Source organism: Convolutriloba macropyga, chromosome 12 (genome assembly GCF_964194025.1).
Source record: "Convolutriloba macropyga chromosome 12, txConMacr16.3, whole genome shotgun sequence".
Taxonomy (NCBI): Eukaryota; Metazoa; Xenacoelomorpha; order Acoela; family Convolutidae; genus Convolutriloba; species Convolutriloba macropyga.
In genome coordinates, this window is record NC_134479.1 from 19004167 (window position 1) to 19145343 (window position 141177).

The 141177-nt window shown below is 36.0% G+C and overlaps 4 protein-coding genes across 7 annotated transcripts; all 4 read left to right on the plus strand.

Moving 5' to 3' along the window:
* Positions 1-43581: 43581 nt before the first annotated feature.
* LOC142350680 (uncharacterized) lies at positions 43582-50440 on the plus strand. Its single transcript, XM_075402606.1, has one exon. The coding sequence runs from the start codon at positions 43710-43712 to the stop codon at positions 49725-49727; it is 6018 nt and encodes a 2005-aa protein (XP_075258721.1). The 5' UTR covers positions 43582-43709; the 3' UTR covers positions 49728-50440.
* A 10252-nt stretch (positions 50441-60692) lies between these two features.
* Positions 60693-78196, plus strand: LOC142350710 (uncharacterized). The gene is made up of 4 exons (XM_075402650.1): positions 60693-61133; positions 66961-67075; positions 73588-73874; positions 77704-78196. Exons 1-4 carry the CDS (start codon positions 60995-60997, stop codon positions 78048-78050), a joined length of 888 nt encoding a protein of 295 aa, XP_075258765.1. The 5' UTR covers positions 60693-60994; the 3' UTR covers positions 78051-78196.
* A 27603-nt stretch (positions 78197-105799) lies between these two features.
* Positions 105800-112835, plus strand: LOC142350295 (uncharacterized). 4 transcript variants are annotated; one of them, XR_012760872.1, is made up of 4 exons: positions 105800-106564; positions 108415-108511; positions 111899-111973; positions 112458-112835. XR_012760872.1 is itself a non-coding variant. In XM_075402098.1 (3 exons), coding segments are annotated over exons 1-3 (693 nt in total). In that variant the 5' UTR covers positions 105800-105969; the 3' UTR covers positions 111900-112835. The 4 variants fall into 4 exon arrangements, 3 of the variants coding, with proteins under 3 accessions (XP_075258213.1, XP_075258214.1, XP_075258212.1); XM_075402098.1 differs by having other exon boundaries at positions 111899-112835; XM_075402099.1 differs by lacking the exon at positions 108415-108511.
* An 18182-nt stretch (positions 112836-131017) lies between these two features.
* On the plus strand, positions 131018-133554 carry LOC142350642 (uncharacterized). The gene is made up of 3 exons (XM_075402550.1): positions 131018-131277; positions 133005-133093; positions 133159-133554. The coding sequence occupies exons 1-3, from the start codon at positions 131111-131113 to the stop codon at positions 133398-133400; spliced, it is 498 nt and encodes a 165-aa protein (XP_075258665.1). The 5' UTR covers positions 131018-131110; the 3' UTR covers positions 133401-133554.
* Positions 133555-141177: the final 7623 nt, after the last annotated feature.

A 141177-nucleotide genomic window follows, 5' to 3' on the forward strand; every position in this document is an offset into this window, starting at 1 on the left:
GTATAATAATATAATGAATACATATATATATATATATATATATATATATATATATATATATCCAGCTATATATATATATTATATATATATATATTTATTTATATAAATATATATATATATATATATATATATATAGATATATATATTTATATATAATGTATATATATATATATATATATATATCCATATATATATATATATATACAAATATATGTGTATATATATACTGACGATTTTCTTAGTTGGCTATCCTTATTTAAAAATAGAATTATTATAGCCTAATGTATATATAGCTATATATATATATATATATATATATATATATATATATATATATATATATATATATAATATATATATATATATATATGTATATATATATGTGTGTGTGTGTTTAATATATATATTATATATATATATATAATATATATATATATATATATATATATATATATATATATATATATATATATATATATATATATATATATAATAATTATATATATATATATATATTAATATAATATCTATTTAATAAATTTTAAAAGGATAAAAGAAAACTCGTCAGTGTATTTTTTTTCATCACAGCGGCTAAAACATGAAAACGACAAAGAGGAGTAAAAATTGCCCTTAACTTTATTTGAGAGCAACCTGCAAATTCTAAAGGCCTTTAAATCTCAACGACTGTTGAGACAACTCAAGAACTTAATTTTTTAATTAAAAAGCTGCAATCAAGACAAGCTATTTAAATAAGCAACATAAGTCGGCTCAAAACAATCATTATTTCAACATAACTCGCAACCATAAAAAAGCCACTATCGGGCTTAAGCAATACTCAATGTTTCAGTTACAATATGTGCAACGTAAAAACTTAACAATAACCACTATGTGGCAGAGTACATTAACATCAAAGCTGCTTTGAACGAAAAGCTTTTCAAATGAAGTTTTTTCAAGTTTCAAGCTCGTGTGAGTTTTAAGTTTGGTGATTTTAAAACCCAAAATTTTTGCAGGCTTTGTAAAGCCCCCTCAACAAATCTAATTGCCCAGATTCAACAGGATGGTATCCACCCCTGGTTTGGAACTTTTTCTGGTAAATGGTCATCTCGGAGAACAGATTGCGTCCTAGGTGTCTTTTGAGAATGACATTTGTTTCTTCAATCAATTCTGCTCTCACATCTAAACGAGGCAGCATCTTGACAACGCGTACTCTGGTTCCGCTTTCAGCCAACACTTCTTTCACGGCAATTAACTTGCAGGCGACGTCAATGGGGGGGATGCTGGCCTATTTTTAAAAGCTCCTAAGTCGTTGTTTCCTACCATGAAGACCACGTAACGAAACTTCTTTGCCTTTCCAATGTCAGCACGGGTCAAATCTGCCGCCCTCCTTCCGCTTACTCCGTCCAGAAACACCGGAAGCTTCGAGAGATTTGAACATTTGTAGTGATTTGAACTCTTTAGATGTTTCAAGTTTGAGTCACCAACAATTAATATTCCAGGGTTCTTCTGTTGTTGCATCTGAACACATTATGTGCAGTACAAAAATAAAACTTAACAGGCCGACTTAACACTTTAACTAAGACCTGGGAAATGGCGGCACCACTGAACCACCTCACTTGTTTTAAATCTTTTTTGAAGACCAAGACCAATTTCGAACCAGACAAAAATCAATCCAGACCAAAAATGAACCTGACCAAAATCGATCCAGACCAAATCAGACCTTAGTAAAAAGCAGAAATAAACAAAAACTAATTATGTTCGAAACCTTTCCGCATTACACTAGCTAGATAAACGCCTTCGCTGTACTCAAATAGAACGCATTTCCATTTTAACTCCTCAACTCCAATTATTCTTAGGTCTCCAGGCAAGCCTATTCTATAGTGATATACAAGGCAATCGTCGATGTCATTTAGTACAGATTTCATCTTTTTACTCCTAAGGAAACGAACTGCGGCAACATGCCCTAATAATTCAGTTTTTGCAAAAAACTCTATTTTTACAAACTTTCGGGAAGACAGCTGCGCAAAACTATTTGAAATATTTTTTTTGTGATATGTATAGGCCTCGGACGTAAAAATTGTTCCATTGTCAAACCTACTTTGAAAATTCGAAAGTTTGTTTACCTTAGCGAACTCGAGCGCTTCTTGGCTCAGTTTAGTGTATAAGTCAGCGTTGATGCCGCTCTTAGAATGAGAAATTGTCTCATTGAATTGAGAAACAAGAAAATTGTCGACAATTTTTTCGGGGGTTTTGATAGATCCAGATACCGTTCGAATAAGTAAATGATTAGCGGATTCATATGAAAAAGCAGAATAAAGCCAAAGGGGACCAAAATCTTTGACCTGAGTGGGAAGATGACGCAGTGCATGGAAATTGAAGGACTGCGATTCCGCAGAGAAAGCATTTATAAAAAGATTTAAAAACATATTTAATTGATTTTCAGCATAGCTGATCATTTTTTCCTCCAGTATTTTTTCACTGAACAAACGAATTGCTACTGATAACCGTAAAAAGCTTTCAACTAAAGATTCATTTGAACAAAATTTTTCAAATAGTAAGAGTGGCCCTAGGTGGAAGAAAAACAACTTGAAATCGGCTGCTTTCCACATCTTCAGATCTGATATTGTTTTTGGTTTATGAAGACTATCGTAAGGAACTAAGCATTTTAACATTGACTGGTCGAAAAGATTTTTATTTTTAAGCTTTGATATTAAGACACTCGTTAGAACTTTTGCAGAACCTAAGAAAACCTGATGCATTGGATCGACCGGAACGGACCAGGGAATGGGGAAAAACCTATTCAACGGAGATATGCCTTTGACACCAAAGCGTTTTAATCGAGCATTTTCTAAATATTCGCAATTTCTCTCAGATAATTTTTCGTGAACCGGATAGATCATTCGCTTGGACTGATAAATTCCAGGAGAATAACAATAAGGGCATCCGTAATAACCATTAAACTGCTGCACCAAACAAACCGCAGCAGTCGCTGGCATATCACAGATTAAAAACAGAAACTTAAAAACACACAAGCCGATGGCTTCAACAAACACTGTAGAACTTAAAAACAGTTCCATTTCGATCGCAATTTTTTGAAGAAAATATGACCAATTTGGTTTGCTATGGCCCTTCCAAATGCCTAAAAGAGCATGGTTCTCAAATTTACTTCGAACTTTCTCAGGTAGGTTAAAAACTTCAATCCATACAGGCCAAACAGAAAAATTTCTAGACTTGAAAAGTGCCACACCGTCGATATTCATATTGAGATAGATTTCATTTGTTTTAATATCAATTTTTCCAGAAGACCAATTGCATTCTTTAAGCCAAGATTTTTTAATGAACGAGCAGTTGTTTTTGAGAATTTTTTAAAGTTGGGGAATCAGTTGGATTGCTATGAAAGAGGACTCGCCATCTTTGAAAGTCGTTGTACTCGGTAAGAGTTCTCTTTGAACTGGTTCAAACAGGTTATTTGGGGAGGGGAGGAAACCAGAAAACAGCTTTGAAACTTGTCTCCGTACAACGCCTGTAAAATTGTTTTGCCTTGCTACAAAAGCTCGAAAAAAATCATTTGTTGAAAAATCAGAGCCATCAAAAAGTTCAACTTCGATGTTTTCAAAATAATCTTCAGGAGTATCGCTTATTTCATCATCATCATGAACCTGCGGTTCAAAGCTTTGGAGTGCAATTTGCTCCTCATCTCTCAAAGGCGTTGAGCAAACATGAGCTAGGGGTGCTAAAGGAACAAATGAATCGTTGTTACTTCTAGGTGACTCGAAGCTTACCCTACTTAGATTAAGAGAATTTGAAAAATCGCGGCTAGATATTGAATCGCGTCTACAATCAAGCGAACCATAAATTTCCTGGTACGAAACCTGCCTGAATTCCTCATCTGAACTCCCGGAGCTAGATTCCATTTCTGTTACAAAGATGACGTTTCCCTTAAAGCGATGTCTCAAATCAACTTGAACACTTTTTTTAATTAATTTTTTCTTTTTCACAGTAGGAACATCTTTATTTTCCTTATTTCTCGACCCTTTTTTTTCGTGATCTCTTTTTCGTTTAGGTAATTTGTCTACTAGGGGGTCACCATGTTTCGAAGGGTGCTTACAAAGACAAAATTCGTTGAAATTGCCAAAAAAAATTTACATCATACTTGACAGTTATTTCATCTCCTACATTAATATCACAAACTGCCAAACACCGAGCTACTGAGCCACTTATATCATACTTAGCGTTCGGTTTACAGGACGAATTTATGAAGGATATTGGCCCAAGCATCAGGTAGGTGGCCTTCAAATTCGTACTTCTAGTTATCAAGGAGAAATCATTAACCCCGGCAATATGCTCTGAGTCTGGTAGTCCCTGAAATCCCTTCAACAAGATTTCCACGTTTGACTTCCTTCTTAGCAAAAAGCCCTAATTGGGAGAAAGCCTGAGAGGGGATGTAGTTTACTAGATCATACGATACTATCCGTAGACTTTTCTGATACTGATCATCCAGAAAACTCTCCACGAGCTTTGCTACATTACACAACTGGGTTTTTTCCTCATCACAGTGAATTTTGTGCGCCTCAACACCCTCAGAGTCCACGTACTTCCCCAGCAGCCTGCTGTCAATTCTTGCTAACGTTTTCCATGGCAACTTGAGTTTCTAGTTTAACATTCATCTCTGGAAAAAATGACTGCATTGTCACGGTCAAACATTAACAAGTGATTTCCACTGAAATTTCAGACAATTTACGGAAAACGGAAGGAATGGATTTGTTTTACGTATGAAAACAACATTTCAACAATGAAACCTAGAGTTTATTTGCTAGGGTTATTACGAGCAAATCTTTCCTTCGGTCCGACTTGATTGGCGCCTATCTTTGCTCTGTTGTAGGCGTACAAGGACCCTCCACAGAAAATTCGTACTGCTTCTAAAAAATCACTAAATGATTCAACAGAAAAAAGAGCGGTACAAAAGCTTGCAAATCAACCTTTGAAAGCAACTTCAGCCTCCCTTGGAGCACGTTTCCTTACACTTCTATGCTTCTTACGAGGCGAAAAACAAAACTCGTTTCTTTCCTCTTTTGTGGGAAGAATTCTTTTAACAAGAAAAGCTCCGAACGCACGATATTTGCCGTAATCTCCATCGAAATCTAACAGATTGATTCCTTTGTAGAAATAAAGTTTGCGTCCTGAAGATTTCAACGCATGACACTTCTTCCTATTCTAAAAAACAAAACAGAAAAAATCAATTTTTACCCTTCCATTCTTTTCAGCCTCAAAAAATCACCTCATGTTTCAAGTCGATAGCCAAGGAAGCTAGTAAGTTAAAGAGCTCGAATTCTATTACGCAGGTTTCTTCCAGACGTTCTTCTAACTTGAACAAAGTCTCAAGGATTTTCTCCAGGTGTCGAGTAGAAAGGATACACCCCGGTCTTAGACTTTTGATCTCATCCAAGCATTCAGAGTCCATTACAATCTTAAAAAAGTTTTGGGGTATTATGTGTTCAAGAAACAAAAATGACAAGAGCTATACACAATGATTTATTCTGCTAGATATCCTCCAACACTTTGGAAGAAACTTGGATAAAATTCTCTAATTTGATCACTTTGATCTCGAAGTCCTCTACGACGGCAGAGGAAGCTTAAAACTTATATGAGCCGAACCAACGAATAACAAGTCGTGTTTTCTAATCCAGTAAAAGCTTCATACTAAGTTGGTCATTTGCAACATACAGTAGTTTAGCGAAATAAAAACCCTCGTGAGGAAAATGCACAGTCAACGATTTATTGATACAAGACATCATTTCAGATGAATCAACGAAAAGAAAATCCAAACTAAAATTGCCAACAATGTAATTGAGAGCACAAGAATATCTAATACAATGCTATCGTTGATCAATTTTGCTCGTCATCCTTGAACCCTTTATTCTTGTATCCGTTGCCAATAACGTTTACAAGGCGAACAACACGGCGGTACACTTTTTTTGAGTATTGATCTCCTAGTACAGCTTTTAACGAGTCTTTAAACTTAATTTCGCGTTCAGCGTCAGCCCTTACTCGACCAGTTAACTCTGATTTCAATTCCTTACGAGGATCGACAACAATTTTTGCGAGCTCATCTTTGCTCCATAGTTCTCGCGCAATCCTTTTCCCTTTTTCTTCCGCAGTTTCTCCTCCTAAATTTGTTAAGCATTTCTCATTATAGAACACTTGCTTGACCGGTTCGCTAGTGGAGTCATTTTCTTTTTCGTTAGAAGCATCTTTCATGCTTTCGATTTCTTTGGCCGACTTCCTCGCAAGAATCAATACATCTCTTTGAACTTCATTAGATTTAACTAAGCGTTGTTCGATGCGCGAAATAACATGCAGAATTTTCTCAATGACAAGATCTTTCCTAGCCTCATCTTCACCACTCAAGTGACCACAAGACGAGCACTTGCCACTCTCCTTACTACTCCCAGCAACATTTTGCCCTTTTTCCTTTTCCATCACCGCTTCTACATTCCCTTGCGGCTTTGCAACCTTAGCTTTCACAGAGATTTCGGGCGAAGCGTTATCTGATTCATCATCTTCTGAATCATCAGAAAAATCTTGTTCGGCAGGAGCTGGCCTTTTTCGGTTTTGGCTCCCTGCTAAATGTTGCTCTTTTATGCTGCTCATCACTTTAGTGATGTCCAGTTCATCGACGTTTCCAACGGCAGTACTTAAATACTGACCCAGACTCAACATCTCGTCTAATGATCCATAGGCCTGGAATTTCCCACGGCCAATACTTGGGAAATCAACAACCTCCTTGCGCCTAAGACTTATTTTTTGAGAGTTGAGAAACCAGTGGGCCACTCCTTTTCGCTGGATTCGAACACCATATAAGAATTGTCACTCTCGAAACAGAATAAGAAATGCACATCGTTCAACGAAATATCTTTTGAACGTACAGTTTTCTCCAAGTTAGGTTGTGAGGATCGAATTGGAACTGGCATTATGGCAACCTAAGCAAAAAATGAGTTGAGTAAATGGTTTTAAATTTTGCGCTGAAAAAAAACTCGTGTTTCAACCTAATCAGCTTTTCAGCTTAGTCAAGGACTTATTCAAATCAAATGAGCACAAGCACTTATTATGAATTTGCACAAGCATATTTTTTGAGCACGAAATTTGACAACGTATTGTGTACTTTTTTCGTAGGCCTCCTAGATCAAAAATTACCTCTCTGTTAGAACCTACCACGATTATGACACTCCTACATAGACCCTCAATTCATTTGAACAATTCCTTCACAACATTGAAAGTCACTTTTCATTAAATTGCACAAGCAAACTTTTTGAGCCCAAAATTTGACAACGTATTGAGTACTTTTTTTCGTAGGCCACCTAGATGAAAAAATACCTCTCTGTTAGAACCTACTAGGATTTTGACACTCCTACATGGAACCTCAATTCATTTGAACACGTCCTTCACAACATTGAAAGTCACTTTTCATGAAATTGCACAAGCAAACTTTTTGAGACCGAAATTTGACAACGTATTGTGTACTTTTTTTGTAGGCCACCTAGATCAAAAATTACCTCTCTGTTAGAACCTACCACGATTATGACACTCCTACATAGACCCTCAATTCATTTGAACAAGTCCTTCACAACATTGAAAGTCACTTTTCATGAAATTGCACAAGCAAACTTTTTGAGCCCGAAATTTGACAACGTATTGAGTACTTTTTTCGTAGGCCACCTAGATCAAAAATTATCTCTCTGTTAGAACCTACTAGGATTATGACACTCCTACATGGAACCTCAATTCATTTGAACAAGTCCTTCACAACATTGAAAGTCACTTTTCATGAAATTGCACAAGCAAACTTTTTGAGCCCGAAATTTGACAACGTATTGAGTACTTTTTTCGTAGGCCACCTAGATCAAAAATTATCTCTGTTAGAATTTACTAGGATTATGACACTCCTACATAGACCCTCAATTCATTTGAAGAAGTCCTTCACAACATTGAAAGTCACTTTTCATGAAATTGCATAAGCATATTTTTTGAGCCCGAAATTTGACAACGTATTGAGTACTTTTTTCGTAGGCCATCAAGATGAAAAATAACCTCTCTGTTAGAACCTACTAGGATTATGACACTCATACATTGACCCTCAATTCATTTGAACAAGTCCTTCACAGCATTGAAAGTCACTTTTCATGAAATTGCACAAGCAAACTTTTTGAGCCCAAAATTTTACAACGTATTGAGTACTTTTTTCGTAGGCCACCTAGATCAAAAATTACCTCTCTGTTAGAACCTACTAGGATTATCACACTCCTACATGGAACCTCAATTCATTTGAACAAGTCCTTCACAACATTGAAAGTCACTTTTCATGAAATTGCACAAGCAAACTTTTTGAGACCGAAATTTGACAACGTATTGTGTACTTTTTTCGTAGGCCACCTAGACCAACAATTACCTCTCTGTTAGAACCTACCACGATTATGACACTCCTACATAGACCCTCAATTCATTTGAACAAGTCCTTCACAACATTGAAAGTCACTTTTCATGAAATTGCACAAGCAAACTTTTTGAGCCCGAAATTTGACAACGTATTGAGTACTTTTTTCGTAGGCCACCTAGATCAAAAATTATCTCTCTGTTAGAACCTAATAGGATTATGACACTCCTACATGGAACCTCAAATTTATTTGAACAAGTCCTTCACAACATTGAAAGTCACTTTTCATGAAATTGCACAAGCAAACTTTTTGAGCCCGAAATTTGACAACGTATTGAGTACTTTTTTCGTAGGCCACGTAGATCAAAAATTATCTCTCTGTTAGAATCTACTAGGATTATGACACTCCTACATAGACCCTCAATTCATTTGAAGAAGTCCTTCACAACATTGAAAGTCACTTTTCATGAAATTGTATAAGCATATTTTTTGAGCCCGAAATTTGACAACGTATTGAGTACTTTTTTCGTAGGCCATCAAGATGAAAAATAACCTCTCTGTTAGAACCTAATAGGATTATGACACTCCTACATAGACCCTCAATTCATTTGAACAAGTCCTTCACAACATTGAAAGTCACTTTTCATGGAATTGCATAAGCATATTTTTTGAGCCCGAAATTTGACAACGTATTGAGTACTTTTTTCGTAGGCCATCAAGATGAAAAATAACCTCTCTGTTAGAACCTAATAGGATTATGACACTCCTACATAGACCCTCAATTCATTTGAACAAGTCCTTCACAACATTGAAAGTCACTTTTCATGGAATTGCATAAGCATATTTTTTGAGCCCGAAATTTGACAACGTATTGAGTACTTTTTTCGTAGGCCATCAAGATCAAAAGTAACCTCTCTGTTAGAACCTACCACGATTATGACACTCCTACATAGACCCTCAATTCATTTGAACAAGTCCTTCACAACATAGAAAGTCACTTTTCATGAAATTGCATATGCATATATTTTGAGCCCGAAATTTGACAACGTATTGAGTACTTTTTTCGTAGGCCACCTAGATCAAAAATTACCTCTCTGTTAGAACCTACCACGATTATGACACTCCTACATAGACCCTCAATTCATTTGAACAAGTCCTTCACAACATTGAAAGTCACTTTTCATGAAATTGCACAAGCAAACTTTTTGAGCCCGAAATTTGACAACGTATTGAGTACTTTTTTCGTAGGCCACCTAGATCAAAAATTACCTCTCTGTTAGAACCTACTAGGATTATCACACTCCTACATGGAACCTCAATTCATTTGAACAAGTCCTTCACAACATTGAAAGTCACTTTTCATGAAATTGCACAAGCAAACTTTTTGAGCCCGAAATTTGACAACGTATTGAGTACTTTTTTCGTAGGCCACCTAGATCAAAAATTACCTCTCTGTTAGAACCTACTAGGATTATCACACTCCTACATGGAACCTCAATTCATTTGAACAAGTCCTTCACAACATTGAAAGTCACTTTTCATGAAATTGCATATGCATATATTTTGAGCCCGAAATTTGACAACGTATTGAGTACTTTTTTCGTAGGCCACCTAGATCAAAAATTACCTCTCTGTTAGAACCTACCACGATTATGACACTCCTACATAGACCCTCAATTCATTTGAACAAGTCCTTCACAACATTGAAAGTCACTTTTCATGAAATTGCACAAGCAAACTTTTTGAGCCCGAAATTTAACAACGTATTGAGTACTTTTTTCGTAGGCCACCTAGATCAAAAATTACCTCTCTGTTAGAACCTACTAGGATTTTGACACTCCTACATGGAACCTCAATTCATTTGAACAAGTCCTTCACAACATTGAAAGTCACTTTTCATGAAATTGCATATGCATATATTTTGAGCCCGAAATTTGACAACGTATTGAGTACTTTTTTCGTAGGCCACCTAGATCAAAAATTACCTCTCTGTTAGAACCTACCACGATTATGACACTCCTACATAGACCCTCAATTAATTTGAACAAGTCCTTCACAACATTGAAAGTCACTTTTCATGAAATTGCACAAGCAAACTTTTTGAGCCCGAAATTTGACAACGTATTGAGTACTTTTTTCGTAGGCCACCTAGATCAAAAATTACCTTTCTGTTAGAACCTACTAGGATTATGACACTCCTACATGGAACCTCAATTCATTTGAACAAGTCCTTCACAACATTGAAAGTCACTTCTCATGAAATTGCACAAGCAAACTTTTTGAGCCCGAAATTTGACAACGTATTGAGCACTTTTTTCGTAGGCCACCTAGATCAAAAATTATCTCTCTGTTAGAATCTACTAGGATTATGACACTCCTACATAGACCCTCAATTCATTTGAAGTCCTTCACAACATTGAAAGTCACTTTTCATGAAATTGCATAAGCATATTTTTTGAGCCCGAAATTTGACAAAGTATTGAGTACTTTTTTCGTAGGCCATCAAGATCAAAAACCTCTCTGTTAGAACCTACTAGGATTATGACACTCCTACATAGACCCTCAATTCATTTGAACAAGTCCTTCACAACATTGAAAGTCACTTTTCATGAAATTGCACAAGCATATTTTTTGAGCCCGAAATTTGACAACGTATTGAGTACTTTTTTCGTAGGCCACATAGATGAAAAATTACCTCTCTGTTAGAACCTACTAGGATTATGACACTCCTACATAGACCCTCAATTCATTTGAACAAGTCCTTCACAACATTGAAAATCACTTTTCATGAAATTGCACAAGCATATTTTTTGAGCCCGAAATTTGACAACGTATTGAGTACTTTTTTCGTAGGCCACCTAGATCAAAAATTACCTCTCTGTTAGAAACTATTAGGATTATGACACTCCTACATAGACCCTCAATTCATTTGAACAAGTCCTTCACAACATTGAAAGTCACTTTTCATGAAATTGCACAAGCATATTTTTTGAGCCCGAAATTTGACAACGTATTGGGTACTTTTTTCGTAGGCCACCTAGATCAAAAATTACCTCTCTGTTAGAACCTACTAGGATTATGACACTCCTACATAGACCCTCAATTCATTTGAACAAGTCCTTCACAACATTGAAATTCACTTTTCATGAAATTGCACAAGCATATTTTTTGAGCCCGAAATTTGACAACGTATTGAGTACTTTTTTCGTAGGCCACCTAGATCAAAAATTACCTCTCTGTTAGAACCTACTAGGAATATGACACTCCTACATAGACCCTCAATTCATTTGAACAAGTCCTTCACAACATTGAAAGTCACTTTTCATGAAATTGCACAAGCATATTTTTTGAGCCCGAAATTTGACAACGTATCGAGTACTTTTTTCGTAGGCCACCTAGATCAAAAATTACCTCTCTGTTAGAAGCTACTAGGATTATGACACTCCTACATAGACCCTCAATTCATTTGAACAAGTCCTTCACAACATTGAAAGTCACTTTTCATGAAATTGCACAAGCATATTTTTTGAGCCCGAAATTTGACAACGTATTGAGTACTTTTTTCGTAGGCCACCTAGGTCAAAAATTACCTCTCTGTTAGAACCTACTAGGAATATGACACTCCTACATAGACCCTCAATTCATTTGAACAAGTCCTTCACAACATTGAAAGTCACTTTTCATGAAATTGCACAAGCATATTTTTTGAGCCCGAAATTTGACAACGTATCGAGTACTTTTTTCGTAGGCCACCTAGATCAAAAATTACCTCTCTGTTAGAAGCTACTAGGATTATGACACTCCTACATAGACCCTCAATTCATTTGAACAACTCCTTCACAACATTGAAAGTCACTTTTCATGAAATTGCAAAAGCATATTTTTTGAGCCCGAAATTTGACAACGTATTGAGTACTTTTTTCGTAGGCCACCTAGATCAAAAATTACCTCTCTGTTAGAACCTACTAGGATTATGACACTCCTACATAGACCCTCAATTCATTTGAACAAGTCCTTCACAACATTGAAAGTCACTTTTCTTGAAATTGCACAAGCATATATTTTGAGCCCGAAATTTGACAACGTATCGAGTACTTTTTTCTTAGGCCACCTAGATCAAAAATTACCTCTCTGTTAGAACTTACTAGGATTATGACACTCCTACATAGACCCTCAATTCATTTGAACAAGTCCTTCACAACATTGAAAGTCACTTCATGAAATTGCACAAGCATATTTTTTGAGCCCGAAATTTGACAACGTATTGAGTACTTTTTTCGTAGGCCACCTAGATCAAAAATTACCTCTCTGTTAGAACCTACTAGGATTATGACACTCCTACATAGACCCTCAATTCATTTGAACAAGTCCTTCACAACATTGAAAGTCCCTTTTCATGAAATTGCACAAGCATTTTTTGAGCCCGAAATTTGACAACGTATTGAGTACTTTTTTGGTAGGCCACCTAGATCAAAAATTACCTCTCTGTTAGAACCTACTAGGATTATGACACTCCTACATAGACCCTCAATTCATTTGAACAAGTCTTTCACAACATTGAAAGTCACTTTTCATGAAATTGCACAAGCAAATTTTTTGAGCCCTAAATTTGACAACGTATCGAGTACTTTTTTCGTAGGCCACCTAGATCAAAAATTACCTCTCTGTTAGAACCTACCACGATTATGACACTCCTACATAGACCCTCAATTCATTTGAACAAGTCCTTCACAACATTGAAAGTCACTTCTCATGAAATTGCACAAGCGTTTTTTGAGCCCTAAATTTGACAACGTATTGAGTACTTTTTTCGTAGGCCACCTAGATCAAAAATTACCTCTCTGTTAGAACCTACTAGGATTATGACACTCCTACATAGACCCTCAATTCATTTGAACAAGTCCTTCACAACATTGAAAGTCGCTTTTCATGAAATTGCACAAGCATATTTTTTGAGCCCGAAATTTGACAACGTATTGAGTACTTTTTTCGTAGGCCACCTAGATCAAAAATTACCTCTCTGTTAGAACCTACTAGGATTATGACACTCCTACATAGACCCTCAATTCATTCGAACAAGTCCTTGACTAGGTTCAAAAGCGATTTATGTTGAAACACCATATAGCTAGTTTTTGAGCGCGAAATTTGACAACGTATAAAGTACTTTTTTCGTATACCACCTAGGTCAAAAATTCTTTGCCCCTCACACTGTACTCGGACAGTGACACTCCTCCTTAGACTCTCAGTTCATTTGAATAAGTCCTTGACTAGGTTCAAAAGCGATTTATGTTGAAACACCATATAGCTAGTTTTTGAGCGCGAAATTTGACAACGTATGGAGTACTTTTTTCGTATACCACCTAGGTCAAAAATTCTTTTCCCCTCAGACTGTACTCGGACAGTGACACTCCTCCTTAGACCCTCAATTCATTTGAATAAGTCCTTGACTAGGTTCAAAAGCGATTTATGTTGAAACACCATATAGCTAGTTTTTGAGCGCGAAATTTGACAACGTATAGAGTACTTTTTTCGTAGGCCACCTAGATCAAAAATTACCTCTCTGTTAGAACCTACTAGGATTATGACACTCCTACATAGACCCTCAATTCATTTGAACAAGTCCTTCACAACATTGAAAGTCCCTTTTCATGAAATTGCACAAGCATTTTTTGAGCCCGAAATTTGACAACGTATTGAGTACTTTTTTGGTAGGCCACCTAGATCAAAAATTACCTCTCTGTTAGAACCTACTAGGATTATGACACTCCTACATAGACCCTCAATTCATTTGAACAAGTCTTTCACAACATTGAAAGTCACTTTTCATGAAATTGCACAAGCAAATTTTTTGAGCCCTAAATTTGACAACGTATCGAGTACTTTTTTCGTAGGCCACCTAGATCAAAAATTACCTCTCTGTTAGAACCTACCACGATTATGACACTCCTACATAGACCCTCAATTCATTTGAACAAGTCCTTCACAACATTGAAAGTCACTTCTCATGAAATTGCACAAGCGTTTTTTGAGCCCTAAATTTGACAACGTATTGAGTACTTTTTTCGTAGGCCACCTAGATCAAAAATTACCTCTCTGTTAGAACCTACTAGGATTATGACACTCCTACATAGACCCTCAATTCATTTGAACAAGTCCTTCACAACATTGAAAGTCGCTTTTCATGAAATTGCACAAGCATATTTTTTGAGCCCGAAATTTGACAACGTATTGAGTACTTTTTTCGTAGGCCACCTAGATCAAAAATTACCTCTCTGTTAGAACCTACTAGGATTATGACACTCCTACATAGACCCTCAATTCATTCGAACAAGTCCTTGACTAGGTTCAAAAGCGATTTATGTTGAAACACCATATAGCTAGTTTTTGAGCGCGAAATTTGACAACGTATAAAGTACTTTTTTCGTATACCACCTAGGTCAAAAATTCTTTGCCCCTCACACTGTACTCGGACAGTGACACTCCTCCTTAGACTCTCAGTTCATTTGAATAAGTCCTTGACTAGGTTCAAAAGCGATTTATGTTGAAACACCATATAGCTAGTTTTTGAGCGCGAAATTTGACAACGTATGGAGTACTTTTTTCGTATACCACCTAGGTCAAAAATTCTTTTCCCCTCAGACTGTACTCGGACAGTGACACTCCTCCTTAGACCCTCAATTCATTTGAATAAGTCCTTGACTAGGTTCAAAAGCGATTTATGTTGAAACACCATATAGCTAGTTTTTGAGCGCGAAATTTGACAACGTATAGAGTACTTTTTTCGTATACCACCTAGGTCAAAAATTCTTTGCCTCTCACACTGTACTCGGACAGTGACACTCCTCCTTAGACCCTCAATTCATTTGAATAAGTCCTTGACTAGGTTCAAAAGCGATTTATGTTGAAACACCATATAGCTAGTTTTTGAGCGCGAAATTTGACAACGTATAGAGTACTTTTTTCGTATACCACCTAGGTCAAAAATTCTTTGCCCCTCACACTGTACTCGGACAGTGACACTCCTCCTTAGACCCTCAATTCATTTGAATAAGTCCTTGACTAGGTTCAAAAGCGATTTATGTTGAAACACCATATAGCTAGTTTTTGAGCGCGAAATTTGACAACGTATGGAGTACTTTTTTCGTATACCACCTAGGTCAAAAATTCTTTGCCCCTCAGACTGTACTCGGACAGTGACACTCCTCCTTAGACCCTCAATTCATTTGAATAAGTCCTTGACTAGGTTCAAAAGCGATTTATGTTGAAACACCATATAGCTAGTTTTTGAGCGCGAAATTTGACAACGTATGGAGTACTTTTTTCGTATACCACCTAGGTCAAAAACTCTTTTCCCCTCAGACTGTACTCGGACAGTGACACTCCTCCTTAGACCCTCAATTCATTTGAATAAGTCCTTGACTAGGTTCAAAAGCGATTTATGTTGAAACACCATATAGCTAGTTTTTGAGCGCGAAATTTGACAACGTATAGAGTACTTTTTTCGTATACCACCTAGGTCAAAAATTCTTTGCCCCTCAGACTGTACTTGGACAGTGACACTCCTCCTTAGACCCTCATTTCATTTGAATAAGTCCTTGACTAGGTTCAAAAGCGATTTATGTTGAAACACCATATAGCTAGTTTTTGAGCGCGAAATTTGACAACGTATAGAGTACTTTTTTCGTATACCACCTAGGTCAAAAATTCTTTGCCCCTCAGACTGTAATCGGACAGTGACACTCATCCTTAGACCCTCAATTCATTTGAGTAAGTCCTTGACTAGGTTCAAAAGCGATTTATGTTGAAACACCATATAGCTAGTTTTTGAGCGCGAAATTTGACAACGTATAGAGTACTTTTTTCGTATATCACCTAGGTCAAAAATTCTTTGCCCCTCAGACTGTACTCGGACAGTGACACTCCTCCTTAGATCCTCAATTCATTTGAATAAGTCCTTGACTAGGTTCAAAAGCGATTTGTGTTGAAACACCATATAGCTAGTTTTTGAGCGCGAAATTTGACGTGTAGAGTACTTTTTTCGTATACCACCTAGGTCAAAAATTCTTTGCCCCTCAGACTGTAATCGGACAGTGACACTCCTCCTTAGACCCTCAATTCATTTGAATAAGTCCTTGACTAGGTTCAAAATCGATTTGTGTTGAAACACCATATAGCTAGTTTTTGAGCGCGAAATTTGACAACGTATAGAGTACTTTTTTCGTATACCACCTAGGTCAAAAATTCTTTGCCCCTCAGACTGTACTCGGACAGTGACACTCCTCCTTAGACCCTCAATGCATTTGAATAAGTCCTTGACTAGGTTCAAAAGCGATTTATGTTGAAACACCATATAGCTAGTTTTTGAGCGCGAAATTTGACAACGTATAGAGTACTTTTTTCGTATACCACCTAGGTCAAAAATTCTTTGCCCCTCATACTGTACTCGGACAGTGACACTCCTCCTTAGACCCTCAATTCATTTGAATAAGTCCTTGACTAGGTTCAAAAGCGATTTATGTTGAAACACCATATAGCTAGTTTTTGAGCGCGAAATTTGACAACGTATAGAGTACTTTTTTCGTATACCACCTAGGTCAAAAACTCTTTGCCCCTCAGACTGTACTCGGAGAGTGACACTCCTCCTTAGACCCTCAATTCATTTGAATAAGTCCTTGACTAGGTTCAAAAGCGATTTATGTTGAAGCACCATATAGCTTGTTTTTGAGCGCGAAATTTGACAACGTATAGAGTACTTTTTTCGTATATCACCTAGGTCAAAAATTCTTTGCCCCTCAGACTGTACTCGGACAGTGACACTCCTCCTTAGATCCTCAATTCATTTGAATAAGTCCTTGACTAGGTTCAAAAGCGATTTGTGTTGAAACACCATATAGCTAGTTTTTGAGCGCGAAATTTGACAACGTGTAGAGTACTTTTTTCGTATACCACCTAGGTCAAAAATTCTTTGCCCCTCAGACTGTAATCGGACAGTGACACTCCTCCTTAGACCCTCAATTCATTTGAATAAGTCCTTGACTAGGTTCAAAATCGATTTGTGTTGAAACACCATATAGCTAGTTTTTGAGCGCGAAATTTGACAACGTATAGAGTACTTTTTTCGTATACCACCTAGGTCAAAAATTCTTTGCCCCTCAGACTGTACTCGGACAGTGACACTCCTCCTTAGACCCTCAATTCATTTGAATAAGTCCTTGACTAGGTTCAAAAGCGATTTATGTTGAAACACCATATAGCTAGTTTTTGAGCGCGAAATTTGACAACGTATAGAGTACTTTTTTCGTATACCACCTAGGTCAAAAATTCTTTGCCCCTCATACTGTACTCGGACAGTGACACTCCTCCTTAGACCCTCAATTCATTTGAATAAGTCCTTGACTAGGTTCAAAAGCGATTTATGTTGAAACACCATATAGCTAGTTTTTGAGCGCGAAATTTGACAACGTATAGAGTACTTTTTTCGTATACCACCTAGGTCAAAAACTCTTTGCCCCTCAGACTGTACTCGGACAGTGACACTCCTCCTTAGACCCTCAATTCATTTGAATAAGTCCTTGACTAGGTTCAAAAGCGATTTATGTTGAAGCACCATATAGCTTGTTTTTGAGAGCGAAATTTGACAACGTATAGAGTACTTTTTTCGTATACCACCTAGGTCAAAAATTCTTTGCCCCTCAGACTGTACTCGGACAGTGACACTCTTCCTTAGACCCTCAATTCATTTGAATAAGTCCTTGACTAGGTTCAAAAGCGATTTATGTTGAAACACCATATAGCTAGTTTTTGAGCGCGAAATTTGACAACGTATAGAGTACTTTTTTCGTATACCACCTAGGTCAAAAATTCTTTGCCCCTCAGACTGTACTCGGACAGTGACACTCCTCCTTAGACCCTCAATTCATTTGAATAAGTCCTTGACTAGGTTCAAAAGCGATTTATGTTGAAACACCATATAGCTAGTTTTTGAGCGCGAAATTTGACAACGTATAGAGTACTTTTTTCGTATACCACCTAGGTCAAAAACTCTTTGCCCCTCAGACTGTACTCGGACAGTGACACTCCTCCTTAGACCCTCAATTCATTTGAATAAGTCCTTGACTAGGTTCAAAAGCGATTTATGTTGAAGCACCATATAGCTTGTTTTTGAGAGCGAAATTTGACAACGTATAGAGTACTTTTTTCGTATACCACCTAGGTCAAAAATTCTTTGCCCCTCAGACTGTACTCGGACAGTGACACTCTTCCTTAGACCCTCAATTCATTTGAATAAGTCCTTGACTAGGTTCAAAAGCGATTTATGTTGAAACACCATATAGCTAGTTTTTGAGCGCGAAATTTGACAACGTATAGAGTACTTTTTTCGTATACCACCTAGGTCAAAAATTCTTTGCCCCTCAGACTGTACTCGGACAGTGACACTCTTCCTTAGACCCTCAATTCATTTGAATAAGTCCTTGACTAGGTTCAAAAGCGATTTATGTGTAAACACCATATAGCTAGTTTTTGAGCGCGAAATTTGACAACGTATAGAGTACTTTTTTCGTATACCACCTAGGTCAAAAATTCTTTGCCCCTCAGACTGTACTCGGACAGTGACACTCCTCCTTAGACCCTCAATTCATTTGAATAAGTCCTTGACTAGGTTCAAAAGCGATTTATGTTGAAACACCATATAGCTAGTTTTTGAGCGCGAAATTTGACAACGTATAGAGTACTTTTTTCGTATACCACCTAGGTCAAAAAATTCTTTGCCCCTCAGACTGTACTTGGACAGTGACACTCCTCCTTAGACCCTCAATTCATTTGAATAAGTCCTTGACTAGGTTCAAAAGCGATTTATGTTGAAACACCATATAGCTAGTTTTTGAGCGCGAAATTTGACAACGTATAGAGTACTTTTTTCGTATACCACCTAGGTCAAAAATTCTTTGCCCCTCAGACTGTAATCGGACAGTGACACTCCTCCTTAGACCCTCAATTCATTTGAGTAAGTCCTTGACTAGGTTCAAAAGCGATTTATGTTGAAACACCATATAGCTAGTTTTTGAGCGCGAAATTTGACAACGTATAGAGTACTTTTTTCGTATATCACCTAGGTCAAAAATTCTTTGCCCCTCAGACTGTACTCGGACAGTGACACTCCTCCTTAGACCCTCAATTCATTTGAATAAGTCCTTGACTAGGTTCAAAAGCGATTTATGTTGAAACACCATATAGCTAGTTTTTGAGCTCGAAATTTGACAACGTATAGAGTACTTTTTTCGTATACCACCTAGGTCAAAAATTCTTTGCCCCTCAGACTGTACTCGGACAGTGACACTCCTCCTTAGACCCTCAGTTCATTTGAATAAGTCCTTGACTAGGTTCAAAAGCGATTTATGTTGAAACACCATATAGCTAGTTTTTGAGCGCGAAATTTGACAACGTATAGAGTACTTTTTTCGTATACCACCTAGGTCAAAAATTCTTTGCCCCTCAGACTGTACTTGGACAGTGACACTCCTCCTTAGACCCTCAATTCATTTGAATAAGTCCTTGACTAGGTTCAAAAGCGATTTATGTTGAAACACCATATAGCTAGTTTTTGAGCGCGAAATTTGACAACGTATAGAGTACTTTTTTCGTATACCACCTAGGTCAAAAATTCTTTGCCCCTCAGACTGTACTCGGACAGTGACACTCTTCCTTAGACCCTCAATTCATTTGAATAAGTCCTTGACTAGGTTCAAAAGCGATTTATGTGTAAACACCATATAGCTAGTTTTTGAGCGCGAAATTTGACAACGTATAGAGTACTTTTTTCGTATACCACCTAGGTCAAAAATTCTTTGCCCCTCAGACTGTACTCGGACAGTGACACTCCTCCTTAGACCCTCAATTCATTTGAATAAGTCCTTGACTAGGTTCAAAAGCGATTTATGTTGAAACACCATATAGCTAGTTTTTGAGCGCGAAATTTGACAACGTATAGAGTACTTTTTTCGTATACCACCTAGGTCAAAAAATTCTTTGCCCCTCAGACTGTACTTGGACAGTGACACTCCTCCTTAGACCCTCAATTCATTTGAATAAGTCCTTGACTAGGTTCAAAAGCGATTTATGTTGAAACACCATATAGCTAGTTTTTGAGCGCGAAATTTGACAACGTATAGAGTACTTTTTTCGTATACCACCTAGGTCAAAAATTCTTTGCCCCTCAGACTGTAATCGGACAGTGACACTCCTCCTTAGACCCTCAATTCATTTGAGTAAGTCCTTGACTAGGTTCAAAAGCGATTTATGTTGAAACACCATATAGCTAGTTTTTGAGCGCGAAATTTGACAACGTATAGAGTACTTTTTTCGTATATCACCTAGGTCAAAAATTCTTTGCCCCTCAGACTGTACTCGGACAGTGACACTCCTCCTTAGACCCTCAATTCATTTGAATAAGTCCTTGACTAGGTTCAAAAGCGATTTATGTTGAAACACCATATAGCTAGTTTTTGAGCTCGAAATTTGACAACGTATAGAGTACTTTTTTCGTATACCACCTAGGTCAAAAATTCTTTGCCCCTCAGACTGTACTCGGACAGTGACACTCCTCCTTAGACCCTCAGTTCATTTGAATAAGTCCTTGACTAGGTTCAAAAGCGATTTATGTTGAAACACCATATAGCTAGTTTTTGAGCGCGAAATTTGACAACGTATAGAGTACTTTTTTCGTATACCACCTAGGTCAAAAATTCTTTGCCCCTCAGACTGTACTTGGACAGTGACACTCCTCCTTAGACCCTCAATTCATTTGAATAAGTCCTTGACTAGGTTCAAAAGCGATTTATGTTGAAACACCATATAGCTAGTTTTTGAGCGCGAAATTTGACAACGTATAGAGTACTTTTTTCGTATACCACCTAGGTCAAAAATTCTTTGCCCCTCAGACTGTAATCGGACAGTGACACTCCGTCTTAGACCCTCAATTCATTTGAGTAAGTCCTTGACTAGGTTCAAAAGCGATTTATGTTGAAACACCATATAGCTAGTTTTTGAGCGCGAAATTTAACAACGTATAGAGTACTTTTTTCGTATAGCACCTAGGTCAAAAATTCTTTGCCCCTCAGACTGTACTCGGACAGTGACACTCCTCCTTAGACCCTCAATTCATTTGAATAAGTCCTTGACTAGGTTCAAAAGCGATTTGTGTTGAAACACCATATAGCTAGTTTTTGAGCGCGAAATTTGACAACGTATAGAGTACTTTTTTCGTATACCACCTAGGTCAAAAATTCTTTGCCCCTCAGACTGTACTCGGACAGTGACACTCCTCCTTAGACCCTCAATTCATTTGAATAAGTCCTTGACTAGGTTCAAAAGCGATTTATGTTGAAACACCATATAGCTAGTTTTTGAGCGCGAAATTTGACAACGTATAGAGTACTTTTTTCGTATACCACCTAGGTCAAAAGTTCTTTGCCCCTCAGACTGTAATCGGACAGTGACACTCCTCCTTAGACCCTCAATTCATTTGAGTAAGTCCTTGACTAGGTTCAAAAGCGATTTATGTTGAAACACCATATAGCTAGTTTTTGAGCGCGAAATTTGACAACGTATAGAGTACTTTTTTCGTATACCACCTAGGTCAAAAACTCTTTGCCCCTCAGACTGTACTCGGACAGTGACACTCCTCCTTAGACCCTCAATTCATTTGAATAAGTCCTTGACTAGGTTCAAAAGCGATTTATGTTGAAACACCATATAGCTAGTTTTTGAGCGCGAAATTTGACAACGTATAGAGTACTTTTTTCGTATACACCTAGGTCAAAAATTCTTTGCCCCTCAGACTGTACTCGGACAGTGACACTCCTCCTTAGACCCTCAATTCATTTGAATAAGTCCTTGACTAGGTTCAAAAGCGATTTATGTTGAAACACCATATAGCTAGTTTTTGAGCGCGAAATTTGACAACGTATAGAGTACTTTTTTCGTATACCACCTAGGTCAAAAATTCGTTGCCCCTCAGACTGTACTCGGACAGTGACACTCCTCCTTAGACCCTCAATTCATTTGAATAAGTCCTTGACTAGGTTCAAAAGCGATTTATGTTGAAACACCATATAGCTAGTTTTTGAGCGCGAAATTTGACAACGTATAGAGTACTTTTTTCGTATACCACCTAGGTCAAAAACTCTTTGCCCCTCAGACTGTACTCGGACAGTGACACTCCTCCTTAGACCCTCAATTCATTTGAATAAGTCCTTGACTAGGTTCAAAAGCGATTTATGTTGAAACACCATATAGCTAGTTTTTGAGCGCGAAATTTGACAACGTATAGAGTACTTTTTTCGTATACACCTAGGTCAAAAATTCTTTGCCCCTCAGACTGTACTCGGACAGTGACACTCCTCCTTAGACCCTCAATTCATTTGAATAAGTCCTTGACTAGTTTCAAAAGCGATTTATGTTGAAACACCATATAGCTAGTTTTTGAGCGCGAAATTTGACAACGTATAGAGTACTTTTTTCGTATACCACCTAGGTCAAAAATTCTTTGCCCCTCAGACTGTACTCGGACAGTGACACTCCTCCTTAGACCCTCTATTCATTTGAATAAGTCCTTGACTAGGTTCAAAAGCGATTTATGTTGAAACATCATATAGCTAGTTTTTGAGCGCGAAATTTGACAACGTATAGAGTACTTTTTTCGTATACCACCTAGGTCAAAAATTCTTTGCCCCTCAGACTGTACTCGGACAGTGACACTCCTCCTTAGACCCTCAATTCATTTGAATGAGTCCTTGACTAGGTTCAAAAGCGATTTATGTTGAAACACCATATAGCTAGTTTTTGAGCGCGAATTTTGACAACGTATAGAGTACTTTTTTCGTATACCACCTAGGTCAAAAATTCTTTGCCCCTCAGACTGTACTCGGACAGTGACACTCCTCCTTTGACCCTCAGTTCATTTGAGTAAGTCCTTGACTAGGTTCAAAAGCGATTTATGTTGAAACACCATATAGCTAGTTTTTGAGCGCGAAATTTGACAACGTATAGAGTACTTTTTTCGTATATCACCTAGGTCAAAAATTCTTTGCCCCTCAGACTGTACTCGGACAGTGACACTCCTCCTTAGACCCTCAATTCATTTGAATTAGTCCTTGACTAGGTTCAAAAGCGATTTGTGTTGAAACACCATATAGCTAGTTTTTGAGCGCGAAATTTGACAACGTATAGAGTACTTTTTTTCGTATACCACCTAGGTCAAAAATTCTTTGCCCCTCAGACTGTAATCGGACGGTGACACTCCTCCTTAGACCCTCAATTCATTTGAGTAAGTCCTTGACTAGGTTCAAAAGCGATTTATGTTGAAACACCATATAGCTAGTTTTTGAGCGCGAAATTTGACAACGTATAGAGTACTTTTTTCGTATACCACCTAGGTCAAAAATTCTTTGCCCCTCAGACTGTACTCGGACAGTGACACTCCTCCTTAGACCCTCAATTCATTTGAATAAGTCCTTGACTAGGTTCAAAAGCGATTTATGTTGAAACACCATATAGCTAGTTTTTGAGCGCGAAATTTGACAACGTATAGAGTATTTTTTTCGTATACCACCTAGGTCAAAAATTCTTTGCCCCTCAGACTGTACTTGGACAGTGACACTCCTCCTTAGACCCTCAATTCATTTGAATAAGTCCTTGACTAGGTTCAAAAGCGATTTATGTTGAAACACCATATAGCTAGTTTTTGAGCGCGAAATTTGACAACGTATAGAGTACTTTTTTTGTATACCATCTAGGTCAAAAATTCTTTGCCCCTCAGACTGTACTCGGACAGTGACACTCCTCCTTAGACCCTCAATTCATTTGAATAAGTCCTTGACTAGGTTCAAAAGCGATTTATGTTGAAACACCATATAGCTAGTTTTTGAGCGCGAAATTTGACAACGTATAGAGTACTTTTTTCGTATACCACCTAGGTCAAAAATTCTTTGCCCCTCAGACTGTACTTGGACAGTGACACTCCTCCTTAGACCCTCAATTCATTTGAATAAGCCCTTGACTAGGTTCAAAAGCGATTTATGTTGAAACACCATATAGCTAGTTTTTGAGCGCGAAATTTGACAACGTATAGAGTACTTTTTTTGTATACCATCTAGGTCAAAAATTCTTTGCCCCTCAGACTGTACTCGGACAGTGACACTCCTCCTTAGACCCTCAATTCATTTGAATAAGTCCTTGACTAGGTTCAAAAGCGATTTATGTTGAAACACCATATAGCTAGTTTTTGAGCGCGAAATTTGACAACGTATAGAGTACTTTTTTCGTATACCACCTAGGTCAAAAATTCTTTGCCCCTCAGACTGTACTTGGACAGTGACACTCCTCCTTAGACCCTCAATTCATTTGAATAAGTCCTTGACTAGGTTCAAAAGCGATTTATGTTGAAACACCATATAGCTAGTTTTTGAGCGCGAAATTTGACAACGTATAGAGTACTTTTTTCGTATACCACCTAGGTCAAAAATTCTTTGCCCCTCAGACTGTAATCGGACAGTGACACTCCTCCTTAGACCCTCAATTCATTTGAATAAGTCCTTGACTAGGTTCAAAAGCGATTTATGTTGAAACACCATATAGCTAGTTTTTGAGCGCGAAATTTGACAACGTATAGAGTACTTTTTTCGTATACCACCTAGGTCAAAAATTCTTTGCCCCTCAGACTGTAATCGGACAGTGACACTCCTCCTTAGACCCTCAATTCATTTGAATAAGTCCTTGACTAGGTTCAAAAGCGATTTATGTTGAAACACCATTTAGCTAGTTTTTGAGCGCGAAATTTGACAACGTATAGAGTACTTTTTTCGTATACCACCTAGGTCAAAAATTCTTTGCCCCTCAGACTGTACTCGGACAGTGACACTCCTCCTTAGACCCTCAATTCATTTGAATAAGTCCTTGACTAGGTTCAAAAGCGATTTATGTTGAAACACCATATAGCTAGTTTTTGAGCGCGAAATTTGACAACGTATAGAGTACTTTTTTCGTATACCACCTAGGTCAAAAATTCTTTGCCCCTCAGACTGTACTTGGACAGTGACACTCCTCCTTAGACCCTCAATTCATTTGAATAAGTCCTTGACTAGGTTCAAAAGCGATTTATGTTGAAACACCATATAGCTAGTTTTTGAGCGCGAAATTTGACAACGTATAGAGTACTTTTTTCGTATACCACCTAGGTCAAAAATTCTTTGCCCCTCAGACTGTAATCGGACAGTGACACTCCTCCTTAGACCCTCAATTCATTTGAGTAAGTCCTTGACTAGGTTCAAAAGCGATTTTTGTTGAAACACCATATAGCTAGTTTTTGAGCGCGAAATTTGACAACGTATAGAGTACTTTTTTCGTATATCACCTAGGTCAAAAATTCTTTGCCCCTCAGACTGTACTCGGACAGTGACACTCCTCCTTAGACCCTCAATTCATTTGAATAAGTCCTTGACTAGGTTCAACGATTTATGTTGAAACACCATATAGCTAGTTTTTGAGCGCGAAATTTGACAACGTATAGAGTACTTTTTTCGTATACCACCTAGGTCAAAAATTCTTTGCCCCGCAGACTGTACTCGGACAGTGACACTCCTCCTTAGACCCTCAATTCATTTGAATAAGTCCTTGACTAGGTTCAAAAGCGATTTATGTTGAAACACCATATAGCTAGTTTTTGAGCGCGAAATTTGACAACGTATAGAGTACTTTTTTCGTATACCACCTAGGTCAAAAATTCTATGCCCCTCAGACTGTACTTGGACAGTGACACTCCTCCTTAGACCCTCAATTCATTTGAATAAGTCCTTGACTAGGTTCAAAAGCGATTTATGTTGAAACACCATATAGCTAGTTTTTGAGCGCGAAATTTGACAACGTATAGAGTACTTTTTTCGTATACCACCTAGGTCAAAAATTCTTTGCCCCTCAGACTGTAATCGGACAGTGACACTCCTCCTTAGACCCTCAATTCATTTGAGTAAGTCCTTGACTAGGTTCAAAAGCGATATATGTTGAAACACCATATAGCTAGTTTTTGAGCGCGAAATTTGACAACGTATAGAGTACTTTTTTCGTATATCACCTAGGTCAAAAATTCTTTGCCCCTCAGACTGTACTCGGACAGTGACACTCCTCCTTAGACCCTCAATTCATTTGAATAAGTCCTTGACTAGGTTCAAAAGCGATTTGTGTTGAAACACCATATAGCTAGTTTTTGAGCGCGAAATTTGACAACGTATAGAGTACTTTTTTCGTATACCACCTAGGTCAAAAATTCTTTGCCCCTCAGACTGTAATCGGACAGTGACACTCCTCCTTAGACCCTCAATTCATTTGAATAAGTCCTTGACTAGGTTCAAAAGCGATTTATGTTGAAACACCATATAGCTAGTTTTTGAGCGCGAAATTTGACAACGTATAGAGTACTTTTTTCGTATACCACCTAGGTCAAAAATTCTTTGCCCCTCAGACTGTACTCGGACAGTGACACTCCTCCTTAGACCCTCAATTCATTTGAATAAGTCCTTGACTAGGTTCAAAAGCGATTTATGTTGAAACACCATATAGCTAGTTTTTGAGCGCGAAATTTGACAACGTATAGAGTACTTTTTTCGTATACCACCTAGGTCAAAAATTCTTTGCCCCTCAGACTGTACTTGGACAGTGACACTCCTCCTTAGACCCTCAATTCATTTGAATAAGTCCTTGACTAGGTTCAAAAGCTATTTATGTTGAAACACCATATAGCTAGTTTTTGAGCGCGAAATTTGACAACGTATAGAGTACTTTTTTCGTATACCACCTAGGTCAAAAATTCTTTGCCCCTCAGACTGTAATCGGACAGTGACACTCCTCCTTAGACCCTCAATTCATTTGAATAAGTCCTTGACTAGGTTCAAAAGCGATTTATGTTGAAACACCATTTAGCTAGTTTTTGAGCGCGAAATTTGACAACGTATAGAGTACTTTTTTCGTATACCACCTAGGTCAAAAATTCTTTGCCCCTCAGACTGTACTCGGACAGTGACACTCCTCCTTAGACCCTCAATTCATTTGAATAAGTCCTTGACTAGGTTCAAAAGCGATTTATGTTGAAACACCATATAGCTAGTTTTTGAGCGCGAAATTTGACAACGTATAGAGTACTTTTTTCGTATACCACCTAGGTCAAAAATTCTTTGCCCCTCAGACTGTACTTGGACAGTGACACTCCTCCTTAGACCCTCAATTCATTTGAATAAGTCCTTGACTAGGTTCAAAAGCGATTTATGTTGAAACACCATATAGCTAGTTTTTGAGCGCGAAATTTGACAACGTATAGAGTACTTTTTTCGTATACCACCTAGGTCAAAAATTCTTTGCCCCTCAGACTGTAATCGGACAGTGACACTCCTCCTTAGACCCTCAATTCATTTGAGTAAGTCCTTGACTAGGTTCAAAAGCGATTTTTGTTGAAACACCATATAGCTAGTTTTTGAGCGCGAAATTTGACAACGTATAGAGTACTTTTTTCGTATATCACCTAGGTCAAAAATTCTTTGCCCCTCAGACTGTACTCGGACAGTGACACTCCTCCTTAGACCCTCAATTCATTTGAATAAGTCCTTGACTAGGTTCAACGATTTATGTTGAAACACCATATAGCTAGTTTTTGAGCGCGAAATTTGACAACGTATAGAGTACTTTTTTCGTATACCACCTAGGTCAAAAATTCTTTGCCCCGCAGACTGTACTCGGACAGTGACACTCCTCCTTAGACCCTCAATTCATTTGAATAAGTCCTTGACTAGGTTCAAAAGCGATTTATGTTGAAACACCATATAGCTAGTTTTTGAGCGCGAAATTTGACAACGTATAGAGTACTTTTTTCGTATACCACCTAGGTCAAAAATTCTTTGCCCCTCAGACTGTAATCGGACAGTGACACTCCTCCTTAGACCCTCAATTCATTTGAGTAAGTCCTTGACTAGGTTCAAAAGCGATTTTTGTTGAAACACCATATAGCTAGTTTTTGAGCGCGAAATTTGACAACGTATAGAGTACTTTTTTCGTATATCACCTAGGTCAAAAATTCTTTGCCCCTCAGACTGTACTCGGACAGTGACACTCCTCCTTAGACCCTCAATTCATTTGAATAAGTCCTTGACTAGGTTCAAAAGCGATTTTTGTTGAAACACCATATAGCTAGTTTTTGAGCGCGAAATTTGACAACGTATAGAGTACTTTTTTCGTATATCACCTAGGTCAAAAATTCTTTGCCCCTCAGACTGTACTCGGACAGTGACACTCCTCCTTAGACCCTCAATTCATTTGAATAAGTCCTTGACTAGGTTCAACGATTTATGTTGAAACACCATATAGCTAGTTTTTGAGCGCGAAATTTGACAACGTATAGAGTACTTTTTTCGTATACCACCTAGGTCAAAAATTCTTTGCCCCTCACACTGTACTCGGACAGTGACACTCCTCCGTAGACCCTCAATTCATTTGAATAAGTCCTTGACTAGGTTCAAAAGCGATTTATGTTGAAACACCATATAGCTAGTTTTTGAGCGCGAAATTTGACAACGTATAGAGTACTTTTTTCGTATACCACCTAGGTCAAAAATTCTTTGCCCCTCAGACTGTAATCGGACAGTGACACTCCTCCTTAGACCCTCAATTCATTTGAGTAAGTCCTTGACTAGGTTCAAAAGCGATTTTTGTTGAAACACCATATAGCTAGTTTTTGAGCGCGAAATTTGACAACGTATAGAGTACTTTTTTCGTATATCACCTAGGTCAAAAATTCTTTGCCCCTCAGACTGTACTCGGACAGTGACACTCCTCCTTAGACCCTCAATTCATTTGAATAAGTCCTTGACTAGGTTCAACGATTTATGTTGAAACACCATATAGCTAGTTTTTGAGCGCGAAATTTGACAACGTATAGAGTACTTTTTTCGTATACCACCTAGGTCAAAAATTCTTTGCCCCTCAGACTGTAATCGGACAGTGACACTCCTCCTTAGACCCTCAATTCATTTGAGTAAGTCCTTGACTAGGTTCAAAAGCGATTTTTGTTGAAACACCATATAGCTAGTTTTTGAGCGCGAAATTTGACAACGTATAGAGTACTTTTTTCGTATATCACCTAGGTCAAAAATTCTTTGCCCCTCAGACTGTACTCGGACAGTGACACTCCTCCTTAGACCCTCAATTCATTTGAATAAGTCCTTGACTAGGTTCAACGATTTATGTTGAAACACCATATAGCTAGTTTTTGAGCGCGAAATTTGACAACGTATAGAGTACTTTTTTCGTATACCACCTAGGTCAAAAATTCTTTGCCCCTCACACTGTACTCGGACAGTGACACTCCTCCGTAGACCCTCAATTCATTTGAATAAGTCCTTGACTAGGTTCAAAAGCGATTTATGTTGAAATACCATATAGCTAGTTTTTGCGCGCGAAATTTGACAACGTATAGAGTACTTTTTTCGTATACCACCTAGGTCAAAAATTCTTTACCCCTCAGACTGTACTCGGACAGTGACACTCCTCCTTAGACCCTCAATTCATTTGAGTAAGTCCTTGACTAGGTTCAAAAGCGATTTATGTTGAAACACCATATAGCTAGTTTTTGAGCGCGAAATTTGACAACGTATAGAGTACTTTTTTCGTATACCACCTAGGTCAAAAATTCTTTGCCCCTCAGACTGTAATCGGACAGTGACACTCCTCCTTAGACCCTCAATTCATTTGAGTAAGTCCTTGACTAGGTTCAAAAGCGATTTTTGTTGAAACACCATATAGCTAGTTTTTGAGCGCGAAATTTGACAACGTATAGAGTACTTTTTTCGTATATCACCTAGGTCAAAAATTCTTTGCCCCTCAGACTGTACTCGGACAGTGACACTCCTCCTTAGACCCTCAATTCATTTGAATAAGTCCTTGACTAGGTTCAACGATTTATGTTGAAACACCATATAGCTAGTTTTTGAGCGCGAAATTTGACAACGTATAGAGTACTTTTTTCGTATACCACCTAGGTCAAAAATTCTTTGCCCCGCAGACTGTACTCGGACAGTGACACTCCTCCTTAGACCCTCAATTCATTTGAATAAGTCCTTGACTAGGTTCAAAAGCGATTTATGTTGAAACACCATATAGCTAGTTTTTGAGCGCGAAATTTGACAACGTATAGAGTACTTTTTTCGTATACCACCTAGGTCAAAAATTCTATGCCCCTCAGACTGTTCTTGGACAGTGACACTCCTCCTTAGACCCTCAATTCATTTGAATAAGTCCTTGACTAGGTTCAAAAGCGATTTATGTTGAAACACCATATAGCTAGTTTTTGAGCGCGAAATTTGACAACGTATAGAGTACTTTTTTCGTATACCACCTAGGTCAAAAATTCTTTGCCCCTCAGACTGTAATCGGACAGTGACACTCCTCCTTAGACCCTCAATTCATTTGAGTAAGTCCTTGACTAGGTTCAAAAGCGATATATGTTGAAACACCATATAGCTAGTTTTTGAGCGCGAAATTTGACAACGTATAGAGTACTTTTTTCGTATATCACCTAGGTCAAAAATTCTTTGCCCCTCAGACTGTACTCGGACAGTGACACTCCTCCTTAGACCCTCAATTCATTTGAATAAGTCCTTGACTAGGTTCAAAAGCGATTTGTGTTGAAACACCATATAGCTAGTTTTTGAGCGCGAAATTTGACAACGTATAGAGTACTTTTTTCGTATACCACCTAGGTCAAAAATTCTTTGCCCCTCAGACTGTAATCGGACAGTGACACTCCTCCTTAGACCCTCAATTCATTTGAATAAGTCCTTGACTAGGTTCAAAAGCGATTTGTGTTGAAACACCATATAGCTAGTTTTTGAGCGCGAAATTTGACAACGTATAGAGTACTTTTTTCGTATACCACCTAGGTCAAAAATTCTTTGCCCCTCGGACTGTACTCGGACAGTGACACTCCTCCTTAGACCCTCAATTCATTTGAATAAGTCTTTGACTAGGTTCAAAAGCGATTTATGTTGAAACACCATATAGCTAGTTTTTGAGCGCGAAATTTGACAACGTATAGAGTACTTTTTTCGTATACCACCTAGGTCAAAAATTCTTTGCCCCTCAGACTGTACTCGGACAGTGACACTCCTCCTTAGACCCTCAATTCATTTGAATAAGTCCTTGACTAGGTTCAAAAGCGATTTATGTTGAAACACCATATAGCTAGTTTTTGAGCGCGAAATTTGACAACGTATAGAGTACTTTTTTCGTATACCACCTAGGTCAAAAACTTTTTGCCCCTTAGACTGTACTCGGACAGTGACACTCCTCTTTAGACCCTCAATTCATTTGAATAAGTCCTTGACTAGGTTCAAAAGCGATTTATGTTGAAACACCATATAGCTAGTTTTTGAGCGCGAAATTTGACAACGTATAGAGTACTTTTTTCGTATACCACCTAGGTCAAAAATTCTTTGCCCCTCAGACTGTACTCGGACAGTGACACTCCTCCTTAGACCCTCAATTCATTTGAATAAGTCCTTGACTAGGTTCAAAAGCGATTTATGTTGAAACACCATATAGCTAGTTTTTGAGCGCGAAATTTGACAACGTATAGAGTACTTTTTTCGTATACCACCTAGGTCAAAAATTCTTTGCCCCTCAGACTGTAATCGGACGGTGACACTCCTCCTTAGACCCTCAATTCATTTGAATAAGTCCTTGACTAGGTTCAAAAGCGACTTATGTTGAAACACCATATAGCTAGTTTTTGAGCGCGAAATTTGACAACGTATAGAGTACTTTTTTCGTATACCACCTAGGTCAAAAATTCTTTGCCTCTCAGACTGTACTCGGACAGTGACACTCCTCCTTAGACCCTCAATTCATTTGAATAAGTCCTTGACTAGGTTCAAAAGCGATTTATGTTGAAACACCATATAGCTAGTTTTTGAGCGCGAAATTTGACAACGTATAGAGTACTTTTTTCGTATACCAGCTAGGTCAAAAATTCTTTGCCCCTCATACTGTACTCGGACAGTGACACTCCTCCTTAGACCCTCAATTCATTTGAATAAGTCCTTGACTAGGTTCAAAAGCGATTTATGTTGAAACACCATATAGCTAGTTTTTGAGCGCGAAATTTGACAACGTATAGAGTACTTTTTTCGTATACCACCTAGGTCAAAAATTCTTTGCCCCTCATACTGTACTCGGACAGTGACACTCCTCCTTAGACCCTCAATTCATTTGAATAAGTCCTTGACTAGGTTCAAAAGCGATTTATGTTGAAACACCATATAGCTAGTTTTTGAGCGCGAAATTTGACAACGTATAGAGTACTTTTTTCGTATACCACCTAGGTCAAAAATTCTTTGCCCCTCAGACTGTACTCGGACAGTGACACTCCTCCTTCGACCCTCAATTCATTTAAATAGGTCCTTGACTAGGTTCAAAAGCGATTTATGTTGAAACACCATATGGCTAGTTTTTGAGCGCGAAATTTGACAACGTATAGAGTACTTTTTTCGTATACCACCTAGGTCAAAAATTCTTTGCCCCTCAGACTGTACTCGGACAGTGACACTCCTCCTTAGACCCTTAATTCATTTGAATAAGTCCTTGACTAGGTTCAAAAGCGACTTATGTTGAAACACCATATAGCTAGTTTTTGAGCGCGAAATTTGACAACGTATAGAGTACTTTTTTCGTATACCACCTAGGTCAAAAATTCTTTGCCTCTCAGACTGTACTCGGACAGTGACACTCCTCCTTAGACCCTCAATTCATTTGAATAAGTCCTTGACTAGGTTCAAAAGCGATTTATGTTGAAACACCATATAGCTAGTTTTTGAGCGCGAAATTTGACAACGTATAGAGTACTTTTTTCGTATACCACCTAGGTCAAAAATTCTTTGCCCCTCACACTGTACTCGGACAGTGACACTCCTCCGTAGACCCTCAATTCATTTGAATAAGTCCTTGACTAGGTTCAAAAGCGATTTATGTTGAAACACCATATAGCTAGTTTTTGCGCGCGAAATTTGACAACGTATAGAGTACTTTTTTCGTATACCACCTAGGTCAAAAATTCTTTACCCCTCAGACTGTACTCGGACAGTGACACTCCTCCTTAGACCCTCAATTCATTTGAGTAAGTCCTTGACTAGGTTCAAAAGCGATTTATGTTGAAACACCATATAGCTAGTTTTTGAGCGCGAAATTTGACAACGTAGAGTACTTTTTTCGTATATCACCTAGGTCAAAAATTCTTTGCCCCTCAGACTGTACTCGGACAGTGACACTCCTCCTTAGACCATCAATTCATTTGAATAAGTCCTCGACTAGGTTCAAAAGCGATTTATGTTGAAACACCATATAGCTAGTTTTTGAGCGCGAAATTTGACAACGTATAGAGTACTTTTTTCGTATACCACCTAGGTCAAAAATTCTTTGCCCCTCAGACTGTACTCGGACAGTGACACTCCTCCTTCGACCCTCAATTCATTTGAATAAGTCCTTGACTAGGTTCAAAAGCGATTTATGTTGAAACACCATATAGCTAGTTTTCGAGCGCGAAATTTGACAACGTATAGAGTACTTTTTTCGTATACCACCTAGGTCAAAAATTCTTTGCCCCTCAGACTGTACTCGGACAGTGACACTCCTCCTTAGACCCTTAATTCATTTGAATAAGTCCTTGACTAGGTTCAAAAGCGACTTATGTTGAAACACCATATAGCTAGTTTTTGAGCGCGAAATTTGACAACGTATAGAGTACTTTTTTCGTATACCACCTAGGTCAAAAATTCTTTGCCTCTCAGACTGTACTCGGACAGTGACACTCCTCCTTAGACCCTCAATTCATTTGAATAAGTCCTTGACTAGGTTCAAAAGCGATTTATATTGAAACACCATATAGCTAGTTTTTGAGCGCGAAATTTGACAACGTATAGAGTACTTTTTTCGTATACCACCTAGGTCAAAAATTCTTTGCCCCTGACACTGTACTCGGACAGTGACACTCCTCCGTAGACCCTCAATTCATTTGAATAAGTCCTTGACTAGGTTCAAAAGCGATTTATGTTGAAACACCATATAGCTAGTTTTTGCGCGCGAAATTTGACAACGTATAGAGTACTTTTTTCGTATACCACCTAGGTCAAAAATTCTTTACCCCTCAGACTGTACTCGGACAGTGACACTCCTCCTTAGACCCTCAATTCATTTGAGTAAGTCCTTGACTAGGTTCAAAAGCGATTTATGTTGAAACACCATATAGCTAGTTTTTGAGCGCGAAATTTGACAACGTAGAGTACTTTTTTCGTATATCACCTAGGTCAAAAATTCTTTGCCCCTCAGACTGTACTCGGACAGTGACACTCCTCCTTAGACCATCAATTCATTTGAATAAGTCCTCGACTAGGTTCAAAAGCGATTTATGTTGAAACACCATATAGCTAGTTTTTGAGCGCGAAATTTGACAACGTATGGAGTACTTTTTTCGTATACCACCTAGGTCAAAAATTCTTTGCCCCTCAGACTGTACTCGGGCAGTGACACTCCTCCTTAGACCCTCAATTCATTTGAATAAGTCTTTGACTAGGTTCAAAAGCGATTTATGTTGAAACACCATATAGCTAGTTTTTGAGCGCGAAATTTGACAACGTATAGAGTACTTTTTTCGTATACCACCTGGGTCAAAAATTCTTTGCCCCTCAGACTGTACTCGGACAGTGACATTCCTCCTTAGACCCTCATTTCATTTGAATAAGTCCTTGACTAGTTTCAAAAGCGATTTATGTTGAAACACCAAATAGCTAGTTTTTGAGCGCGAAATTTGACAACGTATAGAGTACTTTTTCGTATACCACCTAGGTCAAAAATTCTTTGCCCCTCAAACTGTACTCGGACAGTGACACTCCTCCTTAGACGCTCAATTCATTTGAATAAGTCCTTGACTAGGTTCGAAAGCGATTTATGTTGAAACACCATATAGCTAGTTTTTGAGCGCGAAATTTGACAACGTATAGAGTACTTTTTTCGTATACCACCTGATCAAAAATTCTTTGACCCTCAGACTGTACTCGGACAGTGACACTGCTCCTTAGACCCTCAATTCATTTGAATAAGTCCTTGACTAGGTTCAAAAGCGATTTATGTTGAAACACCATATAGCAAGTTTTTGAGCGCGAAATTTGACAACGTATAGAGTACTTTTTTCGTATACCACCTGGGTCAAAAATTCTTTGCCCCTCAGACTGTACTCGGACAGTGACACTCCTCCTCAGACCCTCAATTCATTTGAATAAGTCCTTGACTAGGTTCAGAAGCGATTTATGTTGAAACACCATATAGCTAGTTTTTGAGCGCGAAATTTGACAACGTATAGAGTACTTTTTTCGTATACCACCTAGGTCAAAAATCCTTTGCCCCTCACACTGTACTTGGACAGTGACACTCCTCCTTAGACCCTCAATTCATTTGAAGAAGTCCTTGACTACATTGAAAATCACTTTTTATGAAACTGCTACCACTACACCAGACCGAGCACGACAGCACGAGTATTGGTTCGTTCCTTCACATTTTTTTTATAGTACAAAGCCAAAATAAGCGCGAAGAACATTCTGTGCTCAGCACACTGCAGTGTGAGCTCAACTACTGAAGAACTTTTTTTGCTATCATCTGAGTGCAACACTTTGCACTCCAACTCAACATAAAAATAGGATTCGAAGCTAAACCATAAAAATAGAGGATTCAAAGATTCGAGGTTTTAACTCACGTTTCACAATCCTTGCGTGTTGTAATCTGTCACGTCAGCAATGAATTAATTTACTTTACAATCAATCTGAAATGAAAATCTGATGAAAGTTGCGAATAGAAACGTGAAACGGACCGGTCACTAAGAAGTCAAAACGACCGTATGTTTCGGGGCCAATTTCTCAAAAACGGCTGAAAGAAAAAATACGTCCATCACAGGAGTTAAAGTACGGCTTAAGCCGAGTTGAATTTAACACACAGATTCCAAATCGGTTAACTCTACGCCGAGTAATTAGCAAAACTAAGTACGGTACCAAAGTCCCAAATTGACCCAAAACGACTGACGTTTCGCTAAAATACACACTAATTTCTCAATAACGGCTGAACCAAATTACACGAAATTTACAGGAATTAAAGTACGGCTCATGGTGAATTCAAATCAACAAACAGATCCAAAATCGGTTCACTCTACGAGGAGATATTTCAAAATTAAGGTACCGTACCGATGACCAATATGGGACCCGGTCCGACTGCTGTTTCGCTAAAAAAATCATGAACATTTGGGAACGATATACATAAAATATATATGGACACACTCCCTACTAACACAGCAATCTGACACACTAAAATTTACCGTTCAATTCGAACAAATCAAGGTTTAATATAGTACTCAAGGTAGTGTTTCTCTCATCAGGAGGTCAACTTGGGGCCAAGTTTACTGGCCAATTTCTCGAAAACGTCTGAACAAAAAAAACCCCTTAATACAGTTTGTAGCACGGCTTGAGATACGCTTCATATTAAAAAATGAGCCCAATCGGTACATTCTTCAAGGAGTTATAGCAAATATAAGGCACCGTACCAAATGGACCTAGAGGAGAGATACACCCCCTTCAGAGCTAAAATTGAACACCTAAACTCCAGAAAACGCTATATAAAGTATACATACTCGGAAACTACATTAGACAGGCAATCTAAGACAGTAATTTTCATACCCGAACTGATAAAATTCAAAGCTTCAAGAAGTCACCGGATGCTGTCAACCGCTTCTAGAGGTAAAATCAAGGGCAACTTTACTGGCCAATTTCTCTGAAACGGCGGAACAAAAATAAACGCCCTCAATACAGTTTGTAGCACTGCTTGAGATACGCATCATATTAAAAAATGAGCCCAATCGGTACATTCTTTAAGGAGTTATAGCAATTATAAGGTACCGTACCAAATGACCAAAAAGCGAGGTGACCTGACTTCAGAGCTAAAATTTGACATGAAAATGTGTCAAACAAATTACAAATAATAGCTAGAAAGCTTTGTCATAATATAAGGAAGCTAACGAACCAATAAACAAGCTTTAAATCGATTTGTGACAGAGCTTAAAGGTGGTGTCAAGGTGGTGTCGGATGGTGTCAACCGCTTCTGGGGCTAAAATCGAGGTCAAGTTTACTGGCCAATTTCTCTAAAACGGCCGAACAAAAAATAAACCTTCTTAGTACAGTTTGTAGCACTGCTTGAGATACGCATCATATTTAAAAATGAGCCCGATCGGTACATTCTTCGAGGAGTTATAGCAATAATACGGTACCGTACCAAATGCCCAAAAAAGCGAAGTGACACCTGTTCAGAGCCAAAATTGACAATCTCAACTACATAATATAATATATAAAATATATATGGGGATACTCCCCACTAACTGAGGATTCTAAAACACTAACATTTATTTCGCAAATCAGCTGTTTTGTTGTGCCGAAAATTGGGTCATCCAGAATAGCCCGAAAATTCGAACTATTTCAAATTTGAACATTAATAACTTTTTCATTAGGCCGATTTGGAAAACCAACTAAACACTGCAAGCAAGAGGGGTTCAGTGGCAACAAAATGCGACCACTCCCGTTTAATTTGATCCAGTACTTTAGCAGATATTAACAAAATACTGTTCTGTACCCCATTTTTTGGGCTAAAATCGAAGCCCAAGATCTCCGGAACCGACGTAAAACAACGTGAAACAGCTTTCCCGGCGTATTTGTGGGTGTAATTCTGGTCCACTTCCAAGTTCTAGGTCACGGCAAACCTTCATCGTGAGGTGGGAAAAAATTTCCCACCTCACCATGAAGGTTATGATGTTTTGTGTGTTTTGACATAAAACAACATCCACAGAAATTTGATGAAATCGTGAAAAAAGAAAAATTGTTGAATTAACCCGATTATTTGATACAATTAGCTTCAACAACTTAAATAGTGTCTAGAAAACACAAAACGCAAGCCGAAAAATTTGTTTAATTGCGCAAAACACCACTCAGACATGAAAATTGAGAAGAGATTGGCCAAAATCGAGGTTCGGCGCATACAGGGCTAAAGTTGACCTTCTCAACTCGATAAAACCATATGAAAAATATATATGGAAACACTCCCCACTATCTGAGGAAACTAACAATCCCATATATGTATGGTTACTCGGGTTTTGTGGGGTACAGAAACTTGGGTGGACACCAAGATGACCCAAAAATGCTACTTTTCGCAAATTTGTCCTTGAATAACTTCTAGACCAGGGCGAGTCAGTGTAATTACTACTCATCAAAAGCAAAAGGGGTCTGGTACAGACAAAATGAGCCGTTTTAGGTACAACATCGTCAATGCACGACGATACAATTGTTCAATTAAGCAAAACACCACTCAGCCCAAAATTTGAGTACGGATTCGTTTTTCCGCATTCATCATTGAATAACAGTTCTAAAGAATATTTTTCAGGACTGTCACTAGCCATTTCAGAGAAGAACGTCTTAATAGCAACAGATCAAGCCAATAATCACTCGTTTTGGCCACAAATTCAATGAGAAATTCGAAAAAGTACAAAACATTAAGTTCCTTTCTCAATGTGATAAAAACAAGTTCTTTCCTCCAGTTTTCTGATTAAGCCGACGTAAAGAATCTATCAACCCTGTATACAAGGAGAGTTCAGGTACAACAAAATGCGCAAATGGTCGTCCCATTTAGTACAGTACTTTTGGAGAAATCGTCAAACACATGAAGCGTACCTCCGTCTTCTAGACCCCGAATTCTCGCAAAATTATGCAAAACGACTAAAAACGGTACCAATCGGACACTTCAGAACCTAATTAAAGTCCACTGAGTAGTTACTGAACACCCAAGACACCCACTGCGAAGTGGGAAAAAATTCTAGAGGCCAGGTTATTTTGTGTGTTTTGATAAAAAAAAGACAGAAGACCTCTAACTAGAACTTTTTGATTTCGCAAAGAATGAAAAATTGATGATTTCCGAAAAGCTAAATTTTGGAAAACATCAGGAACTGAAACAAAGCCAAAACAACACAATTTGCAAGCAACAATAACCAATTTAGATGAAGAACTATATCAGAACTGAACAACAATTAAAAAATATTTGTTTTTTAATTTTTAAGGTTTACAGCTTAATAGCTTTCTGTGCAGGCCAATTTAGACACAAATTCAAGACCGCAGACATTTGATAAACTTACAGTAAAAAAATACGACTCGGTTTGGCCAATTTGGCAAAGTAGTTCAGGAAAAATTGTTAGAAACAATAAGCGTGCCCTCAAATAGGTAATTTTTTTTTCATTTCTCCAAAGTTAAACATTAATATCTTTTTGATTAGGGCAACTTGAGAAACCAATGAACACTGAAAGCAATGGAAATTTAGGGTCAGCAAAACGCAACAATGCCCGTACTATTTGGTACAGTAGTTTCGAAGAAATCATAAAACACATGAAGCGAACCCCGATTTCTGGGCTATTAGGAGACCCCCAAATTCTCGCAAAATTATGCAAAACGACTAAAAACTGTGCCACTCGGACACTTCTGAAAGCAATTCCAGTCCACTTTGTAGTTACTGAACACCCAGGATCTCCTCTAAGGTGTGGGAAAAAATTCCCACCTCGCCCTAAAGGCCAGGTTGTTTTGTGTGTTTTGCTAAAAAAGACCTCTAACAAGAATTTCATGATTTCGCAAAGAATGAAAAATTGATGATTTCCCAAAAACTAACTTTCGAAAAACGTAAGAAACCAAAACAAAGCCAAAATAACACAATTTGTTAGCAACAATAACCAATTAAGAAGAAAAACTACATCAGAACTGAAAAACAATTAAAATATATATATTTTTTTATTTTTTAAGATTTACAGCTTACTAACGTCCTGAGCAGGCCAATTTAGATACCAAATGAAGACAGCAAACACCGGAAAAACCTAAATTCAACAAAACGACACTATGCTTGGCCAAATTGGCAGAGTAGATCAAGAAAAATCGTCAGAAACAATAAGCGAGCCCCAAAAAAATTAAGGTTTACTTCAACTTTATCAAGTTTAAACATTAGTAACTTGTTTTTTAGGCCGAGTTGGGAAACCAGCTAAACACTGCAAACAAAGTAATTCAGGCTTCATCAAAAAAGACAATGGCCGTTCAATTTGGTACAGTAGTTTTGGAGAAATCGTCAAACACATGAAGCGTACCCGCGAATTTTGGGCTAATGGGAGACACCAACTTCTCAAACAATTGAGCAGAACGGCTAAAAACGGTGCAACGTGGACAATTCTGAACGTAATTCAAGTCCACTTAGTAGTTATGAAGACCCAAGACCACTGCTGTGAACTGGGAGAAAATTCCCACCTCGCCCTTGAGGCCGGTGTCTTTTGTGTGATTTGACAAAAAAAGATTTGGAAGTTATTAAAAGCACCATAGAACTTAAATGCCATATTTTTGAAACAGTTTTTTTCTTTCTATGAGATGACTTTAAGATTGGTTGAACGAACTAATATATCATTTTTACAATTAGTTTGTTGCGGTACATTGCAAAATATCAGAAATAAAAAACTCCGACTGTTGCTTTCTCTTTGTCCCAAAAAGAAGCATTACTTAGCATAAGATCAAAAACGAAGTTAATGTTTGATTTACCAGAAAGCCAAGGTTGATTTTCGGACATGAAGATTGAACAATAAATCGAATGAAAGAAGAACAAAAGATGAATTTTCAAAAACATCCATTTTTTTTAATGAAAACACTTCACGGACATTAACACTAATAGCTATCAACTGAAGGCATCATGGGTTAATTTAAATCTCCTTAGGAAGATAATTAGACTTCAAATTGATTGGAATTTTTTTACTACAACAAAAACATGCTAAATTACGGACAGGATCAGTAACAAAAAGTCCCAACTGTTTGTTTCTCTAAAAATAATTTGTTGTAATGAAAGATAAGAGAAATATTGAAATATTTCTGTTTTTTATTAGGTAAATTGAACTTTAAAAAGACGGACTTGATTGCCTCGAGTAATTTCTATTTATTTGTCGGAAAGTTGTATGTGAATTCAAAATCTTGCAAGAATCTTGCAAGATTCTTGCAAGATTTCACATTCAAAAGGCGTTGACGAAAAAAGTCATTTATTTTCAGTTTTGCTGATCAAGAATTCTGATATAAGTCATGATATTTGGTTTTCAGTTAGTTTTAGCTACCAAAAACACATAAATATTTTTTCCGGAATTCAAAATCTTGCAAGATTCTTGCAAGATTCTTGCAAGATTTTGAATTCTGGCTATTTTTTTTTCATTGAATTAGGCTTCGTAACTTGTGCAGTAAACAAAAACTTGCTTCAAAGATGTTTCCTAAAACACTTGTACCCAGATTTATTTTTTGGCCTTGATTGATATCTTGCAAGATTCTTGCAAGAATCTTGCAAGTTTTGAATCATCTTGCAAGATTCTTGCAAGATTTGAATCCGCTCATCACTAGGGAAGGTGGTGGGGACTTTATTTTGTTTGATTCATTAAATATGATTTTTAATCATCTATTGTGTCTATGATTCTAGAAAAGATTACATTGGGACTAATTGGCGAAGGAAATTTGGAGTGTTTAAAGTTTTACTTAAGCTAGCAAAAAATTTGTTCAATGTTTTTAGATGCGTCGGGTTTGAGGTGACCTTGACCTTAAACTAACAGTTTACAATAGCTTTCAATGATTAATGTAATAAAGTCCCTGGGATCTGTAGCCATGTGTTTGACAAAGCGGCTAGTAGTTTAATTTCGACGTTTTTCAACTTCTTCCAATTTTTAATTCTGGGTTTTCTTAATTCTTTTTTGCCATTGTTCAAACACCTATAGTAGTAGAAGCAGTAGATTAGTATTCTAAGTCCGATTCGTTCTTCAGTTTTTCCAGCTATTTAGTTTCCAAATGAGTTTCTGGTGGACGTTAGGTTCTTCTGCTGCCTATAGTTCTGCATTTAAATCTGTTTTATTGCTCTCTATCGAAGTTTGGAGCAATTTTTGTTAACGGGTATCTTAATTCATGCAATATTTTTAATTGACCGATTTCTTTCAGAACATTCTTTCGATTTCACTTCTTACTATTTTTTCACGATGGAATTATTTTTTGAACGATTTTTCACGCTTGACGTTTTGATTTTTTGAGTAATTTTAGGGGGTCTATTCAGGTGCAACTACTGTGAAAATGGACCAGTACTGGAGTCGAACCAGCATCTCTTACTTGCAAGCCTAGTGTGCTACCCAATTACACCAACTGGTCTTAAGCTCTCGAACTTGGGCGTCTCTTATAACCCGTTCTTACGTTCTTTCTTGTTCCTCAAGGCTTCATTTCTCTAGCCAAGTATACGTTGAACAAGTAGAGCTTCTTGTCAAGCTATGTCAAGCTTATCTTATGCACAATTTACATTAGGTTGTTCTCTTTCAACCTTCTAACAAGTAATTTGAATTGCGCGCATTCAGAAATTATATCTGATGCTAAAATAAATTTTATTGTGGGTGATGGCACTACATAACTCGTATAGCGTAGAGATTAATGTGCACGACTGTCATCCGAGAGGCCGATGGTTCGAACCCCTCCGCAGAAGTTTTTCCACCATAAAAGTTAATCTAACCTATTCCAATTTCTAATTTATTTGCCTCGCCAGTCGCTCGACAGCAATGAGTCCGACGTTAGTCGGTATATGTTGTTTTGTGTACCTCTTTTAAAAACAATTCATAAAGTGTTGAAAAAGTGTTTTCAAACACTTTTTCCGTACTTTGATTGGAGTTTAACCACTAAGATGTACAAAATTATAGTCTTTTAAATTCAACTCTCCTCGGATGTATTGACGAGTAACTTACTTCATTGAACATAATTGAAGTGTTCAACGTTGTATTTACCTTCTTTTACAGCAATCGGGTACGGTTAATCATGCATCTCAAGTTCATAGAAAATGGGTATTTTAAAATATACGGGTTTTTATTGCTTCTTCTGTGAGGCTTATTAATATCCGTGTGTCAAATTCCGAGATAAAAGCCTTGTGGCCTGCATTGTAAGTTAATAATCCTAACATTTGTGTATTCCTTTTTTTCAGATTTATCTGGAATGCCTTTAATACCGTTTCTTAATAGATACTCCTTGTAATGAATATCCCACCTGGTTACAGAATTTAACTTAGCCAATTCAGTGTAAAACGGAATCATATGGACTTCAACTTCAAAGGGTTCCGAGACAAACTGGCAGCTCATGTTGATTCATCAAAGGAGGCTTTGAGAAAGTCCACTGCTTCTCCAAAACAGAGTCTAACCAATGTATTCACACCCGGAGATCTGCCACTCCAGAGAACCAGAAAGCCCTCAGATGCAAGTTCGGTAGCTAGCGATGTTGTTGGAACGTCGTCTAGTATGGATCCGAATACATCCGGAGGTCCTGAAAAATTTTCCAGAGAACAATCAAACTCGGTGCAAAATCTCAGCGCTATGAGTTCCAGTTTGCTCAGTATCAATTCCATTGCTGAGAACGAACATGGTTCATCAACCCCAATTTTCTCGACTCCGAGGAACTTCAACAATTCATACTACTCGGACGAAAGTGCCTCGGAGGCTGGTAGTATTGTCAGCCACCCGAGTTTAACACCCGCTATCATATCAGAATCTTCGGATCAGGTTTCGGTTTTATCGCCTTCAAGTCGTACCAGTTCTGCAAACCAGAACAGTGGCGAAATTATTCCGATGCCAAATGACGAAGAAATTGAAATCCAGAAAACACAGATTTTAGCCAATTACACGACAGATCAAATTGTATCAGCTTTCATCAAAAACAAAGTAAGGCTCCAAAATTACAAAACAACGTTGCGCAAAAGCAAAATGCAGGGCGAAGAATTGAATAAAGATAATCATAAGTTAACCCAGTTATTAGAAACGACACAAGATAAATATATGCGGAAAATTAGTGAAATGAAAGAAGCTTCCCAGTTGGACAGAGAAGCAAAAGCTCACTTGGAGAAAGTTTTACAGGATGATCTGGACGAGAAAACGATGATAATTGAATCCTTAAATCAAAAAATTAGCCTCCTTAAATCAGGCCGGAAAACCACGAGTGAAGAGAACATAGACACTCTAATGTCGCAGCATGATGATTTACAAAAAAGTGTGGAAATTTTAAAAGTTTACGAAAAGTTTTGTAAAAATTTGCAACACTCGTTTGATGAATTTTCAGTACAGGAATTCGAAAGTAGCCCAAATATTTTGAGTGAAAGCCTGGCGAAAAATTATGTTCAACTCGTGAAAACTATGACGGATCAGTGTGAAAATGGGAATCATTTTGACGATAATCAAATTCAGAATTCTTTGGAAAAAGAAGCAAAATTAAACGAAGTTTACGCAAAATGTTACCAGTTAAGTGCAATACTTGATAAGGAAAAGGAATCTTTGCAAGGGAATGATGAAAGATTTGCAGATTTGATAAATGAAAACAATTCTCTGAAAGAACAACTTACTCAGAAATCAGAGATCGCTGAAAAATCTGAACAGGATTTAAAGTTGTTTATCGAAAAACATCAAAGTTTGGTGGAGCAGCAAAATAGTACAAAACTTGAATGCGAGAATTTCTCCAATCAAGTTAGAGAGATAGAGCAAAAATGGTCGGAATCTGAAAATCATGGCAAAGATCTTGAAAATGAGGTTGAGAGTTTAAAAAACCAAATTGTACTATACCAAGCAAGCGCAAGTTCTGACTCTAAACAAGCTGCGGAATCTGTTCAGAAATTGACTCAAGATCTTACAGAATTCAGGGCAAAATATGAAGATATTTTACGGCAAAAGGAAGATCTTGAGAATCGTCTCTGCGAAGCTCAAAGTCGGGTTCAAAGTTTGGAAAAGTCTAAATTGTTAGTCGAAGAAAGTTTGAATTCTAAACTGAAAGAAACTGAAGATGATTTCAATGGAAAGTTGAGGGAGATGACTCAAAAGTCAGAAGTTTTAGAAACTGAAAAAAGCAAAATAGTGGCGGATTTAGAACAGCAAGTCGTAAAAACTGAAGACTTCGAAAATCAAAACGAAGCTTTGAAAGCGGAACTCAAATCATTAGAGGCTGAAAAATCAGAGCTGAAAACTAAACTCAATGAATTAGAAGCCGCAAATACAAATCTGAACGGGACGAAATGCGAGCTTGAATCAAAGTTTGAGCAACTGAATTCGGAACTGCAATCAAATTTAACCAAACTATTAGATCTTCAATCTGAAATTGACGCCGAAAAAGTCACTTCTTCGAAACTCGAAAGCGAAATCGAAAGTCTGACCCATTCTAAAGTCAGTTTAGAAACTGAGCTGAGTTCGAAAAATTCAGAGTTGGAAATTTTACAAAAGATAAAATCAGAAATCGGAGACACTCAAAACCCTACTTATGAAAATGGTAACATGATTGAAGAAGAAAGCATATCGGTTGTTGAGGAAAATAAAATTGAATCCAGTTCTTCCGAAGTTTTAGAATCCATTCCCGAAAAGTCATCAAAATTGACCCGAAGCAAATCGACGGAAGAAGCGACCCAAACCGAAACTGAAAGTGCATTTATTGACTGCAATCGTATATCGTGCACGAACGAAAAGTGTGAACTAAGGGCTGATGTTACCAGTGCGAACGCCCGAATTGAGGAGTTACTCGGTAAAATTGAATCCCTGAGCTATTCGAAGTACAGCGAGGGTAAACTAACGTCTCGCATTGATGAACTTTTAGCTGAAAAGGAAACGTTAGAAACAACTTTGACCTCTCTTTCGAAAGATCGCGACCTGAAAGTTTCAAACTTGAATGATAAAATTCAAGAATTAGAGCAAGAATTGGTTTGTAAAGTGAACGAAGTTGAAACGTTAGCAGATGCTGTTGCAGTTAGCAACCAAAATAGTGTCTCAAATGAAGAGTATGATAATTGTGCGCTGGAAAATGTCGAAATTAAACGCAATTTTCATCAGCTTTCAAATGAATTTGACACTTTGAGAGAAAAACTATCGCTAGAAAAGCAACAAGCGGTCAATGATTTAGAAATTGAGCTTAAGGATGAATTTAACAAGGAAAAGCGAACATTAGATAATGAAAAGATGGAATTGAATAAAGAGTTGGAAAAGCTGAAATCGGAGTTTTCAGCTATTGAAGAAAGTTTGACCTCTGAAAGGAATCGAATTAAAGACTTTGAGGTCAAAGTTGACAATTTGCAAACTGTAGTGAACGAACAAAACGAAGTTAAGAACAAACTACAGGCTTTGATTGAACAAAAAGAAATGGAAATTTTGTCACTCGGAAAAATCAAAGACGATCATTCGAAGCTTCTGGAAACCAAAACGTCTCTAGAATCGTCTTTAGATTTGCAGGCTGAGCAGTTTAATTTAGAGAGGCACAGTTTTAACGAGAAAATCGAGAGTTTAGAAAAAGCGTTCGGTGAAGCGGATTCGAACGCTTCAAGGGTCAACAGTCTTCTTGACGAGTATGAGAAAAGTTACGAAGGTCGAATTGGTAATTTGAGGGTCGAGTTGGAACAACAAGAAAACGAAGTGAAGTTTCTTAAAAGTTCTTTGGAAGATTCAGAAAGTCGGGCTGAGGAACTTACAAGTAGCTACGAAGATAAATTGAAAGTTGTCAATCAAGAGAAGTCGAATCTGGAATCTGAAATACAGAAACTGACTTCAGATTTGACTTCAAAAGACGCGGAAATTGAAAATTTGAAAAAATCAACAAGCGAAAAAGCGGCACTTCAAACTGAAGTTTCGAAGTTGAAAACCCTGTTAAAATCAAGACAAGATGAAGTAAATGATCTCAAACAGTTACTTGACGAAAAGAAAAATTCAGAAACCGAAATTCAAGATCTCACATCTCAGCTGAATAGGAAACACGATGAAATTCTAGAATTGAAATTGAAAATGGACAATAATTTAGATGTGGAAAATCAATTGAATGATTTGAAATCGGAAGTGAAATCAAAAGAACAAGAAATTGTTGATTTGAAAAAGTTAGCCTCTGAAAGGATGTCTTTAGAAGGTCAGCTTAACGAGTTAACGTTTCAGTTAAAGACGAAGCAGGGTGAAATTGTTGACCTGAAAACCTCGCTTGAGGAAAAACTGTCTTCGGAAATCCTGCTTCAGAAATCAAATTCAGAGCTGAAGTCAAGTCTGGACGAGAAAGAATATAATTTGAAAGCTTTGCAAGATAAACTCAAGTCGGCTGAAACTGTTAATGAACAACAGAAAACGAAGTTTGATGATTACAAAAAGAAAGTTGAAGAGAAGTTTTCATCCCAGAAACAAATAATTAACGAGAAATTCAAAGTTAAAGATAAAGACATTGAACAAAAACAATCAGCAATTGAAAATTTAGAATCGAAATTGAAATCATTACTTGAAGAGAAAGAATCGCTAATTTCAGAAAAATCGACTAATGTTAATGAAATTCAAAGATTAACAGATGAACTTAATGAAAGCCACAAATTAATCAACTCGACATTAGAGCAAAGTCAGAATGACGTCATGCTAGTGCGTCATCAATTAGAATCGCAGTTGAACTCTGCGAAAAATGAAATCGAATCTTTGAAATCACAACTTGAACACGAAACCAAAGGAAAATTTGACGAATTAGAAGGAAAAATCGAAGAATTGGAAAACAAACTTTCAGAAAAGGAGGCTAAAATTTTGAGTTACAGTGAAGATTTGAGAGCGAGTCAAGAAATGGGAATGAAAAAAGAAATTTTGTTCGAGGATGAAAAACAAGCTTTAAACAAATCACATTTTGTAGAAAGAAATAAACTCGCGGCTGATGTTAAATTGCTTCAAAATGAGAAATCAGAACTAGAAATGACTCTTGCCAATGTTAAAAAAGATTATCAGAAGTATCAAATGAAAATGGAGGAATCGACAAAACGAAGTAAAGAAAAAATCGAAGCCTTAAAATCTTCAGCAAACGAAGAAAAATTGTCAAAAGATCGAGAAATCAAACTTCAAGCGGACGAAATCGCAAAATTAAGAGAAACTTTGCAGAAAATTAGGTCTAAACATGGCGAAGAAGTTACAGAAATAAAATCAAAACATACCTCACTGGTTAAAAACTTAGACGATCAAATTAAGGAAAACAAAAATTTGTCCCAGAAAAAGTTGGAAAGTTTGAAACGGGGTCACGAAGATGAAATAAGCAAAGTTTTGAAATCTCACAAAGAAGAATTCACACAGTTAACCTTTGATCACGAGGAAAAAGTCAAAAACATTTTGCTCGAATGTGAACAAAAGTCGGCACAAACGGAAGCAGAAATGACGAAAAATTTCAACGATGAAATTGCTTCGTTACGTCATCAATTAGCTGAAAAAGAAGTAACCAATCAGAGTTTAGAATCAAAATTGACTGATTTGACCTCGAAGCTGCAGAAAGAAACATTAGCTGCAACTTTGAACGAGTATAAGCAAAAATACGAAACTTTGTTACATACATCCCAAAACGATATAAAGCGTTTAGAAAAACAACATGAACAGAAAATCAGAACTTTGGAAAACAAAACTCATGAAGATCAGCGTGTATTAGACAAGCAAGTGCAGGAGCAGAAGTTGATAATCGCAAATTTGGAGTTTGAAATCCAAGATTTGGAGTCGAATTACAATGCGGAGCGGTCGCGTAATGAGCTACTGAGTAAAGAAGCGAAAAGTGCGCAGAAAAATGCTGATTGGAAGTCACTCTTAGAAGCGAAGGAATCAGAAATTGAGCGAATTGAGGAAAGCATGAAAACAAGCTTAAAAAGCAAAGATGAAGAGTTTGAGCACCGATTGCGCGCTGAGCGTGATAAAATTGTTCGCGAAATGGACGAATTTTACTCTGAAAAATACCACGATTTGGTCACAGCTCAAATCGAAAACCAAAAAGGTCAAAATGCTGACAATGTTGAAAATTCAATTCATATAAATGGTGTTAGTGTCTCGGAAGAAAGCTTGAAAATGACAACAGAAGCCACTCTGAACGAGCCAGCAGTTTTGATGTCGCCAGCAAATTTGTCATTGTCTAGTCAGGAGAATTTGTTCAGCTTAGAAGATCCGACTCAACTTCAGTTTCTGAGGACAATCCTGCGACAGTTTATTTTGGGCCAAGAAAAGCTGGTAATGGCGAAAGTATTGGTATCGATTGCAAAGTTTGACGATAGAGAATCGAAGGAAATTCTGAAAGCCGTAAAGCAGAGCTTAAAGTGGATTCCGTTATAGCGAAAGATACTTTTCAGGTTAAAAATCATCAAAGTTCAAAGAGGTAAGTAAAGATGACAAGCTTTGTGTGAACTCAAATCGCTTGTATGGAATCTAAAGCTCATGCTCTTGCATAACAAACTTATAATCAGAAAAAGTAGCGGTGATTGTAACGACTATGTACTTCACGAGTAGTTCATATACAAAATTCTTGACGAGAAAGCCGATAAAAATTAACTTAAATTTTCAGGTGACTTTCAATTCTGCATTAAATGATAATGATATTAGTGTAAATCTGTGTTTATGCACTGAAATGTTTTTTGGGTTGCTAGTTTTATCATTAACTGGTCAGCGAACCCCACTGTACAAAATTATTATACTTGGCTTCCGAACTGTCATTTTGCTTTTATTTTCCTTATTTTCTGCTATAGATATACTGAATGAAATAATTGTGGTGCTGGTATTCATCAAATTTAAATTTACTTTTCGGTGAATTTCCTGAATATTGTAAAAATTATTATTTTTTCCTGATATCTGATATACTTAGTGTTGTCCGCATTATTATGAGTTAATATGTGCTGTACAAAGTCAGATCTTTTAGGAGGGTAGCGTATTTGCAATCAGATCTATTTACTTGAGACGTATTATCGATGTCTATCAATATTCTCAATTATGTATAAAGTTAACATATATTTTTTGCAGTCTAGTTTATCAAATTGAATTTTCAGATGCAATTTTTTTTTACTAAACATAACTCCACTAGAACTACAATAGTTGAAGGTTGTCAAAAATTGTAGCAATCGTGGTGGTAACTGATCCCGTGATGCTCGGTTTGTATAATTTCATTGAGAACTAAGTATTAAAATCGCAGCTTAAATGTGATTCCTAATGGTCCCGAATATTTTCTATAGTAATTTTCTGTTGAATTTCGTTCACGTGAGTAATGATAAAAAAGACTGAAGATTGAGCTAAAATAAAAAAAATGGATTTTAAAAAAACTGCTAAGGATGGGTATTGTTTTCTTCACGGAATTGACACGTTGGTCAATGTAACTACGGAAAGTGCTATCCTTAAATATAAATCACTAAAATCACTAAGACTTAAGATTGAGCTAAAATAAAAAAAATGGATTTTAAAAAAAACTGCTAAGGATGGGTATTGTTTTCTTCACGGAATTGACACGTTGGTCAATGTGACTACGGAAAGTGCTATCCTTAAATATAAATCACTAAAATCACTAAGACTTAAGATTGAGCTAAAATAAAAAAAATGGATTTTAAAAAAAACTGCTAAGGATGGGTATTGTTTTCTTCACGGAATTGACACGTTGGTCAATGTGACTACGGAAAGTGCTATCCTTAAATATAAATCACTAAAACGGAAGGAGTTTGTGGTTACAAACAAATTGATCCCCACTCTTTTTTGCTCTACGCGTTCCACTGTTCAGCAATTTGTTGAAGTCACCTGAACTTGATTCGAGTTTTTGTTGATCAGTGCGGAATCAGGTATTAAGTCGTAAAAGGAGGATGTGTGATGCGTGGCAAAGTCAGATGTGCTGATGCCTTTGTTGGTTTCAAATGGTTTTGCTTTCTCTCAGTTTTCCTTAATCACCCTTGTTTCTTTAATTGTTCCTAAACGATGTGAAGTTTGTAGCGATTATATTGGCCATGCGCCGAGCTGTCTTTTTTAAGACTTATTGTTCCCGGCACCCGAGAACCCCGCTTCACTAACACCACCCCTGAATGCTAGCGTTCTTTAGCCCCAGCTGGTTATTGCCGAATCCAACCGCTCGCCGGTCGTTTGAAGCAATTCAGCCGACGTTAATGGGTTATGTTCTATTGTTTTATTTATGTTTTGTTACCTATCTCATTGTATTCCCAAATAACGAAGTAGGATAACTGCCGAAACGGTCCTTGTTAGTCACTTTCAACTCTACGTTGCGCAGGCAGAAAAAAGGTTATCAGTTGTTTTTTTTTGAATTATTAGAAATTCCTTTAGTGACTTAATCTAGTTCTAATTGCATATGCAGCTTCAGCAGTATTCAATTTTTAATTGTTTGTCTTATTTTTTTATTGAGTTCGTTTAGGAACTGAACTGTGGAACAGGTGTTCGGGCGCTTTTCTCTGAGCGGTATTTTCTTCCAACTAGTCAATTTAGCAACCCACTCGACACTTATCTGAAATTGTTCGAATTAGTTCGAACAGGTGTTCGACCAGTGTTGCATTAAACGGTGGAAAGTTTCAACATTATCAGGCAATGATTTTCTAAAAACGTTTTCATATAATTTTTTGAAAACAATTGCTAGAATTCAGGGCTTTTTAGAAGCCCAAATTTAAGGGAGAGTTTAAAAGGTTCAATCTTTGTTTACTTCAGCATTGGATGTTGTGAATGCGTAAAAGGTGTAGCTCCATATTTTTTCATCTTGATTTTGACGGGTTCTCCTAACTAATGGTGATTGCGGTCTTCGTTTTTGTTTTATTTAAGTGTTTTTTAAATGTTCAGCCAAAATGCTTAGAAAATTTTACTATACTGGTTGTCCGGCAGCCGCAATTTTTTTCATAACCCAGTATTGAAATCAAGCACTGCTTTTTATCAAAAGCAGATTTAGCAAGACGGCTCGCATGATTGCGTTCATGGCAAAGAAAGTTCCAGTGAGAAATGAAAGAAAATTTTGCATAATTATACTGCATGTTGTAGACAATCAAGAAAACATAAGCATTTGTGCAATTTTTGTCCTGTTTTTGTTAATTAAATAATTTCTTGAATGTTCATTTTTTGTCTTCGATTGGATTGACTGACCTGTGTCAGTCCATCCTGTCTGCTTTATCTACAAGTATTGAATAATTGAAGAGCCTCCCATCTTTGCACTTGCGTCCGAAGAGGAAGATATACGCTGGAAAACAAAAGCCAAGAACACACACTAATAGTATAAAAAGCTACAAATGATGCAAAGCTGAATTTCATTTCACTGGTGAAATGAGATTCTTAAACCTAAGCGCAATCTGAAATCAGATATTCTCAATCATAAATAGAGGAAACAAATTTCAGGATTGTATTCTGTCGCTTTGGTCAGGCAGTAGGTAATCTTTGAGCAAAAAATTAACAACGTGGATATGACCATTAAGATTTTGAAATTATACAATGCTCATGTATAGTTTTTGTGAATATGATCAGATCAACTTTTTTGGTAAGCTACGGCGTACAAGATCTGTTTTTCTCTGCTTAACTGATTCAGGTTTTCTGGAAAAAAGCAGTGAAAAGATAACGTTTCATCAAAAGATTTTCTCCAATTGAAGAAACTTATTATATTTAAAGATTTTCTTTCGTGAAGCACCTCAGTAGTGTTTTGTCATTAATCAAGAATTTATGACAGTTAGGTTGTGGAGAACTATGTTTTATTTCAAATTAAAGAAATCCATATTGCAAAATGTAGGCAAACTAGAATTCGCAGTGGGCGAAACTAAAAAACTGATAGTTTCTGTAGAAGACGTGAAAAATGTAGACGCTTCAAAATTGAATAAAATTCAGTATCACAATGATGCTAACAAATTGCAGCGATAGAAAACTGTAATTTGTGCATATGAAAATTGAACAACTGAGTGACAATTGAAAACACGAGTGAAAAATTGGGCGAGTAATATAAAAAGTGTCTTTTATTTGGAAAAGTAACGCTAACGCTCGAAAAGTTGCGAAAGCATGTATCCCTTCCATAACTGTTGAGGATACTTGTAACAGGGGCCGTCTTGCAGAACTTATAAAACAAACCCCTGAAAAATTTTGGTTACTTCAAAATGTTCACTTGCATTTTCAGAACTGAGAAAAAATAAGATCAGGAACTTAAAATAAGAGCAGAAATTTGCTTGTCCATAGTTACTCAGGAGCACAACTGAAAAATGCGTTTGAGATTGGCTTTTTCCGCTATAATAACATTTCTGGAGAATTCTTCTTTCGAAGATACACTGATTTTTCATTAGTATATATAATTAATAGCCGCGTCAGCAATTCCAGGCGGCTATTATAGCGCTCCTAATTTTTTTACAATTCAAAGAATTTGAATTGTATTGGGGTGCTGTCTTTTTTTAAGATCTGTTCAAACATTTTCATGATTTTTGAAGTCAAATTGGAGTAGTGATTTTGGTCACGCCGAAACAGGAAGTGGAGCGAAAAAGCGAGTGGTATTTGCTGTACGCGTTCCGTTGTTCAGCAATTTGTTGAAGTCACCTGAACTTGATTCGAGTTTGTGTTGATCATTGCGGAATCAGGTATTAAGTCTTAAAAGGAGGATCCGTGTGATGCGTGGCGAAGTCAGATACGCTGATGCCTTTGTTGGCTTCAAATGGTTTCGCTTTCTCTCAGTTTTCCTTAATCACCCTTATTTCTTTAATTGCTCTTAAACGAAGTGAAGTTTGTAGCGATTATATTAGCCATGTGCCGAGCTGTCTTTTTTAAGACTTAATGTTCCCGGCACCCGAGACCCCCGCTTCATTAACACCACCCCTGAATGCTAGCGTTCCTAAGCCCCAGCTGGTTATTGCCGAATCCAACCGCTCGCCGGTCGTTTGAAGCAATTCAGCCGACGTTAATGGGTTATGTTCTATTGTTTTATTTATGTTTTGTTACCTATCTCATTGTATTCCCAAATAATGAAGTAGGATAACTGCCGAAACGGTCCTTGGTAGGCACTTTCAACTCTACATTGCTCAGGCAGAAAAAAAGTTATCAGTTGTTTTTTTTTAATTATTAGAATTTCCTTTAATGACTTAATCTAGTTCTAATTGCATATGCAGCTTCAGCGGTATTCAATTTTTAATTGTTTTGGTCTTATCTTTTTATTGAGTTTGTGTAGGAACTGAACTGTGGAACAGGTGTTCGGGCGCTTTTCTCTGAGAGGTATTTTCTTTCAACTATCAATTTAGCAACCCACTCGACACTTATCTGAAATTGTTCGAATTAGTTCGAACAGGTGTTCGACCAGTGTTGCATTAAACGGCGGAAAGTTTCAACATTATCAGGCAAAGATTTTCTAAAAACGTTTTCATTTAATTTTTTGAAAACAATTGCTAGAGCTCAGGTCTTTTAGGAAGCCCAAATTTAAGGGAGAGTTTAAAAGGTTCATTCTTTGTTCACATCAGCATTGGATGTTGTGAATGCGTAAAAGGTGTAGCTCCATTTTTTTAACTTGATTTTGACGGGTTGTCCTAACTAATGGTGATTGCGGTCTTTGTTTTTGTTTTATTTAAGCGTTTTTTAAATGTTTAGCCAAAATGCTTAGAAATTTTACTTACTGGTTGTCCGGCAGCCGCAAATTTTTTCATAACCCGGTATTGAAATCAAGCACTGCTTTTTATCAAAAGCAGATTTAGCAAGACGGCTCGCATGATTGCGTTCATGGCAAAGAAAGTTCCAGTGACAAATGAAAGAAAATATTGCATAATTATACTGCATGTGGTAGACAATCAAGAAAACATAAGCATTTGTGCAATTTTCGTCCTGTTTTTTTTTAATTGTTTAATTTCTTGAATGTTCATTTTTTGTCTTCAATTGGATTGACTGACCTGTGTCAGTCCATCCTGTCTGCTTTATCTACAACTCTTGAATAATTGAAGAGCCACCTATATTTGCACTTGCGTCTGAAGATGAAGATATACACTGGAATATAAAAACCAAGAACACACTAATAGTATAAAAAGCTACAAATGATGCAAAGCTGAATTTCATTTCACTGGTTAAATGAGATTCTTAAACCTAAGCGCAATCTGAAATCAGATATTCTCAATCATAAATAGAGGAAACAAATTTCAGGATTGTTTTTTGTCGCTTTGGTCAGGCAGTAGGTAATCTTTGAGCAAAAAATCAAGAACGTGGATATGACCATTAAGATTTTGAAAGATTTTGTAAGATTTAGGATTATACAATTCTCATGTATAGTTTTTGTGAATATGATCAGATGAACTTTTTTGGTTAGCTACGGCGTACAAGTTTTGTTTTTCTGTGCTTAACTGATTCAGGTTTTCGGGAAAAAAGCAGTGAAAAGATAACATTTCATCAAAAGATTTTCACTATTTGAAGAAACTTATTATGTTTAAAGATTTTGTTTTGTGAAGCACCTCAGTAGTGTTTTGTCACTATTCAAGACTTTATGACAGTTAGGTTGTAGAGTACGATGTTTTATTTCAAATTAAAGAAATCCATATTGCAAAATGTAGGCAAACTAGAATTCGCAGTGGGCGAAATTAAAAAACTGATAGTTTCTGTAGAAGACGTGAAAAAAATGTAGACGCTTCAAAATTGAATAAAATTCAGTATCACAATGATGCTAACAAATTGCAGCGATAGAAAACTGTAATTTGTGCATATGAAAATTGAACAACTGAGTGACAATTGAAAACACGAGTGAATAATTGGGCGAGTAATATAAAAAGTGTCTTTTATTTGGAAAAGTAACGCTAACGCTCGAAAAGTTGCGAAAGCATGTATCCCCTCCATAACTGTTGAGGATATTTGTAACAGAGGCCGTCTTGCAGAACTTATAAAACAAACCCCTGAAAAATTTTGATTTCTTCAAAATGTTCTTTTGAATTTTCAGACTTGAGAAGAAATAAGATCAGTAACTGAAAATAAGATCAGAAATGTGCTTATCCATAGTTACTCAAGAGCACAACTGAAAAATGCGTTTGAGATTGGCTTTTTCCGCTATAATAACAATTGTGGAGAATTCTTTCGAAGATACACTGAGTTTTCATTAGTATATATAATTAATAGCCGCGTCAGTAATTCCAGGCGGCTATTGTAGCGCTCCTAATTTTTTTACAATTCAAAGAATTTGAATTGTGTTGGGGCGCTGTCTTTTTTCTAAAGATCTGTTCACATATTTTTATGATTTTTGAAGTCAAATTGGAGTAGTGATTTTGGACACGCCGAAACAGGAAGTGGAGCGAAACAGCGAGTGGTCTTGCGGCGTGAAATTTTTTCGCTCTAAGTTTAAAGTGTGAAAACGGTGTTTGAACAAAAATTCGCTTTCTCGCTAGTGGTTTTTTGTTCACATGCGGCAATTTCACTTTGATTTTTACTGTTTTTTCGATTTTTTGGATCCGATTTTTTTCTAAATGGTTTTTCCAATCCATTCAGAGTCCGTTCTAGGTCTAGTTTTCTGTTTAGTCAATGAAAATTCTTTGAATTGTGCGTCAGGACTTGTCCTGCTATGTTTTTTACTTCGTCTAACAGATTTTGGTTTCGTCTTACCGTGACTTTCATCACTTTGATGACTTTTAATGACTTTGAGCTTTCAAAACGGGATAAACAGGTGAAGCTCAGCGGGCATCAAGTTTCATTAGAGGCTCTTAGCCGCGTTTGGTAGTATTTCAATTACTTAGAGTGGTGAAGTTACTGGGAACTTACCTCACTTAAAAAATTTCTTGAGTATTAGAGTCTTGAGTTTATGGTTTGGAACATTATTTTGAAAAAGCTCCCCTAGGGCCTTTTCCTTATAGAGCATATGTGTCCCATAAAAATGTCAGACCGGATCTAACCCAAAAAGTCAATTGCTCTATTAAAGGACTGGTGGTCAATCTGTCTATCTGTTTTTAGTTGCTTCAAATCTATGGAAGGCCTGAAGCGTCTATCGCGGCTATTTTCCGCCAATCTGCCGGCTATGTTTTTTGGCTGACCTGTCTGATATGGACGCTAGACTACCTACGGTTAAAGTCGATAAAAAATAATGGACAGGTCAATTCAAAATGCCATTAAATCTTTTCACATCCCAAAAGGCTGAGAATCAAGGAGCTAGTCATATTTTGGAGAAAATTTGAGTCGGCAAAAATTGATAAAAACTGGTTGAACAGTATTCACAGCAGTTGATATCTGTAGGGTCACGTTACCTGATTAGCTATCTAAGCAATGAGGTGCGACACAAAGATTTAATCACGGAGGAATGATTCAACCTTTTAGATTAAAAGTAGAAAAATGAGCATGAATTGATCCCATTTTCACCTTCAATATTTTGTAAAATTTTGTTATGTTAGCAACAATGGATATTTGGCAAAGGCAAACTTGAAAAGAAGAGCAATCGATAATTGAATCAAAAGTACTCAAATACCCAAACGTTGCCACAAAATGTCTTGTATCCAATTCCTTTGCGAATCTTAGGATATAATTTTTTCTTATCTATTCTTTACTTATTTTTGAGTTTTTCTTAAAAAAACCGTAGACCCTTGCAAAAACTAACAGTTGTTTGATGACTCTGCTGTGGTTAACATTGGAAAAAGGTCCAAAAGCAGTAAAATTATTGAGAATAGGCTCAATGCAACAAGAATTGCTAAATGCGGTGAAAATTTATGTTCGTAACTGTCTTCGAAAGAAAACTAAATTATTGAAGTCTTGTTAGTAATAAGTTTTGCTGGCAAGTTTTTGCCAAATCTGTGATCTGGGATGCTCTTAATAAAAGTCCAGATTTGTTTACACCAAAAATTTAGACAACTATATAGTTTGTTTTTTATACAAAATATGCAGGTAAAAATGGATAATTCATCACGAATATACAAATATAATATTATTTTCCTGTAGTCCAAGTGGACAGCAGCAAATGTTTCATTGGATCTGAATAGGCGAAATATTTTCGCATTGATTGAACAATTGATCTTAAAACAGATTTTAAATGATGCCAAAAAAGTTTGTCTGGAATACCCGTCACAATAAAAATTTGTGCGAATAAAAAGGTCTAATATAACCTTCTCCCAATTTTTCAAAACACAATTTATGAACAGTAAGTGGCAGTGGGTGGCAAAATTGAAAGCATTCAAAAATTTCACAACAGCAAAACTTACTCTATTTTTTACATTCATCAAACGAGTTCAAATGCAAGTAAAATGGAAGCAAAAACCTGCAAAATGTCACTTCTGCATTATTTTGGGAAAAATTGACAAATTAATAACAAATGTTTATTGACTAATATAATACAAAAGAAATGGCCTAATTAGAATAGCCTAATTGTTATTTGAAATCAAACCAGTTGAAGTCTCAAGTTTTGAGGTTGCAAAAAGCTTTTGTCAACCTTCCCTCAATTAATTGTCCTTTTTACTGTTATGTATTTGAACGTCTATTCAAAACAACATTTTTGTTGTTTTATGTCGAATTAACACAAAATGAACGAGGGTTTTTACCGAGGAAGGGTTCCAAAACAGAACATAAATTTGCGCAAACCTTTAAAAGAAAGATCTGTTTTCCTATTTTCCAGTTTTTTTTTCCTGATTTGAGTTTCTTACTAAATGAAGACGAAAATATACTGACTCATAATGAAAGCGGAAACATACACGTCATTTCAAGTTGTCTTTTTTGATAAAACTGGAGGTCAACGCGATGTCAACGGAATGCTTGCGCTCCAATAATACCAGAAGCACCAGAAACATTCTACAGAAAATATTTTTTGAAAAAAATTTTCTCACCACATTGTTGGTCATTTTCGTGATTTCTAAATTTATTCAACGTTCAAATCAAATATGTGTGGTTGCTACGAAGTTTAATGTGGATCCTGGCAAAATGTCATAAAAATATAATTTTTCCTGTAAAAAGTTCAACTTTCTTTTCTTAACTTGTTAGATTTCTTATCTATCGTCCTCTGGACTAGAAAAAAAATAGAATAATATTCCCTACTTTGGCGGTTGAGTCACGTTTTCTGTAAAATAAAGGACCTAGATTGTACGAATAGTTGTTTGTTCGAGAAGCCAGTGATACCATCAAGGGATGAACTAATCTTATCGCTTGATTTTCTTGATGTCTAGAGAAATTCGTTATGTAGTTCTTTTTTAAATGCATAGTATCACAGTATTTCAATTGGATACCGTTTTTGGCGGATGAAAGCAGGAAAACTAATTATAAGCCAGCAACTTGTTTCAAGAATTCGTTTTTGGTTCCAAAGAAAAAGGAAATCAAATGTTCTTGTTCTTCGTTTTATAAATTGTTATCGTCTGTTTGACTTTTCTATTCCCATTTTCTGCAAAGGTTGTTTGCTTTGGTTTGATCAAATGATGAACTATAAAAAAAGTAAAAGCATATAATGGGCACTAAGAAGAAGAGAAAATTTTAGGGAAAAGTTAAAGAAAGTCTTTTCTCATTTTTTGTCGTTTGAATTCTTAATTTTTGTAAAAGATATCTTCTTTAATTTGTTTTCAAGCAAATTTGTATGATCAAATATATTTTTAGTTAAATAATTTAATTGAAATTCTTCAAGTGATTATAAAAATCTAATTTGATTGTTTAAAATTCTCCTCGCCCCTCACCCTTCGGAAAATTGTTGGACCAAAAATAATATCCTCTGCCGAAAAACCTATCGTGCTCCACAAAACCTTCATATAGACATTTGGAAATAAAACCTCTGGTCCAATAAATTTTGAAACACACAGGCTACATGCCATTTAGCATTACAAAATTGAATTTCAAATGAAACTTCTAAATCAAATAATTTTAGCTGGATCAACAATGGTGGCCAATTTAGTCGATAGACAAGCAAGATGAGTTGTTTTTCCGAGCTTGTTTTTCAATTGCCATTTCTGGCTCTCACTTGCAACAATAATCATATCTTTGGGTCAAATCTTACGGAACGAAATACGATTACCGTTCATGAATACATAGTTTTGAGCTAATGTTGTGCCAGAAAAAACTTTAGGTTTTCTCAAAGAAGCCATAGCATTGCGAGCGGACTGAATACGCATTCATCTAATGAGAAGAATGCAATTTCGTAATATTTTATGCGAGTTCGCAATGTTACATAAAATTTTTTGCCGAAAGTTGTTTTTTTTTGTGTTCGAAGACAGTTGAGTTGTACTTGCAGTTCTGAGCTGGTAACACGACAAGTTTGTTGCTATTTGAGAACTGAATAATTCCACCACTAATAACTTCACTTTTGACCTCTCTCTCGCAATCATTTGTTTAGTTGTATTGGTTTGAACAGTCAATAGATCTAACAATTTGTCTAATTTAGATATCATTTTGTTACAATTTTCTTTCGACTTCAATAAGTTGATTTTCACCCAGAATATAAAATCAAAATTGGAAACGTGTTTTCTGAGAATTTAACAATCTTGTCAGTCGTAAAATAGTGATAATTGCCATATAAGTTTCCTTTTCGTTATCACCAGAAGCTGAACACAGAAAAAATATCGGATGTTATCTAAAATATTTTTTCCACGAAAATAGAGTGACTTTTTTTTACTATTATATTTCTGTTGAAAAAATTACAACTGCATGTGTTGTATTGACTTAGAAAATAGTTTAATCAAAGGAGTGAATTAATCATGTACTGGCTGATTATTACGTTTCTGTATATCAAGTTTCTGTTCACTCTAACTTTGGTTAGATGTACGGAAGTGCCCCCTGATGAAGTGGCATGGGAATCCCTTGTGTTCACAATTCCAAACGCAATCACTGAAAAAGGTATGCACGTTTAGACTCATTATCAACCCCAAGTGATTCTAGAGCCCTTATTGTTTAATATCTGGTATGACACGTACTGAAAGTTTTGATCATTTGGACACAGTGATATTTGTGTCGTTCGCAAAGGGACAAACGAAAACGAATTGTTCATGGGACTGTTATTTATACAAACTTAAAATAGTATTAAGGATTAAATCCTTGTGCACGCCGCTAATAAGTTTTCAGACTCCGTAAAGACCAATAACGTCCAAAATTTGTTTTGGTGGTATGAATATTGTTATAACCATTCCAGTTCTACAGCACGGATGAGAAAGTTTTCGAGAATTGTTAGTAGAATTGGTATATTCAATTGGGTCAAAAGACTTTTACAAATGACGAAAAACTTCATTTTAAAAATTTTATTAATCTTCCGCACCAATCTTTTTTTCAGTAACCGAAACTAATGCACTAATATTGGCTCGGAGCTGTTATGTCAGATAACATCCGTATTAACAATGGCGTTCCCAAACGCACAGTTTTAAGACGCCTAGTTTTTTTGTACGGTAACAAAAAAGTCGCAACTTTGATGGTGCTCAGATCGCAATGTTATCACTTTAATTTGCCAATTTCAGACCAAACGAAACATTTAAAAGTAAAACAATAGCGGAATATTTTTTACGCTAAACGGATACAAAATTAGTTTTTACATTCATTCTGAAATAAAAGTAAATGTTTTTCAAAGTGAATATGCAAAAACTGCTCATAAACGCCGATTTCCTGATAAAGAAATTGAATAAAACTTAATATTTGAAAACCAGCCGAGCCTAGGCTTAAGTAAAACAAGGTCTTAAGTAATGTGCGTTCTAACAAGATGTTCCGACCCGAGCTCATCTACCTTTTGGACTTAATTGTCAACCAAATGAAGAGATAATCAAAAATAGATGTTTGAATTTTAAAAAATGGTCACATACCACACTAATAATTGAATTACATAATTCCATGCTTCACGAGATCTACCATTAAAACGACTACAAAAACCACAAAATAAGCAAAACACAAAAATTTTCTTTCGGCAAAAACTCCATATCTAAGTTTAAAAGCAAACAGTAACAACGTCAAGTTACAATCGGACAAATCCTTCAATAAAAAATTTAATTTGTCGTAAACAGAAAGCAGACGAGACTTTTCTTTAATGAGAATAGGTTACAAGTCGACAAAAAGAAGAAATAATGAAGCGAAACTCAAAAATCAATCAACATTTCTTAAACCAAATTATTTCAAACGTCTTAAAAGCCCGTAGCTTTGAACAAAATATTCTTGATAAATTTACTTATACGTCATTAGAAAAACAATAAGACCTTTCGTTGGTCAAACGAAGCCAAAATAATGGACTAAAGGGCAGAATAACTCAAAAAAGAACAATTAATTTGCGATAAACAAATTATTTAAGTAATTAAAATCATTAGCTATTATCTGAATATGTTCTTTCTTTCAATTTTTCTTTAAAAATTTCAATGAAAAATTATACTGAAAATTAAATTTGCTCAACTGCGCCTCATTTGAAAATTATTTGGATATGTTTTTACGCGACTTTGCTAAAAAGAGGAGAAAAACAAATAAAACCACTCACAAAATATTTATGAAAACGCATATTGTCCAACAAAAAAAAACAACAGTAACAATATACTGTCAATAAACATTTTAAAGCTTGTACTACAAAGAAGCTCTCATTGATGGGACCTCTCAATGATGAGAATAAGTTAAAAATTGACAACAAGAACATCAAAACTGATGTTTTTTTTAAAAAAAACTTGAAAAAGCTATCATGAACTAATGAATTTTTTAGATTCACACTGACTGCTTTGAACAAGTTTCTTTAATCCTCAATTTGAAGCTTATGACAACTCTTAGATTTTAGAAAAAAGTTGTAGACTACATAAATACAAAAAAATACGCAAAAAAAGTTGAGAGAAAAAAGGGTCGAAGCCTCTAAAAAATGAACTATCAGCTAAATTTCTTTATTCTCATTTTTTTAACAGCACTGGTTTTTTTATTGTTGCAAAATGATTTCAAAAAACAACAAATATGGACAAATATATTAAAACCAAGGAATTTCTGAGAAAACCATATTCTCAAAGCCTTCCTTTTCATTAGCTTTCAAAGGAATTCAATATATACGCTATGTTCTGACTTGATCGGAAAGGAATAATATTTGTTATTCATCAGTCATCAATATGTCATCACAGTAAATCTTATGAATTTGAAAATGACAAAGACAGGCAAAAACAAGAAAAAATTAGAACATCGAACCCGTTAAAACCATAATTTTTTCTCTGAAATTTTTGTCTATAATCAATTGAATTCCGTCTCTTAATCAATGGGTACTGTCAATGTTAGAATGAAATAATCAGATTTCGAAAGATAAGAAAAATATGCAAAAATTTAAAAAATAATATGAAAACTTGCGGCATCAAAGTCATAAAAGCATTAGTTAGAAGATAAAATTTCTAACCAATTTAATTTTGGTAACAATAGAGAAGAAACTGGTCGTGTCACTATTGAGATTGTCTTACAAGTACACAGAAAGAAGTTGAAGAATTAAATGTTAATTTTTTTCGAAAGTTGTTTATGAAGTCTTAACAGCCATTAGCTGTCCACTCAAGCCACTAGAAAGGTTTAGTTGATGTTCATAAGTCCTATTGCAACTTTAGTCAACGAGACTGCCATAGGAATACAATAATTTAATAAAATCTCTTTTGAAATTTCAATAAAATTTCTTTAAGATTTACGAGAACTCAGAGTCGAAGCCATAGAAAAACTTGAGCAATTCCTTTAAAGAAATTAATTGTAGATTGTGCATCATTTGACTGTAAATGAGGTTTTATAACGGAACCTTGAAATGAAAAGTGACTGGCCTCTAATTGACTTGAGAAAAGAAACAAAAAATATGAATAGGTTTTTTTAAAAAAAAACAGCACTCAAATAGAATTTGATTTTTTTATTAGTAAAAATCCCTAAGAGACCAAAACTGGCCTTTTATTGCCTTTCATCTATTAGCATGAGCAATTACATAAAGCTTGAGCAAACGCTAAGACTAAAACAGCTTATAGAGAACGGTAGAGTTGTCTCATACCATGCACTTAAACTCCAAATACTTTAGTGAAAATTTTGATTTTGAGATGTTAATTGGTTTTTTAAGTTTTGGAGCAAATATGCTAAACAAACAAGCGAATTTTTTGCAAAGTCAACAATTTGTCAGAAGGACTATGAAAGATACACAGAAGACTCTGTATGAAGGGAAGCCAACATGATTGTAGCAGAAAACATGAACAAAGGACCTTGAAAGGATCAATGGTAATTTTGGTTGGACTTAACTTTTTTTCTCAAATGCTGACATGGAACAAATAAAAGCACAACCATTATGAAAAATGGACTGCTTGTTCTCTGTAATTAGCTGCAAGCTTAGAGGGTTTACTTGGTGTTTTTAGTCGAATTACAAGATTTATGTTATTTAAAACAGATTGCAAGAGAAAAATGGGAGAAACGCTATAGAGCCGCTTTTAGGAACTTGTTGGCCCAATTTTGGATTTCTCAAAGCAAATGAGCGGTTTTGGCTTGCAAGATAATTATTACCATCAGCAACGACAGAAAAGAAATCAAAAGAGATGTAAGTTTTTTGAAAAACTTTTTGAGAGAAAAAGCAAAGCAAAACTGTATGTTGAAAATAGATTTACTAAGTGTTCTTGTTTTGCGCATGTTTGGAGCACATATTTTCCGGTCAAAAAATCTTGTTCTTTAATTGTGTAGTTCTGTAAGATTTTTTGCTTGTGTGTAATAACCAGGCGTGCTGGACACCATAACAAACTGAGCAACAGCGCGGTTGAAAAATTTGCTTGAAAAATTGAAAATAAAATAAACTGAAGAAAAACAATGTTTTTCTGGTGTTATAATACGACAGTTCAATTACCCTGTTTTAGAAGGAATTTTTTTGGCGTGATTTTATAGAAGCCATTGTCTTCACAAGAGAAATTTGGTGTAGTCTTTTTGAAATAACACATACGTTTTTAGTTCTCATCTTCACAATATATCACTCAGGTCAAAAGCATCAGGTCAAACTTAAAAAATATCTCTATGATGAGACCTTGTAATGTTAATGTGGAATTTGTTGAATTTGTCAAAATGATCTAATAACAATATTTGTGGGCTATATGTCAACTGAAATATTTCGAGGAAAATTTTAGCGTAGAAATATTGAGTTATGAACTGAGTCTAAAAATTGGGATTGATAGCAATTAAAAATTACTTGTTACAATTTTGGCTAAGACTCCAAAGAAACGTACAGCAGTGCACAAAGGTTGCTGCAAGAAATTTTTGAAGAAGGAAACTGATTTGTTGAACAGATAAGCCTTAGTTTTTGCAACCCCACGCAATTCTCTAAATCGTAACATCTCAAGCACAATCCGCCTTTAGTTTTTTTGGTTAATTCTTAGACAATGTCGTGAGCAATGAGAAAAAGAGAGTTTTTTGTTGGTCTTTGAACATTTTGTCCCATTTCGTCCCATGTTCTTTTTCCCCATTTTAAAAGAAAAAGTAGAATAATTTAGGTTTCTCGCACTAACGATAAAATCAACTTCTATGAGAGTCATCTTGCCTGCCAATTTTACTTATAATTTAGGATTTCATATTGCTTGGCTTAAACAACTTAAAATTTCCTGGAAGAAAAACTTTTTACTAAAACGAAGCATGCAGACATTTTTTTAAAATCATTATCATCATGACTGGCAAAGAAAAGAAACCAATATTAATGCACCTGCATAGGAGTTGCTACACATGAAACATGATTTTGGAATTTTGTTGAGTCTTGAAGCCACCAAACCAAGTAAATCCGGAATGCGGTCATCTTGAACACACATTTGCAGAAGATAAGTTGCATCTTGTGACCAACTTTTTACTCCCACTTTCGCACTTATGCGTTCTGTGAAACTGTTCTAATTGAAACGACACGTTTTATGCTGCGGATAAAAACCGATAGGGGCGAGCACCTTTGGGCTCAAGCGAAATCATCACAAGAAGCGAACCGGCGTGAGAACGAGCAAGAACAAGATGAAATAGAAGAAAACGAATGAGCGCGAGAACAAGCATGGATGAGAGAGAGAGAGAGAGAGAGAGAGAGAACGCCTGTTGGTTCTCAGCGAGAGAAAATTATAAACTTTTCCTCACGCAACTCAGTGAAAGAACATAGTTGCGTAGTTGCAGTGATTGAGTCTGCAAAAATAACTAAAGGATTGCTTGAGAGTTTAATGTTTCTGGCCACCAAAAGTGCTACTTAGAGTTTTTTCGCGTTAGAAGTTGCTTTGATTATTTCGCTTCAGAAATTAATTGATTGAATCTTGGTTAGCTTTTTGGTCGATCAATTGATTTTTTTTTTCATTTTAGAGTTTGTGTGGACCACCATTAATTAGTTTGGTAGAAAAACTTCCTTCTGTAGAACTTACTTAATTATCCGTTGCCGGCTATAACTTTATTAATTCCTGGTATTAAATTTATTGATTGGTAATTCAATTATTTGAGTGTATTTGAGTGAAATTTCTGAGCACACGAGCGAGTAAACTGTTTGGGGAGAAAACGGTACACTTCCAACAAGTAGACGAACGACCAAATATATTTTTATGGAATGTTGACATAGTTTTGGGCGCTTTAGCCAGTCCCGAGCTGGGAACCTCAAAAGACAAAAATATAAAATTCTACAAGAACAATTTTTTTCATTTAGATATTATGTAGGATATCAATTGTCTACAAATTCATTAATTAAACTGATCACAAAAAGTTCTGGTTGCGTACTTGACAGGCAGAGCTTGTTCAATGCTCAGTAGTTACTACTGTCTGGAAGGATACGAAGGGGACATGGGAGAAGGTGATCCAGATAATGAGATGGAACTGGGAACGCCTAACCGACAGATGAGGTCAGTGATCGGTCTAGTTAAAATCGGTACTTTTTAGTAAGGGTTTCAACGTTTATCCACCAATTTTTAGAACCCGGGCCAAGGATTTTGCCCAAAAACAACGGGGAAAACAGTGTAAAGAGTGTAAAAATAATATTTTTACACCGTTAGTGCCCCGCTTATTAAGGGTGGACAAAGTATAATTTAAAGCTGTAATTTTAAGATTTAAAGGTGTGTCCTCAAAATTACACTCTTACACTCTTTCCCTGCTATTTAAGAGCGGAAATTGCTTTACACCCTTATTCTCGCTTAATAACGGTGGAATAGGAATGGACGCCTCGACCCGGGAAATAAGTTTTACAAAAAGCTGTAGTTGTTCAAGGTAAACTTGACTAGTGAAATGAAGTGTTGAGGAGGAACAACATCAGTCCAGTTGTTACATTGATATGCACATTAAACTTGCAGTTATGAGGATGCTAAGAACTGAGTTCTCTACTCTCTTTTATAGCTGCGAAGTCGTAATCTGAGCGTAACTATATTGCAGCGCTCTTGGATTTTTCAATCCAAAAAAAATTTGGATTGCATGGATGCTTTGGATTTTGTTTAAAATCTAAAATATTTGAATTGTTTTAGTGCTCTTTCTCTCTCTTTTTACAATCCAAAGAATTGGAGTGTATTGGTGCTGACTTTTACGATCCAAACAGGTTCTATCGTATTTGTGCTCTATCGTTTTTAACAATCCAAGAACTGGATTGTATGGCGCTATCTTTTTTGTAAGATTTATTCACACATTTTACAATGACTTTTCAGCTTTCAATCCGGGATAAACAGGTAAAGCATAGTGGCTCTAGGTTGCATCAGAATCAGTTAACTGGCTTTAGTATTCTCGAGTATTTAGCGTACTGAAGTTGCTGGAAAAGGCCACTTTTTGAAGTTTTCAGCCCATAATGAAGAAAATTTTCCCCCGTTTTCCCCAAATTTTTTTCTCACAATTGTTTTTGATGAAACTCGGTCACAGTTAATATGGGTAATGGAAATAACTAAAATAATATAAAATATTATTCGTTTTCACGTTTTCTTTTAAAATCTTTTACGTATAACTGTTGTTAATACCAATTTTATTACAAAAATATTTTTGCTGAAATTTCTTTTGGAACTTTGACATTTTTTTCAAGTTTTTCAATTTAAGGTACTAATGAATCTTTTAAAAGCGTGGATATGGGTTAACGGGTAGACTTTAACAATAGAAAACTTATTTTGAAGACTTTAATTCCAAGAATGCTTGGCAAAAATTTTTTTAAATGCGATATTTCGTCTGACCCATTTGTCTTGTCCTAAAAAATGGGATAAACAGGTAAGGTCCGAAGGGCATTAGGTTCTCTAAGAGCTTTTGCCTTCAAAAGCTCTTAGAGTGCTACTCACCAAAAATTGCTTTGAGCAGATAATTTCATGGTGTGAAGGGCAATTCTTCCTCTTGAAACTGAACCCCCAAACCCCCAAGATCGCTCTTAGCAATCTAAAACCTTTAGAGAAAAATTTTAGTGATTTTGACCAGAGACATCGGTTTTCTGCCCATTTGCACCAAAATATTAACAATTTGAATGCTATTTCTATTTTTGTTTTCTTTACCCAATTGTCGAATTTTTGCTGTCTGTGTTCCTACTAATTATGAAATTGTCAGTTAGTCTGCCAAATCAGCAATTTTCAGATTTTTCATTCAATTTTGCTGATTGATTTTCAGGGCTTCTCTTGTAATAATCTTTGTTTTTTTTCAAGATCGTGTTCATATGTTTTTTCCATGATTTCAAGTTTTTGCAGTGCGATAAACAGTTATTTGTCTGTATTTAGTTTTAGTATTTGGTTATTGGCTTTTTACAGCAAAGTTACTGAGAACAACTATCTAAAGTGAATGTGATAACGTCCACTTGAAAGTTTTAAGCCCAAAAAGGTGCTATTATGTGTCTTTTTGTTCATCTTTTCCAGTGTTTTGTTAAATTGGTCATCATTTGATGTTGTTTCATAATACTGTTGCGCTGGCGATAGTTGACTTCAATATCAGTTTATGTATATGGGTTCGCAATGTACACTTAAACGACGAAGAGTTCAAATTGTAGTTGCTGTTGCAATCTTCAAGTGAAAATTTTGAGCTTTTTTGAATTTTAAAGGCTGACGAATCTTTCCTAAAGCTTGGGTATATGTTAGTATGATTACTCGACAATATTATCAACTTATATACTATAACACTACAACTACTTTTTGCAATTTTTTTTTTCAAATTTTTAAATTTTTGTTGTTAGTGGGACTATTTGCCTTTTGTTTGTCCGGCGATTTGTCTGCTAGCATGTGGGTGATTCCCTCTGCAGATAATGGAAGCTTAAATATCTTAGATGATATTCGCTAATTTTCATGGACATTTTGAAATCTTTGCCGTTTTCAACTTTTTGTATCTACTCTTGGAGGCCAAAAAATTCTTCCAAATCTTTCAGATATGTTGAAATGTTGATTTTATTAACACAGAAACGATTTTGAAGATTTTTGTTTTTAAAAGATCAGAGAAATTTTTCCAATATTTGCTATTTTTTTCAAACGTCTAAATTTTATTAGTTTTTGACTTCGTTTGCCCATTATACGCAAGTCAATTTTGTGTTAGCCTAGTAATAATACCTGTTTTGGTGTTTTGAAGACAGCAGTTTTACAAGTTTTAAAAGACTAGCAATGCGTTTCTCAATTTTTTTTTTAAAACATTTGAAAATTGTTTTTAAATTTAGTTTTGTGAGTTCAAATGTCTCACGAAATGTTTCTTGGGATTGCAGTTGGTTCTTTGGGTTCTTGCGCTAATTTATTTGTTTTTGAGGTTTGGTTTTAAAGACTCTAGCACCAAGAATTGTTAGCATTTCTTGAGTTTTGATTAGAATTAAGTAATATTTTTGACTTTTTTGACACTTGCGAAATTTTCCGAATAGCCACTTCTTCAGCTAGTGGGTTTTTAAAAGCAAGAATTGGTTCTCACAGTACCTTAGCACCAAAATCATCTGTAGGTTAAAAGCTTTCGTTTTTAATTTTCGAAAAATTTATGAAACGGTTTCTTTGAATATTGATGTTTAAACTGTATATTCTGTCATCTCACTAACGACATTTGCGTGCGTGATGTCATTTCTTCTTTTTCTTCAAAGAGTCTGTAATTTATTTGACTCGTACGTGGATTTTTGATCGTACGTGACCAAACTTACTCGGCACAATGACTTATCCACTCAGGTCAAGGAAACTTCTATGCGTAATAAAGGTCCCTAATAAAACGATGTAAAATTTAGCAAGCTGTATCAAATTTTCGGTGAAATATTAGCTGAAAATTTTTTATAGCTTCTAAAGTGGTGTTGATAACTGTGTAACTGTAGTTGGGTCTGCTTAGCTTCCCTAACATTCAACACTCAAAGCTAGCAAAAGAACTACAAATGGTAGTTTGAGCTCCCTACTCATCTGTTTTTATTTTATTTTTGGGCAATTTTGGTCATCAGTAATGTATTTTTTACGTTTCATAGTTATTAGTAGAAATATAAAAAAAATGATTTCGAATTTGACCTCGAACGAAGTTTGAGGCAATTACTGTAACCGTACGGGTTTTGTTATGCAGATCTTTCACTTCATCGTTTTTTTTGTTCATTTTGAACATTTGTTCAATTTCACTTCTGGAAATTCTTTTTCTTGCTTCAGTTCTTGACTTTTGCTTGAACTGAATTGCTCTTATTCAGAAATTAAGCTTGATGATAGAACAAAAGCGATTTTAAAATAAGCTAGCACAGAACACAAAGCTGAGTTCTTACTGCTGAAGTCTAGAGTGCGACCGAGGTTGGTGTGAAAGCCTCTGGAGCAGACGTTTGCGCATCTTTAAAAATTATTAAGGCTAGAGCACCCTACGAATTAAATTGCCCCGCTTGCCGTTTGAGGGCAATGTTCAGACTTTAGGCGGTTTGTGTTTTGATTATGCGCTTCGATCAATGAATGATTTTTCGACTTTAATCACGCGCGGCCTTTTCAAAGCAGTTGTTTTTAGTTTTAACTCTTGCTTTTTCGGCCAAAAGTTTTATATAAAGTGTTTTAGCTGTTATTTAATTTATTTATGCGTTTTTTCAAACTTTTGATGGTGCTCAGGTGTAATTTTCAGCGTTTTGCCATTTTGGCGTTCATCAGTTTTCCTTTTTGTTATCATGTTATAACACTTTACGGGGAATTTTAGGTTGCTGTTGGTCTTTCTGTTTGGGTCTGAATTGCCTACGTGTAAAATCTATGACGATTTTCAAAAATCGCACGATGTTTTGAGAATTTCTGGTTGATGTAACGAAAAAATGAGAATTTAAGCAAAATCAAAAACATGAAGTACATGATTTTGTTTACTTTGAAATCTAATGGATAGTAATTTAATCTTTATGGCAGTTATGTACTATTTTCCTAAAAATAAGAGAATGTGATTGTACAATAGAGTGTATTTTGGAGCTATTGAGTCAAGTGCTCCAGTTTGTTTCCTGCATTGCGTTTGCTATGTTTTTTTTCTAATTTGTCAAGATTTTTGCTTATGGAACATTACGTCTCTTTGCAAAGTACTTTGTTGTTCATTCCTTAATACAAACTTAAGACTGAGTTGCATGTGTGACATCAATCTTCAGAAAAACTAGAGCAAATTGTGGTTCTTTCGCTTGAATAAATTTGGTCATAGTTGACTTACTGCACAAAAAGATTTTCTGTACTTTGCTAACAACTTCGATTGATTCATTTTGAGGATTTCAGAATTGGATGTATCATTCTGAAGGAAGTTTATTTGAGGTCACCTTCTAAGACTTAAATTTGTTTTTTCTTTGTTTTAGGTCTCATTTCAGCTCTTTAACTCTATTTTTTGGCTTGGCAATCTTCCAGATATTTTTTTTTAAATTTTTGGTACCGCTCAAGTAAAAATCACGTGTACGTTTTCATTTCAATGAGAAATAAGAAAAGAAACAAGATACTACAAAGTTTCTTAAACACCTCCTTTTTCTAAACAGTTTCTTTTTGGCCCTCATTTTTTCTTGGCGCACCTTTGCGGGTTTGCAAGTTTTTAAAAATCTCTTTTGTGAACTACTTAACTCTTAGATTGTGTCCTTCAAATCGGGACATTATGGGAAACTTTTTTAAGATGAAAAATATAACTTTTTTCTTGAGACCTTTTTGCTGACGTTATATAGCCTTTTCATTATTGTGAAATTTAATGATTGAAAAAGCGAAAGGCATCTAACGTGAGATTTAAAGTTTTTTGTGAAAAAAATTTACTCCGATGTTTAGAGTAGTATTGGAGGAGAGATATCATCTCAATTTGGATTTCGATTTTTGCTTTTTTCTGATGCTGTTAATCAGTTGTTAACACTTAAGCGAAATAAAAGTGTTGCTCCTGGTTACATAGAAAATGCAATTTACCCAATGCCAAAATACCCCATTTGGCAAATCGCCCTATACTATGCCACTCAATTTAGTTCTTTCGAAATTTTTGTTCTATGATCTGATTACCATTGGTTAGTCCGCTGTACAGGCATATTTTATCATAGTTAAGTGGGTAATACAATCCCATGTCCGTTTGTCATGGTTTCTTTTAGGTTCCACGGGTTGCTGAGGATGGCCATGGTCCAAGGAATAGCCAAGTGAACTAGTTTTACAATTAAAAACTTCTATATATATATATATATGTTTATATATAATATATATATTTATGTTTATATATATATATATATATATATATACATATATATAGATATTTACATATATTTATATATATATACATGTATATATATATATATATATATATATATATATATATGTATATATATATATATATATATATATATATATATATATATACATATATATATATATGTACTTTTGATTGTACTTTTGATTATTAGTCAACTTTTTTGCGCACGAATTAGTTTTCGTTTTGTCCGCTTATACAAAGAAAAAAAACTTTTTCATAATATTTCTGTGCTTTTTAAAGAAAGTTTATTGGTTTCACAAAATGTTCTGTTGCAATTTGTAGTGCGCACAATTTTTTTCTGTCATCAACATTTTGGAGCCCTGAGATTTTTGCAGAAAATGTGTATGAGTTCTTTGGAGGTCTGTTTGCTGGTACTTCTAAACAGAAGTGGGCGTTTTTCCCGGTCGTTTCTGCTTTATATAAAAAACTGTTAAATTTGATCTTAGGATTTTACAGTTGTTTTACAGCCCTGGTTAATACCCAGCTGCAAAATATTTGTCGTTTAGAAATTGTTATTTTTTAATATCACAAAGAGGTTGGTCTGGAACGACATTGCAAGTTAACTTTTTGTATGTGCTTGCATGATAAACTTTAAGCAAGATTTTCCAAGAGAGTTTTTCGCTTAATCTCGCTAGAAAAACTTATTTGAAAGATCTTCCAAGATGGAGTTTTTGACAAGAAAGGGTTGATTACATACGGAAACTTTTCGGGTCTGAACATGTGAAAGCAGATAAAATTGCAGTTTCATTGTATTAAACAGAATCGCTCAACTGAATCGCGTGGGCAATGACTTTGCAAATCAGATATTCCCTGTATACTTGGGAATCAACTTCTTTGTCAATCCAACGGGCAACATAAATTGCTGTTCACGACAGAAAGACGTCTACATTAGGCACGGTTTAAAGCTATTGGAGTTGACCCCATCAGAATATCTGACAAAGTTGACAAACTACAATGACGATCCAAGCAGAAAGTTGAACTATCTTGAGGTGAACTATAATGAAAGGTGTAACATCAACTTCATCACACAAATTGGATTCGGACCAGGTAATCAAATCAATATCTCAATGTTACAAGGATCAGATATGATGTCATATAAATCATGACGCAATTCAGAGTACAACCCTTCCACGAGTTCATAATGCGATCGGAACATATTATTACAGACCAGAGTTAAATTTTTGTTATTGTTCTCCGAATAAACAAGATCATTGAGACTATAAATCTTTTTTTTGCGAAATGCGTTGTTAAATACTTAAGAAAGATTTAGAGCGTTGTTAAATACTTAAGAGGGTGGTAAAGGGTATCACAAGCATAGATTTGTGTAAGTGGTTATAACCACTTAATCACATCTCTGTTTGTGACAAACGTTGCCACCTTAAATCTATCTTAAGTATTAACCAACGAATTTCGCAAAAGAGATTTATAGTCCCAATGACCTTGTTTATTCGGAGAAAAGATACAAAAAAATTAACTCTGGTCAGTAATAATATGTTCAGATCGCATTATGAACTCGCGGAAGGGTCGTTCTCGGAAATGTGTCATGTTTTTATATGACATCATATCTGATCCTTGTAGATTATTGGAAAAACTCATCCCAGGATTGTTTTTCATTGCGCAGTCTGTTGTTTAAAATACTAACTTATTATGATTGAAGTTAAGAATATCCTTAGTGACATACTATTTCAACCTATTACTGAAGTTTGTAAGGCGAAGTGTACTATTCCATCTTGACCCTTTGTGATGCATAAGTTTCTGCTAATGACAGGGACGTTTTAGGCCCTTGAAATCTAGACACAAGTGAGTTTATGATTCGGAATTACATATTGCCAGAATATTTATGCGATGGCCCCCATTTGTAAGGTTGCTTCGTACTAATGGGAGTCTTCCTTGTGTGGCATTTGTTGCAATTGCTGTTGTAGAATCTGGGACGCCGTTTGTAGTCCTTCATTCAGAGAACGCAATGCAAATATTGGTTGTGTCGCGTTCTACCATCGAAGATACCGCAACTTCTACTTTTTCAGTTTTCAGTCCTTTGAAAAGTGACCTGGTCTCAAACGATTGAAAGACAGTTAAAACCTCCGAACACATTGTTAATGTTCTTTTAGATTCATCACTTCGAAACCCAAATGGGAATTTTCCGATCTATGGAGGCGCATTCGTAACTAATTGAGTTTGGGGATTGTTTTTTTTGCGTTTGATGCAAAGATTTTCGTTTTTGGTTTCTCACGGCTTTGAAAATTATTTCGACCAAATGATGAGTTTCTTTTTTAAAAATACGTTCTCTTGAATCAAAACAGGGGAACCTAACTGTTCTTTGAGGACAACCAGGTTAGCTCGGCGCATTCGACGATCCTGTACATATTGTAGCCGCCTCTTCTGTAACTGAAGAGAGATTTTTCCTGTTGCCAAAACTAGGTACTCTTTTGGATTCCAGGTCAGCAATTGATCCAAGCTGTTGTAACAGGTTGACTACATTCGTATTGGCATTTGCAAATCATAACTGCCAAATTCATGGCGTCTGAATAGAGCAGGTGTGCATATCCTCATGAGTTAATTGCTGATTTGTTAGTTCTACCAGAGTTAGTTGCTGGTACTTCTACACTTTTCTGTCACAATTGCTACTTTTTAACTCTGATGTGATAATAGATAACAATGGTTTAGACAATGGTCTTATCTTACTCTCTGTCTCTCCCTTGTTTATGAATAATATGATTTATTTTTTATCGCTTTCTTGATTTTGAATTTCTTTTTTTTGTACACGCTTTGTTTGGGTTCATATGTGAAATTTTTCAACTGGTGTTGCCCTCTCAGTTGGCAACAAAAGGTGGCTGAACCTCGAAAATCGAGTTAGCAATATTTGTCGGAGAAGTTTCTGATACAACTTTGTTCGGTCGCATTTAATCGAGAATCTAATGCTAGTAAAGTTGTGACTAAACTAGTCAGTTCAAAACTAAAGCGGGTTGGAAAATTTGCTGACATAAAACGCTTAAGAAAATAATTTTCAGAAGCGTTTTGTGTCACTCATTTTTTCACGATTTCAGACATAAAGTTTAGTACTGAGTTTTTCAGTGTACTGCTTAGCCTTCGTTTACTTGGCTGCTATAAATAAAGATAGCTGTTTCCTCGCCGTAACTTGAAATTTTGCTTACTGATATGGTAAAAAATTTTGTAGAAAGATTTTGAATAAAAAATTTTGTAGAATTGTCATTTTCTATGAATTGTTTGATTTAAATGGGTATACTTTTCATTTTTGTTCAATAATCCTAAGTTCCGTTGGTCTTGATTTTCTTCAATTGTTTTCCTATGATTTTTCATTTTTTGTAAGGTAGCTTTTGTTTCTGACATCACTTGTTGGGTGCTTCTGAGCTCAAAAACGGGATTGTATTTGTTTTTATAAGACGTTTTGTTGGAAATCATATGTGACTTCTACTGTGAATAGGGCAATGTAGTGGTATATTATCGGGTTTTACAATTCTGGTATTATTTTAATATGCTCTCTGTATGCCTTATTACTAATTTACTTAAAATAAATCTTAACCTACTCAAAAACCTGATTATGAAGAATTTTTTGATATTTTCATACGTTTGAGTGTTAGTCATTGTTAGCCTCGTTCCAGTTTTCAAATTTTCCTTTTTGATTTTCTATATCTTTTTTATCGTCGTAGTTGCAATTTTTTTAATAAAAATTTTGCAATAGATTCATCTGTTTAATTTTTTCCCGATAGACAAAGGGTTTGAACTTCAAGGAAAGAGTGAGACCAGAACTCTCGCTTGATTCTGTGCGTGGCACACAAATTGACACTCAACAGGATACAATGTTTTTATCACCATATAATAATTAATATTGCAGAAACGTATTCCTTGGCAATAAATATTTTCTTTTAGCAATCTTCTGCGATAATGGCAACTGTTTTGTAGCTCAAGGTCAAAAAAAGGCGATGAAGTTATTTATAAAATATTGAAAATAGAAATTATGAAAAAAAAATTAAAAAAGAAAGGAAGAGGAAGACAGACAAAAATTAAACTGAGAATCAAAACCAAAAATTTAGTGTTTTTGATTTTTGAAACTGGTACAGTTTCAGGATTTCCCGACTGATATTTTTCCAAACATCTTTGAATGACTAATTAGGCATAAAAGAATAACCTGTATCGTCTTTTAGCAATCTTCTGCGATAAGTGCTAAAAGACAATACAAGTTATTATCACATAGCAGGTGTCCCATAGCAGTTTTTTGTGCAATCAAGTCATAGAATATTCCTATGGAGCACTGGTTCGAGTAAAGATCTTTTTTATGCCTAAATAATTATTCAAAGATGCTTTGAAAAGAAAAACAGATCCGCAAATCCTGATGATCCATCTTTTCATGAAATCAAAATAATTCTTTTTAGTTTGTGAATAGGAAGTGATAGTATTTGTTATCGGTGGCAGAGTCCCTACTTGCCATTTTTCCGATCATAATAGAAATGGCAGAGACTATGGAAATTGAGGAAAAACCCAAGCATAGGCATCTTTTCTGTTTGTGCCCCCCCTCTCTCAGCTTAGTGAGTGCATATTATTTGCAATACCCAGATACACGTGCTATATTTTTTTACATATTAATTCACTATGTAATGACACGTGCTCTGTAATGGGGGGGGGGTGCTGAACGTACTGGGGGGGGGGGGGGGTTTACAAACGGAAAAGATCCGGCATCGGTATAAAACCGCTCTGATCAGAGCAACCTTAATAACTCCGCACGTTCAAATTTAAAATGTAATTAAAAATTCCGAGAACAATTACCAATTTAAACCAATAGCATGCAAAACTTATCAAAAAATGACTTGCGATTAAAATGTTGTATATAGCATTAAAACTGATTTCGTTTTGGTTAAAGGTTTCTTCAAAATTAACGGACAAAACCGACGGCCAGAGGCTAAATTAATGTTTCCATTGATGTCCATTCCCTCAATCGAGTTTCCCAACTTTGGCGCTGAGGATTACCTCACGTTCCATTGGTTCAAATACAACATCATATGCCAAGACCACCCTTACATTTGTGGGTGGGGTCCCAATGAACCAAGGGTCCGGATGAATTGGAATCAAGTTCGTCGAAGGAATCGAGGCATGACAAGACCCAGGAGTCGCCCAAATCTTTTCGAAAGGAATCCTAGAAGTCGACAGGAACTCAGAAAATTGAGGTCTATAGATGCGCCTCATTTTTCAATTGAACAATGTTTTTAACTCAGTTGAAAACTTTCGAAAAATTTTTATTCTAAAATTTTGGTGTGATCAAGGTCAAACTGTCGCCAAGGGTCGAATGTCCTCCTTAATTAGTCACATTTTGATGTAGCAATGGGGGCAATTTGTATAATTGGGTAAATATCTTGAGGGGGTAAAATGATGTAAGCATAGGGCTGAATTGGCAGCGTTCTGATGACTTACCCCCCAGACAAGAGTGATGTGAGATATGATAACTATGGAGAGGGGGGGGGGGGAACTACATCTGTCCTATCATCAAGTCTGATTAAATAGTGAACTTTCTTTCCGAAATCAGTGTTGATGCAATTTGTTCATTTATATAATTTTAATCTGTAAATTAAACTGATTATCTAGAGTTTAAGACTAACAGATAGTAAATTAAAATAGACTGTGGCGTTATGAAAAAACGGCGTATATCGTTCTTCAAAATTTTGATCTCCGAGAAATTCTGTAAACTGTTTGACTACGTGTATCCAATTTTATCGCCTACAGACAGATAGCAAGTTCTCCCTTTTGATCCATAGTTACATCCAACCTGGGTCCGAAAAGCTAGTTCAGTGACGTCACATAGATAATTCCAGTTGATCTATATATGATCAAGAGCAGGTTAAGTTCGTATTCGGAATGAGGTCCAGGAATCCGAATATGAACACAAATTGCTCTTGATCATACATAGAGACAGTTTATAACTCAGTGTAATGTTTCCAGGAAAACTTAATAGGATCCCGGGGTTTTTTCCCGATAAGATCTGGGAAATTCAGGGGAAGATCCGGGATCTTATCGGGAAATTTACCGGGAATTTTATGATTTGCCAAGATAGAACAATATACTACATTTTTCGTCGGGAATTGTGGGAAATATAAGATTCTTGACGGGAAAACCGGGGAAGAAAAATCCATCGGGGATTACGAGATCATCTGCCGGGTTCTTACCGGGAAAACCGGGAACGTTAAGATCCCGCGTCAGTAATTCCGGAAACAACTTGCTGGGATCTTAGCGGGAAAACCAGGAAATTTAAGGTTCCTGTCATGGTTGTCGTTTTGGGATGTGTATTTTTAAAAGTGTGAGTGAACTTGTGCATCTAAAAAAAGTGCTTTTTAGGCACTAAGCCTCATTTTTAACAAAGTTATTTGAAAAAGACAAATGATTTCAGAGTCATTAAAAGTACAAACTATTGAACTCAAGCGAAAAACTCATTTATGAGGCTGATTAAAGATAGCAAAAAATCAATTAAAACAGTCAAAACTAGATACAAGAATTTGTAGTGTTGAAACCACAAAAACCATATTCTTTGACTGTGTTTTTAATATCTACTGCAAAAAAAGATGCTGGCATGTTTTTTGGGGTGTATATTTTGAAAATGTGAGGGAACTGTTTAAGCATTACACCTCACTGCCAACAAGATAACTTTGGTGGGGGAGGAAAGATATAATCAAGTGGTTTCTTTTGTTTAGTCAATTTTGGCCGATCCATAACTTCATCGTAGAGTTGTGATTGGCATCATTAGGAAGCGCATATAGTGCAAAAATATAACCAATAAATTTTTTTCAGTATCGTTTTTTTCCAAGAAGTTATCGAAAATCAAGATTTGGTGCACAATTGACTGATTTTCCTTGTCTTTGTTCACATTTTCCTATTTTTACTCTGCTTTTGCCAGTGTAGCTGAAAGAATTGTGAAATAAAAGTATTGTTGTTTTTACCTCGAAAAATAGGGGAGTGTTGTTGAACTAACCGATCCAATTTTTTGGCCAAAATTTTAGCTAAAACTTTTAAAAGTCTGTCTTTTTTATTAAAATGGCATGAAATAAACTTCTATAGCCCCCTTTGCTTAATTTTGCCAGATTAATACTCCAAAAACAGCCAACATGATCATGAGTTACCCTAAAGAAGGCTAGTGCGTCCTTTGAGAGTCATTATGATATAAATTTTTGAAAGTCTTTTGCTACTTTAACTCGATAATTATGCAAATTGAATCATTTAATTTTAATAATCAAAAATTTTATCAATTAATACATATCATAAATATGTGTGTTATTTATTTGATCCTAAAAAACAGCAAAAGCAATTATAGTTCTAATCGATGCTTTCTAAAGCCAAAAAAATTGTTTTGAAATTGATCACTGCCTTTTATGAAAACATTTTCACATATTTTGAATTTTTAAGTCAAGTACAGAAATGAACAATAAAAATTAGGGCATATTAATGACAGGTCCAGTTTTTTTCCTAAGTCCATTATGAACTTTTGGCCAACAAAGGAAAACAATATTGATCATATCAAATTTTTTACTGAACAGATTATGCTTTTATCAGCTTTGACACCGTCTTCTAGCAGATTTTAATGCAGTTCAAATTTTTCTCTTTGTTTTTCTTTTTGTCACCGTTTGATAAATTTTGGATCAGTGCGGGTCTTGGAGGCTTCCTATTGATGCACAAGTTAACCTATCTACTCAGTTTTTCATGGCTTTGAATTCAAATATTTAAAAAATCATAGTCTTCTTTTGTTAATTTGCACTTTGGTGTTGGAATTTCTCTACTTGTTATCTAGATCAATAATTACTGGTCGCATATATTTTTTTATTTATTAGAATTACTGAGAATCCAAATGGAACATATCCATGGTTTTTAAAGCATTGCTTATTGTTTCAACTGCTTAGATACCATTTTTCTTACCGGGTCTTTTCAAGGATTAGTCCCAAGTTTTTTCTAGTGAGGTGCAGTTTAATCTGTCCAACTGCATTTTTATTTGACTCTATTTTTACTTTGTTTTTTTTTTCCCCAAAAATCTAGAGATTGAATTTTGGATGCAAACGGTTTTTGCTGTCATTTGAACGTTTTGTTCGTCTTGTCTCGTAGTTTTAAAAATTTTAAAAGTTTTCTATCCCTCCTCATTTAATGGACAATTTAGCAAAAATTGCGGGTAAACGGGGCGGATATGTGCAATATGTGCAAACGCACATTAACGAACCTCCTTTTTTATTTATCACAAATAAGCTTTAGAATAACTGAATATCATAACTTCAAAAATATAAAATATTTATTGGTAAATTTCCGAGATAAAGCTCGAAAATAGATCTGAATGTTCTATGATTACCGCTAAAAAGCTCCGCCACATCAAAACATTTGGGATTGCATTGATTGTAGCAAACCTATCCAAATAACGAAAAAACATCTTAATAAAAATTGGGCACAATGTTTTTACGCTCATTCGGAATACTGCTTTAAATGTTCCATCGAAAATTATCTGGCATCTGAGAACTACTATGGAACCGGAATAAATTTTTCTATGCTAGTTCTTAGAAAAAAATGTTTTCAGTGGAACATTTTTTAATTCTTCCGTTGCCCCGTTTTTTAGATCAAGAATAGTTAACTTAAAAGTTCCTGAATGAACGAAATTTTTGCAAGTATTGGGTGCCAGTATCCGTAAAAAATAACAGCAACTACATAGTTATTGAAAAAACTCTTGACCACGGTTGAGTTGTTGATTTTGTTGCGTTTGTTACTCAATGAATTCTCTGAGTTGACATATCTAAACTAACATATCTAAGAGTTGTGTGCATTGCTTTTTATTATAACGGCTTCGATAACGGTTTTTCGCAAAATATCTATCTTTGTCTATTTTTTGTTATTTTTGTAGACTTAGGAAATATTCTAAATAATGGCAGGTTTCAATGTTTTTTTTGAGAACAAATGCATAGATTTAATAATTTCAGATTTCAGTTGATAGCTAACGTTTTTTGGCTTTGACATTAATTGTTTAAAAAAATAAATCTGTTTTAAAAAAAATTGTTCTTTTTCTTACTACTTGTTATACAGTCTCGTTTTTCAGAAGTCACATATCTCATTATTGGTAATCAAAGAAGGCGCAAATGATTATATCTTTTTTACGGAATAGATTTTGGTTTCATGGGCTTCGACACTCTTGTGTCAAAATTTATTGGAGTTTCTTCTTGTCAGAAATCGTTTTCGACAAGACAAGTTTTCGACAAGTAAACAATTTGTATAGTTTAAGTTTTACTTGATAGAGATTAAGTTTTGGATAAAAATGTTTTTTTTTGCTGTCATATAAACATTTTGTTTGTCTTGATGGCAGTCTCATCTGCCTATTTATGTGTCATTCTTTATTTTACTAAGTAACTTGAGTGAAGCTATTACTAAGTGAAAGCTGTTTTTTTACTCCTACACCGTTTTTTTTAACAAAACTTGAATTTTAAAAGTTTTCTATCTCCTCATCATTTAATAGAATATCAAACAAAAAATGTGGGTAAGCGGGGTCGGAACAATATGTGCAAACGCACATTAACGAGCCTCTTTGCTTGAATATCACAAATATGCTTTAGACTAACTGAATATCATAACTTTGAAAACATAGTTTTACCATTTTCTCCAACTACTCTTAAGATTCAGATTTGGAGACGGTATGTTTTATATTAGAGGATTAAGCATGTTTAATTCAAGTTTTTTAGTGTCAACTATGATGAACTGATGCAGAAATTGCATAATAATTTATGAAACAGGGCCAATGTGTTTGAGAAGTATACCAAGTTCCGTATACAAATAAGTTATACTAAGAGATCAGTCTGCACTCCTAAGAACTATAATATATTGACTGTGAAGGGAAGCTTTTCGTAGTTCACTCCATAACTCATCCGGAAGAGTTTCAACCACTTGAAAACAGAACGCAATTGCTATTGCACATCAAGTACTTCAGGGCTACTGAAGGCCATGATAATTGTCCGTTTTGATTGCCCATCCATACTTCATGGTTTATTCTCACTTGCTAAATCTTCTATGATTGGGAAACAGTGCCCTCAGATTGCCTTCACTTATTTAGTGTCCGAAGCAGCTTGATACTCTCAGAAAGTATCGAAACAGTTTTGAAGGAAGGTGTGAAGGCGGCTGCAGTCAGTCTCTTCGATGTCCAAGCTCCATGAGATCATAATTTCGTCTAGTAGTGATTGAGGATTGATGTCTCTAAGGCAATCTATGTTTCCTCAAGTAACTAAGCTAAGTTCTGAATTAATGCCAAAATCTAAAGCTAAAAAGATTTTAGACCTAAAAACTTAAGATTACAAAGTTACCGCAAACCTTATTCGTAACTAAATCAGAGCTAGAATCAATAAAAATATATTCTAGAAACAGTCTTTCAACTGCTTTCTTTTATTTAAAAAATTTTATAGTTTTAGGAATTGAAAAAATCGAAACTAAAGAAGGACTACTGATGTCAAAAACAACGAAAATTTTATAACGAGGAGGTGAATTTAGAATCTGGAAATTGGGTTAAGAAAAAAGCCTGGAAACCAGCCGCATTTGTACTAGTTTATGGCTTCCAGTCTTGAGATAACAGAGTTGCAGTTTTAGACTTGACTGTGAAAATACCTTAGTGGGGCTGATCCTGGCCTGATTTAAAGGGCTTTAATTTATGCGTACGTAATAACTAAGGTCCGAAAATTAAAAGCCAGGCCCTTTTGTTCAAAAGCAAGGCCCTCTTGTATCATTTTTGGTAAACTTTCTAAAACTTTCTGGTCCAAAAATTGCATTCGTTTAAAATTGGTATATTATATTATATTATTTTATATCTCTAACCTTAATCCTTACAAACAATCATATTTCTTTTTATTTTACTTTTGGATTCGATTTTTACGTTTCATCAAGAATATTTAAAGGTTTCAAATGTCTTTAATTTTTGTTTTTCTGTAATTCTTTACTTTTAATTCCTACAGATACCAGCCCTATTTCGGTAAATGATTTCGGTTCGAAGTCATGATTTCTTTTTTAAACTCTGTCCAGATTATAAAACAATTAGCCATCATTGGTTGTCTATCCCGGAGGAACCGCCTGATGGCCAGGAAAGAGCGCAAGACGTTTTATCTCTTAACTGGTTTTTATAAGCTCAGTCTGTATTTTTGATGAAATTTTATGTTATTTTAGGTTTCGCAATCCCATTTCCTAGACAAATTATCTTGTGCATAGTACATTTACTCGAATGTTTCCAAAACTTTCGATTCCAAAAATCGCTTCCTACTAGATCACACTAACCTAACTTAGGCTGGGTTTTTCTTCCTTGCATTGAAGTTTTTTTGATCGAAGCCTGACTTCGCTTAATAGTGTTAAGCTTTTATTTGCACCTATTATACTAATGCATGTGTTTTTGTTATTAAGAGTGATTCTACACCTAATCATGTTGAAGGTTTTATTCGAGTTTACATGGAATGAATATCTTTTTACTGGAAATGGTTTGTTACCAATTGGAGATATGGTAAAGGTAATTGGATGACTTTTCATCATAAGGCTTTGTGTCATTTTACAAATTGTCAACGGTTTTGGTTTACTCATAAAACTGTCTATACACTTTGTCTTCCTCAGGTCCTGTTTATTAACAATAATAATTCGGTATTTAGGGTCAAGTCCAGGAGAGTTTTAAGTCCCTAAGCAGTTTCATTCAAAGTCGAGTCTTTTAGTATTACTGCAACTTGGACAGTCACAGATCATTCTCCAGGTACGAGGTCGTCCGGAGTCGTATTTGTAATTGAAAAATTTGAAGAAGATGTTCATCAGCATCTCCTTGACTTTGCTGATTTCTAACTCATCGATGCAAGTGCCAAGATGGGCACCCAGTAAATTGGCCAGTTTTGTGGCTCGCAGCCAGAAGTCACTCTCTTGTTTGCGTTTTGACAAACTTCTCAAATTCCTAAGAGAATGTTGGTGTATACCATCTTCCTTTTGGGATTGGCAACTGTTTGAAGGAAATCGAAGTCTCATTAAACGCGTTTTCTGATACACGCTAATATTTTATCGCCAGACTAGCATTTTCCTTCTGCCTTTGTGAAGTTCCCGATAGGAGAGATATAATTTTGAATTTATATCTGACGCCTTTAAAGGGTCGACCCAATGCAATTGATTATGCTCATTGGACTCCTAAGTTTCAGAAGTGCTTGTTGTCCGAATATACCAAAGAAAAGCTTTGCCAACTTAGGTCCTCTGTCCTGCCGTCTGTTTCTGTTTTGATTTTTTTCAGCATTTTCGCCAAAAAGATCCCTTCACGCAGTACAGGTTAACCAATCGGCAAATTCAAGCGTTGTCAATCCCTCGGTCGTCTTGGCACCATTGTTGTAATCTCGAGCTTGAGTAACAAAAACTGTTCAGATTAATTAGTGAAATGAAAAGGGACTGAAGGTAAAAATTTCTAACGGAAGGAAAATATAACCAGTTTGAAAATTTATAAATCTTTCTAGAGATAGGCTCACTGACATGGGTTATGGGTTAATGTACATCTTTGGTTTAAGTAAATGACTTTGATTTCTTTTTTTTTCGTTTTTCACCCAACTTATTACACTACTCTCCGAAACAGAACGTGTTTTGATATGTAGAGGAATGACTGCTGAGTTATTTTATCTTCTTCAGTATTGGTGGGAAGGTTGAAACTGTTGCACATATTTATGGTTGCGATAGAAACTGTTTGTGTATGACAATTTTTTTTCTTTCAACAAGATTTTTACTACTGAAACGAGATTTGAAGCCATTATTACTAACAATAGTGTGTGAAAATCATTAGTACAGTTACCTTCTATCGAAATTCTTACAATTTTTAAGTCTAAATATTGAATTATAGCGCATGTTTTATCGGTGTTTCAGCCAAGATTGCTGGTTTTAAACCAAATACCTAATTTAAAAATTTGTAAAAAGGGAAAAAGGACACACTACTTAACTTGTGTGGAAAATTGTCGCTAAATCGCTCAAAGGTCCGAATAACTTGCTAAATGTCACGAAAAACTTCTTGTGCTCTTTTGAAAAAAAATGTTCATTCTTTAGCGATTAGACTAATTATCGCATTATAATTAACGTAGTTTTGCTAAACAAACTAAATTGTTCAGCAGTTTAATTTCTCTAAAAAACTGAAAATCACGTTTGTCGGAGTGATTCGCCCTCTGACAAATTTTTCATTGGTGGTGATACTGCTGTAATTATTTTTTACGTCTATTTATTTTTTGTTTTCAACCTTATTTGATTTAGGAAAAGGCAAAAATGAAAAGTTTGGGCAAATCAATATTTTTTCTCGAGAAAGCCGAAATTTGAAAATGTCGCTTCCTTGGATTAATTAAGTTTTTGACTAGACCAATGATGCTATCAGGTATCCAAAGGTATCAAGGGTATCGATAGGGCAAAAATTTAAAACTTTTGTCTATATGAACAAAGCTTTAGCAAAAAACAAAACACATAAGATTTCCAATCAGTTGAAATCGAAGTTTTTCTGAAAACTTACAAATATTTATTTGTCAAAAAGTCAATTGATATCCTAACCAAAACGCGGATACATTTAATCCGGAAACCTGGAAACTTGGAAATGCAGGCAATTTTCCCGTTTTTTTGCGATTATTGTCTTCCCTAGATTAGTTCAAAAAATTATTTTGTAAGAGCTTGCAAGAAAAAGTTCATCTTGCAAAACTCATGCAAATACACAAACCACCTAAAAAAATTGAAATGGGAACAAACAAAACAATGGAATGCAAAATTGTTATATGCTGAGGGAGTTGACACGAAAAACAGGACAAAAGCAAACAAAAATTTAACGTAATTTTGCAGGGATAACTTGTTAATTCGGAGGCTGGGATACCTAGTTTCAAGATACTGCTTCTTCAAGGACCATTCAAATCATGTCCGTTTTTCAAAATCCTCTGGCTTCTGTTTGTTTTTCGTGTGTGATAATTGTTTTCGAGCTTATTGTTTTTATACTTTTTTTGGCAAATATTTAACATCTAAGGAAAGTTTTCAGCAACAAAGATCAGATTACTTTTTTCTGATGCATTAGGTTAATATTTTTCTGATGTTGTTTTTGCTCCGGCTTCCTTTGTTGATGCCAAAATATGTGTACATTCAAATCTTGCGACCTTTTTGATTTTTCCCGGAAAATGAGTCATAGGAACAGACGCTGAAGGCAGAAACACAATTTTGAATTTAAAAAAGGCTGTCTTCTAAGATTCTCGAATGATAAAGTATATCGTGTAAGAGTCATGTAAGGAAAAAAAGTATTTTGTAAAATTCTTGCCAGAAAAAATATCTTGGAAAGTCTTGTAAGATTTTCGAAGAAATTTTTGTAAGGCGATGCATCTTGCAAGATTCTGCCACAATCTTGCAAGATCTTGAAAGATAAACATTTTTCCTTCTAGAGGTTTTTCTCAGTCAACATTTTAGCTCCCGCTTTGTGGATTTGAAACACAAGTGTCTTCTTCTTCTTCTGTTATCATATCTGTTGACAGACGTTGATTGCCTCATTTGTGAAGAATTTCCATTTTTCTCCATCTCTGGCCGCATGTATGATGTCATTCGGTCTTCCAGGGAACTGTTGTAGGAAGAGGGTCCTCTGTTTGCCTCTTGGTTTCTTCCCATCTATTTTTCCGGAAAGTGATAGCGCTTCTAGCTGCCCTTTCAGTACGACATGACCAAGGAAGCGCAATTGTCGTCGTTTGATTTCCTTGAGCAAGCTTTTCTGTTTGCAGGTTATTCTCAGAACTACTGCATTGCTCTTTTTGGCTGTGCAGGATATCCTTTGAATTCGTCGCAAACACCACCTTTCGAAAGCACAGATTTTGTCTTGTATCACTTTTGATATTGTCCATGTCTCGCTGCAATATATGTATATCGGGTGCACATAAAAATTCAAAACCCGGTATCTGCATTGGAAGGACATTTTTTTGTTACAGAGCACACTCCTCAGCTGGTTGAAAGCAGCTTTTGCCTGAGCGCTCCTGATCTTGATTTCGTTTTCATCTTTGCATGCCCACGAGATCGTACAGCCCAAGTATTTAAAATTTTCTACCTGGTTCAATGTACTCCCGTCCACCAGAATCTTGCAAACTGGGGCTTGTGCCTTCTTTGATACATCCATGACTTCTGTCTTTTTGAAGTTGATTTGCATGCCAAATTTCTTGCTCACACAGGCGAGTTGTGTTACCAAGGCTTGTAAGTCCTCTTGGTTTTTGGCAATTAAGACTGTGTCATCTGCGTATCTCAAGTTGTTGACATTGACACCTCCTACACCAATTCCTGGGAGGTTTTTATTGGTCCTCATGAAGATTTCACTGAACAAGGAATATAAATCTGGCGATAGTACGCAACCTTGTCTCACACCTCTTTTGATTGGCACTATTTTGCTTACAGTGTCATTAATCCTGATACCTGCCTCATGTTGATAATGAAGGTTCTGTATCAGTCTCAAAACTTTGTCGTCCAGTTCCAGATCATCTAAGAAGTGCACGAGTTTGTTGTGCACCACTCTATCAAATGCTTTGGTGTAGTCAACAGAACGCAAGTAGATGTCTGTTTGCATCTGTATTGATCGCTGACTGAGGACTTTCAAAATGAAAACTACATTCCTTGTTCCGCAATCTGCGCGGAATCCGTATTGACAGACATCAATATCTTGCATGATCCTCGATTTCATGCAGTGGCTTGCAATTTTCAGTAGAATTTTGGTCAGATGCGACATCAGACTGATTGTTCGAAATTCGTCACATTGCACGGTTCCTGCATTTTTGTGTGCATCGTTTAAATTTTTGTGGCTATATATGTAAGTACACAAAAAGAACAAAAGAGATGAAAAAATTGAAGATTCCAAGATTCCAGAGCTAACTCGAACTCCTAACTGGCTCGCGCCTCAATTATTCACTTTTTTAATTGAGCTGTTTACTTTCTTCCGAAATATCAATATTTTTACGCAAAAAACTGAAATGGAAAAGTTAAGACCATATCAGGACGTTCTCTACATCTTATTTTGACGTCTAAAATGATGGCTTTCAGGTTATGTGCGGCTGCTCCGTGGGCCTCAGTAATATACCCTTTCTAGGCATCAAAATATCTAAAGAGTTTCACGAACACGCGAAGACAAATTTCTCCCCTTTGTTTCTGCTGAGCGATCCCTCTTATCACTAGGTCTCATAGAACGTTTTCTAGGTACGTCAACGAGATATCTTCGTAATTTCCACATAGTCTTCTGCTGTAGTGAAATTCAGTCTTGCTAGGTCTCCTAGAAAACTACCTTGGCTGCCTCGTCAAGTAAAATGCTCTCAATTTTTGTATACGTCTTCTACTCAGAACCCTCTAATTACAAAGAGGTTGGTGTCTGTCCAATTTGAAAACAAATTTAATCTTCGATGGTCTTGCAAGATTCTTATAAGACGCTGTCAAATCTTACAGCAGTCTTGCATGATCTTCAAGGTTGACTTTTTTCGCAAGATTCTTGCTATATTCAATTTTTAAATGGAATTTTGCAAGGTTATTTGTTTTTCTTACAATATTTTTCAGGAGCTTAAATTTGTCTTGCAAGATATTGTAAGAATAACTCTATCTTGTGAGATCTTAACGATTACCTTTTTTGCAAGCAAACTAGAAGATCTCACAAAATTAACTTTTGTTTTCGACTGGGGATAATAGATCAATGCTGAAACATAGGGAAAATTTATTCTAAAGGATTACAACCAGTTCTTTTTTATGGCATTTTATATACATTTTTTATGAATATCTCTTGTTTTAAATAGATATTTCAGGTCTAAGAGTACAACTCACGTTGTGACCCAGTTTTATAGATCATGTTCTATATGTGACACGGTTTTTGCGTGCCTTCAAGGGCATGGTTTTAATTGATTTGTGTTTAGTATCCGAACAGCTAAATGGGGTTTTAGGTAATTTTGGTAATGAACTACAATTAGCTACAAGCTAGTTAAGCGTAAAGCGTAAGGAGTCACAACAGATAGTGTAAACATCCACCAAAAACTTGTTCTTGTTGTTTTAATAGGAATTATTTGCTTTTTAAAGGGTTATGCTCCTATGATTTAAAAAAAGTTATTGTACCCAGTGAACTGAAACTGAAAGTATCTATATTTGTACGATCTTGCAAGATGTTTGCATGGGTATCAAGAAACAAAGTTTGGCAAGATAACCAAGAAAGGTTAACCTTCTTATGGCAAGATATACCAAGTTGTAAAAATTAAAAATATTTTCAAAAAGATTTAGAACGAATTCGTATGATTATGCAAGAACTCTCAAGATTTTTTAAAAATTATCAAGAATTGTTGGAATATTTACTGAAATTTTATTGAAATGTCACAAAAAAAGTGTTATCAAGATTTGTGAAGTTTTTATTGAGAGCTGTTGAGAAGTTTTCTTGGTTTATCTTGATAAGATCTTACCAAGATCTTATCGAGATTTACCATGAAATTTTTGGCATTTCAAATTGTTGGCAAGATGTTTCAAGTTTTGCAAGAGATGTCAAGATCATGCATTTCTTATCAAAAATGTATCAAGTTTTGATTCATTGCGCAATCCTTGATATATTTGTAAATGACACGTAATAATGAAATTAAATAACTTTTTTGTCGAAGAGAGCAAAACATCTGGGGGTGCCTAAGTTACGGCTATATAGGACTGGGGCTGCGTTAGCGGAAAAGATGCAAATATGTCTTCGGTCTTTCCATTGTAAAAATGGTGTGCGTAAAACACATAATTGAAATATACTGTGTATGAAAAATGTTACGCTCGGATCTTTTCCTTTTCTTCCCTCCCCTCGGTAGAATATTCATTTTAAGTTACAGCGCGCGAGCCATTACATTGTAAATCATTGCGTAAAAAGATGGGAAGTGCGCATTGGGGTGCAAATAATATGCAACCAGTTAACTGACTGGGGGAAACCACTAAACTGCTAGTGGTTGCATAATATGCACCCACATATTATGCAGCCGCTCGCAACGTCTTCAAAAATGACCTCTAGCTATACTATATGTAATAAAATACGCTCTAGCTCCTCTTGTAAAATGCCCATTTTGCAACGTCCTCCAATGAAATGCACCCTAGATACACTTTTTTAGCAGAATCGCATTTAGCTACGTGTTTTCGTGAATTGGTCGATAGGTACGTCTTCTAATAAAGCGTCCTCTAGCTGCACATTTTGGCAAAAAGGACGTCTTCTAGTTAAATACCATGTACGTAAGTCTTCATTTCAATGTTACCTAGCTACCAATGCGATACCCAAGTCGAATTCGAACGGTTAATTTGCAAGAACTTGAAAGAAATTTCATGCAAATTCTTACAAGTTAACCATTCGGCTTACAAGTTACTTGCAAGAACTCCCTTCATCCTGTGAATGTTTAACTTGTATATTCAAATATTTTATGATCAGACGTCCATAAATCCATTGTTTGTAATGTCAAAGTTCAAATTACATGATGGGATTTTGTTGCAACATAGTTTCCATTATCTTTCATCTTTCATCCTTCGTCCTTCATTTTTCTTCATCATGTGACTTTTGCAAATCGAACCATACTATGTCTGTTATACATTTGGGATGTCGACACTCGGCTGCATCAATAATTGCGTCCCAAAGTTTCTCACATTCAGATAAACTTCTTGACATAAACAGTCGCTTGCTTGTAACTTTAGTAAAATACTATTGTGTCTGTTTTGACCCGACGAGGTTATAAGTTCTGAAACATGATTGGGTTGGTAATTCTAGTTCTCTGTGTTATTCTTCCGGGCATAATTTTGATCCATTTGCACACCAAAACCAAAAACGAATCTGCCAGAAGAACCGATTGTGAGCGGAACATGAAAGTTTTGGAAAAACCGCACCAGCAGCTGCTTGCGTTTCGCGCTTTCAGCAAACACGAACGCTCCAAACTTGACAATGCAATCGACGATGAAACATCGCTTGACGCTGTTAGATGCAAACAAGAAATAAAAGAGTTGATCGAGCCCCAGATAAAGTTTTGTGAGTCGGCCTGTGAAGAATTTGAGTTGTTGACTGATGGTATAAAAAGCGGAGAAGCGGCTTCGATGGTGTCGAGGATGGCGGTGTTTGTTCAGAGAGGCTTAGAAGCTGAAAACAGGCTTACGGAGCTGGAAGCTAAAGTGAAAAGTGTTCGGGAAAAATATAGAGTTACACCGGGAGCAAAACTGGCGCGTTCTTTGATTAAACCAGAAAACTTGCTGAAGGATGATTGTTTAGAGCCAACTGCGGAAATGCCAGACGGACTTTTGTTCTACAAGCTTCCGGTTGATCTAGCTTTTGAAGATAAGTCCAAAAAAATTCGACGATTCCAGCTTGGATTCAGTGAAGCAGCCCAAACCAAACCTAAAAAGGTGATAATGATGGTTGGAATGACGGGTGCGGGGAAAAGTCTGATGATCAACAATCTAATTAATTACATTTATGGTGTCCAGTATAAGGATAACTTCAGGTTCAAATTGATTGTAGATGACGAAGAAATAAACGAACGAGAGACTGGAGACTCAAGCAAGTCAAGCAGCATGACATCTTGGGTTACTGGTTTTGATCTTGACTGGATGCCTGGCTTTGGGGCCAGCTACAACTTTACCTTGATAGACACACCAGGGTTTGCGGACAACAAGGGAATGAATTATGATGAGCTAATCATTGATCGGATTCGCAAGTTTTTCAATAGTCCCGAGGCATGCCCAGCTCAGGAAATTGCATCGATTGGTTTCGTAATCCAATCGGCTTGCTCTCGACTCACTGATGAACAAAGGTACATTTTTGATCAAGTTTTGAACCTTTTTGGGAAGGATATGACGAAAAACGTGACCATGTTGTTCACGTTTGCCGATGCCCAAACCCCTCCGGCCCTGGAGTGTGTCAAAAGTCACCAAATTCCATATTCCGATTTTTTCAAGTTCAACAATTCGGCTCTTTACGCACCCAATCCGACGGACGATAATAGCGAACTGGCTTGGAAATTTGGATACCGTTCAGTTGAAAAGCTCTTTCTCCATTTACAAAGTGTCACTTCGACAAGCCTAACTTTGACAAAATCTGTGCTCGACGAACGCGACAAACTAAAATTCCTTCTGGAAGGACTGCGTGAAAAAATTGATGAAGGCATGGATCAGCTGAAGAGTATTGAGAGCATGATAGATACCATTTCGTCGCTGAAGGGAACTATGAAAGCAAACGGGAACTATAAAATTACAAAACAAGTCAAACGGCAACGAACGGAATACGTTAACTATTACATAACGAACTGCACCTCCTGCATGTATACATGTCACAGCCCCTGTTCAATAGCTGGAGATTTGAAATCTGGCTGTGCGGCTATTACCGATGAATATTGTGATGAATGTCCCGGAGAATGTCATTACACCTTGCACTCAAATGGAAGCCAAATTTACAAGTACATTCCAGAAACCGTTCACGAAACCGTTAATGACATGCTTAGGGCGTTTAACATTGCAAGCAGCGATAAAAACGCTAAGAAGAAATTACTTGAAGGACTTCTTCAACAATACCAAGTTTACAAACAAACGGTTTATAATAACATCCAGGGCGCGGCTGCGGCGACAAACCGGCTGGACGAAATTGCAATGCGGAATACCTATTTGACAAATATTGATTATATTAAGCGCCTTATTGACTCGGAGGAGCGAGGAAGCAGAGAGCATAAAGAGAACCGGCTCAAGCAGCTACGAAACATGCTCAAAATGGCTGTTATTCTGGACTCGGCTAAAAACAACCCTCAAACGCTTACAAAACCAATAAGTGATTATGAGCAGACAGTCATAAAGCGCATCGAAGGATTGGAAGAGGAGGATGATGAGGCTAGACGCGAGAAAATGTCTTGGAAGCAGCATTTCTCATGGCATTAGGGAATCCATCGCCAACAACTTTCATCGAAAAGTCAGCTTTCATTGAAAAGTCGGATCTATTCTGTCCCCCCCCCCCCCCCCCCCCCCCAGCTTAGTGAGCATAAATCTTTTATGACCCCCTGGCGCACGTGCTATTTTCTTACATATTAACATGCTATATAACAACATATAGTTTGTAACGGGGGGTCATAAAAACACTGGGGGGCCGAAACAGAAAAGATCTGAAAAGTCATAGTTTTACTGAAAATTAACAAAAGAGCGCTGCGCGTGGAACGTCATTAATCTTGACATTTTGTGTGAAACGTTTGCTATACTCGCTAGAATTATTATTTGCCCTCCTTTTTTGCCATAAATGTTCCACAACTAACTTGTTTATGCAACATAATGCATAGTCTTGCAATGTTTCTCCTTCCGGCTGAAGCGTTTTGCAAGATGCTATTGGCCAACGAAAGACTCATATTTTGCTATCGACAACTCGAATCACTGTTTTCAAAATAAAACATTTCTGCACGAGAACTGCGAACTGCCTGGAAAGGTGAAGACAATTGGGCTCCTTAAAATCACATTGAGGAAAACGCTGACGTATACATACAGTCGTGTAAGAAAATAATCTATGTAATAAATATCATCTTCGACAAAATAAAACGTATCATCACCTGCAATCATACCAAATTTAAAATTTATTCAAAATTTTTTAATGCCTGTATCAGAGACTACCAGATCGGATGCAAGTCTTAGCAGAAAGATTTTAAGACGTGTTTGGATGATCTAAGTCATATCTCAACAGACCTCAAGAACCATAGGCAATACAAAAAATTTTTATATCACCTTGCTATGGTGGCCAAGAATTCCATATATGATTCTTATATGGCATCCAAAATTTCGAGTGTATTTATGCTTAAGGAGCAGCTTCAAACAACCCACAAGACATTTAAACTTTTATACGCATAAAAACATTTCATGGTAAATTGGTATCATATAAGTTCTTATAAGTTTCTTATATGGTTCATTTATGGTTCTTACAAGACCATACACGTTCCATTTTAGGATCAAGTCACCAGTAGGCAGCTTTAGCTGATTTCAGTAAGCAGTGCCAGGCAGTCCACACCCAACTCGTATCCACTCGCCGCCATATACCGTATCTTTTACACAATAAACTCTCTAAATCCAATTTGAGGTCAATCTATGCTTTCCTACGGATCTCAAAATACCATACACGCTTTATTTTAGTTTACCCAGGAGGCAGCATTAGCTGCTTTCAATAAGCAGTATTGCCCACTCCACGTCAAACCATAGCCACCCGCTGCCGTATACAACAATTTTTACATATTAATATTCCACGCTTTTTAGTACCCCTTAAGAAATTTGAAAAGTCATGAATTTCTTGGCAACCATGAGCAAGACCTTAGATATTTATGCTCTTAGACATGGTTTCCAACAAAAACAAAAAAACGAACTAAACTTGTTTTTCGAAGGTTTAATATGGTCAGAAGATATTAGTTTAACTGTTCTCCTTATTTTTTTTATTTTTTGACTTACATGTCTATGGTCTTAAATGGCATCATAAATGTGTATGGTCTTGGATATGGTTGCCAAGACACCATGAAAAGTGCTTTTTGAGCAATATTGATTTTTATCCATGGCCATCTATATGGTTGCCAAGTTACCACAAACTCCATATAAGGCTTGGATATGGTTGTCAAGAAAGGTTTATGGTGGTCAACCCGGGAAAGCTTATCACAGCAAAATGTTGTATATGGCGTTCACAATTTCGATATTCATTTTTAATTTGTGGGTTGACGCCAAATGTTCACTTAATTGTTAGCCCAAAAGTTGTTAATTGGTGGAGTTTTGCGCTATATGTCTACTATTATGTGTGAGTTCTGTTGCTCATGTTAGTACATAAAACAGTTCGTAAGATTATTCTTTATTTGTTTTTTTTTTGCGTTGGTTCGACGTACTCCAATAGACACCAATGAACTGAGCTGGTTACACTTGCTAAGTGCTTGATATAAACTGGTTGGATGACGGAGTATATAATTGGTTTACACATAATGACTCTTGGCTAATGATGGCATAAGATTCAGTGTTCTAAAAGAGCAATTTTCCTTTCTTCAAAGTGAAGATCGAAGAGACCGGAAACGGTCTTTTTTCCTTCTTCGCATACTTAGTCTACGGGCTTTATCGTCAATTTGTTTATAAACTGTTAATTTTTTTGTTTGGCTTCAAAAATTGCAAGTTCTTTTGCAAACTCGTACCAGTTTCTCAGTTTCTTTATGGTATGCGCATTCATTTTTGTCAAATGGGGGAAAAATGTGATGCAAATTTTTTCTTCAGTCAAAATTCCACACTTTTATAACAATATCAAGAGAAAAATGAGTAATATTATTATGTAGTCCATAGCTTTCATTTTATAGAAAACTACAAATTATTTTGCAATTTAAAGGAAAAGGAAAAAGGAAGAAATTAAGATTGAGGAGGGTGTTATATTATATTAATAAGTCAATTCCTGAAAAATGTCACTAAACTAGAATAATATTGAATTATATTCAATTAAAGAAGTTTGTTTGAGCACAAAACAAAAAGAAAAATTCAAGATTAAGCTTTCAAAAGACGGAAACTAAAATACAAGTTTTCTTCCACTATTCGTGATCTCGTTCCTTTCCTCCTAGTATCCATTTTGGATATTCATTGAGTTCAAAATTGTTTCAATGCAATGAAAAGAAAAAAATGTTATAGAACATGGGAAACGATTAATTTAAAGTGAGCTGAAACTTTTAAAAAAATAAAAAGAAGTAAAAAGTATTGATTTGCTTTGAAATTTAAAATGATTTTTCAAAACTACTTACTGCGTTATACACTTTTGTTGTGTTGTTTTGCAGCAGAAGTCAATTAATTCAAATTTGATTTCAAATAAACAATTGTGATTCTGCTTATTTACAAGAAAACTACGATATCCAATTCTTCTAGAAATAAAAGCAAAAAATCAAACAAAGCTGAAATGTTTCTTTCCTTTTGGTGGTTTTTCTGACCTCTAAAACCAATTATTTTTTTGCAAAAGGGGGTGACTATGTGGCAGAATGTTCGGCTCAACAGCAAAGATATGACACAATATTATATTTTTAAAGAGAACAGTCAATTTCAGAAATTTACTCATTTTGCAAAAATATGGGGCATCTACACTAAACTCCAATTCAACTCACCTATTTCGCTCGAAAATTAAATTGATTGAAAAATCACAGAATTGGCAGGATATGCAATACTTGAGATGAGAAAAACAGAAAACGTTGATTGGTAAGAAAGAAGGTATCTTTATTTTTTCAATTGTATAATCTGATGTCTGTTTCTGATGCTTTAGGCGATTTTATAAAACAACTTTTCGTTGGATTTCGGTTGACCACTAACTTCAGAACGTCAAACGAACATGAAAATTTTACAGGTATGTTCCTGGTTCAAATAAAAAAATCAAAACAAGAAAAAAAAGTGTGGACTGTTAATTATCTTGCAAATGTATGCCCTACGGTCTTACAACTCCTTATTGCCACGCCCTTTCTTTGGTTCTCAATACCACGTAAACTGATGAAAATCGTTCCTAGAGTGATATTGAGAAACATAACAAGAGGAGAGGCAAAAAATGGGAAATAATAAAAAAAATGGGTGTTCTCTTTCAACCTCTTTAAGTCAGGCTTAAATTGACTTTGATGTTTGCACTATTCAATTGGTCCCATTATGATCAGTAGTTTGGTTTATGGGAATTTGTATAGAAAACTTTTCAATGTTTATACGACAAGTACAATAAAAAACAAGAAAATCAGATGCCACTGAACAAAGGTATCGAAAAACATTTTAACTTTAAAATTCTGGGCGGTGCTGCCACAGGAACATACAGTTTTCTCAACGGAGTTTACGGGTCAACTAATATGCCTACAATGTTCCAGAAAATATTTGACAGAATATTGAACCAATAAAATCAAATTTTTTACTCCTAGACGGCATTTTAATTTGCACAAAAGGCACACTTACTAATCTTGAGAAAAACTTTGTTAAAGTACTTCACCTACTGGACAAAGAAAACCTTGCAATTCTCAGAAGCTTCAATTTTCGAAACACTTCAAAAGTGGCTCCGATAACAAATCAGACTAGATAGTATTAAACCAACAACCAAAAAATTCAAAACAAACCTCCAAATGGAGCCCACGAGAAATCAAACGCCTAAGATTTTTTATTGGATGCAAAAATCTTCTCCTGAATTTCATATCAAATCTCGTCGCACTAACATAACCACTTAGATCTCGTGTATCAAACTCGAATCCTAATGCTGAAAATTAACTACAATGGGAAGAAGGACATTGTACGGATAGTAATATAATAGAGGAAAAAACACGTGTACACTGTGACGCAAGCAGAAAAGGACTAGGCGCATGTTTAAAACAAAAGCAAAAATCCGACTGCAAAGCAGTTGCTTTCACGAGTAAATTCCTCAACCAGTTGGAACAAAGATATAGCACAAACGAACTAGAATTACATTAGTATTGTCACTAGAACTCTTCAAACAATAACTTTACCGAACAAAAGATTTTATTCCAAAGATATCCTCAAGCGAGGCAAAATATATCAAAGCCGACTAACCCGGCGGGTAGATAGATTACTACCAGTTCAATTCCATGTTATGCATTTGTCTGATCAACGTATAAGATTTGCTCAACGTCTAAGTAGAATTCCGACTGGTAAAGCAAGTCCATTAGATTCATCCGATGAAGAGTTTGTTATTAATAATATTCTGTTCAGCTTATTAAAGATTAGCCAAAAAAACTAAATGGCTTGAAGATTAGCCCAAAAATCAAACCAATCAGAATGAAGCATCAGGAAATGAACATCAAAATGACGTAACAAAGCGCAACTCATTAAACACACTCAAATTAACCGCTTTTTTGCCATTTCTCTATTTATTGAAAATTAGTTGCTCTCACCCTATTCGATTTTAAATCCAAATATTTTATATAAACTAACATCTTTTTAAACCTAAAAGAACCAAAAACTGTGGCAGTTTCTTCAAAAAAACAACCTTCAAAAAGACCACGAGACAAATTTAGGGACCCAACAAAACTACATTTATCCCTCAATCACTAGAGAGGAGTCATAAAGAAGTCAAGCGCGAAACTTGTTGTCAACCTGCACTCAGACAGAGACAAGCATCAACAATGGCAAATCATTGTTTTCAGCAGCAAATATACTCATTTTTTCACAGTTTTGGGGCAAATGGCACAAGCTTTTAACGAAGAACTTATAAAGACAGCAACCCGTAAAAACCTCATTCAGTAAAAAAGTGGTCAAAGGACTGCAACACATTATAAATCATCATCCCTAATTTCTATAGCATCAGGAGAGATCTGAGCGTGCCACCAAACCAGTGTCTCAATTGTGAGAACGTGCTATTAATTCACAAAAACCTCAAACAATTAACCTTTAACACAGTCCATCGCAAGCAGCCTGGCCAGGTGGGAACGCTGGCTCTCGCAAACTTTATTTGGTTCCCAAACATCCACACTAGGTTGGTTGAAGAAGCTTAAAACTGCAGGCAGTTTATCAAAAAATGGAAAACGTAATTTTTATATTAAAAATCAGATATAAGGTCCTTACCAGAATTACAGGAACTGATTGAAGAACTCCAAATGGTTTTTGGTGTCCCCATAACATCTAAAAACATCACTAACAATTACATATTAGTCACAGAAGTTGAACTCTCGGGAAACCCACCGGCCGGATGTTTTTGTATCTGTGACGGTATCCCAATATCAATTAGATGTGATCAAACCCAAGCATTTAGAGCTCGAGAAATAAAATTTTTTGTTAGAACAAAAGCATTAACCAAAATTAGCATCAGCAAGTGATCACAGGGGCGCTGGTTTGGTTGAAATTTATTAGAAACGGTTGAAGGTACACTTAGTCTATTGGAATTTGATCACAACTGGTGGAATGAAATTCTATGCTCTTGAGTTGCTGAAATCTTACACTAATCTCTTACACAACAACAATAATAACTCCATTTGAGGCACAGTTGTGCAGGAAGGAAAACACTGAACTGTCCAACGTCTTAGCAAAACAAAAACGAATAACTTAAACCAAAACAACCATTGTTTAGATAAGAGATTGCTGAAAAAACTCGGTGTCAACACAAGAGCAAAACTGGAGACTCGACAGATCGCCTGAAGATAAGATGGACATACAGAAAACCCACCTAAACGTTGCTCTCGGCGAAAATTGTACTCAGCGATGAATTGGACTGCGAACCACTGGTTAACCGCACAAGTAAGATCAAACCAACGGGGTTAAATTTCTCTGTTGGACATAAAACCAACAAAATAGTATACGGCAAAAAGTGGCCCAGAACTCAATAGCACGTTAATCAACAGAACCTTGCCCTACCTAAGTAGAACTGTAGAATATGAAGGAAGAAAATACCGGAATTGACTCCAACTCCCACACAATAACAATAGACACGCCTTTAAGAAAAAAACCTGGTTATTGGAAAAAAACAACTTATCCGTAGCAACCAAAAAAACTACCGACTTCACCAACAGTTAACAATATCGAGAAAAAACCACGTTTCATAAGTATGGTGGCATTTAAGACTATTGGCAAATATATTAAAAAAGGAGAGAATATTCTGCCTAGATTAAAGCCGAATGCAGAGCAAACAATCAACGTTACACCAACTGGTCAACTCAACGGGCGAGCAAACACCAGACAGCACAACTTGGGATCACAACAAACTTGTGCGGTTGGCGTCTGAAAATCAAAAAAGTTAAACCTAGTCAAAAAAGAAACAACAGCAAGCAAAAGTGCATTGACGAAAACAATATACAACACAACAAAAAGCAAAAACAAAACAAAAAAAACAAATCAGGACTCATTTATTCAAAGGGCTTTCCGAGCATTCGTCAACAATTCCCAAAGCAATCTACAAACAGGTCATCTAACTGGCTCGGAATATAACTACACTCAGAGGGTATCTCAACCAACGGTTTATCAACCAACTTAATGATCACCAATGGAGTCGCCGGTGAACACATCATTCCCAAATTTAGATCCAGCCGACCTACCCGTCGATGATTCAGAAACAATTCTAGACATACGGCCTGATATACCAGCTAACGAATCATTCCGCTTCGCCATCATTAATAACGCGAACGTTTTCTTGGTTACTTGAAAGCCCCACGATTGAAACGTCAAATGAACACCCAGAGTTCACTTCAACAAAATCAACAAAACGCATCGAAAATGCGGTCGACACAAATATTGCCAGAAAAAGCCCAACACCAATCATATAAGACTCACCCATAACTCCAAACACTAACAGACCAAAAGTAGTAGTGTTTCTGGATTCAACAACCTCACAAGAAAACACAAAAAAAATCAAAGAAAACACCAGACTACAGCGGAGCAAATCCATCAAACACCACGCGAACACATATTGAGCTCCTAATGGATAAACCCAATATCACTGAACAAAAAAGCACTCCAGCCAGAAGGGTAGCCTCATTACACAGAAGGATCAACTATATCAGCCGTGTATGTAACTCCATCAGACTAGCCTCCAGCTGAATCTATTTCGGGTCTCCATCATGAAGACCTGGAAGTGTTACAATTATTTTGTTGGTAAGAGAATTCCAACTCGAGTGGGAGTACATACGGAAAAATCGTCTCTGGAGATAAAACTGTTTAACCAATCATTATATGTATCTATATATTAATTCAGTGTCGACATAAAAGGCACCATGTTTAAGCTCCTAATCTTTAAATGTTTTAACAGCCCCTTAACATGCTTTTCGGCAAAAAGCGACTGGCAACAGGCGGGTTCGAACCGCGGTCTGTGAGTTAAGAGGCAAAAGCGCAATGAATTGAGCTAAGAAACAGATGAGCCGCGTATTTATCGGGATTTTTGTCCATTAACGTCGCATCCGTTTCCACTTTCTCCAATTCCCTCCTTTCACAATTTTTTGTGCTCCATGCCTTTCTACTGTCACTATCTATCTTGTATCAATCTACATATTAAAAATAATTCGAATACCTATACCACCATATTTAAGCTCCTAATCTTCACATGTTTCAAGGCCTCTTGAATATAAATCAAAGCGTTTTGATTCGCATGTATTTTGAAAAAGGTCAATGACCGAAAACTTGACCTTGCCAAAAAGTAAATGATCGAAAAGTTACCTATGCCGTAAAGGTCAATCACTGAATACTGAATGTAAAAATGGTTCATTTTTGGAAAAGCTGCCCAGGAACGAAAACCTGTCATTGTCAAAAAGTCAGAAGACCGAAAAGTAATTTATGCAATAAAGGTCAATGAATGGATAGCCGCGGATGTTTTTAATCGGAACTTTTTACGTGAATGTTTGCGTGACCAGTTTTTAAACAATCTTTTGCTTCTTTCGTTTTCAGTTTTGCTTGATCTCAGTCTCATAAAAGTTTTGAACAACTGAAGTTTAATTAACTGAATCTTTTGTTGCCATTTTTTTTCAAAAGTTAGGCTGTGAAGAATTTGGTCTATTTTTCGTTTTCACTTTCGAAGGAATATCTTTTCTCTGCCGTTTCTTTCTTTCTTTGCTCCTTCTTTTTCTTTTTGTTTTCTCCTTCCTTAGTTTTGTTTTTGGTTATATTTCTTTTTCTCTGTCTCTTCTGCTTTTTATCTTTCGTTTCACTTTCTTTTCTCTTTCTTTTTTCCTTTCTTTATCTCTCCTTTTCTTTTGCTTTTCTCTCTCTCTCTTCTGTCGTTCTGCTTTTTTCTCTTTTTCTGTACTTGTCTGCGGTTTTCTCTTTTTTATTCTTTCTTTTCTCCTTTTAGTTTCTTAATGGTTTTTCTCTTTTTCGTTCCTCTCTTTAGCTTGTCGTTCTTTCCTCTTTCCTTTCTATTTCTTCTCTGTCTTACTGTACTCTTTCTTCTCTGCTTTTTTTTCTCTTTGTTTTCTCTTTTCTGTTGTTTCTGCCTTTTTTTCTCATCCTTTCTCTCTTTTGTTCCTGTTTAGCTCTTCTTTATTGTCTCGCTCACTTTTCTGTCTTTCTTTTCTCTTGCTTTTCTCTGTCTTTTCTGTCTTTGGTTTTTCTTTTCTCTCATTTCTTTCTAATAGTATTTTCTGCCTCTTTTCGTTTTTTGTTTTTCTTTTCTGTCTCTCTCGTTCTCTTTTTTTCTCTGTTCTTTCTGCTTTCTTCTCTTTTTTTGCTTTCTGTCGTTTTCTTTTCTGTATTTCATTTTTCTCTTTTCTCTATTGCTTTTGTCTGTTTTTTTTTCTGTTTTTTCCTGCCTTTATTTGTTCATTCGTTTTCTCTTTCGTTCCTCTGTCGTTTCTCTTTATTTTCTCGTTCATTTCTCTTTCCTTTCTGTTTTTCTTTTTTCTACCGCTCTTTTGTGTTTTTTCTGTCTTTCTTTTCTCTCTTGATTTCTTTTTCTTTTATCTTGCGTTTCTCTTTCCTGTCTTTCAATTCTGTCTCTTTTCTCTCTTTCTTTTAACTCTTTCCTTTCTGTTCTTTTTTCCTTTCTTTTCTCATTTGTTTCTTTCTGCTCCCTCTTTCTCTCTTTTTGCCTTTTCTCTCCCTCTCTCCTGTTTTTCTCTCTTACTTCTCTCTTGCTTTTCTGTCTTTTGTCTCTTTCTTTTCTGTCTTTCGTTTCTCGATTTATTTTCTCTTTTTTGTTTGTCTTTCTTTTCTTTCTTTTCTGTCCTTTTTTTTCTTTTCCCTCCTTTCTCTCTTGCTCTTTTTTTCGTTTGTTTTTCTTTCTCTGTTTCCTTTGTCTTTTTTGACTTTTTCTTTTTCGTCCACCCATTTTTTCTCTCTATTTTGTCTTTTTTTCTGTCATTTTTTCTCTCGTTTTATCTTGCTTTTCTCTCTTTCTCTTCCTTTCTTTTGTCTTTTTTCTCTTTCTTTTGTCTTTTCTGTCTTTCTTTTCTCTCTTTTTCTGTTCTGTTTTGCTGCCCTTTTTCTTTCTTCTGTCTTTCCTTTGTCTTCTGTCTCGTTTTGCCCTTTCGTTTCTTTCTTTTCTCATTCCTTTCTGTCTTTTTTCTTTTTTCTGTTTTCTCTCCCTCCATATCTTGTTTCTTCTCTTTTTTACGCTCCTTAAAAATGCAGCCTAACGTATTACATGCGTTACGCTACGACACTATGTAGATTTTCGTTATCTGTACAAGTCTGAGCGCTCCCTAATTATAAGGGTCAGCAAAGCCAAAAAAAGTTGAACACAAAATTGCTGTGACTTGGAGGTATTATACTAAACCAAACACATCGGTAACATAACGTAATACCTATGGCTGTTGAACAAGGGGCATGTGTTCCAGCCCGAGGTGGTAGAAAAAAAATGAATTTTAAAACTTTTTTTCAAATGATCTTGTTATACTTTTGCGGGCCTGCTAGTTATTTATAAACTCTTTATCTACATATGTGATATAATAGCCAACATGTATTAGTGTAAAAATGAATTGCCCATTTTTTAGCCTATGTACAAGGTCATCGTGACCATCAAACATCATTTTCTAACTTAAGTGCATACGATAACAATGTGGCCCGTGAAACGGTTGCTTCGTGGCTCAAAAGAGAGAAAATTAGTTTGTCATTTTTTTTGTTTTCTTTTTTTCATATACATTTTAACTAACAAGAGTTTCCAACTGGTAACAGATAATTGGATAGGAGAGAAATAACAACTAGCCTAGAACTGTAAGTCAAACGTGCCGTCACTACTACTCCACTGGGGTTAGATTGTCTTCCAAAATATTATATCAATTTGCACAAACCCCTCTGTCAGTCGATTCGACGTTTTCTACCGAATAAAAAAATTTATGACGTTTTTAGTGATTTTAATATTATTATTAGTACTATTACAATTACTATTAATATTACTATTACTATTAATTTTATTATCTTTACAATTATTAATATTAATGTCATTAATATTTTTATTATTCTGTTTATTTTCATTTTTCTTACAATTTATTGTACTACTATCCGTCGCTGCTCCAGAAAACCTAACAAAACTCATTGTTTCCTGGCCTTCATCGGTACAAATGGTAAAATTGTTGTCTTAAGTCTGTGGTATTTTTTTTCAGTTTAGTTTTTCCCGATAGGATCTTGAGAAATTTTCTCTGAAGTTCTGTCCAGAAGTTTTTAAAAACGTTTTCCGATCATCAAACCTATATTTGCGGGTTTCCTGATGGGCAGGGCATCTAACAACTCCAGTAAGCATGTCGATAAGATCCCCGACTATTCTCGTTGTTTTCCGAGATCTTAGAAGTGACAAAGGTGAAATCTTATTACATTTACTGGAAATCGTCTCACTGGTTTTGTTTTTCAAGAACCTAGTATAAATGCTGCTCTATTTTAACTAAAAAATAGAGTTTGTCTGTACATATATACCAAATTTAAAATCAATGTATCATTTTTAAAAAAAAAATATTTAAGAGCCCTGGTTGGGTTCGGCGTTCCTTCAACCTCTTCTCTAGAAAGTTACCTCATGTTAAACGGTCTGGCTTAGCTTTAAAAATCTGAGTTCTAGCAACTGTAAGTCAGAAACATTGTTCAAATCGTTTTTCAGAACGCTGTTTAGAGGATCTTTATCACTATTTGTGGTATCAGAAAGTTGACATCTTGTAGTTTGTGGCAATTAATAGCGTACACCTTTTTGTCGAACAACCGGATGTACTACGCTTTTAGTTTCAGGCTCTACTCTTCCTTTATTTTCCTTTCTTTTATCTTTACAGGTTTTTGACCGGCTCGTTTCTTAGAGCTCATTTTGTCGCTTCATAATTGTTGAGAATCTATTTTTTAAATTTCTGCAAGTTTGTTGCTATAGGTGAAAAACACGAACGTATGATTCAACACAAAAAATTTTGTCTTTGTTTCGTAATTGATGACTTAGATTGCGCCAGAATTGTTTGTATATTATACTTCTGATCATATAGAGACAATTAATTTTACAACTGATGCGGGACAATGGTGCAGTTAATTATTTTATTTAATCTCTCTTGCGACAGTACACCTGATCACAACAGATTATTATGTAATTTATATATTTGAGTTCAACTGTGAACATTTGACAAAAAACATAAACATCGTATATATCTTTATAAAGATATACATCGTATGTATATCTTTATATTTAGAAAACACATGTCAAATGTTTTTCTCTGAGCACGTTTTTAACTCTTAAAAGCATGAAACAGGTACTCATTTAAACTAACTATCATCATTGTTAGCTTAACTCGAAATGCTTGCAGGCTCCGCAATCGGGCAAGGCGTGACAAAAATATCAGAAATAAATGAATGGTTTGTTACAACCGAATCACGGAAATGGCTGCTCATTTGTGGGGCGACAGAACCACCAGCTAACATAGCTATCTCGAAACGACGTCATTCTGAGGAAAATACATTAACGCGAGAACTGGGCAGTTATTTAAATTTGACCAAAGACCTTGACAGAATGGAGAACGGAGTTGGGAAAGAACTGTACGACTCGGCTAGGATACTGAAAAGCACGAGGTCTTTTGCGTTTGATAAAATTAATGAATTCGCGAGGCACTGTTTGGAAAAAAAAATTCAACCAATTATTTACTACACGGGCCACGGCGAAGTTGGAACAGGCAACTGGTGTTTCGCTGATGGAACCGTCAAACTTATGGACATTAAAGGAATTTTTGAGAAAGTTTGTGGAAAAAGAATTCCCAAAAAGTATCCTCTAATCATTTCAGATACATGTTACAGTGGTGCGTGGGCGAACAAATGCTATGAACTGTTCACTTGTGGGACAAACATTCACTGCCTGTCGGCCTGTAGAGAGTTTCAGACAGCATTTGAAACAAAAGGTCAGTATATAAATAGTATGAGTCGAAAAAGTCAACTTTTTTGCGTGATCTAGGCTTATGATTCAACTCATGTGACTACTTATGAATAGAAATCGTGGTAACTGAACCGTTGTGGTGGTCCTATGTGCTTGGAGCCAGAGAAAGAGCGTTTTTCTTGAAAAAAAGTCAGATAAAACAATAAAAAAGCTCAGATGGATGTAACTGGAAACAAATTAGCCACAGTCATTGAAAGCTATATTGTTCACAAAACTTATCAAAAACGGCAACATGATAGAACGATTCAATAAAGGCAGACTTTTCGATGTTAATCTTGCAAAATCTTGCAAGAAGATGTTAATCTTGAAAGCATCTTGCAAGATCTTGTAAGCTTAACATCCTCTTGCAAGATCTTGCAAGATTAACATCCTCTTGCAAGATGTTGCAAGTTTAAAATTATTTTGCAAGAATCTTGCAAGATCTTGCAAGATTAACATCCTGCCTCGACTAGGGTAATGAATATAAACGGAGAGGAAACTTCCAATCAGATTTACTTTAAATTTGTGTTTCGCTGATTTTGAGCAAACGATACAGTATGAGGATAGTAAGAGAGTCTATTTATATATTAGAGAGGATCTTTTCCGTTTGTGCTCCTCCAGTACCTTATGCCCCCCCATACAGAGCACGTGGCATTACATAGTAAGTCATTATGTAAAAATATGGCACGTGCGTCTGAGGGAAGAAAATAATATGCGACCACTAAGCTGGGGGCACAAATGGAAAAGATCCATTAAGGAAATTTGGAGCAATTCTGGTTGCGAATTGGTCACAAAAATTTTGGTGCCTTAATGAGATTAAAATAAATTTGTTATTGTACGGTCTCTCATCGGTTTAGTCTAGATTTTGGTGTATTTTTGCTAAGTTTTAATACAACCTAGGTTGAAGTTTCTTTGATTTCATACAAAGATCATATATGATTTCATACTGTCCATACATGATTTCTTAGTACGATCCTTGTATGAAACCAAAGAAATCATATATGATCCTTGTATGATTACCAAGAAATCATATATGATCCTAGTACGAATACCAAGAATTATACATCTATTTTTCGAAAATCTTTTACCATTTCTGTTTTTTAGTTTTTTTTTCGGTAGGGCATCACCTATATGATACCCCGGCATCACATTGTGATCCGCCATAGGACCCTAACGTACAATATCATTTGCAAAGTTGGGCACTAAATAAAAGAGTAGGTCCAAATAGATAACAAAATTTTTGACATACTCTGAAGCCAGTTTATACTTATAAAAGCTCCTTTACAAAAAATAATCACGAAAAAAATTTTCATATAACCTAAAATTCGTTTTTTGAATAGGTTTAAACCGCAAAGTTATTCTTTTAGCGCACACAAAGAATCAAATGTGGCTTGCACATGCGATATAATAATTTAATAAGTCCTCTGATTACATTATACGGGAATTTGTGGCACCAGTCATTGTTTTATGCGTCATATATGACCTTGTATGATTTCCAAGAATTTTCTTCAATTTCAAAAGAAAACAAAAATTATACAGTTTTTAGTCTACAATTTTTTTGTATGATCCCTGTATCATTTCTAGGAAATTATATATGGTCCTTGTATGACTACCAAGAATTCATGAAAATCATATATGACCTAGTATGATTACTAAGAATCATATATGATCTAGTACGAAATCAAAGGAAGTTGTATGATCGTTGACCCGGGAACTCAAACTTCTTTTGACAAAAAAAAAATGTGTTAAAACTGGGTCCAGATACAGTTTTTGTAGAATAGGAGCTGCTAGAAATGAACGGATGATTAATCCCGCGTATCGACCGCATACTTTAAGGCGTTAATTACTACTACTCAGATTCATCAAGAAGTGCTCAACTCCCCATGCTGAAACCCCTCTACACAGCAGCTCAACACGATTCAACTGGCAATTAGTACGCGTTTATATTTATACTTTTTCTTTTATAAATTAACACTTTAAGTCCCCCAGTTTTTAAATTGAGAGTTGTAGCACAAAAAAGTCTTAGCAATATATCATTGCTTTCAATTTATTATATCTTTTGTCAAATTAGATCAGCATACATAAAGAGATCCCGTATTGTGTGATGTGTAGCAGCCCGCTCTAATTTGATATCTTCAGTTGTTGTTCAGATGATTTGAATTTTATAATGTGTCCAGTGATCGGTTGTTTGGTTTTGCTTTTCTTGTAGGGCCTTGCAGCAGCTTCATATCCCGATCCAAGCTTGCTTTCCGGAGTAGGTTGTCCCGCGGACTGGTTGCGGCGTTGGTGAGGATTGTATGAAAGATGAATCCGTATAATGGAATGCACACTTGGTCGGATAGAGAGCTGAGTCCAGATTTCAATGAGAGTTGAGGGTTGAAGATGAGCATTTGCTCGACGCGTTCCGTCTCTGGCTTCTCAAGAGCTGGGTGGTCGGGTTGATGCTGGCACTCAGAAATCCTGAGCTAACCTACTTTGAATCAAGGATTTTCTCGTGATCTGATTGGCTGAGAGCTCAGAGAACTGTTGGGTTGTTTCAGATTTTTTCTATGCCTGTGATTGACTGGAGGTGTAAGGCTGTTTTTTGCGAGCACTTTTCTCAGCTTCTGATTAGCTGGGACCTCCAGAAACCGTTGGGCTGCTTTGAAGCGTTTTTCTCGGCTTCTGATTGGCTACGATTGGTTCCTCCGTGTTCCAGGTGATTTGGTACGTACTGAAGAATACTGAAGAATGTGTTTTGAGTGTTGAGGTGTCTGTTGATCTCTATGCCTCCTTTGGAGACCTTGCCGCAAAAAAGACATCTGTTGGAGCCCTCCCTCAAGTTTGTTGAAATTGGCTTCTGGCCACTGAGTTGACTCTGTGCTTCCACAGTAGTGTCAGGCACTAGTCTCTGCTTGGAGGTTGACTGCTTTGGGTTAGCTTGCTCTGCACACTGTCCAGCATTACTCTCTTTTTGGTTTCTGCTTGAGTTGAAGCTCCCTTTCTTGAGCTAGGGTTGCTGGTTGTCTTCTTGCTAGGGCTGCTTGCAAGGTCATTCTCTTGTTAGAGTTGACCCTAACCCCATATACCCTGTTCACAGGGTTTGGTTTAGGGTTGGGTTTACGGAGTTGACTGAATACTACCACACTACATGTGGCTACCAGCTGAAATTGAAGTACCCGGACCTTGGTCGCAGTGAGTTTCAGCGCTGTATCATTGATTTTCAATTGTAACCATTACTGTACCAGTCAAATATCAGTATAAATACTTCTGCCAGTCTGCCCAGAGTCGATTAAGAAACATCCCAGTCTGTCTCTCTTCTTTGCAGCCTCATTTACATTATTGGTCAACACTGCACAGAGTGTTTCACATTTCTCTCATCATCAGACTGTACATACAAAGAACTTACAGACTCAACATAGCGAATTTTGGAAATTTCGAATAACTCGATCACATGCATGAGTATTTTAAAATGGCGAAAGCTATTCTAGCTCCAACTATACAAAATGTTTCTTGAAACCATGTGCAATACACGTATGGTTGTATGGCACTTTTGATACCATTCATAAGACCATACAAAACTAAAAAGTGATCTGAAATGACGTCTTTTGGATCACCTAGTACACCGAATATATCATATTTACCTTGGCCCTCAACGAGAAAACTTCATCATTTGACTTCAGAAGGTTTTTTTCACAACATCTCAGGGGGTTGTCAGACAAAAAAAAGGTAGATCCAAAAATTTCTTATTAAAGAACTTTTATGGTTTCTTAGATACAATATCCCAGAGCATAGAATTTTACGGCCCAAAGAGAGCTAATAATTATAACGTGAAAACACCTCTGAATGAGGATCAGGAGTAGTTGAAGAGTCGGAAGCTAAACCTTTGAAGCTTGATAGTATGTCAAAAATATTTCGACTTGACAGCTGGTTCTCCTATCTTGTTTTTCGTCTAATGCCCAATGTTTTCTTTATTGAGAAATGGCGACGTTACCTGGAAAGCCACGGACTAAATGAGCCACGGGATCATACACATTAACGCTGGAAAAGATTTTGACTCTTCTGAGCACGCAAAACTTGGAAAATTACAAATTTCATGATGGGAATTGGACAAGTAACTTTAATATAATATGTAGCATCTTGTGTATAGGTTGTGAGTTAAGTGAATAATCTTGACAAACTTAATTAATCTTACAAAAGAAATAGGAGCGACATTAATTCTTGAGCCAGAACTGAACTCTCTTTTCGAAAAGTAAACAAGCAATTCGTCTGAGTGGTGTTCTAGCTGTAGAAAACATGGGAAGTTTTTGTGAGCATCTCTTGAAAATAGAATGATAATCAAACTTGCTTAGCTTTAAGCGATAAGAAATGTCAAAGTTAACTGAAAAGCTACTAAGTGAGCCACCCGACCCCTAAAATGCACACTTGGAAAGAATTCATCTCTTCGGCAATATTTAAAACATCAGAAGTTTCCTGATTGGAAGGGGCTGGTAGTTGTAACAATTGAACAGCGACTTCGTGTTTAGGCTGTAACATAAGTGATTGATCATATGCTTTTCGGGGTTCTAAATTACAAAAGAAATAGGAGCGATATTAGTTTGTGAGGCAAGAACTCAACTCTTTTTTCGAATAGTAAAAATTCATTTCGTCTGAATGCCGTTCTAGTTTTTGAGAATCCCATAAATTTAAATTGGCAATCAAGCTAGCTCAGTTTTAAAAATTGGACGCCTTGTTAAAAAGAGGCTATGAAACTCAGAATGTAGATTTATAGCAAAATTTTTTGGTAATGCATCCAATGTTCGCTTAAAACTAAGCAAACATGATTATCGATCTGTTTTCATGGGATGTTCACAAAAAAATCCCAGGTCTTCTGGTAATTGAGTTGGTAGAAGACAAGAACACTAACCCTTGCATCTCACGAATCAGAAATGCCTGTAGTGATTCTGACTAAATTAATTGGCATACAGAAGCACTCTTGGTTTCCGATCTTTTTCCTTGGTAAAAACTAGCTTTGAATGATGTTTTGCTTAAAACAATTATTTCGTTTTTGTTAAAAATTGAAAGTGAGACGTGAGCAAGCCATGCTCCTTATTCTAGTTGAATTTGCACATCCATATCAAGCTTCGGCAAATAATTTAGAATAATTATGGATGCTAATTTATTACATAGATTTACTCAAATGTCGAATTGAATTCAGCCCCGTTGATATTGTTTACTTAACTTTTTATTAATTTTTTTTTGTGTTTTCTTAATTTTTTGTCGAGTTGATTTGTTTTAGGGTAGGACAGTTTTTTGGTGAAATTTTCAGATTATACAATGAACTTATCTCTGCATGTTTCAGATGGTGGAGAACTTACTCTCTATTTGACGACGAACGAGATAACGAGACCACGATCTGAGCCACTCTACAGTAAATGTAACAGTCAATATTTTCCCTTGGCTCGCGAGTTTTCAAAAGTGGATTTTAATGAGATTCTTTATATTTTTAATCACAAAAATTATTTGTTTCTTAAAACGCTTTGTGTAAATCGGAACGAGTGCTTCGCCTTGTTTGCCTCGGCCGGTGCTTATACTGCCGTTGGTTTCACCTGTGACTCATTACAAAACTTGAGAGCAGAAATCAATAAATGTTGGGAAAATGGTGAAATTGTTTGTGCTCTAGCGAAGGATGGCAATCAGAGATTTTTCGGCCAGAAACTGGCGAATTCGGATGTATCACAGTCGTTGATAGCAATAAAGAACCTCGATGACATAATGCTGTCTGAAAAAAGCCGGGTGCAAGCGTGCTTTCATAAGAACTCTAAATACTGGCTTTTGGTTACACATTATCAGCAAAAACAAAAGCCACAGAAAATATTGATGTTTGGTACTGGGAGGGATTGGCAACAAGAGTTGTTTAGAATTGATCGCCGAACGATTACGTGCATGTGCTTCAATGCAAATGGCGATGAGTCAATGGTTATTTGTGAAGATTGGGGTCTATCTGTTTCAACACACGAAAGGAGAGTTATTGACGGAGTTCGCAGCATTTGGCGCAAATTTTTAGGCCAAGAGCACCCTTGGGTTAACATAACCGACATAACCCAATTGGATCGCTGTTTGTCTCTGACATTAGATTGTAGTGACTCATTTTTTGTGGAAAAGGCTCTTAGCATTCCACTAAAGTGACTGATTATGAAGTGAACTAGTGTAAATTTTGGCTTGCTTACTTTTTTGGCAATTTTGTTTCTAAGATATTTTAAAAAGAGTCCTTCTCCACAGTTTCAATTGAAGTATTTTTCAAAAATGCGGCTCTTGGATTTGAAAAAAACCCAAAAATTGTTAAGTAAGGGAATTCTACTGGATCGCACTTTTTTCTAGTTGTCTTTTCTGTTAGCGGTCATCAACAAATTTTATTATTTATGAAATAATGAAATATGTTATTCTACTCTACGGGATTCAACATACTCTACGGGAGGCAAGTTACAGACAGAGGAGCAACGAATGAGGAGGTCACCGACTCTCGAACGTCAGCAATCAACGTAAACTGTTGATATAAATCAGCTAACATGAAACGTTTCATGACTTCTTCAAAAGAAGTAGAATTATAAGATTTGATTTGCCGATTAATTTTTTAATGAAAGCATATCTTACATTTGTAACATTAATTGTCAAAAAAGCAGCAGCTCAGACTAACTAATAATAATAATAATTGTAGTATCTGCGTAATCGCAGTGGAACAGCACTAGGCCTACAGTAGCCTGTTTTCAGCTGCCCTTTTTCGTATTATTCTCCACATTTCAGACTGATCTTTTCATGAGAATCATTGCTCTTTTTTTGGTGACTATAGCCTTTTTTTGCGTCTGAAACTTTCACGTGGTGCCATCATTGCAGCCAACATTGGTCAGGCTATGGTCAACCTGAAGCTATGGTTAAGTAAGAGCTCATCCTTACACAGACAGCTTCACGGAGGCAGGGGATTGAACTCTCAATCATTGGCGTGTGAACCACACACCTTACCTCTCGGCTATCACGCCACATATCTTACATTTGTAATATTAATTGTCAAAAAAGCAGCAGCTCAGAGTAAATTACAAGATAAAATTGTCATAAGAGTTTGCGCTAAACTTAAGTGGCAAATCTTCTTTCAAAGATGGCAAAGGGCTGGTGCAATTTTTGAAGGATAATTTTTATCATGATAAGGCTCCCTGATGGAACAATTGTTCACGCCGAAATTTTTATAAATTTGAACTTTTTCTATGTTCTTATCCGTTATCCATGGCCCTGTTTTCAAAATCACTCTATTGCGTCTGTAGTGAGCCCTAATGCACGCTATGTCATGGGGGGAACGTTCCCCCGTGATGATCCGTGTACACGCTTTGTCACGGATAAGGGCACCCCCCGTGACGATCCGCGAGGCACATTTTTTGTCTCTCTTTTGCCAGGGGGCTTATCAAGGGACAAAAACTTGTAAAGTTTTTTTCAATTTTGTTGTTGACCAAAAATTTGTAAGGTTTTGTCATTTTTGTGCTGCGGCAAGAACTTAGAAAAATTTCGCTAAATTGGTGCGCTGAAAAAAATAGTAATATTTTGGCCTAATTAATACGGGGATAAAGAATTGTTAAACTTGCACGGTTTTGTGGAGGTTTGGAAATACTTCAAATTTTTTTTTTCAAATTTTTGGGGTAGATAAGTTTGAATTTCAAAATGGAAAAAATCTCAAATCCTTTTTGAGTCAGAATAGATGTTCTCAGTTTGCAAATTTAAAAACTAACATGTGTGTGTGTGTGTGCGTATGAAATATATAATCCAAGAAACTGCTATAATTTGACAATAAGATGAATTTCACTCATTTTTCGGTTATTTTTTGTCATCATTTGTTTTTGATAGGATAGTTTTTTGGCCAAGTGTTACTCAAACTAGTGCGTTTTCAATACGGTAGAGAGACGAATCATATGCGCGTGATTTGAGATGGAACAGTTGAACTTGAGAAAAAAATTTTGCGTTTTGCAATCACTGTTTGTGTTTTAGCGTTTGTGTTTAAAGAAGTAGTATGTCGTCTCAAGATTAATATGATTTTTATCACAACACGGCGTGGCCAAATAAAAATCTGTCTCCTATTCTTAATTTAAAAATACGGAATCAAGGGTTTAATTTTAAGTTTAACGTCGTGTTAAGAACAAAACCAGCACTCTAAATGAAAAATTTTATCTCCAGGTACCAAAACAACTAAACAACCAAAAAAAAATTTTTCACAAACAACTAACACATAAATAAAGAAATTATGGTCTTAAACCTTCTAAGTTTCTTAAGTTGATATCTGTTTTTCCTTCTTCGGGACAAAGCAAAGACTGAATGTTGGCGCTTCAAGACTGCTGCTTCCATTTAGGATAATGTGGCGCTTCAGGAGTTGAAAGAGTTGGAGATGTATCTGGTAATGGAGAATTTGGTTCAGTTGCGATATCAGGTTTTTCAGCACCAGCTAGAATCCACCAGAGATTCTCAGTACTCATTGTCTCCCTCCAGTAGTCCTCCTGGTTTTCATAATAATAGTGGACTCTCTTTGAAATTGTAGTTGTAAAGAATTTTCATCACGTTTTGATAAATCGTCTCCCGATCGAATACAAATTCCATTATATACCCTCTAGCGTTGACAATCGTGTTCTGCTTTCCTTTCATCAGCGCTTTTTCAAATCTAAATGATTGAAATTGGTCAAAAATACTTAAATTTTTACAATAATAAGACAATAAAAATAAACTTTAAGACTGGATGAATAACTCTATAGGGCCAAAACTTTTTTAGTTTCAGTTGTTGAAAAAAGCGAAGTGGGATTTAACAATTAAGTTGCGAGAAATGAATAAATAGTTGTATTGGGTTGATTTCCCTACATATATGGGGTGTTTGTTACAAAAATAGCTCAAACTATACAAACCCAACTTTTCAGAAAAGGCCGTTTTGGCCCTCACAACCTTATGCCCTCTGAACTGGAAATTAGCTGGACTGTCAAATGTATAAGGTAAAACTTTGTGTTCTCAACTTAGTTAATTGGAGAAGTATTTTACTGATCAAAACTATCCAAAATGAGTTCCACTGGTGCCTAGTCAGTAAGAATTTCTGTTAAAAGAGCTACTCTGCCTGCTGTTTTTAGAATGACAAATGTAAGTTTTTTTTGTTTGAGCGTTCTTTTTTTTAAAAGAAATTAACCAAATACTTAGTTTGGTTACATTGAAAAAAGTTAGTTAAAAGAATTTGGCATGTTTTTCGATGAACCAGATGCGTCCCTATGGAGGACTTATTGGGATTGTTAACTGGCCGCCAGACTAGTACCAAAAGATGTCAAAATTTTATGATGCCACATTGTATGATGCTGGTGGCCTTATCCAAGAACTATATAACATAGGACCAGATTACGTTTGGTTGTTCTCATATACGAATGACAGCGCTTTGACCATCTTTCTGGAATTTTATTTTAACTCTACGTTATACCTTTTCATCCAATTTTTTTTTATTGATGGAATGATGAGTACCAAATCAGTTGTGCTAGACTTTGGAAGTTTTCTTCAAAAAATGTAATTTTTTCTTATCAAAGTACTTAGTGTGTGTACTGAAGACTATAACGAATGCGTTCGTTTTTCTCCGGCTTCAAAATTCAAAGACCCTACTCCTGAACAAAACACCTTTTTGCTGGTTGAACAAAGACTTAAATGCATTGGACTGGAAATGAGAAAACTATCCGTTTTTATCACTCACAATTTATTCCGAGCACTCTTCTAAAAATCAATAATCATATTTTTTAGGAAAAGATAATAAAACGTCAGTTTTTGTCGGAACTGCTCGAAACTCCGGTTACTGATTCGAATCGATTGGACCGCTATAACAGTCAAAACCACTTTTTTCTATAAGAAAAGCTCATTAATTTTTTTGCAAAAAAGTCCTAATTCTTCGTTTAGCTAAATGAATAGAGACGAATTGGCGAAATTGGATGCACCCTGGTTGCCGAGTTCAACATTTGCGCCTTTATATTGTTGTAGGGGATACTGAATCTGTGGAATCTTTCCTTTTTGAAAGAAGAAACATTGAAAACTGGAAACCGAAATGTGAAGAGAAAATTTAAGCTTGCTAACAGAACAAGAAGTGGCAAGGAACAAGAAGTGGCACTGAACAGGAAGTGGCACTCAAGAACTCACAAAGAAACATTTTGAGCACGTTGTCCGCTCTAACAATTTTTCTCAGTCAAATTCTTTGACTTTCTTCAGTATTCGTTCATTTGGGCATCAGAGGTAGTGTCGGTGGGGAGACTTTGCCATGAATCTTTGACCATCTGTTTTTTCCTTTGAAGAGAGAATTCATTTTAGTAAAACAAAGCTGAGTGAAGGAGCAAACTTCCTATTCCATTAGAATTTTTAAAATTTTTCATCTTATATGGCTTCCCGGTTTTCAACGATTTGTCTTCAACATAAAGATTCAGTACTCTTTCCGGCAAAGTAAAGGCAAAAAAATTGAACTCAACGACAAGGGTTCTTCAAATTTCGTCAATAACTCTCTCATTATTTAGCTTATAGAAGCAATTCTTTTCTCTTGCACAAGCCGCTGTGTTTTTCCTTGTAGAAAAGAGTGGTTTTGGCAGTTATATATGAATGTTTTTAGTGGAGTTGTGAGCAGTCTAATAGATTCCAATCAACAACAGGATCTTTGAGCAGGTCCTACAAAAATCGGAGTTTTCTTGATCCTTTGGCTTAAAAAACTTTCTCTTGATTTTTCAAAAGAGTGCTGCGGGTAAAAAGGAATGCTCTAAGGTATATGAACCGATAGTTCTCTAAGTTCTAGGCTCATTCGTGAAAATGTTTGGTCAGCCTGAAAAAAAATTATCAATTCAGGAGTTAGGTCTTGGAATTTTGAAGGCCGAGAAAAGCAAAAACAGTCGTTGTAGTCTCCCGTGCAAACACTACGTAGTTCAACAATACAAGTTTCCATTCAATTAAGAAAAGTTTCAAGGTTTAGCACATTTGATTCGGTACTCACCATTCCGTTAATTGGAACAAAAAATTGGATGAAAAAGTAAAAAAAAAGTATAAAGTTAAAAAATTTGTGGTTTAAAAAATTCGAGAAAGATGGTCAAACAGCTGTCATTTTTATATGAGATCACATAAACATAACCTGGTCCTACGTTAAATAGATCTTGGATGAATCGGCCAGCATCATCAAATGTGGCAAGAAGACCTAAATTTATTAAAATCTTTGTGTACTTGTTTAGTGGCGAGTTATAAATCCAATAAGACCTCCATAGGGACTCAACTGGTTGATGAAACGCCCATCAGTTTTAACTAACTAACTTAATTCACCAGCTTAACTAGTCATTGGTTAAATGAAGGTTCAAACAACAAAACTAAGATTTTGTCATTCTAAAAATAACAGGCAGACTAGCTCTTTGTACAGAAACAGGGCACCAACGGAACTCACTTTGGGTCTTCTTTTATCCGTTCAATATTTTTCTAAATAGCGATCATGAGAACACCGAATTTCACCTTCCTATACATTTTGCAGTCCAAAATGTTCCATTTTAGGCGGCATCAGGTTAAATTTGCGGATTTGGCGTTTTCTGAATGATTGGATTAAATACAAAGTCTCGCCTCTTTTTACTGAAGTTTGCGCCTCGGGCATAGTTCGAGCTATTCTTATAATTAACACCCCATACATTTAGGGAAAACCACCCAACAAAACAATTTATTTTATTTCTCGAAGTTTTTCATGAGTTCCACTTTGCTAACATCCTCAATCGAAATTAAAAAATCTTGGCACTATACAGTTTATTCAAACAGTCTTTTATTTCAATTCAGATTGTCTTGTTATGGTAAAAACCTAAATATTTCGAAGAGAAACAAAAAACAGTTGTCCTAGTACACATTTTTCAGGGTTATTAGACTTTTTGTATGCGAATTAGTGTTTCAATTGGAGAACAACACAAATAACTCATTGTTCAACAAGAAACTCTTTTTACCTCCTCTTGTGAATTTGGGTTCGGACTTGTCTCCTTTGGCATTTTTATATGAATAATGAAGTCAATCCCCATTCAAGAACAAATCATACGATAACTACAAAAAACAGAAAGTGGTCATTGTAAAATATAATGAACAAGAGAGGAGCACAGGACAGGATCGTCAATGTTACAGGATATAAAATGGATTTTGTGTTCAATCCGGAGAAGGTTTTGAGATCGTGTAAGTAAAATAATTTGCAATTATCAATTCTTCGAGATTGCACTAGTCTTATGAAAACCAGGAGGGCTTCTGGAGAGAGATAAAATACTGAGGGCTTCTGGCTTATTCTCGCTGGTGCTGAAAAATCTGATATTGCAACTCAACCCAAGTCTTCTTTGCCAGATAAAACTCTTTTTTACCTCCTCTTGTGAATTTGGGTTTGGACTTGTCTCCTTTGGCATTTATATTGAATAATGAAGTCAGTCCCCATTCAAGAACAAATCATACGATAACTACAAAAAACAGAAAGTGGTCATTGTAAAATATAATGAACAAGAGAGGAGCACAGGACAGAAATTTGACAATCTAGAATTTTCGAATTGTGAGGTGCTTGCTGTCAATCAATCGATTAAAAATTCTCTGAGGGCAACTGCAAGGTACTTTAGCATGACAGTCTCCATCTAAACAACAGAATTGAAATACCGCTTTTGAAAATTCAGCGTCTCTGTATTACTGCCTTTCTCAATCCAAAGTGCTTTATTAGCTCCCAAAGTAAACATAAGTAATTTGCATCTTTCCCAAATCAACAACAGTCACCTTTTAAACAAACATACAACAAACTGGAATTATAGTGCTGTCAATGCTAAACGCCCTCTAAGTTACAGCTATCAAATTTTCAGCAATATTAAAGACAAAGCTTTTTATTGGACGCTTAAAAGATACACGCTTTCTCATCTATTAACTCATGTTCTTGATTAAACTAATATCTTCTTCTTTTTGGTGGTAGCTCTGGCCGGATAAGTTCCCGCGTCAGGACTACCACTACCACTATCTCAATTAATAAAAAAAAAGTCTCAGCCGTTTATCTTTAGAGCGGAAAACTGCTGCTTTTCTCTCCATGACGGTTCTATTTTATATATTCCCAAAAAACAATATTCTTAGTATGGGAACAAGGTAAAACGATAAAACCCATACCGCTCCAAAGGTATTGGTAAAAAGTTTCTCATTCTTAAGTTTTTTAATCCCACGCTCAAATAGATTCATCCATAAAAATTTAAACTTTGAGGAAATTTGGGTTGAGTGTCGGTCCACTTGTCACAATGATCTCGGAAAAAATTCTACAATTTTGATGATCCAGAATTCAAAAGTTTGTTAAAAAACGTATCATGCCACATTTAGTTGCGTCCCACTAAAAATTGTTATATAAGGCGATGCAAACCTAAGTATTTTGTCCTATCGGTATAACGTTACGGCAGAATTGTTCAAAAAAACAACAAACGAAAAAAGTATAAAAAAATCAATAACAATGCCAGAAACAAATCCGAATATATGGGGCTTGTTAAGCAAAAAATTAAAAACTCTCATGATGAATATGTTACGAAAGCTAGAGAACTAGCAAAAATTTTCAACGATCGATTTTTGAATCTTTTGCAGTTACTTTTCTAGTTGCGACTATTTTTTCCAAAAAGAAAACAAAAAAGCAGCCTTAGAGAGTCCTCAAAAAGTGTAGGATGGAAAGAAAAAATCCGAACAAACCATTTGGCCCTTCAACCATTCCAGCCTGAACGCTAAAAGACGACGCAAAATTTTAGTACCACATCTTACGATGCTTGTTAACCAGTGTATTGACCAGAATATGTTTCCACCGAAACATAAAAAGCTTTTGCTTTTTACCCGTTTTGAAAAAAGGAGAACGCGCCAATCCAGCAAACTACAGACCCTTCTCTCTTACAAACGCCCTTTACAAGTTTGTGAAAAGCGGATTCAAAAACACATGAATTCTCAATTGAACAGAAACAGTACTCTATCACCCAGGCGGACTAAACTGAGGAGCTTCGTTTGATTAACACAGAATCTCACTGGATTCAACTCCACTAGTGTGCCCCCGGAAATTATGCTGGGTCCCTTATTTTTCAAAATTGACGCCAGTAGTTTGAAAAATAACATCAATAATCAATGCAGCAATGTCCAAAACTCAGAGGATACCTTACTTTAAGCTTCCAATAAAGATCTTGACAAAGCAAACAAAAAACATAAAGATTATTTCCGAAATTTTAATTAGCGATAATCTTAAATTTAAATTAGTGGAAAAATTAGGGCCCAATTTTTAACGAAATTTTAAACTACTCATAACTTATGTCATGGGAACCTATCTTGGGGAGACTTTAAATGAACTTAATATTGATAAAATAAAACATATTTCTGACCAAAACAAAGCAATCATTTGTACCTTTACCTTCCATTTGCGTTGGCATGCTATTTCATATATATAACGAAATTGAGAGTCTTTGGAAACGAGGTCGGTCAACAGAACTGCTGCTGAAAAAACATACAAAACACACAAATTGTTTAAATTGTATAAAAACTGTTTTGCCCCCTTCCTCCTAGTTAGAAATGGTCAAGTTTTCAGAGGGATTTTGGCTGGGAAATACCTTCATGTGCCAAAGTAATCTAGTCAATGGGTTTAAGCTACAAGATGACTATATACGGAAGTGTGGAAACGTATCTCCCAATGCCAGAGATGTAATGGCACTCACATGGAAACGGCACTGATTGCATCGTCGGAGATAAAAAAGCTTAACAAAGGAATTTGGACAAAAGATTGTACTGGTACCCGTGAGGATCTTTGACAGAGGGACTTTGATACTTACAAATAATGTCAAGAAAGACGTCTACTGAGGCGTTTAATTGAAAAATAGTAGCTTAGAACGATGATCGAAAATAAGACAACGGTCAGGAAATGTTGCTCGCTATTTTGCTTTTGGATGTCTTTTCTCATATGATCTGAACTAATAGAAAAAACAATGGAAACAAGAATTGAAAAGTTTATTTTACAGAGTTTTTCGACTACCTCGTTTCCAAACTGATAGCCATATTCTTGAAGATATTCGTTATGGTTTCAACTAATCGTATGACTCACGCAGAAATTCTACCGTAATCAACAGAAATATTCTTTCTAATACCCAAAGTGTCGATTGTTTGCATAAAACAGGAAAAAAATATAATGCTATCTCTTATATTTAGATCTGCTGTCTCGTTAGTTCTGTTTTCGAAAAAGAATTTTCAAAGCGTGTAACTGTAGGCGGCTTATTTCAATATTTGCATGATATCTGAAAATCATAAAATTCAAATCCACACTTTTGAAAATATTGCGCGATTGCGATGAAGATGGTCACAAAAGCAGTTGGCCGTTCTAATCAGTAGTTGAGAACTAGATTCTCTGGAAAAATGAAATGCAGAAGACAAACAAGAAATATTGATTGCTCCGATATTAGAAATTTTTAAAGAGAAAATAAATCAAACGCAAAATAATTGAAATATAACTTTTTTAAAAAATATATGAATGCGGCTGAGAGAAATAATCACCATAGAATAACAGAATTGACGTACGACAATTTTTCTGACATACAAAAAGTTTCATGCGTTTCTTTTGTTTATAAACAAATTTCTTTTGTTTATGAAAACGCTTCTGTTTCCTCCTAATTTTACATGACGGCTATTCGAGCATTTTCTAAGGGTTTGAATTCGTTGGTAAAGAAGAGATATTTTTTCCAATTTCCAGCTTCAAACTAATGAGTGTAAGAAGTTGAAGATCACAGTACTTTTTTCCAGAACTAGGCTTGTCGACATTGATTGATTTGAACTACTACGCGATTGACGCCTCTCTTCTAATTCTGCGGACTTATTTGCAGACACTGAGCTAGAAATCTGTTTTATTTTGTTTATCAGTTTTTGTTTCTTTGATCGAGCCAACTTTTTTCTACATTCCAGCAGCACAAAAAGCTTTCAATGTAAATGCGACCAACTAACCCAATTACACAGGAAGCCAAACGTCCTATTGGAGTAGGTTTCTCCACTAACCTAACCCGGGGTCAGTCATCTATGACTCCTAACTAGAGAGATCCAAGCTTTGTGATATAAGAGTTTGAACTGGACACGAATCAGACGATGTCAAGAAAGCAATCTTCAACGAATGTCCCGCAATGAAGAGCATAGTGCGCATCAGAAGCCAAGCCCAGCAAGCTCAAACTTTTTGGATGCCCAACTCTAAGTTAACAGAAATGACCTGCGTACGACAATTTTCCTCACACAAAACTAAGGTTATGTGCGTTTCTTTCGCTGATAAATTGTTTACAAATAAAATAAAAAGAATAATTGCTAGTTACCCTGACTAATGGAATATATGTACTTGTTAGCATAGCTAGTAATAATAGTAAAAGCCATTCATGAGTTTCTGCAAATCTATAAATTGAAATTCCGAAAAAAATTGCTTGCAACTTAAATTAGATATTATACATGCAGATGCAATTTATTTCATATAAAATAAAGAGATGTCAGTTTTTTGTTCGCAAATATAGCATGATATGTGTGACGAAGTAGATTCTTTCTGTCAAAGGTTTTTAAATTCGAAATTATTTCGAAGAATGTGCCAATCAATTTGTTTACATCGATAACTAAAAAAAACAATGTGCAGTGCGTCGTTGAAACAAAAGTTTTTTGATTTTGACTGTGATGTTTATTTATTTGTTTTTTCTAGTAGCTTATTCAGCGCTATTTTAACTGCATGACCGACAAGAAAGTAAATTTTTCTGAATTTTTTGTGTAATTTTGCAATTTTGCGGATTGGCGTGTTTTGTGAACATGAACCAACCAATCAATCTAATCCGATTGGTCTGCATAAAGCAAAATTGTAATAATTATTGAAATTTTGTTAAATACATTTTCCTCCCAATTTCAGAAAAATATAACAGTAGCAAAATAGTGAAAACAACGTCGATATTCTGGAGAGGAGAGAGAGAGGAATTAAACTAACCACTGAACCAATCATGTTATCAATGAGTAAGTCATCTGTCCCTCCATTTTAATTTTTTTATTTGTTCAAATCAAATCTGGTCAACGTAGACAATATTGAAGATATTATGCGCACCGCTACAAAATAAGCTACCAGTTATCAGCGCTTCTCCTGTGAAAAAAACTTTAAATGTTCAATTACGTAATTATTTGAAAATTAACCCATGTTTTTGCTTTGAGATACCGTTTCAATGCCGTTAACAAGTATGGTTTGTTTTATCACAAAAAACTTTGACTTTCAGTTCATCTTTCTCTAAGAGTGAAAAAGTTTAAAAAATTGTAAAAAAAAAATTAAAAATTTACCTCTTTCATAGAAACAAAAGGCAATTGACGTGTTTTCAGAAAAGCTTTCTACTAATATATCGAACGTATATCGTTATACCAAGTATTCATTACACAAATTTTTCAAAGGCTTTTACTCACACTCTCTGACAAGTTTTCAATGTGTGGACTAATTATTTATAATTATAGAGTTGTTTATTTTGTGTTTGTGATGAGAACTTGCACATATTTTGGTCACAGGTATGTTAACGCACAATAAACTTCACTTTATCTTCAAATTAGTTTCTTTCAGCTTGGAAGATTGTCACATTTCGAAATTTCAGACCCGCTTTTTACAGCTGCAGAATCAAGGGTTGATAGAGCTCAACAGTACGCAGTCAATGTCCAAAAAATCAATTTTTAGTAAATTTTGCGTTTTCCGGAATCCGGTGATAAAACTCTCACCTCAGCTTTCACGATTCAAATACCATTTATATTTATCGAATATCGTTGCAGAAAACGTAAACAAATTACTTATAACGAAGAAAGCTTGCAATTTGTCACGAGTTTACACAGATAAACTTAACTCATTTCTAAAACTTCAAAAAAAAACTCAGCCTAAAATTTCCTTGCCCGATTTCTATTTGCACTTGCCTGAGACAAATGCAAAGACTTGATTGTTCTAGGTAACCGCAATTTGAGTAATTCCAGAACCACTATCTGTCCTTCTAATCCACAATTAGTACCGAGAGGCGCCTTTCTGAAATAAATCACCCATTATGTTTTGTTTTCTTTTCTGTCTAAATGATAATATCTTAGTTATTAGATACTCGTCATCAGCTCTCATGTTCAGTTGTTCTTCTTCACAATGAAAATTGATCAAGTTAACGGACAACAATGATTTCCGCTCTTAACTCGTAAATTAAAGTTAAAAAACAGAGGTGTCTTAAATTGACAGAGGTGTCAAAAGGGCAAAAGTTTAAGGAAAGTTTGCCTTTATGAACCATCATCATATGACGAGCTCAAGAAATTGACTGCAGTCCTTTAAAGCACGGGCCTCCATAGCACAACAGGTAACCCGCAGACAAATTTTAATTGAACCCAGAGTGATAGGAAATGCAATTGAGTTTCCAGAGGGATTCTGGCTGGCATATACCCTCATGCGTTAAAGTATTCCTGTCATTATTTTTGAGCTAAAAGATACTCGTCATCAGCCCTCATGTTGTTTTTCTTCACAATGAAAATTGGCCAAGTTAATGGACAAAAAAGATCACTTCACAACAATGATTTCCGCTCTTAACTCGTAAAGTAAAGTAAAGTAACACGTCATTGCTCTACGGCAATGAGATATAGAGATCACTTGTTTCATAAGCATTTTATCAATTATCAGTTCTCTTAAATTGTATCGGAACTACTCTGCCTACCCCCACCGTGTTTTTATAACCCAGTGTTTTTTTATACTTATAGGATTGTGTTTCATCGCAAAGCTATGGAGTGTCGCATCCACCAATTCTTTGGCCATCTTTCAATTTCATTACTCAATTCCTTTCGGGAGGGCGGGGATGAGTAGAGGTGCCAATCTTGATCTGCAAAAGGTCAAAAGAGCAAAATTTTCAGGAAAGTTCGCCTTTATGAACCACCATCATATGATGAGCTCAAGAAAATGACTGCACTCGTTTAAAACACGGGCCCTCATTGCACAACAGGTAACCCGCAGACAAATTTTAATTGGACCCAGAGTGATAGGATATGCAATTGAGTTTCCAGAGGGATTCTGGCTGGCATATACCCCCATGCGTTAAAGTATTTCTGTCATTATTTTTGAGCTAGAAGATACTCGTCATCCGCCCTCATGTTGATTTTCTTCACAATGAAAATTGGCCAAGTTAATGGACAAAAATGGTCACTTCACAACAATGATTTCCGCTCTTAACTCGTAAATTAAAGTAAATTAACACGTCATTGCTCTACGGCAATGAGATATAGAGATCACTTGTTTCATAAGCATTTTATCAATTATCAACTCTCTTAAATTGTATAGGAACTACTCTGCCTAACCCCACAGTGCTTTTATGTCCCAGTGTTTCTTTTACTTTTAGGATTGTGTTTCATCGCAAAGCTATGGAGTGTCGATTCCACCAATTCTTTGGCCATCTTTCAATTTCATTACTCAATTGCTTTTGGGAGGGCGGGGATGAGGAGAGGTGCCAATCTTGATATGAAAAAGATCAAAAGCGCAAAATTTTAAGGAACGGTCGCCTTTATGAACCACCATCATATGATGAGCTCAAGAAAATGACTGCAGTCGTTTAAAACACGGGCCCTCATAGCACAACAGGTAACCCGCAGACAAATTTTAATTGAACCCAGAGTGATAGGATAAGCAATTGAGTTTCCAGAGGGATTCTGGCTGGCATATACCCTCATGCGTTAAAATATTCCTGTCAATATTCTTGAGCTACAATATACTTGTCATCAGCCCTCATGTTGTTTTTCTTCACAATGAAATTTGGCCAAGTTAATGGACAAAAATGATCATTTCACAACAATGATTTCCGCTCTTAACTCGTAAAGTAAAGAAAAGTAACACGTCATTGCTCTACGGCAAGGAGATATGGAGATCAATTGTTTTTTAAGCATTTTATCAATTATCAATTCTCTTAAATTGTATCGGAACTACTCTGCCTAACCCCACAGTGTTTTTATGTCCCAGTGTTTCTTTTACTTATAGGATTGTGTTTCATCGCAAAGCTATGGAGTGTCGCTTCCACCAATTCTTTGGCCATCTTTCAATTTCATTACTCAATTCCTTTTGGGAGGGCGGGGATGAGGAGAGGTGCCAATCTTGATATGAAAAAGGTCAAAAGCGCAAAAATTTAAGGTAAGGTAGCCTTTATGAACCACCATCATATGATGAGCTCAAGAAAATGACTGCAGTCATTTAAAACACGGGCCCTCATAGCACAACAGGTAACCCGCAGACAAATTTTAATTGAACCCAGAGTGATAGGATATGCAATTGAGTTTCCGGAGGGATTCTGGCTGGCATATACCCTCATGCGTTAAAATATTCCTGTCAATGTTCTTGAGCTACAAGATACGCGTCATCAGCTCTCATTTTGTTTTTCTTCACAAGGAATATTGAACAAGTTATTGGACAAAAATGATGATTTCACAACAATGATTTCCTCTATTAACTCGTAACGTTAAAAAAAAGTAAAACGTCTTTGCTCTAGGTCAGTAAGATATAGAGATCATTTGTTTTATAAACATTTTATCAATTATCAATTCTCTAAAATTGTATAGGATCTACTCTGCCTACCCCCACAGCGTATTTATGTCCCAGTTGTTTTTACTGATAGGATCGCGTTTCATAGCAAAGTTTTGGAGTGTTGCTTCCTCCAATTCTTTGACTATCTTTCAATTTCATCATTCAACTTTTTTCGCGAGGGCAGGGGTAGGGAGAGGTGTCAAACTTGATATGCAAAAGGCCAAAAGGGCAAAATTTTAAAGAAAAGTCACCTTTATGAACAATCATCATATGACGAGCTGAATAAATTGATTGCAGTCCATTAAAACACGGGCCCTCTTAGCACAACAGGTAACCCGCAGACAAATTCTAACTGAACCCAGAGGAATAGTAAAAGCAATTGAGTTTCCAGGGAGATTCTGGCTGGGATATACCCTCATGCGTCAAAATTGTCCTGTCAATGTTCTTGAGCTACCAGATAACTCCTACGGTAGTTTGAAAGCATGTCTCCCATTGCCAGAGATGAAATGGCACTCATGTGGAAACGAAGTTGATTGCATCGTCTGACATAGAGGGCTGAACAAAGGAGTTTGGACAGTGCTTTGTACTGATAGCAGGGAATATATTTGCCAGATGAAATTTGATGCTTACCATTAATGCCAACAAATACGTCTACTGGCGCGTATAGTTGAAAAAATTGGCCGAGAAAAAACATTGAAATTTGATGCTAATGTCAGCAATTATTGATCACTATTTTACTTTTTTGTCTTTCTTGTATGACGTGAACTAACAGAAAAAAAGGAACAAAGAACTGAAGTGCGTGTTTTACTTATGTGTCCAATCATTTCTCGAATACCTTGTAAATAATAATCTTGTTCCTAAAGTTATTCATTACAGTTTTCTTTTATCAAATGACTAACGGCAGAAATTCGAATGCATTCAATAGAAAAACTTCTATTCAATACCCAAAGTGACAATTTCTTACAAAAAGCAGGAAAGACAAATATATGTTGTTGCCTAATTTTGTTAGTTTTGCCGTCTGTTTAGTCCAGAGCAATCTTGTTTTTAAAAGAAAATTTTCAATGATTTAGTGACTGACTACAACTGACTTGATTTCAAGTTTTTAAAATACCATCTGAAACTGAAATGTCTGTGCAAAAGAGAAGTAGTGCGCGAATGCGATGAGGAGTTTCATACCAACTTCTTAAAAATCCGTAGTTGAGAACTAGTTTTATGAGCAACCTCTCAATTGTTTTATAAGCATCATATAATTTTTCAATTTTCTAAAACTGCATAGGATCTATTCTGCCTCCCCCCAACTTGTTTTCATGTCGCAGTGTTTTTTTATAATTATAGGTTTGGTTTTATGGCAAAACTGTAGAGTGTTGCTTTTTCCAGTTCGTTGGGTATCTCTCCAATTAATTGCTCAATTTTAATTTCGGGAGGGCAGGGGCTGGGGAGGGGTGGAGGGCGTTGTCAAAGGCGATATTCAGAAAAGTCAAATGGGCGAATTTTTCATGAATGGTCGCTTTTATGAGCACTCGTCATATGACGAGTTGGTGAAGGTGACTGCATTCCTTCAAAACATGGGCGTTCATAAGAAAACAGGTAACTCGCAGACGCAATCTAATTGAAACCAGAATGATAGGAAACACAATTGATGTTCCAGAGGGATTCTGGCTGGAATACACCCTCATTCGTCAAGCTACTACTGTCAATAATTCTGAGGAACAAGAGGACTACTACAGTAGTTTGAAAACAAGTCTCCTAATGCCAGAGAGGGAATGGAACTCACTTGGATGTTGTTTGAATCATCGGAGATAAAGAGCTAAACAAAAGAATTTCGATAGTGGCTTGTACTGGCAGCAAGAAGTTTCTTTGCAAGATGGGTTTTGATACTTATCTAAAGTTTCAATAAGAATGTTCACTGGGGCGTTTAATCAACGAAAATATTGGCTGAGAGCAAAACTTGAAAAATGTTGCAACGGTCAGGAAATGTTGCTCGCTGTTTTTTTATGTTTCTCTCATGTGATATGAACTAACAGAAAAAGCAAAAGGAACCAGGAACTGAAGTGTATGTTCTACTTATGTGTCCAATCGTTTCTCGACTACCTCGTATTTGAAGCAATAGTCATGTTCTTGAAATTTTTCGTTTCGGTTTCATTTAAACATATGACTTACGGCAGAAATTTGAACGCATTCAATAGAAAAACTTCACACTATACCATAAGTGTCAACCGCTTACAAGAGGCAGGACAGACCAATCTACGATGTTGCGTAATTTTAATATTTCTGCTGTCTGTTCAGTGCAAGGCAACCTTATTTTCAAAAAACATTTTCAATGAATGAGTGACTGACTGCAACTGAAATAGTTTCAAGTTTTTAGGATACCATCTGAAACTGAAAAATCTTCGTAAACGCGAAATAGTGCGCGAATGCGATGAGAAACTTCATATAAATTCTTAAAAATCCGTAGTCGAGAACTACTTTTTTAAGCAACTTCTCAGTAGCTATAGATAAGCATCATATCATTTCTCAATTTTCTAAAACTGTATAAGATTTATACTCCCTCCCCCATCGTATTTTCATGTCCCAGTGTTTTTATACTTATAGAATTGGCTTTATAGCAAACAATGGAATGTTGTTTTCTCCAGTTCTTTGGGTATCTCTCCGGTTCATCACCCAATTTTGTTTTGGGGAGGGCGGGCGCTGGGGAGGGGTGGAGGGCGTTGTCAAAGGTGATATACAGAAAAATCAAATGGGCAAACTTTTGAGGAATGGTCGCTTTTATGAACACTCGTCATATGACGAGTTGATGAAGGTGAATGCATGCCTTCAAAACCTGGGCCTTAATAGGACAACAGGTAATCTGCAGACAAAATCTAATTGAAACGAGAATGATGGGAAAAACATTAGAGTTTTCGGAGTTATTATGGCTGGGATACACCCTCATGCGTCAAAGTATTACTGTCAATGTTTTTGAGGTACAATATGACTACTACGGAAGTTTGGAACCGTTTCTCATGTGACCTGAACCAACAGAAAAAACAAATGGAACCAAAACTGATTTGTATATTTTACAGCGTTTGTGGACTACCTCTTACATGAACTAATAATCGTATTCGTTACAGTTTCAATTAATCATAAGACTCACGGCAGAAATTTGACCTCATTCAACAGAAAAAAAAAATTCTATCCAATACCCAAAGTGTCCATTGCTTACAAAAAACAGGGAAGACCAAGCAATCCTCTTCTTAGTCCAGAGCAATCCTCTTCTTTAGTCCAGAGCAATCCTCTTCTTAAAAGAGAATTTTCAAAGAATGACAGACAACATCCGACTTGATTTCAAGTTTTTAAGATGCCATCTGAAAGTGAAAAGACGGCGCAAAAGCGAAAAAGCGCAATGAAAAGCTTCATATATTTTTTTTTTATATTTCGTAATTGAGAACTTAATTTAAGCATCTTCTCAATAGTTTTTTAAGTATCTTATCATTTGTCAGTTTCCTAAAATTGTATAGGATCTTTATGCCTCCCCCCAAAGTGTTTTTATGACCCAGTATTTTTTATTCTTATAGGATCGGGTTTCATGACAAAACTATGGATTGCTGCTTCCTCCTATTCTTTGGGTATCTCTCAAATTCATTATTCAGTTTTGTTTTCGGGAGGGCGGTTTGTCAAACGTGATATGCAGAAAGGTGAAAATGCAACGGTCCAGCGGGGGGGGGGGACAAATGGAAAAGATCCAGCATTTCCTTTGCAGTGTCAGTTTTAGTGTTTTTATTAGTGAGCTTTAAATCATGGGACGCAGAAGTTGCTAGTGTGCAAAAAATAAAGTTCGTTTAGAAGAAGTATCATGGTTGAGATCCCGGTTAAAATCTGGCGGGTCACTAAATTGTGTCTAAAATATATCAAAACATTTTCGACATTCATTTTCATCCATTTGCTTGCTCAAAACCAGTGTCAGGTCATATCAGCGAATAATTTTAGTTGGTCGATCTGAAAATAATTTCTGTGATGAAATTGATTGTTTTGACTCTTTTGTCAGCTGCAGTTCTGTTGAACGAGTATGAATCCAAATGTGTGATAGGAACATTTGAAGTGCCAGGTGTGAGTGACAGCTGTTTCTACGAGAGTACTGAGGCGAAAACAATGCAGCTGGCTAGAGAACAATGCACGCGATGGTACGTATAGAAAGGATTATGTTAATTATGTTGCCTGTATCTTTTTTAAGTTCCTCCTCACCCCACCCCACCCCCAACAATCATCTTTGCTCTTCACACACATAAAGTAAAGTGCTCTACGGCAACGAGATATGAGACTGATATTAATGATTTTGCAAGTATCTTACTTTTGAATCATCAATTTTCTGAGTTTGTATACCCGGGTCACCGATCATACAACTTTCTTTGATTTCGTACTAGGGAGGGCATATATGATTCTTGGCATATATGAACCGAGGATTATAAATATTTGCACAAATTTGAAACAGAATGTTTCGTAGTTTGAAACGTTTCACTCGGTGAAAAATCTCTCCTACCACAACACAAAAGCGTTACCTTGTTTCTCAGCTGCAGGATTGTAGCAATGACTTGTTTGCAGTTCAGAAAAACATTTGTTATTTTTGAGACATCTCACTGTTGCTAATCTTCCACGTCAAAAATCGAAACTGTTTTATTTTTTACCTCTCAACCTTAGCATAGCAAGTTCAGAACAACCAAAAATAGCCGGGTAGTACTTGCAATGTCAAGTTAAACAAGATACAATAGTTATTGCTGAAAATTGATCACTGATTTTTGAGTAGAAAATATTGCAGAAAATAATTAGATTTACTCATTCCTTGACCTTTAATCAATTTTTCAATTTCAGCTCCACTCAAAAACAGAAATGGTTTGTTTTGTTTTGTTTTAGTGGAACTTTAGTCTAAGAAGAGAAATTTTCGCAGGGTAAAATCATTCTACCGTTCAACGTTTTTGGTTGACATGAGGATTCAGGTTATTTGCACAAAATTTTTAAGAAGATGCCGAAAGTATTTGCAGTGCGAAAAATTGTTCAGCGATAAACTTTTTTTTACAAAAAACAAAACCATAATCTTAGTATCAAAGCTGGAAGAATTTAATCAAGACCTGTTTGTAGTTCAGAATAGCACTTTTTTTATTTTGAACCACCTAACTGTTGCTAATTCTTCACGTGAAAAGACGTTCCTGCTTTAACTTTCAGCGCAACATTAGCATAGCACCTTAAGAACAACCAGAAGTGCCCAAGCAGAACCTGTACTCACTAGTACTCACTAAGTTTTCTTCGATTTCATATTTAGATCACCAATGCTTTCATCAATTTTTAAAAACTTTTTGAAAACTTCAAGTGTTTTCGTGTTATGAAAAACTTACAATATCTCCACATCGCCTTTTCAATGTCATCCTTCAAAATCAATATGATTTATTTGGCTTTCTACTACGATCATGTATGACTTCTTTGGTTTCGTACTAGGATCATATTTGCTTTCCTGGATCTCATAAGGGATCATACACTTTTATAAGCGTTCATTCTTATGTTTCTTGAATAAAAGATCCAGGAGTTCATCGATTTCAGGATAGGGTCTTATATGAAAATTTGAAATTCATAGGAGGACCATATATGATTTATTTAGTCTCATGCTAGGCTTATACTAAGAAATCGAATACGGCCGATCCATATGCAATCATATAATATCCTTGTGTGAAAACAAAGAAACCTCAACCCGGGTACTCATAGGATCGGGTTTCACGGGAAAAGTATGGAGTGTTATGTTTACTCGACTCTTTGGCGGATCTCTGAAAATAACTGCTCATTTTTTGGGAGGGCGGGGTGAGAGCAAGGAGAGGCTTGTGGATTTTTCATTGCTGATATGCAGAAAAGTCAACATTTTTAGGAAGGGTCGCCTATATGAACCCTCATCGCAACAGGAGCTGGAAAAAGTGACTGCAGTCCTTCGTAACATGGACCCATCAGGGAAATCAGGTCAGGTAACTTGCAGCCGACATTTAATTGGATTAAGAAAAATAGAATAAAATTTGGGGTTTCAGCTGGATTCTGGCTGGGTTATACCCTCATGCGGCAAACGGTTCTTACCGCGAAATTTAAACTGCAGGATCCGTACTATGGAAGCATAGAAACATATCTCCCTATACCAGAGATGAAATGGAACTATAAGAACACAGGCTCATGTGTCGTTGGGGACAAAAAGAATAACAATGGAACTTGGGCAGAAAGTTGCGATGGAACCAGGGAGTATCTTTGCCAGATGGACTTTAACACATATCAATAAGATATCAACTGGGATGTCTACTCGCAACTTTCGTTAAAAAGGTGGCTCAGAACAAACCATGAAAATTAAACGTTCAAGAAATGCTGCTCGCTGTTTCGATGTTTGATGCAGCATAAAATCTAATGAAACCAAGAAGTGAACAGTATTTCTCGCAGTGTTTTCTGACTACTTCGTTTCCGAACTGATACAGTCAGTTATATTTCTGAAATTATTTGTTGTGTTTCAAACTAGTTGTCTGACTCATGGCGGAAATTGGACCCAATTCAGCGGAAATCATCTGTTTAATACTCAAGGTGTCAATTGTTAAAAAACCAGGAAGAACAAACATACAATTTTACGTGTAATCTGTTGTTTCAGCTGTTTGGTTAGTCAACAACCACTCTATCACAAAAAAATCAAATAGTTTTTAGTGACTGTAGGTGACATATGCTTCATTCTTTTCAAGAGACTTCAAAAAATCATAAAATTGAAGCTGTACTCACCGCGCAAATGCAAATTAAGTTGGTCATTCTAGCTTTGCAATTCCGCAGTGGAGAACTTGATTTTCTTGAAACCGGGGTTACAGAAAACAAATGGGAAGAGTGTTTGCTCCAATATAAGAAATGATAAAAAACCAAAAAAGCAAACAAGAAATAAAAACTAAATCAAATATGTATTGCGTAGAAACTTCAATCCTCGGATAACAGAAATTTCTTGCATACGACATATTTCCTCAAACAAAAAATCAATGTATATGCCTTTCTTTGACAGCCTCAGTTTTGCTGCATAAAAAATAAAAGCAATAATGGTAGATATCCGAACTAACGCAATTTCTGTACTGGTTATCAGAGCTAGTGATATTATCATAAAAAATAATTGATTAATTTATGTGAACTCTGTCTTTCTCTGATTGGCCAGACTAAATATCATTGTAGACAAACCAGGGGATTTTTTCCTTCTTCTTCGGTTGGATGACGGCAGACACCAAAAGGCAAGTGCTTTCAAAATATCTGAAGTGGTAAAAATGAGAACTTTGTCCAACTTAATTTTTTAGGGACCACAATGTGGAGGGAATCAATGTTATTAGCGGAGATAAAATTTTCCTCAGGAAAACTGGGCTAAAACACTTATCGATTCGATTTGGCCCATGATTAGCGTGTTTGTGTTGTCTTGATAGGTTGATCGACTCTACTACTCAAATATTTGAGATTTTTTTGTTTCATGGTTTTTTGTTGAATCGATCTATTCAACACTAGTCATGGACGACGATTTTTTAACACCAGTCATGTTGACCGTCTTCTGAAACACCGTGGGGCTTCCTATTTTGACAAAATTGATCTATCAGACGCATGCTACCAAATTCAACTTCACAAGGATGCAGCAGGGTATGCACAATAGGCACATCTCAAGGATTGTTAACGATTTGCAGGCGTCCTCAGGGTTTGACGTGTTCTTCATTTGTCAGAACTGCATCAATTTAACTCTCCAAGGACTCAAGAGCGCGATTTTTTGTAGACGATATACTGTATGTGGAACAACGAAGCAGTAATATAAAAAACCAATGCTTGCAGCCAATTTTTTTGAAAAATATACCACCAACAAAAAAAAATTATCAGAAAATCAGTTTTAAGCGTTGGTTATCTTCGCTATTTTGTTTCTAAAATTAGCATCCAATCCTTACCATGTGATGAAAAACAAAAGGCAATACTACAATCAAATGTGAGAAAACTCGAGTCTTTTGTAATATATATGATTTTATATAGTTAAACTATGAAGGATTATCCCGCAACAATGATACCTTCAAGCGCAGTTCGAGAAAACGAATTTAGATGGGAAATAAAACCAAAAAAATTTTGAAGACATTAACTACGAGTTATGTGCTAACCCATCTTTTCAGCCTAACCGCTTGACGAAGAAATCAACCGTGACAACAAAAGCCTCAAGAAAAAACAATAGGCCGGTTCATCTCACAAGAAGGGCATCCTGTTATCTACTTTTCCAGGAAACTGTCACAAGACTAACAGAACCTAGCCAGTACTGAGCAAGATGCACTTTCAGTTGTCTTTGCGGTCAAATAATTTCAACAATCCCTGCTCTGAAGAAGATTCAAACAACAAAATGAGCACAAACCTGCATGATTGAGTATGTTTTGCATGACACTGATTGAGTCTGTTTTGCTCTCAACAAAAACTAATTTGTCTATTCTGACGTGATAACGCAGTCAGATATTAAAAATGAGCTGAAATGGAATCAGCTGTTTCACGATGTTATCCTCAAAAAACGAATGGAAACTGGTTACTGTGCTTAGAAGCAGAGAAAGGTTTCAAACAAGAGAGTTCTGATGACAACCCAAAGCAGAATTTTCGTATTTCTGTACTTTCTATTCCAGCTCAGCTAAGATCTTTGATAAGGGCTTTGAAATCATGAGATCCACCCAGGATAAATTGCAACAGATATAGCAGTCCAATTGATAGCATGGTTTCTTGGCATCAGTCAGGATGATCATTGATAAGAAAGCGAAAAAAGAGAGCGGCAAGTATGCGGTTCTAGCCAAGGAAAAGCAGTATATACTTGGAAAACTAAGGAATTGTTAGAAGACTCCATTTGAACTCTGGTTTTGTTAAAGATCATGGTAAAATTTTAGTAAGATTAGATGCTGTATCAGGTTGCATAGAAGCCTTCCCTGCGCGAAATAGAATTTCTGAAATTGTTAAAAAATAATTCAATCAAATTTTTGCTATATTTGAACCAGTGGGGATAAAACAATGAAGTCACACCATCGCCATTCAATGAACAAACGGATTTCCAGAGCGAGCGCTTCAAGCAGTTAAAGAGGCTATCCAAGCCGGGAGTTGAATTCCAAGTTTCATTTGGCACATAAATGCAGCAAATTTTGATGACATATCGACACACTTCAAAGACGAAGAACAAAACGCCTGTTGAACTACTGCTGGGACGGAAGTTGAGACCTAACTGACCTTTATATGTGTGAACCAACCCTCCTCAAAAAGACAAACACTTCAGCAACAGTTGCAGCTACCTTTTTTTAGTCCGCAGGGGATCGAAAACCTCATTCATCTAGCCGGATAAATCGAAAAAGAATGTGGTTTTTAGCGAGATCTAAATTGCACAGAGCAGCAACAGATCAGCAATTCACTGAACCAAAAGCAGTAATAAACTTATAAATTATGTAATTTCACCGATGAAACTTTAGTAGCTGAATAAAAAGTACCTTTAGGGACCACAAGAACTTCCAGCAGACAAAAAAACAGCCAGCACTATTTGGAGAATCTAATCTTAAAACTTTATTTAAAAAAAGGAGCGGGGATGTGATATATAAAGTATAGAACTTAGGAGTTTGTTGAGACTTATATACAAAAAAATTTCTTAGTTGATGTTGTTGAGTTGACATTGAAAGATGAGCCCTTATTTGATTCAAATTGCTGCTTCAAATTTGATCATTTCAAAACTTTATCATTGTACTTAAACCATAAAATAAGGCAAGGAAATAGACTTTTTCGCCATGAACGATTATTACATTTTTATTCAACTTTATTACAAACCAATTATTTCACACAAGCTTAATTATCCGCAGAGGATTGAGGATCTCATACATCCAATTGTATAAATCAAAACAGACAGTGTCTGTCAGCGTCAACCATGTTGCACAGCTGGAACTTGATGTCATAAACACCGATTAGATGATCAGCAATCTACTGAGTCTAAGATTGAAAGCAGTGGTGAACTCATAGATCGCGTAATTTCAGTGAGAAACTTTCTTCAATTCTAAATTTCAGTTGGCACATCCCTGTGTTGTGTTTTCTCCGCAGCTTTCTGACTACTCGTTGTCTGAAGGTTGAAGTAGTTCTGTCGATGAATACTGGTTTCTGTGTAATGGGAGTTGAACTCTTCGTTGTCTGATCAAATATATGTTAAAACTTAATCGGAGCCGAAAATGAGCTCCAACAATGCCGCAGATTGTATGGCATTAACTGGAGATTCAATACGCCAAATGCGCTGCGCCAAGATAACATCTTGCAGAGTTTAGTTCGAAGTTTTTAAGGGCGTACTTTGATGAGAAAAAAATGGCCTCATTGATGAGATTTTGAGCACCATATTTTGTCTTGTCAAATACGCATCGAACGCGCTTTCATTAACTCCCGGAAGCGACCAACTGTAAGCGCCCACACGGCACTTATCGTCAAGTGATGGTCTTCACGAGTTTGATATCTGTGATTGGTGAGCTTGCGCGCCGTCTTACGCCAATGAAATTTGGTCTTGTTGTGAATTTTATGGCAACACTAATCCTAACTATCATGTCCGCACTCTGTGATTGCTAAGCGCTGCTCCTCGGCAAAGTTTATGTCCGCACAACGCAGCGTTGAATAAGCGGTAGTTGTTCGATCTTCGTTTCTCACTCCGATACTCTTCCAACCGGCACGCCTTTTTGACTGGTTTATCGCTATAGCCTGTACAGCTCGACTCTCATCAGATGTTCTTACTCTTCTTGACCTCAATGTAAGAAAGAGACGCAAATAGAGTTTCCAAAAGAAATCTTGTATTTTCCGTTTACATTTTTCACTTTATCAAAAACAGTGTTCATTGCCATTTTACATCCCTATGGAGAGGTATTATGGAGTGGTTCAAACATTTAGCCACTCAAATCATAGTTACTTCAATAGTTGCTATTTTGCGTATTTATTTGTTTCCCTCTGAATACCTTATCAGAATATCTTTTGCTTTTAATAAAACGTTACTACCACTACAAGCTGCGCTTCTGAGCAGAATTGGTTAGTGTCTTCGCCCATCAATCCGTTTGGAAGAAAGAGGGAGGGCCTTTTTAAAATTTTCACTCTTTGGCAATTAACTTAGGGAAAGATCATTACAATAAGCCTTTTTAGGCTTATAGTTAAGTTATTTTGCCCGTTTATGAAGAAGCGAATTGTAAAAACGATTAACGACTTCAAGCAAGAAGTAGTTGACTCAAGCAGAGTACCCTAACGTATAATCGATGTTTGGCACTTATATGGCGAGAATGGTGGTAGTAACAGGTCTCTACAAACTACTGGTCACACCTTCACACGTGATTGAGCAATTTGATAGGATTTAAACTGTTGATTTGTCAACTGGAGGCATACTAAAACCAGGATTAATACGAAAAAAAATCTTCGCCTGCCTTGAAAGTTCACATTACCATTAATGGGTGTATTATGTTGGACATAACTAATCTAAGCAGTCGCTATTCTTAGTGGGGATTATGGGTGATAGGGGTTATAGGGCTTATAGGGTTTTTTTGGACTTGAGACCCTAGTCGAACTCCGACGCTTATTTTGCAGGATCTTGCAAGATTCTTGCAAATGGTGCTTATCTTGCAAGATTTTGCAAAATTCTTGCAAATGACGCTTTTCTTGCAAGATGCAAGATTCGGACGCCTATCTTGTAAGAACCTTGCCAGATCCTGCAAGATACACGTCAAAAAATGTTCAAGAAAAAAAGTGAAATTTTAAAGTCCTATTAACTCAAAGATCATTTTCTCTTATGAATTCATACGTCAAAGGGAGCTCTCTGTTCAAAACAGAAACTTTCATATCACTTCTGCCTTCAATAAAATATTTGAAAATCTCATTTCAGTAAAATTTGTTCAATGATCGTTTCAATGGTTCGTTCTGTTCACACCAAGTGTGAATCACTGGGTAAGCACTAAAAATTGTCATTAAAAAGCATCCAGAGTGTTCCTGCTTGTGATATAAAATGCTTTAGTCGACTTTTTGATCTGTAAATGAGACTTTTCTGTGAGTCCATTCACCTTAAATCGTTAATAGGTAGCAGGGAAGGGACCCAAAAAACCAATTGTCAGTAATCAATTGAGAGAGAAAAAACGGATAGTCCCCCCAATATAGTCAATCATACGTTTTGTGTTACGATATTATAACATTTTTCAATGATTAAACATATACCTGACGAAAAAGGTAAATGCTCACTTTCGCGCATTATTCTTAGCTCTTTAGGGTCTTTTTTTTCTTTGGTGGCTAGCTAGGTTAGGTGCGCTCCCTCTGGAGCTCAGTAATGCACCGACTATAGATAACAAAGAAACAAAAAAGGCCTACGCTCAAGCTAAGGCTACGTTTCTGCCCTTGTTTGTCACCCCTACTGCGCAGCGCGATAACCCCCCGCCCTTGTTTGTGACCCGTTCGCGCATTATTCTTAGCTCTTTAGGGTCTTTTTTTCTTTGGTGGCTAGCTAGGTCAGGTGCACTCCCTCTGGAGCTCAGTAATGCACCGACTCTAGTCATCAAAGAAGCCAAAAAGGTCCGCGCTCATGCTAAGACTAGTTTTCTGGACGCCCATTTTGCAAGGGCCTTGCAAGAGTTCGTCGCTTATCTTGCAAGACAATTGCAAGACTTCGACGCTTATCTTGCAAGAATCCTGCAAGATCGACGCTTATCTTGCAAGATTCTTGCATATCTGACGGATATTTTGCAAGATCTTGCAAGATGGTGCGTAATCTTACAAGACTCTTGCAAGATTCTTGCAAGATCTTGCAAGATAGCCGTCGGTATTAGAATAGGGGAGTAATAAAAAATTCTTCATTTTTCAAGTTTTAATGTTTTTGTTTCACTTTTGAGGGGAAATATATGCTTTTTTGCTCAGTAAATTTCAGCCGATCGTATGTTCAATTTTGGGAGTTTTGAGTGATTATCAACATTTTTCCAATTTTGGACCAAACATACAAGAAGCGTTGTTGAATTCTGCTTTTTTTACGAGGAACTATCGATATTTAATCTTTTGTTAACATTCGGCTGATTTTGGTAGCTTTTTTTATATGTTTTCAAAATATTGCTCCCTTCTTCCTCCAATTGGGCTTTTTAAATAAAAATTTGACGTTGTTAGAGTTAGTGTAATTGGTTTTAGCTCTAAAAAGAGAGGAGTTCTGCCGGATAGCTTGATCCACTTTAGTTAAATTTTTGGCCAATTTTTTTTAACTATCACCTGTTTTCATCAAATAATTAACAAAATATCCTTCCCTACACCACATTCTCTAACATTCTCGAACATTGTTTTCAAATAAGGGCTAATCAATTTCAAATAAGGGCCAATAAAGATATAAAAAATTTTTCAGAGAAAAATTCATGATTTTCTGGTTTCCACAGTGTGTTTTGTATTTTCTGCTCTTTTTATAGACATGTGGTTTAGGTTCAATAATAAATGTCCATAAAAATTCGGAAGACTATAATTCTACCTATCTAATCTTTGCAGTTGACAACAATCGGTTCTTGTGACTTTGAATTGTTTAAATTAAAGTCAAAGAATTTTTGAAAATTCAATTTTTTCAATATCATTCCTGTCAATTTGTAGCATAGTACTACTGCCAGGTCTCATTCTTTTGTCAGTTATAACAAGTAGTCTGTTTTGACGCTGAGTTTATTCGATCAATACATTGATATCACGATGACGAGTATTACTTTTTTTCAGATACTTGCCCAATTTTGTAGTTCTTTTTTCATGACTGGTCACATGTACACATTAATGAGAAATCTTATCGGTGCTTAAAGGGGTCCAATTGAATGTATATATATATATATATATATATATATATATGGTTATCTATGATAAGATTTTAGTTTTAATAGCTTCGACAATTTGGTTTATTTGCTGTGTTTTCTGTAGTTTTTGGCTTGTTAGCAGCCTCCTATGGGCGTTCGGTTGAACCAATTAAATGACTTCTTTGGCTAATGGCTTTAATTAGCTTGATTTTGAACTCGCCCTTTTGTTCTTTATTCTGCTTGCTGAAAATTTAG

Bases quoted from the DNA above. Each gene is read 5' to 3' on its own strand.
- LOC142350680 (XM_075402606.1), top strand. From the start codon at position 43,710: ATGGACTTCAACTTCAAAGGGTTCCGAGACAAACTGGCAGCTCATGTT.
- LOC142350642 (XM_075402550.1), top strand. From the start codon at position 131,111: ATGAAATTGATTGTTTTGACTCTTTTGTCAGCTGCAGTTCTGTTGAAC. The intron at 131,278-133,004 runs GTACGTATAGAA...CAACATTTTTAG, and splicing joins AGAGAACAATGCACGCGATG to GAAGGGTCGCCTATATGAAC. The intron at 133,094-133,158 runs GTCAGGTAACTT...TTGGGGTTTCAG, and splicing joins GGACCCATCAGGGAAATCAG to CTGGATTCTGGCTGGGTTAT.
- LOC142350295 (XM_075402097.1), top strand. From the start codon at position 105,970: ATGCTTGCAGGCTCCGCAATCGGGCAAGGCGTGACAAAAATATCAGAA. The intron at 106,565-111,898 runs GTCAGTATATAA...TGCATGTTTCAG, and splicing joins GACAGCATTTGAAACAAAAG to ATGGTGGAGAACTTACTCTC.
- LOC142350710 (XM_075402650.1), top strand. From the start codon at position 60,995: ATGTACTGGCTGATTATTACGTTTCTGTATATCAAGTTTCTGTTCACT. The intron at 61,134-66,960 runs GTATGCACGTTT...CGTACTTGACAG, and splicing joins AAACGCAATCACTGAAAAAG to GCAGAGCTTGTTCAATGCTC. The intron at 67,076-73,587 runs GTCAGTGATCGG...TGTATTAAACAG, and splicing joins ACGCCTAACCGACAGATGAG to AATCGCTCAACTGAATCGCG.